The sequence below is a fragment of the Pempheris klunzingeri genome, chromosome 19 (assembly GCF_042242105.1).
Source record: "Pempheris klunzingeri isolate RE-2024b chromosome 19, fPemKlu1.hap1, whole genome shotgun sequence".
Classification (NCBI taxonomy): Eukaryota; Metazoa; Chordata; class Actinopteri; order Acropomatiformes; family Pempheridae; genus Pempheris; species Pempheris klunzingeri.
In genome coordinates, this window is record NC_092030.1 from 2,376,196 (window position 1) to 2,520,374 (window position 144,179).

The 144,179-nt window shown below is 41.2% G+C and overlaps 1 protein-coding gene across 1 annotated transcript; it reads right to left on the reverse strand.

Moving 5' to 3' along the window:
• Nucleotides 1–15,892: 15,892 nt before the first annotated feature.
• Nucleotides 15,893–70,533, reverse strand: LOC139218992 (matrix metalloproteinase-17-like). Its single transcript, XM_070850755.1, has 10 exons — nt 70,393–70,533; nt 50,376–50,508; nt 50,115–50,250; nt 39,422–39,708; nt 28,600–28,776; nt 27,573–27,675; nt 26,112–26,194; nt 25,051–25,203; nt 24,115–24,372; nt 15,893–16,218 (listed from the first exon to the last, which is right to left on the reverse strand). The coding sequence occupies exons 1-10, from the start codon at nt 70,531–70,533 to the stop codon at nt 15,893–15,895; spliced, it is 1,797 nt and encodes a 598-aa protein (XP_070706856.1).
• Nucleotides 70,534–144,179: the final 73,646 nt, after the last annotated feature.

Sequence of the window (144,179 nt, forward strand, 5' to 3'; positions counted from 1 at the left end):
AGAGAGGGATGCAGGATGAGGAAGAAGCCCTTGAGAGGGTGCACAAAAGAAAGGAAAAACCTCTTGAGACTGGAAGGGGAAGCTAAAGATGAAAAGGTAGAAGGAAACTGAAAGGACATTTCCTCATCAGGGAGAAAGACAATAATGAGGAAAGGAGGCGCTCAAAGTAAGAATACAGAGCTCAGAGCTGTGTACACAGATTAGTTTGTTTCAGAGGCTCCAAAGTAGAATACATTCATCGATAAGAAAACCTTTTGATCGAGCCTCCAGTGGCTCAAACTGGCAGAGGCTCTAAGGAAGACCCAAACTTTTGTCAAAACCTCTGAACAGAAGCCCACAGAAATATTTAATGACAGGCCCGAGGAGATGAGAGAGGAGATCCCTGCAAATATGTCTGCTACCAACGCGCCTCCAGTCGGCTTAGGTGACATCTGAAGGAATGTGTGAGAGAGAAACACCGTAAAGGCTTCAACTTGAGCCCAAGTCATTTTCAAGTCTCGGCCTATCACACAGTCGTAGACCTAAAAGACAACTAAAAGCAGAATCTATAGAATTAAACTAATTTTGTAAACATCTTTTATGTGATTCTTAGCTTTCAGTGCTACCACACACACATCATACATAATATACATAAGTGGAGGCAAATGTAGCAGCGTGTTTTCACTTATTGTTAGAAATCATGTCTGAGTAGTGAGGTTAGAAAAGTACAGTCCAAACTGTATTTGTTCCTTTAAGTGTTATCCTGTCTGATCTGACCTCAGATCATCGTACTGCTGGTCCTTTTACCACCAACAGAGGGCAGCACAGCACCAGCAAACAACAGGTACAGAGACGAGGAGGACACAGTAGACCTGTCTGGATCTTTTTCAGTGGCTTTATGAATAATTCAAATCACCTCAGTGCGAGTTAATAATTATAGTAAAAGCTAGAATATACTTTGCTTTCGCTCTTTATGATGGCTGCTCACTACGAGCAATTAAGAGTCAGCAATCAGCAACCTGATCCCAAACACCTGCACGTTTGGACTGAAACCCAGAAGAAAACAAACACCCAAACAGGAGGAAGTTCAGATCCAGGACCTGTCTGCTGTGAGCAACTGAAATGTCTTTCTCTATTTGAATAAGTCATGAATGAAGCAGTGGCTGAAAATCCAGAAACTTGTTTTAAGGCTAAGCTGTTTGCCACCACAGCAGATGGTGCATCTCACAGTTAGCATCCCACTACATCCTCTCAAACAATCCCACTCTAAATTTTGCAGGAAATTGCTCTGGCAGTGAATAATCCAGCTTCTGTGTGGTTCACTTCGGGCTGATTGATTGGCTGGCCTGCAGTGACCCCGCCATTGATTATCTGAGCACAAGCCATCAGGTGTCAGTTCCGGTTAAAGAAAAAGATCAATGCCCACCCAGAAGACTCTCACATATTTAAATAAATTAACATATTTGTAACGCACATGCAGGTACGATGAGTGCTCATATTTGCTTGAGTTCAGTCGTGCTTGCAGAGGGTGTACAGGAGAGTGAGATAGAAGGATATTCCATGTACATTTACGTCTGGGTTTTATGTGATGTGATCCATGTGAAATCCAAAAGGTTTCACCTTTACGACTAGTTGGATCTCAAACAGCTGAGCCGCTGCAACGACTCTGTCTTCCGGTCTTCTTGCAGCATCTCCCACAGTTCAAATGGTTTCCTCAGCTTCAGGGGTCCTGCTCCGAGCTCTTTGATGTGTGCATCGGGACAGGTGAAATGCAAAACGGACGGCCACAACAGCAGGAGCTGCTCCTCTCCCCCATGACTGCTGCCTCCGGGCCCATGGAGGGCTATCCTGAAAGCCAAAGCCTACACACACACACACGCACACACACACACACACACACACACACACACACGCACACACACACACGCACACACACACACGCACACACACACACAGACTAGGAGCTAATCATATGCATGTGTCTGTGTGGGTTTAGCCAAGCTACCAGTGGTACAAAGGCAGTGTGACGGTGTCTGATAGAGTGCATGCTCCAGAATTCATATCACCGCAGAGCTGTCTGAGGCTCTCACACACACACACACACACACACACACACACACACACACACACTCAAAACAAATTCATAGTTGATTGGTTTTGCGTTGCACTTTTCTGGTAGTAAAACCATGTCATACATCTGACACCTGGCTTCTGTTTGAACAAGAGGGCTTTTGCTTTCCACACAGCACTATCTGCCAGACTTCGATTTAGAAATTGCTCAATTAAAGCATTATTCTGTTTATTACAACTTGGGTGATCATTTTCATAGTGGTCGTCTTTAGTGATGATCGATAATCCTCCGTGTTTGCTCAGGTCTGTAAATGTGGCAGTGTTACAAAAAGAACTCAGAAGGGGGAAGAAACGAGCAATCAAATGATCAAATTTGGATTTGGCAGAGAAAACAAAGGCAAACTGGGGTGTAGCTCCCTCCAGTTGCCGGACACCGACCGTTCCATGCGGTTCAGTATTTTCATGTATTTTGGACACGTCACTTCCTGTGTCCCCTATGTGGCGCTAGAGAACAGCCACTAATTGCATCCTATATTTCAGCATATGAAGTGTTGTCTACACTGTGAAAATTTCATGCAAATCAAATGATGATTGGACAACTAAAAGTGGCTGACACAGTCCATTCATCCATCCATTATCTATACCGCTTATCCGTCAGGGTCGCAGGGGAGCTGAAGCCAATCCCAGCTGACTTCGGGCGAGAGGCGGGATCACCCTGAAGTGATCGCCAGCCAATCACAGGGCCACAGACAGAGACAGACAAACACTCACTCTCACACTCACACCTACGGCCAATTTAGAGTCACCAATTAACCCAGCTTGTATGTCTTTTGGATTGTGGGAGGAAGCCGGAGTACCCGGAGAGAACCCACATTGGCATGCAAAACTCTACACAGAAAGATTCCAGGTTCAAACCAGGATTTGAACCTGGAACCTTCTTGCTGTGAGGCAACAGTGCTGACCACAGCACCACCATGCTGCCTGCTGACATAGTCAAATAATGAAACAGCTCAAAGTGGTGGATAAACAGTCTGAAGTCATTTGCATGTGGATATAAACTGTGTCATTTCTTTTCAAACTGCCAGATTTCTCCACAGAGCCGTGGCTCAGGGCAGACGGGCTCTGGCTCATGTTCTTGCTGCAAAAATGGCCAGATGAGGCTCCCTGAACAGAAAAGAGCACAACGGGCAGGTCCACACACTTCACACTGTTTTTATTGATCCCAAATGAACAGTGCTAACACATATCAGTGAATGACTCATGAAAAGTAAAGATGTATGAAGATATAATAAATGAAAACAGTGAAAAAGAGAGAGCGAGTGGAGGAACAGTGATAAATAGTTACTCCTACAGGACACAAGGGGCGCTGTGACCTTAAAAATGCAAAACACCTGAACCCAAACTTCTACCTGCACTATGTACCTGAACTTGATATCAGCTGCATCCCTGAACTTCCAAATCTCACCCCAGAAGCCCACACCACTGCTGGACAATCTTGTCTCTCTCTGCAGGACAGTAGCCAAGGAGCTTGGCTAGTTTTTCTGTTTCTCCCAGGCTCTTATTGTGCTTTAGAGTTTCCTCTACATTGAAAACTGACATGTGCTGCAATGCTTCAATGTTGTCCGGCAGTCTCACCCTCAGCTCATTAGTGAAGGAGATGGTGAAGGCTACACACCGCTTTCTCACATTGTTCTTCTCCTCAGGCGCAAGGTGGAGCTCAGCTGCCTTTGACTCAAGAAGGTAACCAAGCTACGGTTTGGGACTGATGGATCCATCAACTGGCTCTTTGAGTACATCAGTATTTGCCAGTGGATTCAGCACCCTGCTACTCACAGACTTTATCAGGCTAACCAAGCTGTCAAGAAGTTTCAGAGGATCTACCTGCTCTCCCTCAAAAGCCTTGATGGCCAACTGTACCTCATCCAGCACTGACTTCAAAAAAGTCAGACACAAGATGTTTTGAGGATCACTGTACATGGAGTAGGAGGCAGCATGGTGGTGCTGTGGTCAGCACTGTTGCCTCACAGCTAGAAGGTTCCAGGTTCAAATCCCAGTTTGAACCTGGAATCTTTCTGTGTGAAGTTTTGCACACTAGCGTGGGTTCTCTCCAGGTACTCCAGCTTCCTCCCACAATCCAAAAGACATGCAAGCTGGGTTAATTGGTGACTCTAAATTGGCCGTAGGTGTGAGTGTTTGTCTGTCTCTGTCTGTGTCTCCTCCCTCCAACTCAACAAGCCCCAGAAATGTTGAGACAATTGTGTGTTTGGTGTCACTGAAGCACCTCATCACAACCCCCAGGTACTTAGAAACACCTCCATCTGTGGACTCATGGAGGAGGAGGCTGAAACGCTGCTCACCCACATCTGGACCAACCTTTAGAGAAAGTATGGTGCTAGAACACCATGAATCATTTCTGTGCACTTTGTCCTGAGCATTTTGAAGTGAGGAGCAGCAGTGGAGTCTGAGAAAGCAGCTTCACAGCTTCCCCAGTGTGACCACATGGGCGGCTGTGGCTCAGTGGTAGAGTGGGTCGTTCCTCAGTCAGAAGGTTGGGGGTTCGATCCCCAGCTCCTATGGGTCAACATGACAGTGAGGAACAGTGTTCAGCAGTAGCTAATGCCACGGTGGCTCCAGTCAGTTTTCAGGGTTTGATTCCCACTCCTTTCTCTGTTTCTGAGCGTCCACTTTAGACTGAGACATGATGAGCCAGCTAGCTAGATTAGCTTCTGTCCCAGAGAGGCACACACACAGTGGACGAGGTGAGGAAGTGACTGAGGCTGTGTGGCTCAAATGCAGTGATTTATTTTAGTGTGACAGCGAAGAAACATCCACGTTTCCATCCCGCTCTGTGAGCCAGGGGGGACCAGCGCGGCTCTGCGCGTGCGCGATTCCTGAGCAGCGTGCACGCGGAGTGGAGCGGCTCTCCTCTGTCCTCTCTGCGGCTGCGCGGCTCCCTGAGAGCTTTGGGAGGGGGAGGGGCTAACGGCTAACGGCTAACTGCTCCGTGAGGACAGTGACTGTAGAGTGATACTGCTTTCACGGCAGAGTATCCAAAACACCAGAAAAGTCTCCAAAACACCGGAAAAAGTCTCCAAGAGGATTTGGAAAGTCGCCAGATTAAGCGAGAATGTCGTTGAGTTAGCAACACAGGAAATGAAGTCGGGACACTTCCGCAGCAGCAGATGACGTCAGAACCTGAGCGGATTGTTTGCAGTTTTCTGCAGCTCGTTTTTCTGCTTTAAAAAGATGTTTGGAGGAGGAGAAGAAAACTGGAAAACTACCGGAGGAAAACATCATGAAGACACGGAGTTGGCTTTGGTTAATGAGGTCAGTCTGAGGCTGAATGACCGAAAACAAACAGAACAAACACATGGTGGTCAGAAGCTAGCTAGTTAGCTAATTAGCGAACGATAGCTAACCATGCTAACGTGAACAGCTAGTACATTTTAATAATAATGATAATAATAATCCTTTATTGAACCCCATGTGGGAAATTCAGGTGTTGCAACAGCCCAATGTACAACATTAAAGTACAAAATTAAAAAGCACAAAGAAAGTGTGAATGTATGACAGTGACGTCATATATAATTAGCAGCAGGTGTGTGAATAGTGTAAAGGTGAAGGCCTGATGTGTTGCTGTTTGGTATAATAGTTTAATATGGGATGGATTAATATGTGCAAGTACAGTACTACCATCAACCATAACTACTGGTATAGTAATAATTATAATATACTATATGACAATATTATTTTTCACTCATTTCATAAACCTCTCTGTACTGTACATTTATGTTTATAGTATACATATTTATTTATTCTCATTGCAATTTATATTTATCTACTATTGCTTATTTTACAGCTTATCTTGCCCTGGCGCTGTTGCTGCAGACTGAGTTCTCCACTGCTGTCAAACAGTCTGATGGCACAAATGAGCGTCTGCAGCGCTCCGTCTTGGTCCTGGTGGGATGAGCCACACAGTGATTATAGTAGGTGACTTTAATGTTCATGTGGACGATGATAACGATGGTCTCAGCACTGCTTTTGTCTCACTATTGAGACACGCCAGCTGAAGCAATATTGGTGGAAACTTGAAAGGATATGGCGTGCCACCAAATTGGAAGACTCCCGTTTTATCTGGCAAGATAGTCTTAAAACCTATAGAAAGGCCCTCTGTGATGCCAGAGCCGCCTACTACTCCTCATCAATAGAAGAAAGTAAAAGTAACCCTAGAGTTCTGTTCAGCACAATAGCCAGGCTGACAAAGAACTGCCTTCTTCCATCCATGTAATGTTGCTAAAATCAGGCCCATCTTGTCTATGAGTGATGCAGTAAAATCAGTCCATGCATTTGTCACTTCTAGGTTGGATTATTTCTGTTCCTTATTATCAGGCTGCTCCAATAAGTCCTTAAAGACTCTCCAGCTGGTCCAGAACGCTGCTGCTCCTGTTCTGACCAGAACTAAGAGAAGAGACCATCTTTCTCCTGCACTGGCTTCTCTTCACTGGCTTCCAGTAAAATCTAGAATAGAGTTTAAAATCCTTCTCCTCACCTACAAGGTTCTTAATGTTCAGGCTCCATCATATCTTTAAGAACTCATAGTACCGTACTACCCCACTAGAGCACTGTGCTCCCAGACTGCAGGCCTACTGGTGGTTCCTAAAGTCCTCTAAAGTAGTGATGGAGCCAGAGCTTTCAGCTATCAGGCTCCTCTCCTGTGGAACCTCCTCCCAGTTTGGGTTCAGGGGGGCAGACACCCTCTCTACATTTAAGAGTAGACTAAAAACCTTCCTTTTTGATAAGGCCTATAGTTCAGGACTGGCTCAGGCCTTGGACCAGCCCCTAGTTATGCTGCTCCAGGCTCAGACTGCCGGGGGACTCCCATGATGCACTGGGCTCCTCTATCCTCCTCTTCCTCTTCATCATAATGTCTGCCACTAACTTCCTATCTTCCCCGGTGCCTTTCTGTCCTTTTCTCATCTCTCAGGTTCCTGTGGATCCTGGTCCTGCTGCTGTAGTTCTCAGGTTCCTGTGGATCCTGGTCCTGCTGCTGTGGTTGTCTAATTCCTGTGGATCCTGGTCGTGGTTCTCCTGCTGTGGTTCTCAGGTTCCTGTGGATCCTGGGTTAGGATTGTGCGGATGTGGACTGAAGCGACAACACGTTTGCTCATCTGCCCCAGATGAGGAGAAACTGTGTGAAAGTGATGACATGCAGAACAAGGTGGGCCCACAGGGAGCTACTTTAGCATCTTGTTCATTGTTTGTTTCTACTAATACTGACTTGATGTACACTACTCACAAAAAGTTAGGGATGTTCGACTTTCAGGTGAAATATATGGAAAATGTAAAAAGTGAATGCTACAGCGATATTATATCATGAAAGTAGGGCATTTAAGTAGAAGCATACACTGGTAGTTTTATTCATCTTAAACAATTTATTTGAAGAAAATCTACCAACAGTGGTAGGTATACCACAACAAAACATGTCAGTGTCTCAATAAATTGGGATGTGGCCAAAGGACGTCCACTCCTCTCCTTTCTGTGACTCTTCCAGTCTCTGTATCACTGTTCCAACCTCCTGATGACACTCTGTGACCCTCTAAGCTCAGTGAACACCTCCGTCTGAGGACTTCCTGTTTGAAGCCTCCAGTGTTGAGGTGCTGCTGATCAACTGTTAGGTGTCGTCTTGGTCTCATGATGTCAGAATGTGAACAGCAGGATGAGGAGGACTGTTTAAATACCAATTCTACCTGAAGCAGGAAATGTATTGGTGGATTCATGGATCAAACCTGTTGTGAATGTTGCTGTTAAGCTTCTTGTTAGAGAACAGCAGCTGGTGCAGAAAGTACTGAAACACTGAACAGTTGGACATGTGCATTCAAAGGTTTAGAGAAGGTCACATTAAGTTCACCTGGAAAGGTTAGAAAGCATTTTAGGTTCATCCTGAAATTTCACCTGAAAGCTGAATATCCCTAACTTTCTGTGAGTAGTGTATATAGTCAGTTATTGTTGGAGCTAGTTTGTGATCCCATGACCTGATTAAGATCAATTACTGTTATTTAAGGGTTTTTCAGGGTTCATTTCTAAATCAGAACCAGAATTCCTTTAATAATCCCCAGGGGGAAATGGCTTTTTGTTACACACAGCTCCAAAAAGAATAAGAAAACACTTCAATCTCAAAGTAAAAATATAAATATATAAAAATGTGTATTAAAAATGATCACACAGAGCCACAGGCAGGAATGATCTCCTGTGGCACTCTGTAGAGCATCGTGGTACAATCAGTCTAGTGCTGAAAGAACTCCTGTGTCTGACCAGCACGTCAATAAACGTAAATGAACCCTGAGAAACTGTTAAACCATCCTCCTCCTCAGCTGTTCCTCAGGCCGCAGTTTGGACTTGTTCTTTTAAACCTGTTTCTTGTTCTCACTGACCAGAAACAGTCAACAGTCACAGTTTCATCTCTTCACCTCAGACTTTTTCTCTGTCACAGCTTAAGTCTTTTACCAGGGGAGGTGGTAACATGCAGTCTAATCATCAGTAAGTAGAGCAGGTTTGCTTTTGGTAGCAGATGATAAGAGGCACATTAGAACATGCACAATACTAATATACAATACTAATACAATACTCTAATACTTTGATCTGCCTGCTGGTTTCAGGTCTTTAAGCTGAGGAACACAGTCAGTCACATGACTTCACCTGGAGCTCAGTGAGATCAGGTGCTGAAGGAGAGAGGTCTGAATCCTGGCTGGGACACTGTCCCTCCTTTCCCTCCAGTACGTGTTGGGAAACAAGTACAATTGTTAGTAACTTGAATCAAAAACAAAAACCAAGCAGCAGAACAAAGTGCTGAGCTGTTCTTCACTCTTTCATTATTGATTTGTACTATTTGATTTATTGGAAATGATTGTTGGAGCTGGCTTGTGATTCTCTGACCTGAGTAACATCTTTCTCCTTTAAAGTGTCTGGAGGTTCTAATGTAGCTCTGTGTTTTTTTTTTCACAGGTTTCCCCAGATGAAGATGTTAAATGCGACCCGAGATCTTCTTCTAGTGCGACAGGGCTGGTGGTGCAGTGGGATAAGTCACTGCCATACAAGGTACTGAAGAATCAGAGGTGCCAGGTTCGATCCCCACTGTTGGCAGCAGTGCCTGGAGTGTACAGAAGGGACTTGCGCGGGCAAGACTGGGGGGGGCGCTCTATCTCCCCGGAGTTTCCAGAGACTCAAGTAAAGGGTTATGCAGCTTTTTTTATTGAAAACCCCAAAAAAACACTTAGAAAAATTTTTAGGCAGGTATTTCCCTCATTTTTAGACACTGGATTTAAAGAGAGAAGGAAAATATGACTAAGTGTTTTTTGCCCCTAAATCCAGTTCAAAATTGCAGGAAAAAAATTTTTTTCTAAGTGTTTTGGCTAAGTATTTTCTTGCATTGTGGCAACTATTGATTTAGAGCAGGAAGAAAAAAAAAATACTAAATGTTTTTTACCTGCTTACAGTCCTAAAGTGGCTTTTTTAAGATTAAACTCACCTTGTTGGAATAAATCACTAAAGAGGGTTCACAAATGATCAATTTCACATTAAACTGAATCAATGACCAGTAAAACACAGGATTCTGCTCTAAAATAAATTGGGTCATCCCTCAATCAGAAGGTCTGGGGTTCAATCCCCAGCTCCTGTGTGTAAATGAGGAGGTCATGTAAAGGTGATCCACAGACCATTTGACCAGAGGTAGAGCCACAGGTTTGCAGTTAAATCACAATATAGAAGACATAGGAAACAAGATTTAGACTAAAGTTCTTTTTATTTCAGATATAAGACACAGTGAAGGTGCTGCTTCGCTCACTGGACATCCAGCAGGAACATGGAGGCAGATCCTGTCAGACAGAGGAAGACAATGATAAACATGTCAGAGGAGCTGCTGCTCTACTTTTACCTCAAATCACTTTGACAATTATCTACAAACTCTTTCCATAAAGAGCAGCAGCATAAAAATAAAACCACAAACAACTTCCACTTCATTTCATGTCTTTATGTAGAAATCAGTGCTAAACTGAGGCTCTCATACAAACACAGTTCTGTTTGGATCCACAGCTGATTCAGGTTCTCCTGTTGCATCCTGGGAAAAGACAAAGAGCACAACTTTTATCTTTTGTTCATACATGATGCTGCTAACAGGCACCTCCTGAGAGACAAAGGTAACGACAGTCTGCTACATTTCCACAGGACCTTCTGTTTGGATCCACAGCTGGTTCAGCTTCTCTTCCTGGGAAAACACAGAGAGAGTGACCAGACAGAAGGTTCAACTTGATCTGATGATTTGGAAATTGTTCTTCATTTTCAATAAAGTTTGATGTGACAACATCCTGTGTTCATCTTTACTGATTCCTGGATACTTTTATTTTAGATTCTCTCTTTACAGACAGGCTCCAAGAGAGAGAATTATCTACTGCAACAATTCACAAATGTTTAATGTGCTCCAATTCCAACATTTAGTGACATTAACATTAGAGAACTGTTTTCTACCTGGAAATCATCCTCATATTAGAAAAGTGGAGCAACAAGTAGTTCAGGAAGAAATCAGAGTTTGTGGATGAAAGTGATTAGTTTGCTCTGTGAGGAGAAAATAAAAGCTCACATTTCATGTCTAAACATCCATCTGATGTTCCAGGTCAAGTTGAGCATTTTTACCACAAGCTGTTGTCCCACAGGTTCTTCAGCCCAGAGGAGCACCACCTGCAACAGGAAAGAGATTTTCACAATAAAACTACAGCTCTTTACTCAAGTAAAAAGGAAATAAGTGACATTATTATAGATGAAGTTCACCTGCAAACAGACTAAATGTGACAATAAAGGTTGATTCCTCACTTCAAAGTTGCTGTTAAACTTCCTGTGGTTCACCTGATCTCAGCCACAATAAACCACTGATTTATTAATACTTCCCTGAGCTTTTGGTCTTTAAGCTAATTTAAGAGTCTGAAGTTTCATTAGAGCAGAAAAACCAGGAAACAAATTTTGTCCCTTAACTGCACCAAGTGGTTAAGAGGACACACCTGAGCTCCAGGTGACACCACAGGGAGCTACGTCACTGATCTGCTCCTGAAGAATGTCCAGTTATAATCAGGCTACATGCTAACACTAGCCAGCGTGTTAGCCACTGATTAGCCACATGGTGAAATTGATCAGTGATTATTGATCCTGCAGTCCAGTCATTAGCAGCAAACTCACTGATGAAACAGGACTTTAATGAACGTTACACTAAGTCTGAGCTTTAACTCTCCTGCTGCTGCAGAGTGTCGGTGTGATCACCGTCTCCTTTCTCCCTCTGAAGCAGCTGCGAGGATCCATGAGGAACTTCTGGAGGTTCTAGAGCAAACACAGAGAACATGAGAACCATCAGTGTTTATTACAACAGTAATCTGGTACTTTAGTTCCACAATGAAACCACCAATACATCCAAAAACCACAGAGTAAAACTGTTGTGCCCTTACTAGCATATAGATATTAGCATATATCCCCTCAAGCAGCAGTAAACTGTAGCAGCTATGAACACCTTAGCTAGCATTAGCTAATTAGCTAACACTAGCATTAGCTAATTAGCTAACAACTGACCACTGATTTGTTTGTGATTGTTCGGCCATTCAGCCTCAGACTGACCTCATTAACCAAAGCCAACTCCACGTCTCCATGATGTTTCCTCCTCTCGCCCTCTAAAGACTTTATGAAGCAGATTCCGACTCTTCGCAGCTGAAGGAGAAGTGCCGACTGCTTCGGGAGCGCCGCATCGTGAGGCTTTTATTGTGAAGGGTCCACCGTGCGGCCAATCAGATGCGAGAACAGAGTAGGATCATACCATTATGTGAAAGTAGGAAGGGAGACGCTCTGAAGACAGCTAGTAGTGGTACAGTCCAGGTACAGAGCCGCAGACAGGTGGGGAGCCGGATTTAAACTCAAGCGGGTCTGGAAAGAGTGAACACTTGACTTTTAGTTCAAGAAGTGAGTGAAGACCGTAAAAGAAGCAGCATCTGGCCTTTATTGATTAATTTGATTTGTTTTCTGTGGTTCTGTGTTCAGTTGATCATTCAAAGGTTTGATTAAAATATCAAACAATAGGGACTGTGTGTTTTTTTGTAACTAAACTGTTCTAAAATGTTTTCAATACATTAACTTCATCTTAAACCTAACATGAAGTTAACCTAAAATAAAACTCATTTGGTCTTCAAAAACATTTCTTTTAAAGCATAATAATCCTCAGTGGATTATGTACTGCTAAGATGTGCCACTGCTTCACGGCATTTCACTTTTTTTTTCTATCTCTGCATCTGTTTGTCCTTCTTCCTGTGTTTGTCGGTGGTTTTGTTCTGTGGCTGGCAGTTCTTCTATTTTCAGCTAGTCTGTTTCCAACCCTCCGTGTCTGCCCATTAATGGGTCACCTTCTGCCCATTTGTTTCTCCTCTCACTGTACGCTCTCTGCCTGTAAACCATCCCACTGCAAGTTCTCAGCTTTGCAATCAGCTCATCCACTCTTGAATATTTTAGTTACGGAGTGATTGATTGGTTCAGCCTTGCCCATCTGGAGACTCAAGCAGTGAGAGGGCCATATGTCAACTACAGAGGAAGCTGGATGATAACATTATTTTAGCATATTTGCTGAAATGATACTTCTCAAATGATGACTCTCTATTTTCAATAACATTTAAATATTGCTAAATTAAACACATCTAATTGGTCCGTTCAAGGTATCTCGCCAAACATACAGCTAGAAAGCCACCCGTCTCTGCTGCATTAGCCTGTGGGCGCAGGTGCTCTCCTGGTGGCTGCCGAGCCACACCACTTAATTACTACCACTCGAGTGTGTCAAGAGGAGGGAAGGAAAAGTGCTGCTGTTCGCAGAAATAGCGATTGAGTGACTTTTTAAACTTTTAAACTTCATTTTACCTGGAAACAGAATGAAGTTTTGGGTCTGAATTATTTTGGTGGGGGTTCGTCTGCAGCGTTGGGGTGGAATAAACACGAGCACAGACACACTGTTTGTGCCTGTGCTTGATGAGGATGTTGCTTCAGTGTCTAGTTTCACTGCAGCTCATGTGGTGTTTATTGTGAGTTTTCAGTGGCGTCATTTCCACAGTGGCCATAAATGACAAACCGTATTTCTTATCTTTGTTTGAAGAACTTCTGACTTATTGTGCCCCCCATCCAACTTCTGCAACCAAACCCACATCGTTGCATGTTAGTGTGTGTTTTCTTGTGTGTGACTCCACCAACACTCGACAGGCCTGACACCCTCTTATCTTTGATCTCGTGTTAATAGTATCTGAGCTGGTGAATATTTTTGGAGAGTGGGTGACGTTACTTTTGTGATTCTCTTTTCTTAAGAAACACGGGTGTGCTGTTTAATCCTCTGCCAGCCAGTCTGTTCGTAAAGCCGCTCAGAGTGAGTGGGTGGTGCGATTGACCTGACGTAGTTTGCATTCCCGACGAACAGCAGTGACCATTAGAAGAGAAAACATGCTTCAGATCATCAAAGAGATGGATCGGAGCTTCCAGTTGGTGTCTGCAAGCTGTCACGTTACCTTCATCTGTCATCAAGCTCGGGCTGCTTTTCAATGACACTAAATAATTACACAACCAGCCCACACAGCCACAACACTGAGTACTCTGAATAATGTCTCCACACACACGGGACCACAGTTTGCCAATAAAGTCATTCAGATTTTTTTTTATTTTTATACAAAAATATTTTACATTAGAAAACACAGCTTAAAATATACACAGTCCACTTGGTTATGCAATAACTGCAGAACCTTCCAACTCAAATATATCAGTTTATAGGTAAATATATCTTTACAGCAAGAATAAATCCACCAAATTGTGACTCTTGCGTTCAGAAGGAGCTCCGGGAGATAGAGGATCTTGTCCAACAGTCACAAAAAGGCTCTATAAACTCTATGACCTGATCAACGTGAAATAAACAGGAATATCATTTCATCTGAATTTGTTACAAAACGCACAACTAAACCAAGAGAGGCGAAAATGACGAACCCACGGAAACGCTTACGTGAGCAGCAGCTCGTCACTTCAGAGTACAGCGGAGAGATTCAGCTCCATCCACCTACTCATCCATCCACCCTTACAGTGCTCGCAGTCAGAAGTTTGCAACACTGTCTGCAAGAGTAAGAGCCCCAACACTCATGCTTATCACAAGCACTTCGGTTGAACTAATTCAGACCTCATACTGGATTTCTGGAGTTTAATCAAAGTACAGTTCCCAAATTTAGGAAAAAAGAAAAGTTTTTTGAATTACTTCTGGTGCTATCCTGCCATGCTGTTAGTTTAGGGTTTATTTCCCTGTTAGACATCCAAATACATTGAAGAATGACGAGCAGCTACTTGTCTGTTCAGAAACAGTGTCCCTGTTACTCTGGATAATCTGCAGACCTCGTTCTAAACTGTTTTCACAGGAGCCAGCGCCTGGGGAAAGGGTTTGGGGACATGATTGAAAGCCTTAAAACCAGGACTGAGGGCAGTAGCATAAACGAAATGTAATCAGGTTAAATGTTGCACTGAAGGATTCACACTAAAATCTGGAAACATCTTAAATCAGAATCAAAATAAACTGGACAAACAGGACACACCTCTTCCCTCTACATTCCAGTGCGTCATGTATTTTATTCCTATATTGAATTTTATGGGCAGAATTCATGATTTTTTTTGCCAATAGCGTCGATGTAATGCGACACCATGACTCCAAATCAATACCAGAAATTATCACCTGACTGGACAAATAAGACACACTGCTTTATATTGGGCTTTAGTGCTTCCTCTGTTTTATATATCTATTATATCTATTTCTATGGAAAAACCCATGATTTTTATTAATTGCTTCCACGCAATTGTGAGGCAGTGACTCTAAATCAATACCAGAAATGATTACCACACAGGCCACACAGGACACACCTCTTCATACTGGATTTTAATGCTTCTTCTATTTTTCGTGAGCTTCTGGGAGGTGAGCTACCCGTCCTCCTCCTGCCTACACTGGGAGAAGCTGAGTAAGAACACGTTGGGTCTGATCAGGTGAACGTGCTGCTAAACTTGGCGTTGCACAATACAATGATTTCATGACTTTTGTTACATACACCTTGGAAAAAACACTGAGGTCAGGACTTTAGTGGCCTCTGTGGCTCTTAACAGGGGAATTAATCCCTCTGAGATCTGCAGATATTCCAGGGTAATTCTGACTTTGTTTTTGTAAAGACTGTTTCTCAAATGTCATTTTCCTGTGACACATTGTCTGTGTGGGGTAGAGGCAGAAACTTTACTGGCAAGATTAGAGGAAAGTGTGAAGGTTCGGTTTTTTGCTAACTCTGAACTGATTTAGAGCCATTTCGGCAAACAGACAGTCTGCTTTATAAAATTACAGCACCTGCTGCAATTAAAAAAAAATAGGCAGCGCTGTGTGTGTTGGCATACTGTTCACCTTTGTACCTGTCTACCTCCCAGGATGCCTTTCACTTGTCTGCATGTGAGGCATTGCTGCTCAAACCCTGCTGCACATGAAAACAAACAATCACTGTTGGAGCTCATCTTTATATTCAACAACCCTCTTCCTTTGAGAGATGAGGCGGTTTCATCCATCCATATAAAACTCTGTAAAGCATCAAGAGTAGGTGAATACCTGTAAGAACGACTACTTTTGTTGGCAGTGCCCACCAAATGACATGTGAAATAAATAACAGCAAAATTAGCGCAAAAGTTTACCAAATGATATCATAAGAACAAAATGTTCCAGTTGTTGTCCACTGGCTCTCCACCCATCAGCTCAGGAGCGTTGTCCCGTGCTTTGGCATCATAGCAGTTCAGAGCGGAGGGCCAGCGAGAGCGTCCAGAGAGGTGGCAGCAGCCACAGGGGGGACGGGGAGGGGCGGGCACCTAAAGGCGAGGCGGTGTCAGAGGTGCAGGAGCACACCTCGTATCCATTCTCTGCGTGGTCGGGGTGATGGTGCACGTTGCCTCTCGTCTCCGTGCTTTTGGGCTCTGTGTCGGGAGAGTCTGACTGCATCTCGGTGCACAGAAGCCAGTCTTTAGCGATGAGGCGGGGGTATCCTGCCTCCGCCTCCATGTCACTGCCCGGCACCCTCCAGTACTCCTTCCCCTTGAAGAAATAGGACGAGCCTTCGGGGAGAGAGGACACACGGTTGGGATTAGTGCGTGTGAAGAACACAGATATTATTCTTTCTGTTTATTATTCACACTCGGTACAGAGTTGTCTTTGCCCTCGTCTTAAACACACGCTAAGCACACAACACATTCAACATCAAGGGCTGTACTTTCATGAATCCTTGATCCAGGGTGCAGAGTGTTTATGCTCAGTACTGTTACTGTTATTACCACAGGATACAGGGTGGGATTACAAAAGATCCAGATCAGAGAGAATATACAGGGATGGAGAATCACATTATCTCATTCAATATGAGAGCAGCACAATCACATTAGTGAGTTTAACCACCAGTGAGAAGAGTTCAGATCAGCTCACACACCAGAACAGATGATCGATGATCAAGAATATCATTTCTGCTTTGGATAAAAGATGTTTTTTTCCTCCCCAAAACCATTTGAATGTAATAACTATTTTATCAATCACTTGAACGTGCATCAGTGTGAGAAGAACTACCTAAAATGACAAAACCATCTTTGGGAAAAAAATTATCTGATGAGTACTTTTATTTATTTTTTTTAAATTTGGCCTAATTAATTGCCATTCGTTAACATAGAGGAGGAGGCGTTTCTCACTGATTTGGCAGTCAGCCACCGGGGGGGCAATTAAGATGTTTTGGCTCCATCTTTGGGGAGCTGTCCTGTCATCCACCATAAATACAGTCTATGACATAAGATTAATCTAAAACCTGCTCAGCACTTGATGTGCTCCCTGAAAATAACACGCACCAGCTTTTATTGTTTGGTTGCTGTTAGCTGCCGTAGGGCGGCGATGATCCGACTTAAACCAAATCTAAGGTGGCAGACGCATGATGGTATACTGAGGTTGGGCAGAATAGCCAATAACTTTGGTGGTGAGAGCTGCAGGACTGAGCACCCACACGGAGAGAGACTGGATAAGTGAGCACCAGTAGGAGCATGAACAAACAATCCTTAAAGTTTTTGGAGAGAAAGTGCTATGCTGTTTTGCTATTCCGGGGGATTTAATTGGTTGTCTAAAGGATGAGAACAGATTCTGCCTTACAGGCCTTGTTGCTTTTGTTTGGTTAAAAATGCCACGACTACATTTACACATACGCCCCATTAGAAGAATAATAGATAAATAAAACAGGTCAGGACTGCATACCTAAAAGGGGTTTCTGTCAGTGTGTGGGGTCTTTGAGGGCGTGCTGTCCAGCCCAGCACAGAACACAGCGATGCCTGGGGGGCATTCCTGACAACATAATTGCACTGTGCCACTTGATTGTTACCGACACGCCCCTTACTGAACCTTTCCTCTCACTTCAGGGGACATAAATGAATTAGAGCCACTAAAATAACCAAACGGGTACTGGCAGAAGAAAAGAAAGCGCTGAGTGCTTCATGAGCCGCTGTGAAAAATATGGTAAGTAAGGTTCAGTGTTCATCAGAAGAATTTGGTTTTCACACTCAAATCAGTTTCCAGAAACTCAGAACTGTTAGAAAGAGAGTTTGTTAACTGGACAGCTATTCGCCTAATTAACCACACGAGATGCTGTTGTGGACTCATTCATGTTCTCAGCTCGTGACGGAGGAGGCGAGAGATAAACGCATGAAGCAGCTCCAGTGAAGAATGTTCTCTCGTTGTTGATGGCCTTTGAGCTCGAGACAATGCTCGTCTCACAAAGTCTAAAGAAAGTAAAGGATTCATTGTTTTTTGCAGAAGTGCATGTAACCCAGGAGTTGAACCTTAACCCTCAAGGGATGGTATGTTTTGACTAGAACTTCTCTGGTGTGGAAAAGAGCCACGATTAAAATGCCTAATATGTACAAGGTCATGTAAAACGGGAGCGTTGCTGGTTTTCTTATAAGTGGGTGAAGGGATATATTCCAGCTGGGCTGCAGCCTGTCAGAATGAAAATAAGGTATGCTACATAGTGTGCAAACACACACACACACACACACGAACATTATAACTCTAAACTTCAGGGGACCATTAGTAATACAATTCATTTCTCTCTGTCCTACCTCAACCATAAAAGAAGTCCCAAAATAGCTCTCTACAGCCCTTTGCAGTGAGAAGTGACCACAATATGACCGCTTTCCAGAAATGTCCTCATTCCCCAAGTCTGGATCTGATCTTGATCCTCTCAAAGGTAGAAGTACAAGAGAACGCACACTCACAAAGTCAGTTATCCATCTCTCACTATCAATGGAAGACCAAGTCCACAGGGCTGAATGCCACTTTGTCTTCTTCAAATCCTTCTTTCTTTTCCTGAGACTAAAAGCTGTCAGAAGTGGTGAAGATCTGTCGAATCTCACCCACTAACCCCTGAATCATTTCTCAGCCCAAAAACACAGGGATTTACTTTACGGCAGTATCTGGTCTTCTCTATTAATTATGTTACTGCACTTTTGTCTTCTCAACAAATCACACCTTACTGTATGTGTTTCCCTCTACTGTCTGTGGCTCTCAGCCCGTTCATCCACATTGAAGATGTAAATCTTTAAAAATGAAAAAAAAACCAAACAAATATAAAGTTTAATTTCTTACAAAAGATCAGAAAGTTCCTAAAACTGCTGGGCACTGTAGTTTATAGTGTATTAACTGGGGACTATTTTCAGCTGCTGATCTGAACTATGACCTCTATGACCTCTTTGGTTTTCTCTCCACATTGCAGAGGTCCTTTAAAATTAAGATTTTAGACCCTGGATTCCAAAATCCAATGAAAGTCCCATGAAAAGAAAGAGAGGTGGAGCCACTCGCTGACTTTATGGCGACAGAGGTTGTAACTTTGACTCCACTAAAGCAACACTACTACAGTGACGGCTGCTGTCTGGTTCAGGTGGACGTCCTCCGCAGTTTGAAGAGAATATTCTGGCATGATGCATTTTCTTCTTCTTTTACCTTTTTCTGGCCGCAGCTAAAAGACTAAATTAATCCCGGGTGCCAAACTGATGTCAGCAGCTCTGATTATTATCATCATTACTGCTACATTATTACCCTTAATGCACCTTTTTCCCTGCACAGAAACCATTCTGTATGGTTTTACTGCCTTTCTCTGTCTGTCCTCTGAGTCTCATCTATATCTCTAACATCTCTTCTTTTTTCTTCTTCCCTCGTCTTTGTTATCTTTCTTCATCCTCATCTATATCACCTCCTTCCTGGATTCCCTTTCTCTTCCTGTTTTCATACATCCTTCCCCGTCTTTCTGTCCTATTTTCATAACAAGGTGTCACCGTATCTCCTTCCTCCTCCTTGCTGTCATATCACTCTTCCCCTGTCTGTTCCATCTCTCTTCTCTCTCTGTTCATCCTCAGCCGGTGAAACAAACAGAGAGCAGGCTTTGATGTGGCTCCAGTTCCCAGGCCCCATGGTCTGTCTGTGTGCGTTTGTGCGTGCACTTTTCCAACTTTACCCTTCCAGGCTCTGCGGTGATAATGGCTGAGGGTGAAGCGGAGTCAGGACTCTGTGTTTGGCCTCTTCTCTCTCTCGGTCTCGGTCTCTCTCTCTCACATACACATGGGTGTACACACATCAAAGAGCTTGGAGCAGGACTGAAGACAGAACACAGACCACTAAACACCTGACAGGGAAAGAGCTTCCTTGTATTCACATGCTGCAGGGGGGATTAGGGACATCCTGGCTCCTGCTGAGAGCGGCCTCAAATATCTCAAATTTCAGGACTCGGTTGCTGGTTTTCTCGGGGTATTTTTTTAAATAGAAAAATGGCCTAGAATCATTGAGAGCTTAATACACACACAGACGTGCACACACAAGTTTCTTAAACGTAACGGTGTCGGGCCATTTTACACCTCTCATTAACATGCACGTGGGATCAGATGACTGTAGCTGTGATGCTTTGATGGAAGCAGGCGCTGTGACCTTGACTCTCTGCTGCTACAGCGGAGCTGCTCCTCACTGTGATTACACTGGGCGAGCTCCAAGGTTTGAATGTGTTTGACTGTGCAAATGGGTTGGCAAGAAAGACGATGTGTGCTACGTCAAAATAACAGATAAAAGGTTAAAAAAACATTTTGACACATGAAAAAAAAACAAACAATCAAATGCAAATGTGCCTCTAATCTGCATAGTGCAGCCATGCCAACAACAAATTACACATGGATACAACCACAGAGGTCGCCAAAATAAAAAATATATATAATAGAAATTGGAATTTTCTCAATAGATAGAATTTTATTTAAACTAATACTGTTGTAACCAAAATTATTCAACCCCCCCCAACCTGCCGGAGAGCAGAAAGATGTGAATACAGTTGAATGAAACTAATGTCTCTAAAAAAAATATCACTGCAAGCAGATTCCCATTATTTTTAACAAAGCTCTTCTTCTTGTGTTTTGTTTTAGAACGTTGGCTCTATTATTATTATTATTATTGTTATGATTTGGAAATTATTTTTCTTTTTGGTCTTTGAGGGAAAATGACAGCCTTTCCATAATATATTTTTCTTATATCATTACTATCCATTCATCAGCGGTGGGTGGCTCTGATTCCTTGTGACAGCCTTTGTGCTCAGTGCCACAAGTATTTTTACCTGTTTCTTATCACTGATGTTCCAAATAAGATGCCGCCCATGTATACCGTATCACATCTGAAAGGAAGGTCGACTCCCATATGTTGCTAATATGTTCATGAATTTTTTTTTTTCGAATTTGACAATAATGACCGGTGACCTGGCAGTTCCAGAAAATATGGCAGTGATTTGCATCAATTATCCCACCGTCCAGCCGTCCTCTGAAACATTGAAATTTCCCTCCTTGTCCCACCTCTGTTTTATATCCAGCGTGTGCTCAGGCTTGGAGATAATCTTACTACATGTCGTGGAATTGGATATTGACAAGACCATTTTCTCTTCTCTTCATGTTTTTTTTCTGTAAGGATTCAAAGCTCTGAAATGCTCCCTTGTGAACAAGTGTGCAGTAATAAATAAGGCCTCTTTGTTGAAATCTATAATCAAATCTATTTGGAATTAATTCTGTATTGTATGCACACCACTGTAATATAACCTAATCCACATTCTTTTATTGTCTCCTGACAGGTTTGAAATCACATTTATCTTGATCTTGTGTTTACTAGCTCATTATGTAATTTGCCACCATCGCTGCTATAGATACCCCTTCTGTTATTGCACTTCAGTTTCTTTCCATCTTCTGGAGTGTGCTGGTGTACACAAGCAAATGAACGCCTATAACTGTGCTGCACAGTAGTATCCTAGTAGGCAGAGGTGACCTGTGCGACTGCACGTCTTTCTTAATTGTAAAGTTTTATACCGTATATCAGGATATCAACCTGTTCCATTCCATAAACTGTATGAGCGCTATCTTCACCGGCAAAATGTTCACTTTAATACATTTTTCCCTGGAGCTCAAACTCTAAAAAGGAATGATTGCATCTTAATATATCTGACTTTATCTTTGCAGATACCCAGTTACCTGATTGATTCTGTCTCCCATTTCAGTTGATATTTTCCTATAATAAGATTGGGTGTGTCATGATTAAATGTGATTATCTGGGTTTTCTGTATTTTAAGCTTATAACCTGATAGTGTCCCACGTTTATATCACACTCGTCAGTTTTGGGAGTAACTTCACAGGCTTTGATAGATATATCAATACATCATCAGCAAATAGAGCCAACTTTTGTTCCCTGATCTATTCCCTTAATATCAGTACTTTGTTGAATCCATTGGCTCATGAGTTCCCTAAAAAAAGGAGAAGTTGAGTGATCAGCAGCATTATCTTGTTCTAAGATGACTGAATTTGATAAAACACCATTCATTTTTGTCCTTGCAGCTGTATGTCACATAATACTTTAATGAATGACTTGTGAAAGCTACATTTTTCCACACTATGACAGAGTAAGAAAGACCATCTGCCTTCTCGGTGTCTGAACCTATACCGACTGTTTCTATTTCCTGCTGTGTGACATGTCTAATAATGTGCAGTGTTCTCCTGATATTATCTTGTGTTTGACTTTGCCGGATGAAACCTATCTGGTCTAAATGGATGAATTCTGGCAGAATGGATGTGAACAATTTATCATCCACATTTAATTCCCTAGTGGGACAATAATTACCACAATTCAGTTAAATTCCCGGCCCAGTCAAAGAAAGTTGAATAAAACATATTTTTGAGATAATAATGCTGAGCTTACTAATATTGCTGAAGATGAATAAAACTTAACCTGAAGTAACTACATTGTTGAGCATCCTTTGACATAATACAATTGTCCACTCGTCTCTCACAAGCTTGTGTCACCTCAAAGTCCTCGTGTGTAAAAGCTTCCAGCTCACTGATATTCTTGGATTTTCAATGGGATTCAAATAGCAGGACTGAGACGGTCACTCAAGGACATTCTAGTTTTGCTGGAATTACCAACTGAGGCACTGACGGCATCACATTCACATTTTCCCAGCGTTGCACCAGTTCGTGCGGCAGCAGAACACCCCAACAACATGACAGACTCACCTCTATGCTTCACTGTAGGGATTGTGTTCTTGTCATAAGCCTTTCCCTTCTTAGACCAGACATACAGCTGATTCATGGGTCCAAACAGCTCTAGTTTAGTCTCATCACTTCATAAAATACACTCCCAGAACTCTACAGGCCTGTCCAATGCCTTTCTTGCATGTTTAAGTTGACTTTTTATGTTCTTTTTGGTCAAGAATGGTGTGCGATGAGGCATCCAGGCAAGTCCTTGTTTGTTTAGTGATCTTTCTATGGTCTGTGCCTCATGAGGTTGTCCTACAAGTCTTTGGAAGTAATGCAGAGATTTTGCAGGAAACCCAGAAAGGTTTGCGGCTGTACCGCAAGAGGCCGAAAGCCATGTCAGGTGTCTTTACAAGCACACACAAGTAACAGTGTGTACAGTTCATCCTGTGGGGGACATGAAGTTAAAGTCATATTAAAGTGATACCAATCATTTTAACGTTTCACTGCTCCGCAGAAGTTACCTCAAGATTGTAATCTGATCATAAAACTTCCTCCAAGACTTGGAGCTGCTTGTTTGCTAACTTGCATAATTGTTCCATCCTTGTCTCATTTTTCTCTAATTCGTTCCTCTTTGAGGATTTCCCCTGAGAAGGATATTGCACGGTCTTGCCTTGGGCACCGGCAAACACCAGAGCTACCAGCAGTCTGACGCTTTGGTGGAGTGCTCCAGCTTTTCTCTGGGAAGAGTAATCATTTATCGCTGGAAGAAACAGACAGTGGTGATTCATCATTTATATGCTGAATGTAATCAATCAGAATATAATCTATACAATTAATCTTTCAAAGAGAAAGAAGAGGTCAAATATGACACTGGCTCCCTTCACACCTTTTCACTCTGGGTGATAGATTAAATCTGTGGCGTCGTTTTGATCATTTTTTTTGTGAAATGTTGAAAAAGGAGCAATAAAGCTTTATCATCACAGTTTGAAGTTGTTTAGAGAAGCCGCCATGTTACTGAAACAGAGAAAAACATAAAGAAACATCTGCCTTGGTGGTATTCGGTCATACAGCATCACTGCTACTTATGTATCTGTATTTTATGTGTGACGTGATTGTCTGAAGTGTTAAACCAACTTGTATTTCCTTACTTGACTTTCAGCTCAGGAGTGAGCACCTTACGTTCTAATTCATGAGTAAAGGTGAAGGAGGAGAGAGATTGTCCACACCTGCGTGTAACACGGTCGGAAGAATGAACACAGACTCGGCCCTGTAAACCACATCTAAGGGAAAAAAGAGTTCATGTCTCACCCCACTGCTGTGTAAAGTAGATTGTCTGTTTTGGAAAATTGTTAAAATTGCTAAATTGTTGGACACCACCTGTGTCGAAGATAAAATCCCCTTTGTGTTTCGAGTTCAGGTAAGCGAACAAAGACGGCCACTCACCATCGGACCACCTCATGGCGTCGTCCAGCTGTGGCGGCAGCCCCTTCCAAAGCGTGCTGTCTTTAGGGTAGCCCAGGTCCATGCGCCTCAGGTGGTCATCGTAGCGCCAGTAGTGGTTGTCTTTGAAGAAGTAGGTTTTGTCGTTGTGCAGCCAAACGAAAGCTGCATCCACGCCCTCCATGGGTAGGCCGAAGTCACTGATTGGACGAGGGTACCCCTCCTCCACGATGTTGTCTTTAAATACCCAGTACTTCAGACCTGATATGGGTGGACACAGAAAATCTATCTATTTATATAGTTTTATACGTCACAAACAGCAGACAGCGTGTGCACTTGAGACGATGGATTTGAAAAGATGAGAGGCCTGAAAGATGTGAAAAAAGATCTACACAAACTTTTGTAACTCAGCCAGTGAAAAACCTTCTCTGCCAGGAAAGCTGTTTTACATTTTATATCAAATGTGAAGCTTGCCCTTGTTTCTGCACCAGTTTTTTTTTTTCTTTTTTCCATTTCTAACTCTTCTGCCCTCTCACATAGAGAAAATAAACTGTGTCATGTTCCTTCAAAGTCCTCGCAACATTGGAAAAAAGGTGTGAATTGTTTCTTTTCATCCAGCCTCTTTATGTTGTGGATGAATCACTGCTTAAAAAGTCTACAGGCCATCAGCAGTCTTTCAAAAAAATGTTCTGGATGCAGTGTCAAATAAAATGCAGTATCCACTACACTAAATGTATTAAACAGTGGGCTTGAGCTATCAAATTCACTTTAAAAACGCAAACAGAATTTGTGACAGAACAAGAGAGGAAAGAAGAAATGAAGAAGAAAAGAAAATCCTGTGATGGCAGATGTTCACTGACACTATTGAACCAGGCTCTATTTTTTTTATTCCAAGATCTGATAAACTCATGAGAATGTAGATGTTTTTGGGTTCAGTACCTTTGAAAAAGACTATTTTGTGGTCGCCAGGCCTCTCATACACAGCATCCACACTGTCCAGGTTGGTCGGGAGGCCCCTCCAGAAGCGATGGATCTGAGCAGGACGCAGAGACACCAGGTGCTTCTCTCTTGTTAGTCGCCAGAAGTACTTTCCTACGAGGGACAGAGCACGTCAGAGTTATGAGGATCGGCAGTATTTGGGATGCTGATTTTTCCATGAGTAACAGTGCAAATGTAAATGAATGCAACAAGGATCAGCGTTGCTCATCTGTGCATGTCTGTGTGGAGATTTTACAAACACCAACTTGCACTGTGAATGTAAAAGTCCATTTCAAGGTCGACGAGTTGGGTTGTTTGAACGTTTTTGTGTTTCAAAGAAGGGCTGAATCAAGGTTAACTGCAGATGTGAATTTATTACATTTAGCAGTTTCCTTTCCTCAGCAGTTTGTCCACTGTCATCTCTACCTTTAGCAGAGTTTACCCATGTGGTGACATTTCAGGTAGGGACTGAACATGAGGGTTAACTATAAGGCAGAAAAACACCATCCCATATGTTACAGAGCTGTCTAGAACTACAAGAAGCATCTATATTTAGATCAGTTCAAATATCTGGAAAAAAAACAACATTCAAAGGGCAAAATGATTGTACTAATAATCTATGAACTTTTAATGTCATGCATTGTAAGTTATATAAAACATTAAAAAGTTAAAAAAAAGGTTTTGAAATGTCAGCTAAAGTTCAGCATACTTTGATAACACTGCTGCTGCAGAGGGTATGTGAGCCTGTTTCTTGTTTCTGTTGTCAGTGAGAGGCTAGGGGTCATTCCTCTAGAGGGCAAGCATGAAAGCCTGATGTAATTTTTGGACTGCAGTCTCTCAGCAGGGCTCAAAAGGCTCAGGCGGGTGTCTACATCTACCCCACTCTCTCATCCACATCCTCGCTCTCCTTCTTTAATTTGCTCTTCCCCTCTTACTTTCACCTCATTTAGCTAATTTCTTTTCATTTTTCCCACGCAGCTCTGTGGCTTCGCGTCCGTCTGTCTCCCTTTATGACTCCATACCTTTGAAAAAGAAGGTCTCCCCTCGTATCTGGGCCACTGCATCAAAGTGAGTGGTGCATCTGTCGGGGGCATCTCGCACCAGCCTGGGAGAGATGTGAAAGTAGGGAGACCAAACATTGTGAAAAGAGGGAAGAAGAACCTCTTATGTAAAACTGGACATTAACACTTCAAGACAAAAATGTTTCTGTACTCCGAGGACTTAGCTATCATCTAAAATGACTTAAAAATCTGAGAAAAGTTTATTTGTTATAAAATCCATTAGCACTCGTTTTCTTGCCACTGGGTGCCTGTGCGTGAATCAGTGAGACAAAAGACGAGGTGCTATCAGGCTAACAAAGTGAAATCCCTTGGTGCATTTATCCGTGTTTTTTTTTTAAGTGATTTAAGGCTGACGTGGCCGGCCTGCCAATGATGAAGCCATTAGCACCACGGGGCTGAGAGTGGGAGCCCGCCAGGCCTTATATTACCAACAAAGGTCTCTATTCATGACTCTATTAGCACTACACCACTGCCTAGTGGTCATAACAGGTGCCCTTGTCAGGCCTAATCCAGCTTTTTCACGCATCATGACCTGATGGAATCAGTGGGAAATGATTAATGAAGGCAATGGAAGTCCGTAAACTGGGGAGCAAAAGATGGCTAATCATCCTAGTGCTGCCTGTTCGGCTTCGACAACCCCCTCAATGCTGCCCTGTTGTTGGCTGTGTGTGTTTTCTGAAACAAATTTCAATTGCAGACTTTCAGAATGAAGACTTTTCTGTGAAGTTCTATGTTGGACCTCTTGGGGAATGATTTAAGGTTACTGCTTGGCGGTGTGTGAGCCTGTGTTTGTACACTCAAAATACATAAATGGGCAAAATTAAGTCTAATTATCCTTGATAATCTGAAAAACTACAGGCCAATAGCTGCCCAAGTTGCTTTAGGGAATTATTTAATTAGACAGGCAGGCTCCCATGCTCACACTCAGCCTCTTAGCTAATTTACTTTGTTGGCACCTCATGACTTCTTATCAAGCTTGAAAGACTCTTTTTATAATAAATGTTGAGGGTTCCTGCATAGATTCTGCTGTTTCTCCGTGAAGTGGGGAAAAATTAAGAAAATGAAAAAAACAATCATGATATAGTTATGCTGATGTACAAGGAACCATCATAAACATAGAAATGCATCCATAATGACACCCAATACAATGACCCTGCAACAAACACCACCTGTTTTAAAAGTATAGTGCTCTTACAAATGTAGGTGAACATTTATTATGGCCCTAACTTTATTATGGTCAAGCATCATTTTGGTTGCCAGAATCATATCTGATTGTTATTGTCACTCCTCTGGTCATGACAGCATGACACTTCATCTGGATTTACTGAAAAACTGAAGCTTGGAAAATGAAATTGCAACATTGGTGAGTACAGTAGCAGTTTATTCGTGAAAGACTCATCTCACAGCATCTTATTTACTTACAGGACAGAGGATCTGTTTTCAGGAAGGTCCAGCAGGACAGGAGGTTCAGCTGTCTGGGAGGGGTTCCCTGGTCGGTTTGTATGGGACACCGAGTCTCTGACACCTAAAAGGCCAAATGTCAGATTAATATGAGACTTATGTTACTATTTTCCTATCTTTTACCATAGTATAACATGGTCCTCCTGTTTGTCGTCTGCTTTATTTCTTTGTTCACTAATATACTCCACCTCGCTCCTCTTCGTGGCCATCATTCTCATTCCTCACACTGCCGTTTCCTATAGCAGTGAATGGTGTGATAAGGTCACATGCCATAACGAGGTCCAATTGACTTTATCCATGTTTTCATTAAAACAACAACCTTTCTCTACAGAACTCATCAGCTGCTGCCTCCTGCATGAGGATGTCTGTGTATCTCTGAACGGCTGCTACCACCACCGCACTAGGAGACACATAATTACAGCAGAGGCTCATGAGTCATGGTCAGTGGAGTAAAGGAAGATTCTGTGAATGTGGATATACACACACAGGCTCACACTCTCAGAGATATCATAAGACTGATCAGACATCCAGAAGAAGCAAAAAAAAAATAATAATCTTGAAGACAATGCAGCTGGTTTGTAGTGTAGCACTAACTGCATCTTCATAATGACATAAGTTTGTGGCCTGTGATGGAGACGTATATGTGCAGTAGATGACGACTTAGGCTTCGTGTTGTGCAGAAAAGCGAGGATAATCTGTTCTAAGTATCCTTAAATACTGTTACTGCGACTTTCCATAAATGTCATACATGCTGTTACTTCCCTTTATGCGAAGACCCTCACACTTACATGGCCACTTTGTTTCAATTGCAACAGCATCATGGCCGTACTAATCAATCGTTTTTCACATGTGTGCGCTTTTTGCAACACTGAAGGCAGGTTTGTAAAGGTACATTCTGATGGAAATGCAGCTAATTTAATTTCCCTCACAGCACAAACACACACACACACACACACACACAGTAAATTGACTATATATTTGCTCGTACCGTAGAGCTGCCAGACGCGGACCTTGTCTTCATAGGGGAGGTCGTATTTCAGAGGGTCTCCTACGGGACCCTGGTAGTACGGCCTCATGATGGACTCCATGGCTGAGGTGTGGACCAGGCCGATGGCGTGACCAAACTCGTGGACTGCAACCGCAAACAGATCCATCCCATGGGAGTCTGAAGGAGAGACGGAGGAAGATAATTAAACAAAGCAAGAGTTTATCACAATAGTTTATAGTATAATTTCCCCAAAGGTGTGCAAGTCAAACTGCTGCCCACTTAGATATTTTAAAGATACAAGGACGTCAATAGCACACAGCAAGATGGCCGCAGTTTCTTTTAGGTTGCTGAATAATAAAATGAGAAATCATAACGATGCACCAAATCTACCAGGTAACTTGTCAGGTTGACTCTTCAGTGTAAAAAGAACATTGCACAAACCAACTCCTCACTGTTTTTCCAATAGAATCTCAAGGCCTGCAGCTATGAGTACGGAACCTGTTGTACTGGTGATGTGTGAAGAGGCTACAGGTTAACTGCTTTCTCTTCCCGTGATGTGCATGTTTCAATTGATCGAGCATCCTGTGAGTTTGTGTGGGGATGAGGCAAGAAAGAGTTTTAGCAAATGGTTTTGGAAGGACCCAGTGGACACATGAAGCAATGTGATCTCTCCTCTGCAAGTCTGTTTTCTAAATTGACCCAGTCAAATTCCTGTTCAGGTACTTTATCCTTTTTCAACTTATCTGCTTATGGTGCAAATTAAGAGGCATGACAGACAGCTCAGGAGGCTTTGAGTGCTGTTAGGCATGTGGTATGGTGAGATAACTATGGTAATACTGTTTGAGTCCCTTGGCTAGCAATCAAAACCTAAGTGCCGAAAGACACCTAAGGAGCCTACAGGTTATTAAAGCAAACAGAAAAGAAAAAGACTCCCAACTCTTTGTTGGGCTCTACGAAGCAAGACAAAACCTGGGGCTTGGAGATTTGCAAAAATATGGAGAGCCAGCGTGTCAAGCCAAGCTAGCTTAGAGTTCCTTGGTGGCTAGGCTCTAGTCTGCATTCAGTTAACCTAGGGTTGGCCTCGGCTTGGGACACGCACTCGTGCTTACGGTACCCAACTGGGGCATTCAGGAGGCAAATGCCAACTCTAATCTACGGCAGCACACGGTGCAGAGAGGAGAGGTGGACAAAGGGAAGGATACAGACAGAGAGATCAGGGTCTCAGAACAGAGCATGTACCATGTCATCATATTTACGGTCCATGTGAGGCTGACAGAATAAATGTAATGCCTGTGGACAAAGTCAGAGCAGAGGGAATTGGATGGATGAACCAGATTCATTTTGGAAGGCAGGGAGAGACAGTGAGACAGACTTTGTGCACCTCGACAGACTGCTGAATACAGAATATTGAATATTGTTATGCTGGATTCACCAGTGAGCCATTAAGTAGCGTTCTACCAACCCAAATGCGTTCCTTGCACAATGCCAAGGATGAGAATTAAGGGCTTCTTTCACAAGATCTCTAAACTCTTCCTGCCTTTCAGCCCTCAAAAACTAGGATCACAGGACAGAATGACTTTGATGTCAGACCTTTAAAAGACTTGTGTCTGGCTACCTCAAAAACATCACACAGCCCTACGTGGATGCCCTCAAGTTTGCCTACAGGGCCAGCATGTTAATGGAAGCTGCAGTCAACACGAGTCTGAAGCAACTCTGTTGACTTACACTGATATTTTGTTTGAGGACCTGATATCTTCCTTACACCTTAATTCCACAGCTCCTGATAACTAACCTGCTTTCAGAAGAGTGATTTACGAAATCAGTTTGTCTTGACTCTTGTCTTAACAACTAAGATATTGTGTTAATTGACTAGGAAACATTTGCAGCACTGTGTAATCGAAAGCAATCAGCCCTGCAAACATGAAGCATCACAAGCTGTTGTAGAACTTCCCAAAATTAGAAAAGTTTTAGAGGGGGCAAATATTACAAACGTTATTATGGAAGTTATCTGTCAATCCTCTGTAGATGTAGCTATTGCTGTGTTTTATTTATAAATGAAAACATGCACAATCTTGTGTTTTATATTAGTATTCATTTTTATGTTAAAGTTTTAGACTTGGTGGGAAAGGCTAATAAAAACACTAATTCAAACAAGACAAGGTACATTAACCTAAAGTCTAGCAGATGCAATCATCCTCTCAGGGCCCCAACACTGAATCACCACAGAGGTGCAGCAGGGCATGCTCTTCATGCAGCAGCTGAGGACATACAGCTGGTTTGGACAGTACGAAACAATTCTCTGTAGTTTTGGCCACTCAGGATAAGACCAGACAAATTAAATGATTGAGTAACCAGAGACCGTTGAAACCATCCTCCTCATTCTGCTCGCATCCCGCATCATTACCATCGTCCAAACTTTCCTTTCCAGGAAGCATTCCTAGACAACCAGATCCAAAACATCCAGGCAAAAGAAAAAGCTTCTCCCCCTGACCAGAGCTCCTCGTCAATACATCTGTTTTTCCCCACAGAGGTAAACAGAATGGACAACAACAACAACATCATGTACAATAGCAGCTGCTGTCTCTGTGCCAAGAAACACTCTGCAGCTGGTTATCTCCTCCACTGTATTTAATCTATTACTTAATGCCTCAGGATTCATTTTCTAGTCTGCAGCCCAGTACAGCATTTCTGTTTATTATTGTTATCCGAACTATGAAATCTGCTGCAGGAAAACAATTTGAAACTTTCGTTGCTTTCAGAAGCAATGTCAGCCGAGGTAAATTTATCTTGCGTCCATTTCCATATTTAGATGGCAAAGTCGAGCCTCGTCAGCCCACGTCGCTATAAAGAAGGCATGCAAGAAAGTTAATGACAAATGGTGAAACATATAATTAAAGTAGTGCCGTCATTCCTCTTCAGCCTACAGTAAGATATTCTGATATAATAACACACTGAGCATTAAGTTTTACGTGTTTCTCCTCTCGTGTTTCATTCAAGGTTCTGAAAAACCTTCACATCTGTTCATACAGAATGATGGAAACTCACCTTGGTATATATAGACCCTCCGGTGCTCCAGGTAAGCATCATTTGTTGTGCACTGAATACAGTGCAGGTCAAGTGCACCCTTTAGAGTGAAGCAGTGTGATGTAACCACTCTGGCCTCCAGTATTTGCCTTAGCTTAAATAAGGATGATGTGGCTTAGATTGAAAGAAGCAGGCAGCTCAAAGGTTAGCTTCTCCATTTGATGCGAGTCCTTGCGATGCTGTGGCCAAATACCACAGCACTTCTGCTTGTGTTTATTAAGTCTCTTTTTTAATTAGAATCACATCAGTGCAATGGAAGCACAGACAGACAGTAGGTACATTAGCTTATCTCAAATTGCCACTATGAACTATGAAGTGTCAGTAATGGCATTAAAACTCAGCTTAAGCACAAACTTTCTGTGGTTACTAGTCCAGGCCACAAGAAAACAGTCCCTTCCCGACATCTCCTGCATGCTCAGTGAGCCCGAACACAGCAGCCTGTTTACATGTTTGTCTGCTGGAGGTACACGAACACAGCCCCGTCTCATTTCATGTAAACTCACTGACATGATAAGTCCAATGGCACAGTTGTTCAGATTTAACAAGAGTGACCACCACACTCAGTAGACACACACACACACTTATATAAATGAACTAATTACTCGCTGTAATTAATTATGATTAAACACAGTTTTTTCCTTAATACTGAAGTAATAATGAATGTCTAAATGTAAAAATCACAGAATTAATGTAGACTCAACACGAAGGAAGCATGTTTGAACTGAAATACTTTTCTTTGACAGCATCTTTTTAACTTAACACAGATTCTCTCCTGTCAACTCCAGATTTCATATGAATTCCTCAAAGGCTTCAAAAGTGGCTGTCATCTTAAAAGGCCGTCTTCTTATATCCACTAACAGAGATAATAACAGAACGCAGGCCTGTATGTCAAATTGCCGGTTAAATTTCAAAAGGGGATGCAAAGCAGACACCACAGGAAGGAAAAAAAACACAGCCGTCCGCCATGACCGCGACAACAAGTTTCACACATTTCACGAATAAAGGCTAAAAAATAATGGATTGAAGTGGGGAAGTGTGAAGTAGCCGTGGACACACTGGCCCTGATCTATCATTTGTTTATTATGTGGTTTAACTGCTGAGACGTGTACTACTTATAGCACAGATACACCCAAAGGCATTGGAACGTGAAGCGCAGGGTTTGGATTAACAGCAGAGCACGCTGAGACCATCACTGCACCACACAGGAAGTAAACAACGTTTTTCTTTTAACATTAATGAACTAATAATTACTAATGTATATTTACAATATAAAGCTCTCAATCATACTCTCATTCAAGTGTTTTCCTGCTGTATCCTCCAGTTTTCTACAACATCAACATCATTCGCACAAAGTAGAAGTTAATACTGTTAATCTGAAAAAACTCAGACTTGTTGGACTCAAACTACACATTTTAACAGTGTGTATCCTTTATAGATGATGGCACAACTATAATCATCAGCTCATGTGATATTTACTTGATTTTAGAGGAAAAGTTAACAAAACAAAAGTGAGTTAGGGGACTTGTATTGTGTATGTATTGTGGTGACGACCTCTGTACGGCACACTGGCACAACAATTTCCTCCAGGATAAATAAAGTCGGTCTAATTCTTATTCTTATTCTTATTGAGTGGATAAAGTTTCTTGTTGCAGCACTGTTTCACTCTGCCCTCCTCTCGTCCGTCCCTGTTTGTGTTACATTGTGGTTTGTTTATTGTCTCTGGATTCTGATCCTGGTGCTTCCTCTGTATTGTTCTGCAGCATTGTTTGCCGTTTTCCTATTCTGTATTGCACTTGAATCATGTTTTATTGTCTGGTCCGTTACAGCCAGCATCGGTCTGGAAACGTGGTGGTGTGGAGCTCAGGGTGAGGACATTGTGTGATGTGATATACAAGGTGGGTTTAATGACAAAACTTTAAATTACACTTTCAGTAATGCTCCATACAAGTAACAACATGATGCAGCCTTGAGAGTTTGTATTCTACGATACCTGCGTATATCTAGCTGCACTTTCCTTCCGCACTAATAAAAGAGAGTGGCAGTGATAGTTTCCTGACTTCTTATTTTACCCTTGTAATTTTAAAATGTGGACATAACAGAGAAAACCAGACTTGGTCAACTGTTACAACTACAACCACCGTACTATGTACTATGAGGTTCTATGAGTGATGATAGAGTAGAGTTGTCTTTTTTATTAGTGTTGTTTCTTCACAGGGACACATCTTCACTTCATCACTGTAGCAAACACAGAACAAAAAAAAAAAACAAAAAACTGAATGTCATGAAAGATTCACCTGCTTAATGATGCTTTTGTTTTAGTCACGGTAATCAGTTTGCAGAAGCAGATTGCTGGCAGAGTGATAATTAATAGAAACAATCTGTTGCCTCTCAAAGCAAAAACAACACTTTCAGACCTCCACTTATTTGATCTCACCTAGATTACGCCTTTCATCAGTCCTAATGGACGGCCAAACCATCAATCACACAGTGGGGGTGAGCTTGTCCGCTAAATGTGTTGCTTAATATTCCACTATTCAGCATCATCATACACATTAGGAGGTGGCCTTAGCGGCCCCGGAATCAGGGTCCCGCTGAGAACAATGCACCGGGAGATTTGGGGGGAAGGGAATTAGCAAAGGCAATTACTCAGCTACGGATTTGTCTGATAAGGCTCATTTTTCTGAAGACGATAATATAGCTCTGCAATCTGCTGAAGCACCAACATTCACTTCTTACCTCCTGGGCTGACCTAACAAGTTTACATCTTCTCAAGGGATTACCGCGCTTTTGAAAAAGTTGCTAAGAACAACAATTTATGAATCCGATAGCTGAGTTAAGCCGGGCAGGACTCGACGTCTGCTGCCTTACAAGCAGAACGACATGTAGAAGCAGTGATACGGACATCAGCTAAACAATGCCTTAGAGACAAGCTGATGGTGCTGGAGGAGGAGGAGGAGGAGGATGTTGTGAGACAGCGGCAGGGTGGGGCTGGTGGGGTGTAACTTGAAGAAATTAAGTGTTGTTTAATTCACTTTTTTTTCCCCTTTGCGTCAGTGTGTGTCTGCCAGCCTCAGAGCGGAACGGAAAGCAAACCCAGCAGCTGAACAAAGAATTATAATCCAGAGGTAAATTGAACTTTACTCTGACACCACAGAGAAAGAGACAGTTGCACCAGGTCTGTGGCTATCCTTGGGGAGCTGATTAAAGACATTTGGGGAGACTTTTTGTCTCCAGAAGATTTAAGTTAAAAATAGCAGTCTGTGCTTTTCTTTACAGATGAAAACATTTGATGCACTGGATGCGAATTTCACCCTTGAGGGGATTCATCACAGTGGAAGAAAGACGTACCCTTGAAAGGTATGATGATTCACAGAATCTATCCATATTTTTACTTTCTCCCACATCGGAGGCCACTTTGATGCACTAAAACAGTGAGTATCATCAACTGTCAGTCTCCCTGAATTATTTAGTCAGCAAAATAAAAATCAAATTAGCACTTTGAACACATCAAGGGCGGTAACTTTGCTGCTTATACTGATCTGGAGTTAGAGCTGTTTCACTGGTTTATTCTTATGTACAAATGTCGTTAATAAAACTTTTACTGTGGCTTAGCTGTTGCTGTAAGCTGTCTGTCTTCTGGAAAGCACTATGATGGAGCCGATGATGACCCCTCCCTGCTTCACTGCCCTGCCCATTAACCAAACCTACATCTTTGCAGCTGCCACTGCCCCCCCACCATCGCCCCATACACACATTCAGACTACACTACAGCATATTCTGCTTGTCTTGCCACTGCTGTGGCCTGGTGGGAGGTCTAATTGAAGCAGATTGAGCTGCTGTCCTCTAACATATGGCTCACAGCCCTGACAGCGCAAAACAAAAGAAGGAGATCCACGCAGGTCCTGGCCCCATCACAGGCTCACCAGCTGGGATGGACAGCGTCTCTCACACACACACACACACACACACACACACACACTAAGCTCCATCCTACAGGCTGAGGTTTAATCTAGAACACGAGGTCAGAATGCATCACGGGGCGCTATATCTTTCAATAGACCTCTCTTGAGGAGACGTTATGAAACCATGTCAGCCTGACATTAGGTTTCTCTATAACAAAGTGCTTCAGACTCCAAATCTGCGATACGGATATCAGACAAGGTCTCACAAAATATTAGCTTTTTTGCCAACAGAGAGTAACTTGTCTGCACACTAAATGAAACTTGAGCTCCTTGTATTATAAGTAAAATCCTGCTGCAGAACTGTGACGGCCAACCAATATTCACCAAAAACAGGGTAATGTTGTTTTTTTGGTGTGCAAATGCCAAAATCATATTAAGCAACTTAAAATACTTGTGTGTACCTCTACAGACTTGTTTATGTGACCAAAGGTGATTTGCTCGAACGCTCGTTTCTCCAAATCCGCCCTGGGAACGGCCCACAAATGGGAACTTCTTCAGTGCTGGTGTCTGGTGTGCATGTAGTGTATAGCTCTGGAAATCACGCAGTGTTATAGGCCTGCTGTCGTTATCTCTGCCAGGCGTTAACCTAGTGGGGATTATGTATTTGAAGCAGATTCAGCTGCTTCAAATGGTATGTGTGTGTATCTGTCTGTCCGCAGCTGATCTTGCATACTACTGGGCCGATAATATTTTTTGCACACATTTATATCATTGTGCTAAACAACCTCTTGTGGTTGCAATGATTCATAATATTTGAAAAATCTGTTTTATCCAGTCATTACCCACCGAATGGCACAGGCCACAAGTCATCAACAACTGCGTCCGTGTGAAATCTGACATCTATAGAACAGCTTGGTCTCATTTTGAACAGGAAGATCTTAATTAACTACTCTTATACCCAATATGTTATACTCTACCAAAGTTATGCATGATAAGACATGACTAAATCCCCATTTCTGTTATCTCTACCACCTTTTTGACTTCAAGTGGGAGGGTATTAATAGCTGCTGTGTTAAAGTCTGTCCTCCCATCAGATAGTGTTTAATGTAGTGGTGCCCTCCGCAGTGGGTGTAAGGCTCAGCAGAGATCACCTGGTCGATCATCTGCACTCCACTGAAAGCACTTTTCTGCTCGGTCCTGTGTGGATAATCATTCACACTGTCAGAAATCTGCAAACAACGTTTTATGAAGCACCTGCACTGTTTTGGTTCCAGAAGAGGTACTCATATCAAGTTTTGTCGTGAATTTATCTTTATCCAGAAATTACTCTATTTTGGATGTCTGAGGGCGAGCTGAAGAAGAGGTGTAGTTAGAAATAAGCTGCCAAGTCAGGCAATTCTGTGTCTGCTGGAAGGAAAAAGGCTTCACTTGAAATCAGAGTAATCGCATCCCCAAATATAACAAACTGTTGGCACCACTTCATCTCTTGGCTCTGGGAACTTTTTAGCAGATATATCCAGCACGACAGTAACGATGACTTTTGTCCTGCTTAGGTGCAATTCTCAATTCTCTAGAAACAATGGCAAAAAACACAGACAGATCAATTAACCACAAACAGCAGATATAAGCGGAGAAAGTTAATTTTCTAACTGCCACTGCGTTGACATATCAAAAAAGAGAAAAGAAAACAAATATTTCTGTCCCTTTGTATGTGCACAGCTGAGTGCAACACTATGAATGTCTTTGAGGATTGTTTGTACAAAAGTGAACAACACTTAACTCATCTGTGCAAACTGAACCCTGCAATGATTCTGCCTAAATGCAGCTGGACAGGTGGTTAAACAAAATTTGTGTGCCTGTACTGTGAGATAAAACCCAATATCCTAAAATTTTAATACATTGCTCTTGTTTGTTTACCTTATCAGCTTACTTCAAAATTAGAGAAACTGTATGCCAATATCCAATTTAGCTTTAACATTCAGGATTACAGCCTCGGGGCACTCGTCTAGCAAACCCTTGCTTTATCACCACACTTAACAGAGCCTGCTATAATGCTGCTGCACAATTCAGCTTTCTATTTATTCTTTGTATCCTGGGACTGCCGGACCAGTTTATAATGCTGCTCACAGAAGAAGCATACATATATATTTGTCGGAGATAAAACACCGTGTCACGCTTTCTTGATTACTTGCTTCTGTTTTTAACTTAATTTCACATAATTCATAATATTCATGACGGCGTGGCTTTGAAGCCTTCGTTGCAGATTAAATAACAGCTAGAAGGCCAAAAAGGTTTAGACTAGTTAGAACTAGTGAAGAACAACAGCTGAATGTATCTCGACTGTTGCGTCATGCTCATGTTTCCAATGTCAAATATGAACTTTCATGCTTAACTTCACTTGTTTGTTTTTTTTTCACTTAGTCTGGAAACTTGAGGTGTTTAAGTCAAGTGGCTCTCACGTCATCTCCACCTCTCCTCCATTCAGCGTTCCCTCTCGCTTCTGTTGTACGTCCATCCTTCAGAAAAGAAGGGATGAATGGAGGTACAGAGCAGAGGAGAGAGGAAGGTCATTTTGAGTTCACTCATCCAGATGAAAGGAAGACTAAAGAAAGCAAGAGAAAAGAAGAGTTAATGATTTATGCTGTCATTTGTGCGACCGCACTGAGACTTCCTCGGTCTGACGATGCATTCGGTGCGACTAGATCACTCCATCCGCTCATTTCATCCGGATGAGTGGACTTTTAATGCTCCCCTGCATTTTCCTGCTCTCCACCCTCTCTCCCTGCCCTATTTTTTTTTTAAAAAAGCAAAGGACAGCGGGGAGAAATAAGGGTGATGTTGAGTGACAAGACTGCTTCTTATCAGAACGTGACAATTTGGTTACATTTTGAAAAATGGCCTGTTGTGCCACCAATAATTGCATTTGCACCGGAGTGAACACACAAACAGCAAAGACTCTGGAATTCGCAATTATTCATGAGATAACAAGGACGCAGACAGTTCAGCAGAAGTGCAAGGAAGAGGCAAGTGAATGATGATGTCTGCAGAGAGGATAACTTTTGTATTGTGAGTGAGTGAATGTATGAAGGAGCGAACAAACGAGTCAGTGAATGAGGAGGTTTACGCTCTAAAGCCACGAAGACCAAAGAGCTGTGTTTGCATTGCATTTTCCACAGCTGTCTAAGAATAATGGATATTTCTAATATAAGCTCGTTTGTTTTTGATTGGCAGAGCTGATTGAATTCCATTTCGAGCCGCTGTCATCCTGTCCTCATTTCAAACTCGCAGATCTCCCTCAGCGGGTAATCAAGCTCTTTGAAAACTGTTTGATGAAAGAAATTTGGCCAGATCATTCAGGATAACATTGCATAAACCAATATATTACCCCACACAGCTCAAGGCAGAAATACGCTGAAAGAACATGTTTCTCTGGAACGGACAAAACACAGTCAGTGTGCTGATGACTGTTAGAACAGATAATAATGAACCTGGCTCAGCTAATTAAGTCATCTTGATAACCACTTAAAGCTTCACTTCACCAAAATCGAAACATCAAAAAGATGACGATAAGGTTATGAGACTTATGAGACTCACCTCAAAACAACAGGATAGTAGAATTTAATTTGCACTGTGATATTTCAAATCTCAACAGTTCAGCTGCGACTAAAGAACATTCATGAGTCTTCCAAATGCTTTAAGTAACAGCAAACCAAATTCTCTTTTCGAGCATATAAATATAGATAGAAAATAGAGTCCATTTCACTCTGGCTCCAAATGGATGTTACATAAAAACATTGAGACTGTGGCTTAATGCAGCAGAGCGTAATGTTCCTCACCTGGAGATCTGAAGGTCCAGGCCTCGTCGTCGTCAAAGTGTGTATCCCCAGCTGTGAACCTCTCTCCAGGGAAAAACGCGTGTGCCACGGTGCCCCCTGGCCCATCGAAGGGATATCCATCATTATGGTCGGCCTTAGTGAAGTCGATCTGAATGTCTGCATCGCTGCCGGCCACCTCGTGGAAGTTAAGGGGTGCGATGTCGCTCCAGACCTTCAAGGCGTAGTACATCAGGGCCCGGACAGTGTCCCTGCCCAGCAAGGCCGAATCCTTGGGGAACGTCCTCACTCTGAGAGAAGAAAGGGAGAGAGAGAATATATTATGTATGAGAAGGAGAGACAACAGGGGTAAAGAGGAGGGAACAAAGTGTGTGGGGGAGTTGAGAGGACAAGAAAGGAGATGGGGGAAGAGGTGGCTGATAAAGGAGACTTGAAAGAAGTATGAAGTAAAAGTGCTGAGAGGAAAAAGTATGATGGACAAGAAACAAGAGGAGAAGAAAGGGGAAATTAAACAGGAGAGAGGGTAAGAAAGGTAAAATCTGTGGGAGAAAACAAGAAAAGAAGAGGAGCATGTGAGGTGTAAGGGTGACAGGGACGAGCATGGAGTCAGAGAGGAGACAAGAATAGTGAAAGTGTGGGAAAGGCGGCGCTGAGCAGAGGAGACAGAGAGAAGTTAGAAAGGGAAGCAGGAGGGGTTGGTACAGAGTAAACACTGGCAGGAGAAGAGCAGGATAGAAAGATAGTTTTGAAATGGATAAAACCACAAAGGCCCAATGGTCAGATACACCATGTTTGCCACTGGGACACGCCTGACTGAAAACAAAAATATCTGTGAGAATATTTTATGTGATTCCATCGGTTTTTGCATTTCATAGTTCGGTGCTCCTGCTGCTCACATATACTAATAATAAGTTGAGAATACAGTGCGAGTTTGAAGAAATTACACCATCAGCTTTAAGGAACATCTCACCGGCTGTTCACTGTCTTTCCTTTTCATCCCTTATTTAATTTTCTTGCTTCCTCTCATCACCGTAACATCTCTCAAGTGATTTCTTTCTGTCAGCCTCAGAGGAAACAGGACGAGAATAAACAGAAAACCACTCAGACATGCTAAGTTTGTGTACCCCCTCTCCTTCTCCATCCTCTTGTCTCTCTCATTCCCTTTCTTTTCTCTCCACCAATCACTCTTTGCCTCTTCCTACCCTTCTGCTTCTACACGCACTTGGTTTTTTTTCTCCTCACAAACCCACTTTGCCTAAATACAAGAGGCGATTTGGCCACATCAGGCTGCTCGAAAAATTTAATCAGAGTGTTCATCAGTGGGATGGGCTCTTAGACAAGACAGGCTGCTGCCGCAACCAGCTTACAACCTGCTAGAAAATAATGAACAAAGCAGTGTTTTAATCTAAACATCCATTATCAACATACTGTAGGTGTTCAGGGCTATCCAGGTAACATATCATGCTAGGCTGCACTCCATGCACTGGGCAGGTGGATTTTATTGAAAATCTTGACCTCTGAGTGTTGTGACTCGCATCAAAAGAGACAAGACTGTGGCGCAATGAAAAAAGGAGCCCAAACATGGATATCGATTCATATATTGATCGTGGTAGACGGACCTGGGGACTAGTTTAAGACCACACATACTGCCACAAACACCACATACATGCTCCAAAACAGAAATGACCATCTGTCAAACCACCTGCGTTTCTCAGTCACTGAAATTTGCATGAAAAAGGCAGTGAATGTGAGAGTGGAAGTGAGTGAGTGGAGAGATGTTCAGAAAGCAACGAGGACTGTAAACTCTGCAGGCAGAGTTGAAGGTGAGTGCACTTCAGCTGAGCTGTGACTTTTCAGTGGATAAACCGGCTTATAAATTAATTCTCTGTCACTCAGGGGATACCACACTGTCTCTTTTTGTTTGGCTGGCAATTTAATCCATTTTTAAATATGTTTTTTCCAGCACACACTTGATTTTACCTGCAGACACTTAAACTTTTTTAAATGTTATTTTAGATATTGAAAAAAAATGTATATTGTCATCTAGTTCATATTAAACATACGATCAGAATACTGTAATACTCTAAATTGTCAACAAAACAACTTGCCATGTCTTAATCTCCTGGTTATCAGCCTGGGGGGGGGGGCAGCTGAAGCTGAATGACTCTGGTCCGTGACCAATAAACAGTGCTCTGATGCGAGCAAGGCTATTAAGATGTAGTGATGTTTTCCAGGTGAGGACATGCAGGGAAGCTTTGAGAGCCACCAGTGTGGTGAGTCATTAAATGGAAGCATGTATCTCCAACACTTCAGCGAGGTAACCAACTCCGTTCACTGTGCCCTGCTGTCGTGTGGAAACCTGCTCACGCTGTGTGCAGCATGACATCACAACGTAGTCGCTCAAGGTCATGATGGGAAAACGGACAAATATTGAATGACTTCTTTAAAACAATATATAATGAAATTATACCAACAATTAAAAACAGCATGAGGTTGTCTGGCTGCGGTGTAAACAGATGCATCACATGTTCTTCTGTTGTATTTCTGACAAAGCAGCTGCTCGAGGAGTGTTTACTGTGGTGTTAAACCACACTGGCTGCTAACACCAGTAACCATGGGTGTCGCCAACTAAATGAGGGCTGAAATCGTATTATTAGGCGTTTAAACTCAAAACGACAGCATAATAGTGTTAATTCTTGCCCACCTCTCCCCTTCATGGTGCATAAACAAATCTCACTCCACACCAACAATATCACAAAAACCTCATTATGTCTGATCAGTTTAGACAAGCTGCACCACCTCTGGGACTGTCACACCCAGACTGTGCCAATCATGGTAAACATTTAGGTCACAGAAAGGTTCAGAGACTGAAGTTCTGTCACTTCAAACAATCTTGTTCATGAAAAGCTCCTCTGTCATCTCCATTTCTTCTTTTGTTGAAACTGGCATCTTGAAAGCAATTCTTTTCTCAAACAAATCATGTTCGACAGTTGTTTCATGATTAAGGACTTCTTGCTGAGGCCTGGTGATTCATCCCTCTGACTGAAATTTCTTCCCAGGATTTTTTTTTTTTTGCTCCTTTGCCAGAGAAGGATCTCTGGTCATGGTGCAAGTTCAGATTTATTCAAAAGGTTCTTTATCTTTCTGTCTGATCTGGTTTTAGATCGCTGGAATTGTTAAAAAAAACAAAAAAACATCCAATATAACCATGTTTTTGAAGAGAAACTTGGCTACTTATCACATTGGAAATCATCTTCTTACTTGTTAATTTTAACATCTGTGTCTTCTGGCTATTTCCAAGTGTGATTTGGACATAGTCTCATTTGTTAATGAGCGACCAGAGAGCCTGAGATTCTCTCAGCTTGGTAAAACAGGGGAGCAGATGGATTGTTTGTCCAGCACTCAGATCACTGAGACTGGCTCTGTGAACTTGTGCCCACTCTGACAGCTTATCACAGGGGTTTGACAGTAAATGCTTACCCTCCGCAAACAACCCACCTACTAGTTGTAATTCAAGTGAGCAAGGTGAGACTGCGCGTTTGTCAACGTGTGTCGGAGAGAAACAGAGAGCGCTACGCTGTGGTTGTAAGCGCTGTGAAACGTAGGCCTGTGTGCACATGGGAGACTTCATTTTGGTAAGCATTAAACGATTTAAGACTGTACTGATAATCTTCTTTTTATTAGTTTCACCATCAGGGGAGGCAACCCACTAGTGCCTTTCAGAACATGCTGCACATGCCCAATGTGCAGAGAAACAAAAGGCAGAAAATGAACAGGATGATGTAGTTACAAAGGAGAGGGACAGAGAATTAAAATCAGTTAGGAAACAGAGGCCAGCTGTAATATGGTTAATGGATTGCATTTATGTGGCATCTCTTTAGGTGTCTCATGTTCTTTCTGTACATATTTCTGTTCTGTGCACTGTGGGAGGAAGCACGAGCAGCTGGAGAGAGAACTGATGCAAGCACTGGGACAACACCGGCGCCCCGCTGGCCAGCAGGTTTGAACCTGAAACCTTCTTGCTGTGAGGCAACGGTGCCGAGCGCCGCACCACTGTACTGACCTGTTGCAAATTAGTTGTATGAAAAGGTATTTTCTCAGAGACGAGGCAGACTCATCAGGAATGTGGATCAAACCATCGATCTTTTGATTAGTGGATGACCCGCTCTACCTCCTGAGCCACAGTATGAAGGAGAGAGAGCAACAGACAGACACACAGACAGAAATATTTCTGACAACTCCCCATGGCTTCATCTTCCACTGTTCTATCTATAGTCACAATCATGGAATTCGTTCTCCATGAGAATGACGAATACTTAAGTTTTAGTGTTTCTCCAGGCTCCTGTACTCAGAGGGATCCGTGATCACACAGACACATTTCCATCTCTGACTGAGTGTCTGATGTCTCCTTGTCCTAACCCACAAAAAATGTTCCTCATTACAAAGACTTTTTAAAAATGGCTGGTGTTACAGACTGTACGGCAGTACAGGGGTGTGATTATGAGAAAGAGAGAGGGAGGGGGGGGGGGGGGGGGGGGAGAGATAGGTAAGACAGACTAAGTCTGGTAAAGACTGACGGAAAGATTTCTAGACGGTCCACTGGCCAATGGGATTTATTCCCATATGCCAGATGGCCAGAACCCCCCTGATGTGAAGCTTTACATTATTTCACGTTTAGTTTGTAATATTATTGTTATCACAAGCTGTTAATGTAATGAAATGAGTTACAGGTATCCAGCTAGAATAAAGCCAGTCACTGCCACTGTGTAGTCCACTTGCATGGTTACTAGGCATGACATAACAGGGTGGGCTTTGGAGGCAGAACTAAAGCACAGTGCAGATGGATCAAAGTCTGTCCTCTTCTTCAAATTACTGACTGCACCTTTAAAGCACTTGCTGCTGCTTCATGCTAGTTGTGAGAGCATGGTGGTGCACGCTGTGAATGTGATCTACGGACAGCGAGGGGACACTGTTTAAAGAGAAAATGTAAAGTATAACTGTAGATCTATAGAAGTAGGAAAGACAACTCTGGGAACACAAACCCTCACAGTTACTGGAGGAGCCTGCCTGACTTCTCTACAGAGTGTGGGGGATGGGGATGAGCAAGAAACAGGTTTGCAACACATCTCGCTTCCTCCGCAAAAGATTAGAAAAAAAGGACTTAACTGACTTTGAAAACACTTTGACTGACAGAGGGCTGATTAAGGTGGACTATTTTCCTGACCTATTTAATTCCATGGCACGATTTCCCCCTTCATCTGACAAATGAGTAAGAGCTAACTAGACTCATGTGTAGGTAAATGTGTGTGTGTGTCTGTGCACAAGCTATACACGTAGAAGCTTAAGCTGATACAGAAAGACACACACACACAATCTCCTGTTACATTTCACCTGTTTCACTTTTAATTTCCATATACTTCTTAAAGACCTTTCCATGCTCAGAGTGATGATTCGGGTGAAGAGAGGCCAAAAGGAAAGAAGAGAGGGATGGATAGAGGGAGACAGAGTCCCTTGCCGTCCCCTGCCTTCAGCCTCACGCTGGGCTCATACCTCCTGTGGCTCTACTGCTCCACAGAGACATGAGCCGACATCAAAAGTGATGCTGAAAAGCACACACACAAATAATATTCACCTCCTGTGCTCCACTACCCTTCGTAGACATAAGCTGATTACCCTGAAAATTGAAAGCTCATGTGCGGACAGTGATTCAGATGCTCACATGTGTTTGGACCCATGTAGCACTCAAACACACTCACAAACATGAAAATATTTCAGTGACAGAGACGTGTGCTCATGCTGTGTATTACCAAAAACTCCTCATACTCGTACTTCTTTTACATGCATACACACACACACACACACACACACACAGGCATGCAGCCGTACACACACTTCATGCCATCAGGCTGAAGAGGAAAGAGGCTCTGCCTGAACAACCCTCTCTCCACAAATCTTACTCTCCCCTTTTCAGACGGAGTCTCGCTCTTCCCTCATTCTCTGTCCTTCCTGATTGTCAGAGCCACAAACTCTGAGATGGTGATGAATCTGAAGAAAAATATAATGGGGCCCTAATATGATAACACTTATTTTTATTCTTAAGGGTCCACCAAGCAATTTCACAGGTTGGTGGCCTCAAATGGCAGCAGGGTGATGAATGCTGAGTACTTCAATACCCTTGAATTACATAGTGCGATGTCAATAAACCCCTCGGTGTGGGTGAGCTGCTTTGTGATAAAGACACAATGATGGATTCGTGAATGACCAATAATAGAGGCACCTCTCATATATATGAGGGAAACTCAAGGTGCATGCTTCCCTGACCGGAAGAATTTCAACAATTACTCAGGAGATTAATTCAAATGGAGTCTAGCAGTGATGTGATCGCCGGAGTTGGTTCAAACTGCATGTAAACAAAAGCAGCATTAGTGTCTGAGGTAGATTTGAAGTAAAAGTCTTCAAGATCTCATGCAGGCCAGAGTGATAGCACACTCTGTTCAATTCAATTAATGAAACTCGCTTTTCCTGGTTTGTAAATAGTGAAGGAATTGGACATGTACCTGATTAATACTCAACAAGACGAGTCCGAATGTTTTATAGGTCACAAAGGAACAAGATAATTAAAAACCGTTGCCATGCTGTGGTACGCTTCATGTCATCACTTCCTATATAGTCCCAGAGCTACTTTTATAGGACTATGACGTACAGGTGCCTTTGGATACAGCTGTGGTTTTTCTTAACACTCATTAACCACTGTGAGCTATGGCTATAATTAGCACTTAGACGGACCCCTGCTGCTGAGTTACGACTATGGCTTCACTTATCTACCTTCAATATGGCTCTACTTTTTTAAGCAACCCTCGTTGTGCTTGACTATGGCGACTAAAGGCCTCTCAGGGCAATGGCTTTGAGCTTTAGGGTATGTTAATATACTGATAATGATACACTCCAAAATCTAAAGAGCATGATGCCACTGGAGACGTATATCTATGATGGGTTTCAGTGGTCATTAACTTTGTGTTCGTGTCCCTGCATTGCTCAGTCTTGCACTCAGTTCATTTACTTGATTAGAAAGATGACAGTGGAAGTCTGAAGTGACAGATGAGCGTTGGAGGTTTTGCAATCTAGCATTTAGTTAGTAAAACCCAACTGCTGTATGAGACTTTAGAGATGCAGGAAGAAAAGACGCAGTTTTCTTTTTCATGTGTGCTTCTTTTCTTTCTTTCCTCTTCATTATTTTCATGCACCGTGCGATCTCTTCCCTCCTCCACTCAGCTCGCTACACCTATCTGTTTGAGTTATCAGTTGCTCTGCTAATGACTGCCAGTCTGTCTGCTGTGATAATGGGCTAACAATATGAGATAATGAGCTAACAGTGGGCTGTTACACAACTCGGCTGTAACATCTTTGGCTGAGTGCATTGTGCTGTGTGGGCATGTGTGTAAGAGAAAAAGAAAGGAGGTAAGCAGGAGTTAAATTGGGGATTAGGGGCTCAGTCCTGGCACAAAAACTCCCAGACATCATCACAAAAATAATTTACTTATATTTCTATTGTGGAAAAACGCATCACTTAAATCCGAGTCCCTAAAATGAATAGCTACTCAACCTTGCTCCCTATTTTCTTCTTTTTTTCCCTCTATGAAATAACTGACACTCACACCCACTCTGCACATTTTCCGAACATAATGATGTGATTGATGTGTGTGAACAAGCAGAGGAGGGTGAGAAGCGCCAGTCACACAGACATTGTCATTCATGCGGAGCTAAATCAGGAATGATTAGGTGTGTCTTTGCCTCTGACTGTAAGTTAATAGGATATTCTAATTAAACAATCTCAACATAATGGCGTGGATCTTTGCTAGATCAGGGACTCCCACAGCGACTCACATTTTAAACACTGCAGGTACTAAAAGTCCTTGAGTCTTTCAATACCCAAATAAAAGTCATAGTTCAGTTCAAGCATTTAAATATTTTGCTGTACCTTTGAGTGTTTTGATGCCTCTTTGGATATACTGTGTGGTTGCATAGTGGAAACAGAGGGGCTCGATCGTTTCCCACAGTAATGGTATTATAGAGCAGTGACTTGCATGCTAACACCTGCACACATTTGCACTTTGCTACTTCTTACACAACCCCATATTTATTTTTGAGTCAGAAAATGGTGATGCAACTAAAAACCATAAAGTCAACAAGAGCTTTGCTGTTGCCCACAGACAGTCATACGGCTCTTTTTATGAAACAGAAGAACCACACGGTCCCGTATGATGAGAGTAAGACTAAGTCTCTCATGCAACGACACATGTGATATAACCTAATTATGTTCTTAACATGACAGTAACTAACATTATAGCATTCACTGACTATACTACCACTTATGAACTTATTTTTATGTCCTCATTCTATTCTAACATCATGTTTATCATCCTCCGTAGCATGATGTTTGAAAAAACATCTTGATACACAAATTAGCTTATATACATTGCCTCCCTTGCTGTACAATGAAATGATTAAAATTGATATACTGTATTAATGCAATATGTATGTTGCAGAGATATTAATATACTTTTCTTTAATCTGACTGATGTGGTGGATCAGAATACTCACATTTAATATGCCTGTCAGATTGCATCTGACTCATTAGCCGTTTTGCGCATTATCTCCATTCTGTCAGCCCTGCTATTCACCCATATAATCTAATGAAGCAGAGATACCATGAAATATTAGATGATAAAAATAATTTTCTGAACCCAGTAGCGAGGGAGTCACTATGGAAGTGCAAAAACTGAGCTAGAAAAGGACAGAGGGCACACGCTGAAGAAACTATGGTGGTCAACCTGTCCAGAATATCAATGCTTTATTATGACGCTGCAGTGAGCCTCCGTACCTTATGGAAATCTGTCTGGATCTGCAGCCAGCACACAGTCCATAACAGTGCACATGCACAGTTCTACAAATCTGGGTGCTGTGAATACAAAGGTATTCCGCTCGACTAAAGTCAAACCTGACTTATTTCAAAGTGGAGTGAGCTGACAGGGGCACAGTGTTTGACTGGCAGCAGTACAAAGAAGAGAGAAGGTTAAAGTCCATCAAGAGGGAGGCAGTGTGTGCACGTCTGAGTGCATGAGAATATGCTGTATACTGCATGTGTGTGTGTGTGTGTTTTGTCTTCCCTGATTTCTAAAATTATCCGCACATTCATATTCTGCACACACACACAGTAGACTGATTTATGGCTAATGGCAGCTCTTTGTTGAATCAGCTCAGACCAACCATTCGTATCACTGCCTTCCCCTCTGCTATCTAACACTGTGCTATTGTTTCTAAGGTGGTCATGGATGACCGTGTTATTTTATCAAGACAAAACTATAACATATCCTTCTCCCTGTAACACAGCGTTTGCTCTTTGGGAGTCAGACATATGACTTTCCGAACCATTAAGAGAACTCTTCACTTTAAATCTAGATTACTCGCCTGTGGGATTGAAAGGTGGCGCTTCAAACTAAGTTTTATCGTGCTTATTCTGCTCTTCACAGCAGTTGAAATTGATTCCAACAGTGTGTCCGAGTCATGACAAAAAATGGTTCAAAACATCAATAAGCCTCTCAGAGCACTCAGGCCACATCATCCACTTCTCTGAAATTGATATTGATATTCATGTCCAGTATGTTGCAAACAAACCCCTCTTTTCCAAATGCAGTACTTCGGCCTCTGTGAAATGTAAAGGTAATGATGTTGGAGCGATGCTGGAATATTCTGGACATAGGCAGAACAACAGGGAATTGAAATAAGCTGCAAGAGTGCTTTGATGAGTTTCTATGGTTTTTTTTCTATGTTTTCATCCTCTTCTTATACTGTTTTTGCTGCGACTCTGGACCACAGTTGGAATCAAATTAAATTAAAATAGATGGAAACATATGTGTGTATTGGTTTTCATTTGATTAATCATTTAATTGCAGTTAATGTGCTGTAATGGATCTTATCATGAACTTTCTGTAGTGTGTTGCATTACTGAGGGCATTTTGGGCTAGCAGCAATTTTGAATCACTTAAAACAGCATTTCATTTTATAAATTTAATGAGGAACCTCAGTGTGTGTACATCCTCTGAGAGGACTGACGTGTTTGCTGTTTATTAAAGGTCCCTCTAATCAGCTTGCCACTTTTACAAAATGCCCTTCCTTTGAGCCAGAATTGATCCAGAGAGCAAAAGATTTTCAGCTTGAGGAAGAGTCCTCTAATCTAATCTATCAAAGGAGATGGGGGAGAAATGGAGGGATTTCTGACTTACTGCTAACTGCACTGCACTGCTGTGATGTTCTGCAGTGACTCTGAACAGAACAGCATTAGACTCCGTTAAACCGAGTATACAAATTTCACTAAACAAACTCTACTGGATGATATTCCTTTACATAATCAATACTCAATTTAACTACCAACTCTATCTTTAGCCTACCAATAACACAATCCTATTTCTGAGCCCTTGGCCTGGAGTGATACTGCAACAACCACTGAATATTTACACTCTTAATACCTCAGACCTTTTAGTGACACAAAAATTGAACAGCACCCAAATAATACTTATAATTATAATTAGTAGTGATGAATAGCGTTAACTGCTCCACCTATTAGTCCACTGTAAATTAGAGTTTCTAGCATTGCAGTGATATCAGCATAGAGCCTAGTAGAGGCATTGGCTCCTACCTCCAGGACAGATGCCTCTTATTCCATTTGTTCTGTGGACTCAGGCCTCGTTTCCTGCGGCCTAAGGTCACATCGGTCTCAGACACGTCTGGCAGAGAACATCTGGGTGTTTTCATTAGGCCCAGTGTTGCTTGGTCTGAGGAGGAGAGGAGATGGGTGTGTCAGACAGATGCTTATTCAGCTCTGATGCTGGAGTTGACTGGATTACATTATATAGTTCATTCTTCCACATGACACCCCCAAACAAACCCAGCTGCATACCAAAGACTCCGGTCTCCTTCAGCCCTCCGAACTTCTGCATGGCTTTGATGGCCTTGGTGAGGGCCTCCTTGGTCTGAAGCTGACCAGTCACTGGGTCGGGGGGCGGGAGGTAACCAAACTTACTCAGCCAGTCCTGGAGGAGAAACAGCAGACAGAGTTCAAGAGTCATCCCAGGCATTTCAAGGAGTCCAAGTATCCCAGAGCGGCTCAGGAGGTCTGACACCTGTTCATGTTTACTCTCTGAGGATCAGTGAGCTGGGCACAGGGTGTTGCAACACAGATCATCAGAAGCAAGTTAAAGACTATTTCATGTTTTGTTTTTTTATCTTTTTTATCCTGATCTTGGTTTTAATTTGACACCAATGTCATATCATACTTCTGTCAGGCTTCTGATGATAATGATGAGATATTATGTGTGAGTGGTATAAATTCAAAGAATGATATGACTGAGTAGGTTCACAGAAAAAAAAAAACATTGTCCAGCAAAAAGATAGCAGCCATGTAGTATATATAAAGGATAACACTGCAACTCCATCTCATTCGAGACAAGTGAAGTTGCTGCCAATCAAAGCAGCCCAGCTGACTGCATTGGTTGGTTTTGGTGCCGATGGAGGCATCTGAGCTTCAACTTGAGCTTTTCTTCCTCCTTTCTGCCTTGGCTTTTCTCCCCTGAGATATTTCCTTGTCTTGTTTCTCTCTTCCCCTCAGCTGTCTCAGCTCCACTAAAGCCTCCTCATCCCTCCTCATGATCTGACAGCCAATGAGAGACAGCAGATTTTAAATAGGCTTTTAATCAGCACTCATCAGAGGTGAGTGACACAGATCAATAGCACGGCATCCCGTCTGTATTGACAGCACTGGGAAAATCCCATTAACTCAGTGGCTTTTGTTGTTTTTGTTGGGAAGACGTTTGCCTGCTCATCCTTGGCTTTGCCATCCCTGCAGAGGGCTAGGGACAGGTTTACAGGGAAATTGAATTGACCCGTAGCAACATCAGGAAGGATGAGAAACAACAACAATGTGCTGGCAGAGTTTCAACTGTAATATCAAGAGGAAGCGGGAGGGGTCAAAAAAGTGTAAGAGAACACAGGCTAGTTATTTTGCTTCTGTGAATCAGCAAAGAACATTCATGACAAAGTGATGACACTATTTTCCAAAAGTTTGCCAATTAAGTTTTCCATCATTTCTCATTAACAGGTCTTATCAGTATCTATAGTGTCCCCACAAGGGTCACTAAGAGGAAGTCATTTGGGGAATGAATGAGCAGTCAGACAATTGTGCATTGTGTGTTGTAAACTAACTCCCTGGTTAGCCTGATTATTTGGACCTAAAAATCCATACTAATAAGGTTTAAGCAGGCTTGAGTATGTGGTGCTGGAAACAGAGTGTGCACTAAACATGAGGGGTTTTGGAGTGTGCTGTGGCTGGACAATATTCCTCCATAATACAATGCACAAAGGTAATGGAGGAGCTGCTCGTGCATCTATACATACAAGAGAGGGTTTGAGTTCCATCTTCTCTGTAAGCAAGTGATGGATTACATCGGTGCTGCCTACACAACTGCAAGTCCCTGTTTTCACACACTCCTCATAAACTCACTACATCAAACTTTTTTGTGGAGCCAGCACCTAATTTAAACCCTTATACTGTAGCTCATGGGGTGGGGGTGGTGGGGGGTGGATCTGTAAAACCTGCCAACGAGCTCAGTAACATGCTGAACGCTGCTAAATTATATACAGGGATGTCACTATGTTTAGGTGAGACTGAGTTTACTTTTAAAGATGGTGACTGCACACACGTTGTTTGAGTTCAAATAGAGGAAGGAAAAGATAAAAGATTTCTAGATTATGAGGGCAATTAATTTAATCACACAGCGAACTTCACACTCATGTGATATAAAGGGACAACTCAAAGAGATCTGAAACTTTGAATGTAAGAACATAGCAGGAAGAAATAGACGTTTAAATAATGTGAACTAATGGTGATTTCTTCAGGTCTTCACACATGAAACACAAGAATGAGAAATAAAAGAAATAAATGAATGCAAAGCAAGGTTATTGTAGATAATTGAAACTAAACTAGAAACTACAGCTAGGTGGGGAAAAGACATTTTAGTTAAATAGAACTGAGAAAAAGATTAGATAGATGTATATTAAATAAAATGCCTTTAGTTTTAGTCTTTGGTCTTTAGTGTCTTTGCCAACACATCAAGCATAAAGAGGCATTGGTGCAGATGTTCATTAAGACTGGGATGTCCACATGACTGTGAAGGCAGTTGACTCTCAAAGTGTCGTGTTTATATCGTAACTTCGACCTATAAAAATAACTAAAATAATGCTGAAACTAATAACTAAACTTAAAATGAGCAAACCCACTGTAGAACTAACGGAAACTACTGAACTGATTTAAAAACAAAAATGAAAGAAGAAAAAAAAAAAAAAGACAACCTGATGAAAAATGCAACACTATAATAACTGTGGAGCTGAGTGGGAGAAAAACACAGAATCTGACCTGTACAGCAAATTCATCCTCTCCAAATAGCTGATAAACAGATGGACACATACACATATCTATAAATACACAGTGCGAATGCACAGAAACACCTGTTTATTACCACACTGCATCCTAAATGAGGAGTCTTTTTTAAAGCCTTTGATACTACAGTGGTAAGCTGCCTAGTCCTGCATGAAATAAGAGCATGGGCTCTTATTTTATGCAGGTTGTTGTAAAGCAGAACTAAAGAAACATTTTGAATGGCGTGGTGTAAAGTTTACCTGCTGCTTCAAGCGACAAAACAGCTGAGCAAGAACGTGAAAGAAAGGTAGCGAGTAAAAGAAAATTTCCTTGTCAAAAACATAATCCAGACTAAGGTCATATGAAGAAAAACTACCAGAGAGGAAACATCATCTTCTGATGTCTTCACGTCTTTATTATCTTGAATCACACTTACTTTACGTCTGACTGAGCGAACATATTAAAGTGAAAACTTGAATTATCTCTTTCAATTTGCACTTCAAATCTGCATCCATTTAGTATGTGATCTAATAATGCAGCGACTTGATTCACCATCAGCAACAAAACGCCTGGAAGGAGAACTCAGATCAGAGCTAGGGTTTTGTATAGGATGGTCGAGCTCAGATAGAGAGATATTTGTCATCCATTTCTAAAGAAAGTAATATAAAAGTACCAGAATCCGACTCTTTCATTAAACAAACTTATGGAATGAAGACATGGCAGATTGCAATCAAGATCAGTGAATGCCACCATAAAGTTCAGGTTTAATGAACACAGCTGACAATCCTTTGCTCTGTTTAGAAGCCCTACTTCAGTTAACAAATTTAACTGATACCTTACAGGGTGGCTGTGACAAAACTAACAACGCTTAATGGAGACAACCACGTTAACTTTCTCCCCTCCTCTCAGCGCATTAGGTTTCTCCCTGCAGTGAAGTCAGAGCACTGGTTCAGCTGCAGTCCAGCAGCCCTGAATCTGGTATTCAATGACTTCAGCAGAGCAAATTCTTGCTGATGTGGGGGCTTGACCTCAAGTCCCAACTCAGGCCCAGGGGGTCTTTAGCACTTAGCCTACTTGCAGCTCAAATGACCTGCAAACTCCTGGTGTATAAGCATTCAGTTATAATTGGTGTGGCCAAGCCTTTCCAAATGAAAACAAAAGAATAAAGTCATGTGGAAGTTAAACACAACCGCTTTGTCACATGCGATTCTATCTGAACTCCAACACGCCAATACTACATGTGTAAGAATCCACATACAGTGTACAGTGTATACTGATTGAAAGGGTTTAACTGGCAAACAAACATAACTGTAATACTGAATTGAACATGAGAGTCGGACCTGAGTGGTGATAACTACATTCATCATTTTAGTAGTAAAATCCAAGATAAAGGTTTGGTCTTAGAGCTATACAGCTTTTTTTCTATGTCTAAAACTCACAAAAACTGTGTCAAATTGAAAAATCTGATTTTTTAAAGATGGTTATGTGCCAGACTAATTAAAAACTGATAACTTTCTGGAGCCTCTGTTGGTCGTCACGCAACTGATCTAGAAATATCAAACGTTTCCTTTAACTGATTTTGCCTGCTAAAGTTTCACAACTTTTTTGGTAGCAAGTAACTCTGTTGACATCTCATCCATGCAACTTCCATGACTTCCATGACTTTCTCACCTAAGTACAAACACATCTTGTCAATCAGCTTCTAACTCTGATCAATGGAGTCTTATGTGAACAACTTTGTCAACCCCACTATCCAGATGATGCAGATTAACTGAGTTTTTTAGTGTTTAACTATTAATAAGTAATATTTTATTTCAAACTTCAATTGCTGCTTATTTCGTCTTGAATAATTAATGTTACAGAATACATATTTAAGATTTGAAACCAAGTCTCATGCATAGTCCTATCAGTTTTTTTTTTTTCCAGACTACTCTGTCATCGACTCTTACAGTCCATCATTAGTGGTGCAGAGCCCCCGCAGTGCTCCACAACACAACATAGCCGCGTTTTCATTCCCGTTTTAGCTCCATCACTTAAATACGGGCAGATGTGCAGCATTTAATCAATCTGATAACACTTTTCTATCACCGTCGATAAGCCGACATTTATCACTCGCTGTATACTTCATGGGAGACGAGGCTGTGCTGATGCACTTCACTGTGGTACAATTAGACAGCTTCCTGAACCAAACCCGGCTGTTGACGTACCACCAACTGCAACAACTGTCGATTTTTCTCAGCATGTAACCCCAACAGATTCAGCTCTCTCTTTCAATGCATCCTATTAAAGAAGTGTGCTCTTTCTCCTGTTCTGGACCCCTCAAGTCCCTTAGTTTGTGGTATGATTGATACATACCGCAAGACAAAAGAAATCTGTCAGCTGTCAGCGATGCTCCGGTTTATACTGAGACAGCTACCCCTTCTTTGATATCTCTGGTTGTATACAGCAATGTTGCAAACCGGTGGACAGCAACCTATTTCACCAAATTTGCAACATGAGACAATTTTCTCTCTTCAGTTCGTTAATTTGACATGTTTCACTGAAACAAGCACAAAACTTGTGACTCAATTTGCAAGCAACAATTATTAGTGAAATGCGAATGTTGCCTTTAGTGTTTGCTTTCATGTTTACTTGCGATCTGTGTTCTTCACTGGCTTGGTTGGTGATTTGTTGCATTTCTTGGTGCGTTACCGTCATTTGTGGATAAGTGAGTGTTACCAAAATATACCAAATTATTAATGGGCTGCATGTAACGGTAAATACTAAACATCTACTCATATTGCACCCACCTCTCTCTCTCTCTCTCTCTCTCTCTCTCTCTATCTTCTAATGATTTGTGACATTAAATCGTCTTTATTTCATTAGAGTACAAACTATTTTTATACCCACATTAAAACAATAATTCGCCTAGGACGTAACGCTGAAGACACGTTCTGCCTGTCACTTTCTCACAGATCCACATATAATTAGACGTGGAGTGGGTATTATAGGATTTGACTTACTCTCGGTCAGCGCTACAATATCAGGATGTGAAGCACAATTTATCTCTGTAATCCTGAACCTTGGTCACGGTAATCTTTTAATACAGTAAGGGCTGGAGAAGACAGGAAGCTGCACAGGAACAAAAAATATTCAGGATGAGACAGACAGAGAATATGGCCGACAAATAGTCCTAACTTTGAGTAGTGATACTAAGCAGGCCCACATCTTTGTTAACCTCATTAAAGGTTATGGTATTTATAAAAAAAATTGCCCATAATTTCCATGATTAAATAATCTGTTTCTCAATAGCAATGTGCAGCTGCGAACAAATCAAACAGAGGGAACTTCCCAATGCCTTTCTGCAACAAAGCCGATTGTCCACATCAAGAAATAAAAATAGATTTGAGGTGGAAAACTGAGCTTCGTGTGTGAGACATTGATTAATGTGGGCGCAGATTTGAAACGTTGCTGAATTGCTGATGCATCAGAGAACAGCGTAGCATTTGAAACAGGAGGGTGGAGACAGACAGGCAGTGTGTGGGTGAGTAAGTCTGAGGAAGAATAGGACAGTGTTTATGTGATTTCATACATTTTGCTTCTTTGAGTTTCATTAATGGAAAAAATGCATTTTAAATCTGTCTCTATTCAGGTTTTACATCCCCAGGTTTTAAGAAAGCAACACTTCCTACGCCATACACTAAGACCTATTCACATTATATAAATGGTAAACGGCTACATCATTCGAGATTTGTGTTGTGTTCCAATATATTAGAAAAGAAAACGTCAAATAGAACAGTAAAAGACATGTGATTATGTGATATGATGATGAAAATGACACAACTAGATCGTCTGTGTCCTGCAGGTAATGTCTGGATACACTTTAGCTATGGAGGAGCTCGCCGGACTCAAAACCACGAACGATTTAATAGCTGCATGCAGCTCTTGCAGAACATCGTTAAAGCAATATCACACAAGTTCGAGTGAAGTGGAACACCAACTAGTAAACATACCTTAGAAAAAGTCTCATGCCCGATGTTGATCCATCCTCTGACACGACCATTGCCAGTCGCAGTTGATTTGGCAAATCTTTTTTAGTGCGCCATGCACCACTGACACCGACTTGACCAATTTAACTTTCCGTTCCACTTCACACAAGCTTTTGTGAAGACTTTGAAAACGGCAACATGCAGATAACAGAAGTGAAGGAGAATTCTGACTGAAATAGTCAATAGTCAAGTCAGTGGCCAATGGCAGGCTTTATACGCACAGCCTACATACCGAATCAGACGAGGTCCCGAGGGACCCGTGTGATCCCAATCCCAAAGCAGTCCTCGAGATCGAACCGCCAACCCTGTGATCAGTGGACGACAGCTGCGGCCCAACATTAAGCCGGTTAAATTCAAAAATGCATTTCTGGTTTGACCCTCCGGCCACATTAAAGTGGATTTTTTAAAACCCTTTCCCAGAATGAATAAATCTAAAAATGTGGGCTTGGTGTACAATTGTCTGTCAATTGTCAACTACTGTGAGTTTGTCTGTATTATTAGGTGACCACAGAGCAGGAAAGGGCTGAACACAAGCTTAAAGTCCAACTGAAATCACATTTAGTCATCCCTTTTAGCAGCCAAAACATGTTTCAAAAAGGTATTAATAAGAGGAGGAATGAAAGGTCTGTTGGGAAATATCAAAAATGGCCCTTTTCGTCTCAGCTGGCTGGAGCGGCGTGTCAGTGTCTGCGTTTGATTGACAGCAGCCAGCAGGCTGAGCTCTGGCAGGAGAAGGAGAGACAAAGTAAACAAACCATGGATGTATACAGAGAACTGGATACACAGTTAGAAGTGGGGCCTCGTTCATTCCAATGAATGACGCTCGATGGCACATGAAGCCAAAAAAGTCTGAATGTAAAACTACAAGTGTGCAAGTAGTTTTGCATCGGATGATCAAACTTTTTTGGCTTCATGTGCCATCGAGGAAACACTGCATCTTGTGTTTTTTTTTTTTTTTTTTAATCACACTTCAAGCTGCAGCATCATAATTACCTATACTGGCACCTGTGTCACACCCCTTTCTGGCCCTTTAAAGTAAGTCTGTTGGCTGGTACAGACACACACACACGTAATGAGTTATGTTACTATGGCAGCATCTCCGCAACATCTCTGAAAAGCAGAATCAGTTTTGCCCCCATGCACGTGGCCTCCTGTGTCCCACAATACCTCACTGTTCAGCCCCGACGAACAGCTGCAAAGTCCCTTCAACTTCAGACTCACTGACAGGAAATGAGTCACTGGGAGACATTTAACCTTTCGCCCTTAATGACTCTCAAAGGGTCACGAAGCAGCGCAGCCCATTATAGTGTTTACATTGTTCCTTACTACCGTGAGGATGAGGACAGATCTGTAGCCGACATCCTGGACTTTTAAAAGGACGTGAAGCTGAACTAGAATAGAAGAAAAAGTTGAAAAGGGTAATTATATTTAAAAAGTGAACGTCGCCATGAAAGTTTTGAGATACCATCATGTGGGTCCATTAATTAATGCCAATTAAGGGCGAGGCAGTCGCTTGCCTCCTGGGTGTTCTTTGCTAACAACAAAGCATACAGACATTTGTTTTTGCTCATGTAAGAACGAGAGAGAGCTGTTCAAAGCAGAAGATTTAACATTATGTGCTCACAACGCAAGCACTGGAGCAAAAAGTTTAACTACAGAAGTGTCTGATGGCAGGCGCCTCGCTGCCATGAATGAAATTAATTCCTCAGTGCAAAAGTCAAAATGATGTCTTAACTGCAGAAATGGACCTGGGACCAAACTGGCAATCAAGGAGCTACCAATGACCAATAAAAAGCTAAGAAGGATGCGAAAAGGGGGGTCATTTCATAATCAGGGTTGTCTTACATTTGGGCAAATATGGTACTAATTCATAGCTTCTGTAGGTTACTGGCAGTCTCACTCATTATGGTACTTAAAAGGTGTTTAGTATTTTCTCTTTATTTGAACTCTACGTCCTGATGAGATCGGCTGCACTACAGATCAGGAGAAGGTGGTTAATATCACGATATGAGCGATATGATATATTCTTACGATTAAGAAACTGCATTGACTGCACAGAAAGCAAAGCCTCGACTAAATGACATAAGCCGATAAACACATATGACACGGATGTAAATGTATCACACTGAGCAACATCCAGAACACCCATGGGTGTCAGCGCAAAGATGTGATCATTATTCAAGCAGTTGAAGCAGCTTACCATTTTATATCAGCAGCGTATTCAGAGAGATATAGTTTACTTAAAGTATTACACTGGGATGATGGAGGATCCGCGGAATGAAAGCTCGCTTAAGTGTGTTTGACTGAGAAGCTCCTGAAACCATTCCAATGGCATAACCTCAGCGTAAACACAATTTACAGAAGAAATGAGGGATTTAGGCTCATTTGTGCAAACAGATAAGATCAAAGAGGGAGAATACAGGGGGATAGAAAGAGAGGGAAATTGGAGGTGACATGCAGCCTGAACGACACGTTTAATCGAACAGAAAATTGAGGCTAGATTGCCAGGCGGTAAAAAGGGGGAGAATTAATCCATGCCTGAAAATCATCCATCTCCTCTGATGTATTGCCCTCACCTTTCCTGTCCGTGCTTTAAACTCATCATGACCTCGCTCTTCTTATACATCTCTTTATACGTTTCCATGCATGTGCGTGCTGTAATAAGGGTTTATTATCATTAGCAACTCACAAACTAACATGTTTCTTTCATTTTGCCCACATAACTGTCCTATCAGGCCAATTAATATAAATACGTTTTATCTAAAAATGGACTGAAATTACTTTGTTAGACTTAGTAAAGCATTTAGGGACAAACGCTGTTTGACTTAAGATTGGTATGCATTAATTTAGATAAGTCACTTGTGTTAATGAATATAAAGAAACAAATTTAAAATAAAATTAATGCAAAAGTTGTGGATTGTTATATTGAGAGGGAAAATATAGCCAAGAGCGAACTGGAGAAACTTTTCTAACCCAGTAAACTACAGAAACACAAGTTACTCAGAGAACATCACGTACTAAAAGCTGCACCCAGGTCAGCAGGCAAGAATACTGAGATTAAGTCAAAGTCAAGTGGTCAGCAGAAGACCACTGACCAGTTCTGTGAGTGTTGTTTGGGTGACAATGACCAAAACCAGCATGCTCAACCCTAAAACTCAGCCAAGTTATTTTGTGCAGACTCAAAATAAATGAACTTAGAGAGAAGAGTCACAACTCACATAGTACTCGACAGTCTTTGATTTCCACAGCAGGGGCAACACGCTTGTTTCATCCCTTAAGCCTGATCATTACCCCACAGCAGGAGTGTCCCTTTATCGGTCATCCAATTAGGATGCACAGATCAGAGGAAAGTACAATCATGTATTTAGAGAAACACAAAAAAAAAAGCATTTCAAATCTCATTTTGGTTGTTTCATAAGATGCATGACAGCTGATACCCGATAAGCCTCTTTGCAGAACTGACACTGATGTGTGTAAAGTAGATCCCTCAACTCTGCTCCTAATGTAGTTTTTAGGATCTGAAATTTGAGTTACTGGCTTGAGTTTTCAGCAATAACAGGTCAGCATGGACATTTCCTCAGATACACCTCAAGACAGGCGTCTAACATTTTTACCACTGTTTTTACCTTTTCTTTTTGGATGATGAAGCGATGGCATTTGCAAAATGTTGACCAAGTGAATATTTAGCCTAACAGCATTGAAATGGCAGTAAAAGTTGATCCTCCAGCAGCCTGTACACTGCTCTCAACTACAAGGTTTTGGAAGCAGCAGATTTGCATTTATGCTTACCTTATTAATTTTGTATGCTGCCTCTTGCTTCAATTATTTACTGAAATTATACATCATGATTTCCAAGTTAGTTTTTAATGGACAACTATGGCATCATTCTGCTGTGAAAAATCAAGTGAAAATCTATTGATTCGACTAATATGGAAAGCCAACTGGTATGCTGGCTGAAGGGACTTTAATGTTACATTTAACCAGGAATCACACAAACTGTACTTTATCAGAAGGTTATGTGTTTAGTGTGTGGAGTTCATAGATCATTTGTCTCTTCACCTTCTATTACCAGAAGCGTATGCTGAGCTACCCTAGTCACAAGAAGACCACTTAACAGTAATGAGCAGGGGAAATTTGTCATCAGTGATTCATTTCTTGTTGCAGCAGCAGCAGCAGCATGCAATCTAGCTATATCCAGTTTTAATCACTCACTTTATCTAAAAATCTGGGTATTAGTCAGTGAAACTCAGTAAAATCAAGAATAATGAACCTTATGTTAGTGGGCCTGCATCCACACTATTATTTTCTTTTTAATCCTCAAATTATCTGGCCCAGTTGATATAATTAGCAATATTCATGCATATATTATATAATAATATGTCCAGTGGATCCACAAGTGATTTATACTGCTCTGCTATACAGATAGGTAACAAAGATTCATTAACAAGTAGGAATCAGAGAAAATACTGTATGTATAAGTTCTTATATCCCTTTATGAGTGAACACCAAAGAACAAGTAATAAAGTTAAAGTTAGTCTTTTTGTTACCTGGGATTTTGCTCTCAGCATAAAGTCTTGAATTTAAGTGCGCGCATCTTTAGCTCCTCGTGTGCTAAAAAGCATTTTGTCGCCTAGAAAAAATACAATCCCAATCCAAACTGGAACTTTGTCCGGCAAAGAAGCAAGAAGACATGGAAATTTGTCAAATTTGGTTTGGTTCCACTGATGTATTCATGAGGGGATGTAATTTTCAATTAGAATGTATTAGAACTATTTTCCCCAGATTGTATGCAGTGAACAGGAAAGACAGACAACAGAGAAAAAGGATGGCACATACTAAAAGTCATCAGTTAGATTCCAGCCCACTATCTTGCAAGCAGATGGCACACATGCCACCCTGCTGAAAAACTCAATCACTTCTCCTCAGGAAGCATCTTGCTCTTCCTCAGTTCCAACGTGCAGATTTGAGGCACAAGTCTGACTTGTTGAAAGGATGCAGTGCATTAGAACACAAGTCTGAATTGTTGAAAGGGTACAGTACATTCTGATGGACGTGCTTATTCTGACATCCAGTTTTCATTCAGGTTGAGGTGTGAATGTCATTTCCTCGACATTTGGGAGGAAAATCTGTCCTAATTTGCACGTTTGTGTGTGTGAGAGTGTGACAAGGGGGATTAAAATGTGACTGTAAGCGAATCATCTAATCCCTGGTTTAGGAAACAGCTGGTTTTACAGAGAGTTGAGGCTCAACTCCTGTCTCTTCCTGGAGGCAGCATGGAGGAAGGTGGAGACACAGAGAGATGTTACAAGAGGGAGGTAGAGAAATGAAAGAAGACCAAAATACAAAGAGGAAATGATGCAGAGAGGGAGGGCAGAAAGAGAGAGAAACATAGGGAGAAGAAACAGATGATGCTCAGGGAAAAGGTAACGCACAAAGCGGAAAACAGACAGAATAGAGAAAAAGAAGAGAAGAAAGACGTTGAGTAGCATGTTTAAGACTGTTAGCGGGAGGAGAAAAGGACACCGTATGGCTCCATGCATCAAAGAAACCAGGTTACTGGGAGAAATTAGGTTGACGTGTGGGATATTGCAGAGCATGTTTCTGAGAGCTAAGGCCTCATTTATGAAACTCATGTACAAAGTTTTATGTGGTAAACTGTGCATTTCCACACCAAACCTGATTTGTCTTTTCTTCGTGCGTGTTAGACAGTGCAAAGCAATGCAGAATAAGTGGATGCACAAAACACATCATTTACAACCGAATCAGCAGATATCTAAATATTGCTAATAATTCTTTAGGTTTTTACGGCAAATGGCAAAAGGCACACCTACGAATAGTTTGCAATGATGCTGGTGGTGGTTGACCTTTCAAATGAAAAGGTTTCTTTTGTATTTTTGCAGGAACCTCTTAGCTGAGAGTGTTTATCGCCGGCTCGTCAGAAGATTTTGTTTGCATTGGGCAAAATTTGCATCATCTGTGCCAGCAGCAGCAACTCAGCTCCAATTTTGAGAGGCCAACAAGATGCACCAGTGGCATCTCTGTGCATATTCAAGTCTTATCAACTCTGCATTTTTTAGTCATGGGTAGATTTCAGTTTGAAATTTGGCAGCCTGAAATTACTACAGTGCAAGGCTATGCAGTTCACAGTACCTTAACCCGTGCATCACTGCAAGAAACTGAGTATATGGACTCAAGGCTGTGGCAAATCCAACAAAGCCTTATGATTGTGTGGAAAAAGCAGACACACACATACAACCCTGTATGTACTGCATGTGCACAAACATTCATCAAAGATTCAACTATTACAGGCAGAATCCTGATCAGTTATCCAACCTTATATGTCAGGTGATGAATCATCTCCAAATAGAAGTACAGATGGATGGATGGATGGAGATGTTTGTGACTGATCACTCACTGAGTGAAGGGTGCTATAACAAGGACAGGAAAGGATAAAATGACTTTAAAAATGTCAGCCCTTGATTAAATATAAACAAACTCATGGAGTCAATTAGAACATCCCCCTGAAACAGGAGCTTAATTTAACAGGCATAAGTTTCAGTGACTCCACTGAGGGAAAAAACCCCCAAACCTCCTTTGAATTTCTACTCTGTGGGCTGCAACCTGGCACGGTACCAAGCCAAAGCCCACAAACACAAGGACTGAATCAAGCTTGCCCAGTGTCCCCTGATACTGAGGGTAAGGGGGAAGAATGTAAAGGTACACACTGACAGATTTTAACTATCACCAAGTCAATAATCAAGTAACTTGTCTAGAGTCTCTGTGTTTACCTGTATGTGCCTCTGCGTGTGTCGGTCTGCTTCACAATCCACAAATGTCAGCTCTTGCATGTATTTCAGAATTATCAAGCATATGAATTTGAAACGATTTCTTTGTGAACAAGCCTTTCCATCATTATTGTCATAAAAAGATTATTCTATTTTCAGCGTTCAGTTTATGCAGGGTTAAAGCATTTATTTCTCTTTTTCATTGCATTTTATCTTTTAGAAATCTCAAAGTGCTTCGCTACAAAAGGTCATTAACCATTACATAATTATGTTCCCGTCAAAAACTGAGTCTGTCTATATCACATATAGATTGTTTCTGATCTCTGTGACCTTTAAGCATATGGAAAATGTCAATCACATCTATTTGACAGTAACATGGGATAGTAAACATCATTCAGTGGTATTATGTTATTCTGCTAGCTGAAGTGTATGTTGAAGAAGAAGAAGAAGAAGAATCTGTTGCTCAGAAACAGTCAAGCTTATTTTACAGACTCGTGTATTTGAGCTGAATGACATGGGAAAATAATCTAATTCCTATTATTCAGACCAATCTTATGATTCATTATGCATGTTTTAAACTTACTGTTCTTTATCCTCTGTATTATCCACTGTTAACATATGAAAAAATATTAATCTTACTGATCTCCAGTCAGTTACAGTAACAGATCACGTGAACTAAAGTGGAGAAATATAAAAAAAAGAACAAAGCCTAATAGTAACATATGAACATGTTCATTTAACATAGAAATAAAACAAAATGTTAATCTTACTGATCTCCTATGTTGGAACAAATCACACAAACCAAAGTGCCCACTGACTATAGCTCTAACTTACCACTCTAAAACTATTTAGATGATTGAAAGCTGTGTGTCGTGATATGCAGACTTGGTTCATAAGGAGTTCTGCTCTCTAACATTTTGGTCAGTGATCCCTGATGGGTGGTAATTGACCTTCTTGACACACACAAACATCATACACTTCTTAAATAAAAGGATTTGTAGTGTTGCTTTGTGTAGTAGCTGTTAGCAAGACACAGTCTGCACATTATCTGACTATAAACCCAAACTGGTCCAGACAACCTGGACAGGGTGTGTGCATGTGAAGCCACCCCTGGTTTGGTTGTGTATTTAACTGCATCCTATTACATCGCAGTCAATTTGAATTTAATTTCTCATCCTGGAAACTACCCGTCAAAGTTCACAGCTGTAGAAGGGAATACATACGTTAGGATGTATTTGTGGCTCGTCCTTGTCTGCGGCTCACAAAGCCGACATGAAAGCCATGAAATAGTTGCCGTGTGTCACTATAGCGATCCTTACAAAGAAGACAGTGCCTCTATGGTGTTAGCTGAGGAATGCTGGCAACTGGCACGTCTACGGTCAGTATGCACATGTCAAAATACACACATACATGTACACACTTGCATGTGTGTGTTCATCTCCGTGTGTTCAAGTCTATTTTTAAACTAAAACGAGCACGGCCTTGCTCTCAACATTAACCTGAGTGCAAGACCAAGTCTATAGTGTACAGTGTTCAGGCTGCAGCTCACACAGTCATATAAACTGCAATTAGAACAATCATGAGCACCACTTGAAATTCAGCAGACTGTTAGTAGCTAGTTATATTCACTTGATAGGAGACTGAGTATCAACAGTGGACTAGAAGAAAGTGGGCCCTAATCGCCAGTGATAGTTGGATGGAGACGTAGCTTATCTCTGCCACCTACTCAATCTCTCTTGGTCTTCCTGCCCAATTCTCTTCATTTCACATGGACCTTCAGAGAAATGGGATCATAAGCACATAACAGTCTTGAAGTTGACTCCATAGACGATAAGCAATCATCTTCATCCACTCCCCATTTCCTCTTCTTCATCATCATCCACTCCGCTGTGACTTGTTAAGAAATGAAAAATGCTAATGAGAGACAAACTATGAGCTCACCAGTGTGGCAGTGATGTGCACGCATGCAATCATGCATACACACATCCTATGGCGACACACACAAAGAAACTGACATGCACACAAACACAAAACCACATTTATTATAATTCTGCCAATTTCTGCAAGCAATTTCAGAGCAGCTTTGTTGTTGCTTTCGGGTTTTCTTGATCGTGCTATTAAAGCAGTCTATTGGCAGTTCGGTTGCCAGTGCTTTGGATTATTTTAGGCTTCGGCATGCGAGCCAGCACAACACCAGAAACCACTGTAATTACAAGATCTGGTCGATCCTTTGAATAGCAATGGCAACCAGAACTTTGATCTGGTTGAGGACAAGAAGAAGAGGTGGGGCTCCGCGGGTTAAAATAGAACTGTCCACATGGAGTTGATTTGAGGTTTTCTATATGGGGAGCCCTGGAGTGGGCCTGCTCAAGTAATGAAGTCAGTTCAAGCCAATGGAAAAAGACTATCGCATGTAGCTCTGTTGTGGAAAACAGCACTCATGTACCCACAATATTAAACCCATGTCTGCTGTAAAATCCAACAAAAATAGCCAGGGCAGAACTATACCGTGTTGTGACTACAAATTAACATTTTATATATCCACACTTTTCCTTTGAAATGAAAGGCAGAAAAAGTGATGAGACGCAGCCGGGTTCTGAAGTCTTGGCAGTACTGTTCCACAAATACGTTTAATCATTGGACCATTTAAAGTGACACAGCAGAGAGAGAGAGAGAGAGACAGAGTGAATTAGTTCCTTTGTATATTTCCTTTGAATGCACATGAAATGCGTAGATGAACAGCTCAGCAGACAGACTTACCATTTCGGTTCAAGACAACCCAGAAACACATGCAGTGTTTACCTGCTACTTGTACTGAAACGGCTATTAACCAGCAGGCTTTCCTGTCAATATCATCAATAGTAAGTCATTAATTAACCCAAATTTATCTCAAGGTCTCATTAACTAAAGACGTGTTCCAGCTGCATTGCACGCTGCAGTCAATAATGTGTCAGGGCCCTTAGATCCTTGATGAAATGGCCTCTAAAGAGATTATAAACTCTGACAGTCCCCTCAGAATTTGCAACTCCCTGGAGAACTTTAACACTTAGCAAAACTGCAGTGACAGTTTGGGTAGCAGCAGATTGACAGACTGGTTGGCTTCCTCTTTCTGGGAAGCTCAGAATGTGCTATATGATGTATACTGAACGGTCTTGTCTTGTGCTCTCTGCCCATCATGACACAATGATATATTCTATCCTACTGTGTAGTCGTCTCCCACTCGACATCCCTAAAAAAAAAAAGTGTCCTTGCCCTGGATTTAAGCCCCATGATGCAGTGCTACAGACAGAAAGGTCGCACCGCTTGATTGAAGTGGGACAGCAGTGCTAAAAGTGTCTAATGATTCAGCATGAGACTGCACTGAGGAGACAAGAGTTAACTGGCATTTTGTGCACTCTCACTTCATGCCACAGCCACTGAAGACAATTGCTTCAAAAGAAAAAAAAAAAAAAAAAGTCTTACAGGTATAACACTAATAAGTTTCATCCATAATTCCTCCATCTTAAGACTTTCACTGCATCCAGTTTCCTGTGTGAGCCCCCTCTACCCCTGAGCCTCTGGGTGCAATCAGGAGGACTATGATGTGCTGGTGGAAGAAAGCTTTCTATCTGGATTTGAAGAAGAAAATTGAAGGAAGGAGACTGAGGGGACAGAATATGATACTGGTGAAATGCGCTCTCCTGAGAGAGAGAGCTAATGAGCGGTGGTGGTACTGGTGCCGGGCAGGCTGGTTGCATGAGAACTCAGTATTATGAGGTCTAGCAGGGAGGGAGAGTGGTGGAAGTAGGTGGAGGAGGGTGGCGTCAACCAGCCTTTTTTTCCTCTTCTATTGAGTGGACACAAGACCAGATGGTATTGTCATTGAAGAAATTATAAAGCAACATGAGAATTCGAAGCAGACTGGCAGGGTGTGGTTGTCTTATCAGGCACATCCTGCACACTTGTTTGGTTTCATTTCTTACATGACAGTTTAAAAGTCAGAAATTAAATTTTCCTCACTGAAAGAGTTTTTCTACAGAATTAAATAATAATTAAAAGGTACTTTTATCAGCAGCTGATGGAGTCACCTTAATCTAATGACAGCTGTTAAAGCGAGTACAGTACTGCTCCTGAAGAGCCCCCCGAGGTGCTCATTCATTTTGTACCAGCTCAGAAAACAGCCATCAGGATTGAATTATACGATGAGCAGAAAACATACCACAGATTACATTGAGGCTGTTATGTAGCACTTCTCTAAAATGCTGAAATTGCAAATTGGTGCTCTGCAGTGATATACTGGACCAGATAACAACATAACTACAAACTGGATGGCTCAAAGCTGTGCTTAAGTTTGTGGTTCATTTAATTACCGTCACGGTGTACACTAGTTGCAAAGAGAGACGGATACATCCAAGCTTGAGTAAAAGCCTAGTGGTGCAGCACGGTGGCTCTGAAATGTAATGGCACTGGAGAGAAGCAGAGCTGGAGATCAGGACACGGTTCTGTGGGTAGATGGCTGTTTTTGTGAACCACGTCCCAAATGTACAGCAGTTACGAACACAACTGGGCTCACAAGATGGAAGCACCCACTCATACCCCCAACAACCAATTATCCACCTGCTCTCAACAGCTGAGAGCAGTTTCATCAGTGCAGGAGTGGTCTTATTTAAAAGTCAATCAGCCAGTCACTGGGGAGGAGTGTGTCATTGGACGGGTGCCCATCTGTCCGTCCGTCTGTCCAACTCCCTCGCTCATCTTAATCCCCTATTACACTAAACCATCAACCTGAGAATCTGACCGGTTTTCACTGTCACGCACCATAACGATATGAGTCTTAGGTAGTAACCTCTAACTAGAGCTGCAGCCATTAGTCCATTACTCAATTAGTCAGCTGACAGAAAATAATCAGACACTATTCTGATAATTGATTAATCATTGGAGAATTTCTCAAAATGCCAAACATCTGCTTTTCTCTGATAATTGAATATGTTGAAATGGTGGTTATAACATTTGAAAACGTAACCTTGGAAACTGTGATGAGCATTTTTCTGGAGACTTTATAGACAAAACAAGTATTTCACAGTACATGGCACGGCCTACCCAGATATGCAGATCAAAAGACATTAAGACACCAAGGTTAAAACCAGGCGAAGTTTGGGTGAAAAAATGAAAGCTATTTAGAATAAACTCATCGTGAGTTTAAAAATTCAGTTTTTCAGTCTAGTAAAACATGCATTAAGCAATGTTTAAGGAGCACAGAGTGACTGACAGCCGCAGTAAACACATGACTGGCGGGCAGAGCTGAATACCTCAAAACTCCAGTGATGCCACAATTGGTCTGTTTCTGCTGGATGTGTAAGACACACTCAAACATAGCTCGCTAAGGGATAATATAGTATCAAGGCAGCTTTATGGATTTCCTGATTAAACACTAGACTGTTCACACCTGACCACGAAACATGTTGAGCCTCTAGTGTAACAACAAGATTAAAACAACTACTTTTAAAGATAAAATAAGGTAACAGATGGTGTTAAGCACTGATTTATGAATACTGATCTAAATTTGTGGATCTGTGTCTTTTTTAAGACAAGTAATCTGCTCGTCCAGGGATGTGTGCTCTCACCTTGTTGTCCCTCTTCTACATCTACATCTGCAGACCCTGCTCCTCCATGTGCACTCAAGTCCTTCGCAACACCGTGCGTCTGTCCTCAACAAACTTCGAGGGAGTCGAGGGACGTTTCATGTTTGCAACTAAGAGCATCTGAGACCAAGAAGATGAATGTTGTGTCCTGGCAACACACATCCACAGGGAGGTGGTCCAGCAGTAGAAATACCTCAGCCAATGTCTGTGATAACAGGGCTCATGCTCAAGCTTCTGCTCCCCAGAAACAAGAGAAACAATGAAGCCGAGGAAGACAGAGAGACACTAAAGAGACAGAGGCTGGATGAGCAGGAGTTATAACACGAATCCATCAATGCAAATGAGAAATGCATGTTGGTATTATAGCCATAAAAGCAAACCATTAATTAGGATGGGAGTAACTTATTAGCAGATACTTGTTTTGTCTGCAGGTGCTCTACTCATTAAACACCAGATACGAAGCCAAAGTCTATTGTGGGTCCTGTTTTGTTTAATTGGTTCAGCAGGATCTGCTGCTCCATTTAAACAACCCTCTTCTAAACCCAGTAATTGTTTAAACTTGGCATCAGATGGCATATTGGAGCAGTCCTTTGGAGGCATGACTGAGAAAAAGAAATAGCCAATAACGTCTTATGCTTTGGTTTGTCAGTGTGCTGGAAGTGAGCACCATTTGCCATTCATCAGTGCAGGATATATACTCTGTCAGCATGCTGTGGAGGAGGTCGATATTCCGCCAAGGCAAATACATTTACATTTATTTATTGCAAGCCATTACAGGGACTCCAATTCCTGCTAGGGAGAACAGACTCCTATTTCATTTTCCATCACGCAGCTTCGTGCATTGAACTGCTGAGAGATGTTAAAATTCAGATCAAGTATGCAGAAGAGAGCATTTGCCACCGACGTCTTGAAGTCGGGTAAACTGTGCGTTCTGGGAGAGGAGTGAAAAAACAAGCCAGTGCATGTCCAGAGAAGATATCAAGTGGAAAAACTTCACACCCCAAAGGTCCAAAAGTGGTAATGAGTGACAAAACTTCACACCCCCGTGTAGAAAAGGTAGAAAACTTACCACCCCCGTGTCCAGCTGCTCGGTGGTCAGAGAAGGAGCCGCTCCAGTCAGAGGTAAAAACCACAACATGGGCACCAGCAGCAGCAGCAGCATCTCCGGAGAAATACTCCTCATCCACTTGTGAAGAAGCAGAGAAACCATGATGCCCTATGACAGGCTGCTCCTGCAGGGCTCAGACACCGACCCCGACAGCCGCATCCACGGGATAAATCACACGCCGACCCTGCTGGAAAACGTGTCCGCATAAGTCTACCTCACTGTGGAGCGCAAACACATAAAACACATCAAACCCGGCGGCGGTCAAGACGGTTACAAGTTTGGTTTCTCAAACAAAACGGCCCCTTGAAACCATCAACTATGTGGTCATAATCAGATGGAGACACAAAACGTGTGCTCTTGTCCTAAATCAAGTCCATCGGAGCTGATCTCGGCAGCCAGAAGCGCGAGCTCCCCTCCTGATCGCGCCGTCTCTGCTAAATGAAAGCAGCTGCGTGCGGTTTTGTCCCGAGCAGCAGCAGCAGAGACCGCTCGCTGACGCACACACAAAAGAGTCAGTGAGTATTTGGCCCGAAGGATTCAGGGTGGGAGAGAGGAGGGAGAGAGGAGGGGAGGTTTCAGCCCGCTTGGATACGCAGCGCGTCGTGCGTAATTCTGAGAGTCTCAGGGGCTGAAAGCAAGTCCACAAAACTCAGTTTGTCAGCGTTGCTCTGTTAACGTTATGTGAGAAACATGTCAGTGTTCGGGGGGTTTGACTGAATCCAGGCCTGAGTTTTATTTTCTCTTCATCCCAAAATGCAGCCCAACACAGGAAGGAAAAAGAAAATGTTTGAAACAAGAGGGGCGTGTTCATCACCCTTAAATGTTCTTCACAGGTGTTTCTGTGCTTATACTTATATCTAACTGACCCTCTTCCTCCTCCTCCTCCTCATCATCACTTCCACCTCTTAGATCCTGTTGGTTCTGATGCCAGTGGAGTGAACTACATAGCTAGATTACAGCCTGTGGGTAGCTCATATACATAAATACATAATGTGAACTCCCCCTCGTGGTCATTGTAAATACTCCACACCACAGCACACACCTGTAAAACCAGAGGGCATTCAATCTAAACCACAATCATGGCAACTGAACATTAATGATCCACCTTGAGATTCAACTGGTCCATAGTCAGAGATTCAAATGTCCAGTCATCATATTGATACAGCAGAACCTTTGCACCTAACTTTAAAATGTGTGTCTTTAATAATTTATATTTTATCCAAACTGAGACAGTGAAAGAAAGAATGAACTGAGGAAGAAACAACGGTAAGAGATGAAGAAAGAGGGAGTTATTTCTTAGTCTTGAAGCTCTGAAAGAAGCCTCCAGCCAACCAGCTGTCGTGTTGCGCTTTCCCTGCATCGCCAGAGAGAAATCTCAAACTGGATCAACACAGAAGGCTATTCAGTTATTTCCTGTCGAAACCTCAATTCATCAGCATCATGCAAACATCCTCGTTTTACCTTGTAAAGATGTCAATCAAATCCATTTTTAAGAAAGCAGGGTAAAATACTGCTGCTACCACTACTATTAACACTGATGCCCACAACAATACTCAGAATGAAACAGACTTTCAACTAAAACATAGACAGCAAGCATCCAAAGAGTTAAATTACAGCCAATTAAATATACATATCAGCAGAAGCTAGGCCACTGAAGTAGAGAAACTGCATATGTCTCTGAAATGCAAAGATGTTTTATTTTGTACCCCTCATTACACTTCTATTTTCACCATATTTGAGAAAAACATCAGAGGAAAGCACAAAACAATTTGCTGAGCTGCAGAGATAATTATTACATGAAACAGTGGTATCATCCCGCTGCTTTCTTCTTTGGAGAAAAAAACTAATGCGCTTGTTTATTTCTTTTGTGTTGCATAATATTAAAACCCATCAAGTAATGAAGGAACGTGCAGTAATGACGTACAGTCACCGAGAGCTGTGTGCTCCTGTAGCACATTAACCAGTTCACAGAGCGTCTGATCAGCCGATGTGCTAGAAAATCTGAACAAAAGTCTGAACTGAGTGACTTTTGCTTGTTTTGAATTCATCCTGCTCTCGTTTTTGGTAAGAACGGACACACATGCACAAATACACACACTCCCATTTCTTATTCAGATCCATTACAGCGGTCGTTCATCACTGGTCCACAGGAGGAAGACATGAAAAATATGGTTTTCACTCAGCAGCATTAAGTTCTGCCGGCTTAGCGCTGAGGGCCTAAAACTTCTCAACTGCACTGCTTCCAGTCGCAGTGTTATGATAATTGTGACATCTGAATATTGTGTCCCACAGCATGTCTGCTGGCAAAGAGAAGCCCCCGTCCTTCAGTTTTAAGTTTAAAACATTCATTTACTTAACTCAGTCTGCTGAACACATTTTACCTGAAGTGTTTCGCCGTCTTCAGACTATTTCCCAGAGAAATGTAGCTCATTTTCTTTGGTCAGATCGTATAATTATAGGAAAACGTACTGCACAGAGTGGATGCGGAAGGAATTGAGTTTGCTGGCTGCCATCGCAACAGATGCATTTTAATATTGGTTGTAGCATATTGTGCCAAGTTGGCTGCAGACCACTTGTACAGCTGGGATTAAAACTCAAAACACAGATGAATATTGTCAAACTCACGTCTTTTGCATAATACATAACTGGAGTGACCTGAATGTTGATGGAGATGGACATGGAGGCTGTTTGATAATAAAGATTGATTAACTCTCTTTTCATTCTTTCCTCAATATATTTTATGTTTATGCTGAACAATGACTAAAGCACCTGTAGAATATAAATGAAGCCTCTGAGTAGGGATGATTGAACACCTTGTCATGGTAAAGTTGAATAGAATTGAATACCCAACACAAACCGAATACATATTGTTAGCTACAATCATTAGCATGAACCAGTATTGCATCTCTACCAGATTATGTTGGACATGATGTTTGACCAATCAGATGCTTTAGCAGAGTGACTGAACCTGACATCTGTCTCCATATGCTCTCCATTGTGTGAAAACAAGTACAAATCCAGTGATTTCTTTTTGCAAATGGGAGTTGTAAAAGGAGCACTCTTAAACTAGTCTCACAGCCAACACCAGTTATTATCCACTGAAATCAGTAAATTCATTTAAATCGTCCCTTTTTCGCATTTCTTGCTGTCTGAGCAGGCTCTGTAGCCTGACTCATACCCAGTGTGGTGTAGCACTGGCGTGTTGGAGATACTGTCCTTTTTGTGACCCTTAAAAATTCTATTTGTGTTGTTGAACAGAGCTGTGGCTCCCCTTGAGATACACCGCCATGCATAAATAGTATACACATTTTAATTGACTAAATGCAAATACTGAGCCCTGGAAGTTTGAATGTAGTAAACCCCATTTAGCCTGCCAGTGTGCAGAACTTGACTTTACTATCAATACCGTTTCGGAGAACTTGTCAATACCACTCTGGCCAGTTATATTCATTGATGGTAATGGACAAGTTGTCATTAATTACTCTCACACAGTGTATGTGTGTGTGTGTCACTTCTTTCAGTGCATCTCCTCCCACTTGCACTCCACTCTCTCCTTCCTCCCACCTTTCAAAGTCTCTCTTATCCAATCTTTCTGTCAGAGAGTCACAGGCTTTGATGTACAGTTCTCGTAAGTCCACGACAGCTCGGGGCGGTCCCACCATAAAATCTACAGTGGATGTACACAAGGGTGTCCTGCAGACATTTTCAGGCCTTTATACACACTCTCTGTGAGTAAACTTTGCTTGAGGACATAATCCATAATTCATATGATTGTGTCTTTTAAAATGAGGATGATGGAAAAAGCCCAAAAGTGTCCAAAAACAAATAAACATAAATAAAACAGACAGAACTGGCGAGGACATGTCTGTGTGTGAGAATACTGTAGACACAGATCGGCTCTGAGGTGTTAGTCCTATGCTAGCAGCATGGCTGGAGGAATGACAATGTCAGTCAGTGTGTTACTTTGGTCCAGACTGAAATATCTCAACAAATATTAGATACAGATATACAGATATTCATGATCCCCAGAGGACCGAGCTGTAATCACTCTGGTGATCTCATGATTTTCCATCTTGAGCCACCAGATCAACATCTGAATGTGTCTAATAATCTGGGTCAGGACCAGATATCTGCAAAAACTAACTCTCATCAGTCTCCGCTGTGCGTTCGTTAGTGCTAATTAGCTATTATCTTCACATGTTTATTCCATTTTGAGTTCTTTGTCCTCCTGCAGTGCCGACACATCGCCGGTAAACATGCAAGTGAGATCAGTTCTTGGGGTTTCAGTTCTTCTCATTCTCTGTGGACAATTTCACAAAAAAATATCTTAATTTAATTGAGATTCATGCAGAAAACGGCGTGTTTGGGTAATTAACTTAACAGCACCTTAGACAGCATGACACCGCTTTTCTTCTCTTTAGTCCTCAGCCGTCTGTAAAAACGTCTGTTTGAATTCTTTCTGCTCTGCTCTGAAACAACTCACCCATTTTACCAGTGCTTGCCGTGTTTGTCTCCCATGTGAATATGCAGCGGCAGATGCTTTGCCAACCAGGGGGGAGTGATTGTGGCGACAACGACATCACATGCACACCTTCTAAACTGATCTCAGCTCGCCAACACTTCACTACAGTTACACTTGCAGCTGTGGAAGGCGCTCCTTTTTAAGGGGGAGGGTATAAATAGGCAACCTGTTGCACATTCTAGCCACTTGCCAACACAAGCAGGAAGCAGTCACCACTGTAAGCGGGTAGACGTCCTGCTCACAGCTGTTGTGTCGCATGATGAGTTAAGTAAATATTGTTTTAAGTGTAATATTTGATGCTAAAGCTTTAGGACACCATGCTTGTGGAGTTCAGACCCATGAAGTTGTACTGCTTCAGCATATACTGTACTACTGTACATACTTAACAATAGTTCTTTTTTGTGACATTTTACTAACACTCTTTTTTTAAATAAAGGTTATTTGAAGGACATTCACCTGCACGCTCCCCTTTGTTGTTTCTCCTGTTATATCCCCAACAGTCAAAGTAATTTTTTTATGTTCACTGTCACTTGGTGTGAGATCAGGATGTCAGAGGAGGCTGATGATACTGGAAAGAAGAAAGCTCAGTGTGATATTCCCTCAGTTTTTCTGTATTAAAGCTTTCATATTTTCTTTCCACCTTTGCTTGCTATATCGCTATGGAGCTCCAATGTGTTTTAAAAAAGAAGCCATCATGAAATGATTAATCAGATGAATTAAGTGTGTGAAATAATTGAAAATGATTAAACTGAACTCAGTAATATGAAATGTTATTGCATCATCCGCTTACACTGTAACACAGTTTTATTGGATATGATTTTTAATTAATTTTTATTTCAAAATTTCTACTTCATGACCATTTTCAAAAGACCATTTTTATTTCAAACCAGCATTTTTCTCCCAAACACTACTATTATTTCAATTCAAGTTTAGGGTTCCATTTATCTCCAGTCCTCACATGTTTTCTCACATCAGCTCTGGACAATCAGAATCAGATCCTTTCACACATGTAGCACACAACGGCAGATTGCCTGGGGGGGGTAGCATACATAAGCCGTACTTATCTGCTCTAATTGTAATTATGGGTAAGAGATGATTTCTGTAGCCTGTTCTGGAGATTTAATTGATGATTCAGGGCACTTTCTGCCACTTGGTGACCTCACTCTGCATATATGAGAAAGACTACAACGTCTGATGAGGTATCGTCCATTAAACAGAACCTGCATCCTCTTCAATTTCAATTTCACCAGGAAGCGCTGAAAACCTGTTATATAATGCTTGTTGTCAGCCACCATAAAATTGCTCTATTCAGACATTAAAAGCCAAGACATAAAACCGATGGCATAAACAAATGAGTGCTTCGCTGCATAGAACAACAGAGAAAAGAAGGAGAGCTAAATAAGTGCCACTCCGGTATCTGGAGTACTGTTCTCCTCTCACCATAAAAGCCTCCATTTAACAGGTTTTAGAAATGCTTTCCAATTCATAATACATTTGCTTTTTCAGATAAATACAGATGAAGCCTAACAATTTAACACTCCATTCATCTATGTATCTATTATTTTATTTACCACTGTACAGATTTCATTCTTCATCAATTTTAAATCCAAATCCTACGTGGGTAAATTTATAGACATTAACACCGGTTGAATTGCTCAATCAGCCTCTCCTCTTTTCCACGTTTTCATCTGCCGCTGAACTCATTAATCATGTAGCAGACAGATATTGCCATGTGTGCGTCCGTGTGACATCTCTACCTTGTATCCACATGTGACGTGATGATTTATGAGTGACCTGAAATCATGCGATAGCTCTACAAAACAGAAGTTTGCAGTCGCGAGCTTGGTGTTCCCTCAATCGTCCTCCGTTTAGCTGATGATCAAATTAATCCAATTAGGACTCTGAGGTGGATTTATAGCGTTATAATAAATAATTCATCACAGGTTACATTTGATGCAAAAGAACAGAGGAGGTTTTAGTCATCTCACTATGATAGTCATGTTTAATTCATGGGCCTCTCTTGCTGCTTTATTTCCTACAAGAAGCAACACATTCTGCTCAGTGTTTGGTGCTGAGGGGTTCTGCATGTGTGAAATGCATATTGATGTCAGGATGTATTTGTGATTAGTTCCAATAGTATGATTAGACCCTTGATTAGATCTGTAACAGTTTAGCTCCAGCACAGCATATTGTAATTTGATACCGTGGCTCAAAGAGGGCTGCATGCAGATGAGCAACATTACTGCTGTAAAAAAGATGGATGTCCAGAGGTTCGATGTCTACCGTCTCCTTCTCCTTTGTTCTCTCAAGTGTAAAAAAAAAAAAGCCAACAGATATTGGAGAGTGAAATGAGAGAGGCCAAGAGGTTGTGCATGCAATAGATATGCTCCTTTCTTCCAGCCATGTTAATCAGACTGGAGAGTAATACCGATGGTTCCTCCTGCCCAGAGGCTCTGTGAGAGTTATGTTGTAGATTGGAAGTGGTTCTCTAAAACGGTGCCTAGGGCCGGTCTACACATGCCCAGGGGTAATCTCTTCCTTCTTAGATGCCATGTCCTTCCAGCTGCACACAATTGCAGTACACAAAGCAAGACAAAAACAAAACTAGTTGATATCGTTCTACAAGAGAATATTTGCATTTGTCTCTGGGTCAGAGCTCTGATTTATTTAACTGTAAAGGAAGAACTATTCTGTGCTGATTTACATGCAGCCTATGTAATGGTTTAGCAATGCCTACACAGTATGTGTGAGGGTAGGGTGGGACACTTGGCTTAATTTCTCCAATGTTAATAAGTGTCAGCGCAGGAAGGGCTAGTTATTGCCTGGTCTCCTGCAGTTCAATGGTGCTATGACCCTGACAGATAAGAAAGAGCTGCACCATAGGGGATGAAGCCAAGTAATGCATCATGGACACAATGTTCTGGTCAATCTGCTGTCCTCCTTCTCCCCACCCCATTCACCCCACTTTTCATATCCTCCTCACATACCCGGCCAGGACACCACCTGTCAGGCTGGGAATCACACAAAGTGGCCTTTGAATAAGCATGTGCACCAGGAAAAGACAGACTGAAAAAAGCTTAAAGAAAAAAGCTATAGACAGGCTATATTATGCAAAAAGAAAAAAATATATACTACATATAAAAAGGGTTATTTAAACAACTTTACCTGGATTTTATGCCTTCATGCCCCCAAAGGTTGTTACCCACTCATACCTAAACCTAACCAACATAACCAAGACTGCAGGTCACAGACACTGATGGTTCACCATATATGGTGAATTACCAGCCATGTCTGTTTTTTTCAGATTAAAGATGAATGAGGACAGCAAACCTCAAAAGACTGACACTTAAAACAGACAATTTAATGAAGAATGGACAGACAAATGTGCTTTTTTTTTTTCACCCTTGTACCAATGTTAAAAGCGTTTAATTTACCAGGTGATTGTTGCTGTACGCTAGGCTGGTATATGAAGCCATTATGAGTCCAAACATGCTAGCTTCAGTGCAACGTTTCAGAGCATCGGCCCCACAAGAAAAGAGATGATTATGACTTTGAAGTCATTTTATTCTGCCACATCAATGATTCTGAAAGCTGTGACAACGTCTGTCGTCTGTCTGTAGTTTAAAATGGCCAAACAGGGCAAGCCACCATGCAAAACAAGTTCAACGATCAGGTTCAACAGCAGCACGGAGGACAGCTTTACTTTCTGAACTGAAATCTATGGATTATAACTCAATTGCTGTTGACAAGTCATCAGGTGCCATTAATAACTGTCACACTTCAGTGGAGAAACTTCCAAAGGGGAGTTGCTGTGCCTTTGCCACTGAGGACCAACATAACAGGTGAGACCACGTATATTGCTGTGAAAGGTTTCTTTGAAAATAATTCTCTGAAGCTGAGTAAAATCAATCCCCTTGTGACTAATGGTGGCTATCTATTATAGGACAACAGCGGGGCTTTGCATCACATCTCATAGCAGAACACCTGACAGTCAACGTGCTACACTGCATCATTCATCAGACTCTGTTATGTGCCAAACTGTCTGGTGAATTGAAAGCAACAATGGACACAGTCATCTCGTGGTGTGGTTCGAGAAATCTTTCTGACAAGTCCACTGTTATGCTGCTGCTATGTACATTTGTTTTTATGGAGTGTGACAACTGATGAATGGAAAATATGCTATTTGGAAATTTCTTTGAGTCCACATAATGCATGCACATTCCAGTGTTTATAACCTGCAGTGCAGCTCCATCACATCAACTTATTTCATTTATCCAGAATTCAATTCTCTGTATATGTAATAGTCATGGAAGCAATCTGAGTAATTCTACATTTCCACAATGAGGACTGGGGTCATATACATGTGTGGACCATGTTTGTGTCCAGACACAGCTGCCAGTGCTGTTCAATAGGCAAAGGATTTTTGAAATAGTGGTCCTTTAAAACACTTGCTAATTCATCATGGTAGTCTGATATATGGCTATCTACTCTACAAAGTGCTTCTTATCACACAGGCAAAACTAGGCCACGGAGGCACGCTAAGAAGCACAATTAGAACGATTGAAGGAACCTAGAAAATGCAAAAAAAAAAAAAAATCATCATCCAACTATCGGCCACATCTTCATGTGAGCCTGTTGAAACAGTAAGAGCTTGTGGTGTGCACTGGCACATCGAACTACATCTCTCACACAAACTGTGTTTCCTTCCTGGACAATTTTATCTGTTTATCAGTCTCTTGACAGAGCAGAGACATTTTAATCATGTAAAACGATTTCATACAGATTATAATCTTCTCAAACTAACATCTTAGTTGTGCCCAAGCAATGCATTGACCTTTCCTTTTAAAAGTGTTCAGGCGCCAGGTCTGGCCCCAATAAGACAAAAAGTACTGACGTAACCTGTCCTCAACCTACAAGGCACAGATCTGCTAGACTAACACTTGTCAGAAAGACGATTAGAATAATATGCAGTATGGGCTCCATGATTAGCCAAGGTCGTGCTAATATTGGTTGCTACTGGAAGGCGTTTTAAGACCTGAACGACTGCCAAGTTTGGAGCCATCTTTCTGCCTCTCTGTTTCTTTCTGCACGGACGGTTGTTGTGGTTGTTGTTTTCACGTCAGTGCTGCTCATTTTTGTGTGTGTACATCAAAAGATTGTGAATTAAAATAATTATTCCAAAAAAACAAAAAAAAAAAAATCCCATTGTTCTGCTCTGAGAAAACATGCATTTTCAGCACCACAGATTGACCTTCACATTAACAAGAGTTAACATCAAAGTGAAATAAAACTAAATAAGATGCTAATAATCCGCGTAAGACCAACCTCCTTCAGAGGATAAGTCTTTGTGACTTGGGATTTCATTCTTATATTAATCTTCCTTTAGTAATTACATGGAGACTTGGATGCGAAGACAACTGTCTGCTATTTTCATTTTGGGTCCAGAACCAAACACAATAGACTTACTCTCTGATGACACAGAGCAGACATTTCAGGCCCCTGAAAGTCCCCTTGCACAACAATAATGGCTGAATAGGCAAACAAAAAAACTGCTTATGTGGACAGTTCTCACATCAGAAAGCAAAAACCTGCCCTAACACACACCATCACACAGCCAAGAGGTCATAGTGAGCCATGAATATGGGACAGGAGAAGAGCCGATTAAGTGATGCTCAATTCATTTCCATGTCTGACTGCTTATCTCGCTCTAAAAGAGAGATAGTGTATTTTCTGGAATATTTTCCTTTCTTATATTCTGTATTGTAAAAATCTCTCTTTATACATTTTTAATACTATATTTATGTTTCTTCATTATGCACCTTAGCAATAAATCCAAGTCTGATTCTGATTCGGCTCACCAAGGCGCCAAGGGAGGAACAATATTTACGGATTGTGACTATAGCTCAGTGAATAACGGTGGAGTTAGAGTTAAGAGTTAGAGTTGATTATAACAGTTCCCAGCAACAACATGTTTTAGTTTTGGTAAATAACCCAAGATTGATAAAAAACCAACATTAACACTGAGTCAAAACAAGTGGGTTTCACCCACTGGTACTGAGTGACGTTAATGTCGCTTTAGTGCTTGTATATCGATCCAAATTGGTTCAATACGACAACGTAGCGTGTGGCTACCTGCGTTCTCACTTCAGCTCAGATGCAGAGCAGAGACAAAGCAATGTTTTCAGCCATGTTGTTTTTCAAGCTGCGGTGTCAGGACTGTGAAGTGCTGTCAGGGAGGGGTGAATACTGCGTCTGATGTCCAAACCAGTGGTTCTCTTTGGTCTTCTACTCGATCACCGCAGCACAAAATAATCTTCCGGCCACCTCCGTCTTCATCCTCTCTCATGTTGCAAGGCTGCTTTTGTCATTTCTAGTAGGTGGTGATTCTCCTCTCAGACTCCTATTCTACCCTGCTGTGCACAGCATCTGTATGTCCCCAGAGTCTCCATAGTGTGAAGTTGCCTCTTGGGGTTTCTTCTCCAGCAGGCCTGTGTTGTTTGGTGGGGGAATGGTTTCCAGGTGGGGTTTTGGGACCAGCATCACAATGACTTCTTACTTGCAAGCAAGTGAGAAATAAAAGTACGTGTTTTTGTTGAATAAAACTGTGTAACCATCATCCATCCGAATCACTTCCAACAGACTGATCACAATATGTAGAATGGACAGAAACCAGTAAGGCGTGGGTTTTATTTCCCCTGTTGCCTTCTATACTGAGTAACACCTGGATTAGCAACCTCCTCCCATGTTTTTCAAGGAGCAGAGATAGCATCTTTGTGTAGTGGTTCCTGAATCTCAAGCAAGAAGACAGGAGACACTTCTGGATTGAGGAGAAAAGGCTGCGGTGTCAACACAACAATTAGGGTTCAATTGAGGCCGATGTGCTAGTGTCAGAAGGATTCACAGGTCTATCCACTTATATCGCCATCTTTAGTGTCTGTATCACCTAGCAGGACAAAAACATTCAATACTCAAAGCAATGAAATCCTTTAAGAAGTATGTAACCCAGATAATGACAATGCCCACTTTCCACAAATAAACCATGATGCAGGATACTAGGGATTAGAGGCATAAACATGTGCTGTCCGGTACCTACAAGATAACAACGACGACCACAAATGAAAGGCAGCTCGTGATTCATCCCATGGTAATCATATGATGACAGATTCAGTTGGTTCTTGGCTTACTGCAGATAATAAGGTATTAGAGACGATGAAAGGCCCACAGAGACTGTAAGAAGAACTCATGCCAACACATTAAGAGTCCACAACTGTTGGAGTTGAGTTAAGACACCAATTATGTGTAAACTTCAGTAACTGGAATAGAAAGAAATCACATCAAATGATTATCAGAGGTGATTACAGAGACATCATTGTGGGTTTTTTTCAACTTTAAAGCACAATACACAATGTCCTGTAGATACTTAAGTAATGGCCCTGAGACCTTGAGCTTTATTTCTTCTCGCTTAATCATATACTGTCCCAAGGCATGTATGAAATATTTTTTATTTGCCCTGATGGGCTCTCTTTGGCACCAGCACAAGTAGGTAGACTAAGACTTTTATCCCATGACAACTGTGTTTAACCTTTTTTCCTAATTACTTATTCATAGGAATATAGTTCAGATTAATGTGCTCTGCTTTGAGCTTTCAAAATATTCCAATTCCCTCTTTGATTCCTCTGTTAAATTAACATTAAAGGAATCACCAGAGTGCAAGTAAACAAACTTCACAGCATTTTCCTGCTGCTTGAGAGGACATGGTGCAGTCCTCGGTTCCTCTCCTGTTTATCCATCAGAGTCCAGATTATTGCTGAACGACACGACGGTTTGCAAGAGAATTCATCATTTTTTTGTCATAAACTCTGCTCCTCATTTCAGTGGCCAAATTTGGATAAAAAAGGGGGAAAAAAAATCAGCTCTGTACTCCAGTCATGCTCTTTCCATTACAAATAATGTTTGTTACACTGTTGGTGTGTGTGTGTGAGTGTGTGTGTGCATAAATAAATGCATATGAGAATTCAGTCAATCATTGCAAGAGATTATTTTGCAGAGTAAAGAATTCTGCTTCAAAACCACTGAGGCTTTGATACCATTTACACAGAAATGCTCTTGTTACTGTTAACTGTTACTGTTTTGCTTAAAATAGAACAACAGCATTTTTTCACTAGTGTAAAACAATCATTTACAAATTTATATATTTCAATTTACAACCAAATCTTTTACACCCATTTTACAATGCGTGTAAAGTTTTGCAGTAAGAAGAGCAGCGTATCAGGATGAATTTGATCCTCAGTGGGAGATCAGTTCAAGGTCAAATTCAAGGTCAAGTTCTTTGTTGTCACAACGGTATAAAAAGAAAATTGTACGAGTAAAAATCAGAAGACAAAAAATAGCATATAAGTTAAAATATAGGAGTAAAACATAAAATATGCTAAAAAATTTAAATGTGCTGTCAAAATGAACTCATGACTCATTTTGCAAAAAAAAAAACAACGTATTAACGGAACACAATCTTCTCGAGTTCCTCTGCTGTTAGTCCGGACCTCACACTGACTGTGTGTGTATTTCTGCCATAACATGTGTTTCAACAATGATTAATTGAGTTTATTTCATTGTTGACACACATCAAACCTTGAGTCTCCGCTGTGCGTCCCTGCTTGTTTCTGTGTGTGTGTGTGTGTGTGTGTGTGTGTGTGTGCACATGAAGCCAGTGTACTCAGTGGACTGTGGAAGAAGAGATAGTAGATAGCTGACATCGACTTTAATGGCGCTTTGACATACATGCCTGAGTTTTGTTGTTATTTCTGGTGGTGCATACAAGACGTCGGCATGTTAAGCAGACAGTCAGTTTTGGTTGGTTGGTTTAGAGTTAAAAAGAATTAAAAAATAGCATTTGAATTTAAATATACCTCCCTTGTATCTACATTAATTCCGCAATTTTACTTTTAAGTATCCATTATTACAAGCCTCAGTCTTCTAAAAATGTGATTAATTAGAAATAGTTAATTGATAGAAAGACAGGCCTACTTTAAATATGAAATGAAATATAACAAAATACAATATTGTGGTAGACAGGTGTATAATAATTTCATCAATTTAATTAGATAAATTGCAGACACACATGAGTGTACATACGTCGGTTGCTACAGCTGACTGCCCAAAACATTTCTGAGGTTGGGGTTCAGATTTCAACAATGTGGCAAATGAAAGGAAATATTTTTTGCACTCAAGTACAGCTCATCCAGCAAGCATTTCTGAAAATGAGGTTGTTTTTGGTTAGAGAAGCCACCACCATCCCACTGATGGATACCAAAGCCAAAAGTGGAAAATATCGTCCTGCTTTCTGAGGCGCCAGCAGATGACCCCTTGATTTTGTGCAACATCAGTGGCCCATTTCGTCTGCCTCTTTGTTTGATGTAGGACTGGAGATTCAGGTTCTGTATTCTTACTTATACTCCGGCCCCTCTTCCTCCAACCGCCTCCGTTGGAAGCCAGCAGATTTGATGTTGAGCCACAACTTTCCTTCAGACAAAGCTTCTGTGTGCATCTTCAGAGATAAGGAAAGAACTCCTTAGTTTCCCCCTCCAACCTAATGGAGTGTTTATCCATTTTTCTCACACCAGTGAATGGACTCTCTATATCAGGCCGGCACTGGAATCACTTTGCCTCCAAAATGTTTCTTTTTTTTCCAGCAGAACGAACAATAAATGCACAATATGAGAGTTTCATACAGTTTTGATTCAGTTTGCTTGTCTTGTCTTGGATCTGTAGAAACCCTGCATCATTTATTGTCCCCATACATTCAGTCCATTTGTTTCTGTTCTTTGGGCATCCAATTTGTAGGTCCTATCACGGTCATTTGGAGTAGATCTGACAGAAATCAGTCAGCTGTAGCTGTTCACCTTCTCTCTTTCACTGCTAACTTAATTTCTGCCCATAATTCAGTTTTTATCAGTCAGTCCTTGCACAGCATTCACTGACAATAATTAGACTTGCTTTAGTAAATGAAACCTTTGGCATGCAGTGCTGTTACTGTGCCTCACAACACTTCAGAAGGAGCAGAAAATATAATGTTTTAATGATGCAACTGAAACTGGATTATTCAGTATGTCATACAAATCCACATTAAATCTATTTATTAAACATGGTGAAGGTAGACTGTGTGCTAGCTTACATTACGCTCTTGTTGTTTGTTTCTATTTTCATTCAACAACAAAAAACATTTTTTATATTGAACATAAAACACAAACACAAAGAAAGGCAAGCTAAACATGGGAAACACAAAGGTAAAATGAAAAGTAGTAAAAAAAAAACAGCCATTTTACCCCAAGACTCTGGAGGGTTAAAGAAAAGATTGTGGTCTAACCATTATTGAAAAATAATCCAAGAGGATACGAACAATGCTCCGGTTGTGGTGCCTTCATGCTCCTATTGCATTTCTCATTTTGCTGGGCGCCATCAACTGCAGGACATATTAGGATCCAGAGGTATTAAAGATTGGAAACTTCCCCAGGAAGTGGTGAATCAAATTACCTGAAGTTATTTATACATTGTTGGCAGACACCTCTCACTTGGATACACAGGAGGTCAGGTGTTTGGGTCATTCCCCCTGGTTGCCTCAGGTCTGGACAGAATTCTGCATTAACTTATTGACCAGAGGGGACCTTTTCAACCTTTTGCAATCACACTCTGTGCTTGATGCTGCTGTCTCAGGCACAAAAAGATTTTTTTTTTCAAATTGCATCCTCAAGGATTGTCTCTGTGGGTTATGCCCATTAGTGAGGTCTGTGCAGCTTCCTCATACTGTAATTGATGGCATTCAGAGCTCTAAATCCTCAGCCCCAAAATCTGTCTGCTGTTTTGCAGAAAATAACTTGTCTGACTTCTTTATTAAAATCATAATCATTTGAATAGGATTTACTTGAATGCATGCCTGTTCAATACTTAGTGTACGAAACTGCAATTTCAGTGTTTTTCAAGCCATCTTTTCCACATAATACTTATATTTTCTCAGATTCATGTTTCAGTTGATTACATTTGCTTGCGTCACCCAGCGATACAGCATAATAATGAAACAACTTATTGAATTTAGTCATTACATTGAATTGGGCCGAAACTGCAGTGATATAATGGAAAATGTGTAAAGCGAAAAGTAATATCAGTAAATAAAAAGGTTTGGGGAGTCAACACTGAAAGTGATGTGAGGGAATAAAGACTTAATGAAGTATTGAAAGTTAATACATATTTATTTCAGAAAAGATGTACCAATATTGGCTTCTCAGAGGCTCCATAATTTACAGTATAGTGTGACATATACAGTATTTAAACTGTTTTCCTCTTCGTTACTTCCTTTATTGCCTGGCTGATGTATACAAATGGGCTCATGTTGGCTTTGTCTTGATTTTGTTTTGGATTTATTATTACATGACAGTATGCATTTACAAAACCACATTTGGTTGGAGAGCTACTTAGAGGGAAGATGGATTATAATTTGGGTTTTTTAGACGTTGTAAATTCCCTTAGATACAATTCTGAATGTTTGTTTGAATGAAAACAATGTACAATATTAACAGCAATGTTCCCTCTGCTTGGACTCGACTGACATTTAAGTGGAATAAGTTTGTAAAACACAGAATACAATCACAAACAGCAGTGATACAGCCTAATTCTAATAAACATAGTGGATGGGTTTTGAAACTTCATCATGTGAGCTGGCTCACGCCCGCCACTCTCAGCTCCATGGTCATCTGGTCGTCTGCACTGTTACCATTGTGCACCATTGTGGATACCTGGCTTCTTCAGTTTCCATAGTTAGTGTGCATGACAACCTCCTCTGGGGGCGCAGAGGGGCTTTGGAGGTAAACTGAACGAGGCTAAATCCACTTTTTTCTCAGTGTTAAAAGCTGCCGTTTCAACCACAAACATCCTTTTATATCCTTTCTATCCTATCCTTTATTAAATACTTGCTTAGGATGACTTCATTTTCAGACTTTCAGACTTTATTTCCCTCTCAACACAAGGTAATAGTTTGTAACAGTGTGACTGGGGTCTGATGTGTCCATGATTTTTCAAGAAAAGTGTAAATTACCATTTACATTTACCAGCAGCGCTGCAGGTCAAAGGCCAGGAAGATTGCGAGGGAGCCCCCCCCACCCCAGACACAGACTGTTCTCTCTGCTGCTGTCAGGTTGGTGTTACCGTTGCCTGAACGAATAACTGTGTATGTGACAAATAAAGGTCTTGAATCTAAATACTCTGAGTCTTAACAGGAAGGAAAATTTGCAAATATTTAAGGGAGCGCTGTTAAGATATCCCCTGCTCCAGAGGGGCCTGATGGGATGCCATCAGAGGATCCATTGTAATGTTGACAGAATTACTTTAAGCATCTTCTGTTAAATTGCTCAGATGGACTGGCGAGCATGGAAGGATCATATAATTACAGGATATGAAATAAGTTAGCAAGTATGTTTATATTTGCAGGAGCAGAAGTTGAACACACATTTCTTTAATACCTTGAGATTAGCCCTGAGTTTAGTAGTAAGGAGCAAACAGGAAGATGCTGAGCAGACGAAGGATGACGCCAGCGGACATTCTCTCATGGTTAGCCAGTAACAAAATAACGTAGAGCTTTTGGGAAAGGAGGGAGATTGCTGCTGTTTGCTGATGTTGTGGAAATGCTGATTGAGATACACATTTTATTCATGCCAGCCAGCAGGATGTTTGCTGGGATGCTGCTCGACACAAAACACAAATCACTGATTGCTGTCAATTAAACAGAGTGCCCTTATTTAATGAAAATGCGTTTGCGCTGCACTCTTTATTTGCAATTCATTTTGCTCATTTGTAAATGTATCCTCATTCAAATATAAATACAAAGCCTCTGCTAAATAGTAATTTTCTGAGTGGAAAATACAATAAGAGTCGGCGCAAAAGTTAAATGTGAGTTTTTTATCTATTGAGCATAACACTGATTTTCAAAGATAATTGCATTAAAGATAAGACAAACAATAACTCATATCTTAAATATCTTATATTCTTGAGTATAACAATAACAAACTTTATTTTCACACTCGTTTAGCTCCTAAGAATTGGTCTCCGCCAAAATCAGCCCAACTGTCATGGTGCTATCTGCAAATGTAACTATGGAGTTGGAGATGTGGCTAAGGGTGCAGAAAATAACCAAAGTCCAGGTTGTCCAGTTTTCTGACCAAAGTCCACGAATAGCATCTTCACATTTGGGTGTCAGAGCTGTTGTGATGACATCCTCTACAGAGCAGTCTGCGCAGCTATCAAACTAGGGCTCATCCACATCAGGTGGGATGGTGGCTCTGATGTGAGAAAGCACAGGTTTCATCGGTGTTATCATCACCAATAGTCAATCAGACACCTCACAGATGGTTTTTTAATATTCTTCAGGGTGGTCTGTTGTTAAAGTGGGAAAAGACCTGGTTCAAGACTTCAGGCAGTTCGGCGTCATCAGACTGATGGGGGGGGTGAGTCAGTGCCTTGATGCAGTTCCACATGCTGTGGGGTTGTTGTTGACAATCAATTGGCCTCAATGTGCTGTTTTCATTTTCATTTTGCATCCCTAATGCCTCTCCTACTGTGCTGTCCCCCTGCTTCACCAGGTTTGTTTGTCAGCTCACCTGAAAGCTGCACTCCTCTCCTTGAGTAAGACATTAATTCAACAATAATTTAATTTAACAATATCTATCAGCAGCTTTAAGATTTAGTTTTGTTTTCTTCTTGTAAATTGACCACAAATAGAAGCATCAATAAAATCCCACAGTTAATAAAGCAGATGGACATGACCCTGGTTGTCCACACAGCTACCTTTAGTATCTTTTCGTTGCAGTTTCTAAGCAGATGAAACCTCCAGCTTTAAAGTCACTGGGGGACAGCGAATAAAGGGACGTGATCAGAGCTCAGTGATCAGAGCAACAGGAAGCAGGGTGAGTCAGAGTAATGCCAGGAGAACCAAGGCCAGAGAAGAGGATAAAGGCTGCTGAATTCCTCAGAGCCTGTGGGCAAGACAGCATATATGAATGGAGGAACACTTCATTTCAAGAAGAAAGCACAGCTGCAGAGAAGGTCCACACGTCATCAATGTCTCATAAGTCACAAATCTCTTAAAAAAGGCATGGCTCGAAGCGTGCATGATACACGTTAGTTCAACAATACACAGTGTTTGCAAGGACTGTGATCTTAGAGGACTAGATGTTCCTGTATGCTTATGTGTGTGCATACTGTATTTGCATGCAACTGTATGTGGCAGCACCCCTTCACTGCACTTTCATCCTGTTCCACTGTTGCTGCTAATGATGTCTGACTTCCAGGAATATAATGCAGTCAACTTGTCAGTGCTGTTGTTCTGTTTCCTTTTCTAATCTCTGAGATTGCTCACTTTGTCCTTCACTGGATCATTGTATCCCCATGTGGGCACGAAGCAGCCATCAATCTGTCACGTACTTGTGGTAGTCAGTAGATAGAACTTCACCCTCATAGGCATGAGTGTGCCCTGATGTTAATCATAAAAAAAGTTCATAGCAAATAATTAAACAAAGGTTAATATTATTTTCTTATTATTTTGATATGCTTTTTACAGAAAACAATTAAACCATAAAATACAATGAAATGAACTACAGAAATCAAATGAAGTAGGTTATCAGTGAATATTTTACTGATACGTTCAGTATCAGTCCTCATTGTTTTAATAGAACTACATGTGCAAGTGACACACTTTCAATTCGTTTCAAACTGTGATAGTATGGTATGTAGCTTACATTGGCCCTTTAAAGTTTGCTTTACACACACATAAGTAAGATAGCTTATGAACAAAGCTAAACTTGCTGATGGATATATGCTTCTTAAAACTATCACATGTTGTTAAGCAACAGTAAACAACAGTAGTGATCTGCTATCAATAGATTGTATAATATGCATGACCAAGAAACATAGATCCACCATGAAGAATCGTATGGTGATGAGTCTTTTTCTTTCTCTTTCTCTCCAGTCAATTCAGTCTGAGTGCCAACGAAACCTACAGGATGATGAGTGGTGCAGGCACCAGCCCATCACATCTATTATTCAGAAAAGCATGTGTGAGCAGCTGTTTCCAGGCTCATTAGACGGAGATCATACTGAGGCTGATGATACAATGATTGATGTGATCTCAAACTTACATGCTTTCTGTGAGGATCAAGGCGGCTTGCAATAGGTCGGAAGGATATAACAGAGATATTAATGATTAAAAACACAGATAACAATTCGATGGGTTACATTTTATGCTACATGCAAGAGTAGACTACTGGGGCTACTACTGATGTTGTATGGACATGTCTGTAAAATCACAGCTGTAAGCATTATAGCAAATAAAAGCTAAGAATTTAAATGCTGGAAAATAAAACAAGACTTAAACCTAAACACTCTGCAGCACTGCTGAAGGATGAATAGAAGATACGCATGGTTGGGACATTTTCTAGAAGATATCTTTGGGAATCTTAGAGAGATGCAAGCTTCACTGCTGCATTCCCCTTTGTCTTATCCCCTGATACAAGTGTTATCAGAAGAGTAATAGAGGGGAAGCCTCACCCTCCACCCCCTCAACTAGTCAATCCCATAATGCCCCGCCCTGCCACTCGCTCAGATCTAGTGGCTAATTAAGAGAGTGCTATGACAGGGTTACCCAGTTCATCCAAAGGACACATAAATCTAATTTGTTGTCTTTGAAGCTGCAGAAGCATCCCAGCATCTGTACAGTGCTCAAGTAAATGTATTTTCCGATCAGTGCATGGTTGTTTGTACACGCGTGTCAGCCTTAGCATAACTTAGAGTGTGTTTGGGAGTGTGTTTTGTCGTTTGAGCGTGCCCTGTGTGTGCACATGCATGGGCGTAAGTGTTGCGCCTCAGTGCGTTCCTTTTGGTGCACACTTGGGCATCTGAGTGGGCCTCGTTCCACTCAGATGCACAAGGGCTCGGCCCATTAACTAGATTAATTTTGGAGAATGGATTAAGATGGAGGGATGGGTGATGATGGAAGTGGCAGCATGGAGGAAAAGAAGTACACGTGAAGCTGAGAAAGAGAGGAATGGAGGGAAAAGTAGATTGGGTGGAGGTATAAGGAGAGAGAAGACAATGAGAAGAGTGACAGCTTCACTCTTGTCTGTTGCCAACTTAAGGCCACAGACACGTCTGTAGGCAAATGTGTATCAGAGTCTGTGCAGCTTAGAAATCTCATAGAGCTGTTTCATAGATGATGATAATCCAGTTAAATTGAAAAATGGGAATGTGTATAGAGCCTCGTTCATACTCTTATTAATCCTTTCTTACACTCATACAGCCAAGATAGTTTATATGATTAGCACTGAGGGGGGATAATAACTTGCTCTGTATTGCGATGTTGAAACACCCTCTTCTGCCACTGATATGTTGACTAAGTATGTTCATGATGTAGTTTGGGGAAAAAAATTGCTCAGGGCAGGTTTTTATCTGTGCTTCAGTGATGCTCAGTTATGAATAAATCAGTGGATTTTGCAGGCCCACTTGTGTTTAATGGAACAGTTAAATGGAGTGTCATTGGGAGAGGACAGAAGATGAACTCAGGTTATGTATTAGGTGTTCGTGTTTTTCTCTAATGCCTGCATCTGTATGTGTGCGTAGCTGTGTGGGCTCCAGTGGGCCATCCTACACAGGAAAACTGATGAAATATGAATACTCGATTGAATGTCTAGAGCCATAAAATATCTAAAAGGCACAACTGTAAATTTCCCCGTACATCCTGATGTCCCTTCTTTCATGTTCCCCAGGTTCAGTTCAGGGTTAATGAAAATGGAGGTACTTTATGGCTGCTGAAGGCACTGAATCTGTATCCGATTATCACACTGTATAAGAAGTAATAGTTGGTTTGTTTCTATTTGAGCTTCAAGCAACCGTGTGCGTCTGCGTGCGCATGTGTGTTTGTGAGTGCATGTGTGAATGCGTGTGTTTGTGTGCAAGGCTGTGATAAATCGTCACCCTCGCAAATGTTTTTACACGGCTCTGTCCTGAAAAATCATTATGATTTAGAAGTGTGTCTGATTAGTGGTGACATTTTTATTTGCTCTCACCTTCCTTGCTGTAGGGACATCATCAGAATGAAATGTACTGGATTCTGATGAATGATAAATGTGCAGGATTCTGTCTTGCTCACACTGGTGCAAACACTCGCTGGTAAATGCTAGAATTTCGTAGTGTATTGATACTCATCAGGTGCTCCAATGGGATGCAAAGAAACAGGGAACAAAAAAAAACAATGCAGGAAAATTGTCCTAACTGGCACGACAATTAATGATATTAAGCAACAGGAGAAGGAGATGGAGAGGACAAAAACAACCACCTACTTCTGACCCAAATGTAAATGTACAATGTTTGCACTTGATGATTCAGCAGCACACAAAGACGCATGCAAGATCTTAGCAGTTTGCATCCCATTTTGAAGTTAAACTTAATGCAATAAGATGCCCCTATTAGCAGGATGACATCATTTCTCTGTGCCTTCTGTTACAAATAATCACCGTTGCAAAATTAAATGCATTTTATGATGCGACAATGACATGGTTGAGCAGCAACATGCTTAGAGTGAGGGAAAGATCATGGTTCCAGTTGCCAACCTAATTGTTATATTAGTCTGACACAATAATTAGTCAAGAGGAATGATTAGAACCATTATAATAGAATAATTATACAATTGTGAAATAAACAGATCACAGCAGTCAACAGGTCAATGCAACTTTCAAGACACTGAGGAGGCAAACCACAGTGGGGTCTACCTAGAAACCACAGTGGGGTCAATGTCACGTTTCTATTGTTTTTTGCTGTCTTTTGCTACATGTGTCTTACTTGGGTCAGATATTCTGGTTTACCAACTCTACTTTGTCAAAGCCAGATTAAATGCAGACTTCTCCTGCCAAGGGAAACCCAGCAGGGCCGTCATGCCCGCCAGTCAGAATGAAGCTCAGACAGGTTGCGACCTCACTCTTTGTTGAATGTGGAGAGGCTGCACTATCAGAGTAAGAAGGAGATCACTGCTGCTCAGCTGTGGCTGGCAGAGAACGAAGGGTTATCATGGAGAGGAGGAAATTATGTTATAAAAAGATTGATGTCAAAGAAAAACGAAAAACAGAAAGAGGCAGCGGCGTTATGTAAGACACAGGCACCAGGAAAACAGAGTATAAATGCAACCTATTAAACATTCGTTTCCCACCACTCCAGCGAATATGAGCAGCATTGGACCCACTGCAGAGATTTCTGTTCGTTGCAAGTTAAATTCACCCACTAGTGTTTGGAAGACATAGTGTTGTTCCTACTGTGATGTTCAATTGGTATTAAGATTTGCCACGGGTTTTCTGATGTGAGTGCATTTCTAATTTGTTTTCAATATGCGTATGTTTCTTTTTTCTGTAGTATAGAGCAAATACTGCAATTTCCCTTTGGGGATAATAAAGGTAATCCAATTTAATTGCAATGTGCTCCAACCCATCGCAGCATGGTGAGGTTGTACCTCGTGAAGTGAAGGAAAATTCCATTCCAATAGGACTACTGACAAAAATGCAGTGCACTTACAGTGCTAAATTTATCCCATACTAACCAATCTGAGAGGAATACAAAACCATCGTCTGAGCTTCAGGCTTGGTGGCCCATGGTCAGGCATTCAGCCCCACTCATTAGTGATCTTTTCCAATTACAGTGGAGCTGTCTGCATTTTTAATGGCAGAGTTATTCAGGGACCATTGTTTAGACCGCCCTGCCCCATGTTCCAGAGTTTGGGGTCTTTGAGGATGAATGTGAAGAAGTTCATGTTTCAGTGGTTGCTTTACTCTGCATGGGTTCCAGAGAAGCAGGCTGTTTGTCTCTGACAAGAGGCCAAGACTGCAACCGACACCAGGAGAGAAAAGACAGGATAGGTGGGGGGTAAAAAAAAAAAAAAAAAGGACACTACCACCACCCCAGCTGCTGCTGATGCTGTCCACCGACTCAGGCAAACGCTCCAGTGTTTCCTCTGTGTTCTGTCACAGTCCGATTGGCCGATTGGCATTCCTGCATGGACCACAGAACATCCAGCTGAAACCTCCAGGGAAAATGCTCTCCCAAACAAACATTATAGCCATCCAGTGCACATACAGTACAATAGCCAGTTAGAGTGGAATGATTAATCCCTCTCTATGTATGACTAAGTCCCTGTGCACACTTGTGATTTTCTGTTTTTCCCTATCTGTCTCTTTACTTTCACTACTCTCTATCTTTCCCCATCTATTAAATTTCTCCTCTCCAAAGGGAAAAACTCATCATGACAACCAAAAATGGAAAAGAAAGAAATGCTGGGCTGAAATAGACAGATGGAAAATAAGAGGGAGAGAGAGAGAGAGAGAGAGAGATTGGAAGCAAAGACTGAGGACAAGATAAGATGATGGGTGTGATCAAGACAAATACTCAAAATGAGAGCACCGGCGACATCATATGAATGTTACGGGCTGACGTTAATGGCTAAGTTAAACACTGTGTGTACAGAGTGCACAAGTTGGTAAGTGGTTTTAAAAGCACCAGGGATGATGTGTCCCTGCTGTGTAGCTCCACTAAGAGGAGTTGAAACAATTGAAGCATGCACTTGGAGGCACTCAGATATTTTAGCACTTTACAGAATGACCAGAAACACAAAGGGCAGGAAAACATGTTTCAAGGTAATTAGTGAACATACCCTGGTGTGATGTTCACAGGAATATTCACAGTGGAACCTTGCCACCTGGAGGAGGTGCATACGGTACATTCAGCATGACAGAAAGATAACTGTGCGTGTACAAGCTTCGGTTAAAAAACCATGTTGTTGTCCGTAAGTCGCCTGTTTGGTGCGTAACTACACAAAAGAAGCATTACATCACCAACAAGGTGTACAGGGAAAGACACATGAAGAGTCAATACAGACACCACTGTTTTCTCGAAGAGAAAAACACCACTGCTCTCCCACCTTTCAACACTAAAACTGTGGTACTGTTGGACATTGCTGAAATAAAAGGGTACAAAAGTTTGAAAATTAAACCCACTGCACTGAACATAACTGGAGATGGTCGGCTATGTGCGCCACTGTTGCACATAGCTGGATAGCAAGTGTTTGTTATATAAGACACATAAGCGGCAGAAGATAACAAATATGCAGACATGAAGCAGAAGTTATCTGGATACTTCTGTCCTCAGAAAAATGGCCATTATCAAGTATGTATCTTCAGAAAAGCTGAAAGCAAGGACCAGAAGAAAATGTGGACAGTCGTAATACTCGACTAAACATGGTAGCTAAAAACCGCAAATGTTGAGGTGGAGATTAAAAACCAACTCCTATGAAGTTGTGCATCTTCCAGGAAAGCACGAGGTAACAATCTGAAAACAGCTGAGAGAAGCGTGGAGATAAATATCCTCATTATGGTGAATGTTCTGCTAAAACGAAACAAAGCAGAGTCTGTGGGAAACTAAATCATTTTGCAAGATAAATACAAATCAAAACCAAAGGCAAAACCACCACGAAACAAAGTTAACCAAGACCCCAAGGTCATAACCACATAACAGCACAGCTTGTCCAGTAATGATGATGGTTGTGTTTTTGATGCTAACAAGATCTCAGAGCTGCCGCAGACCCACATGAAGCTGAATAGCAGTATGCTGGTTTTATTTGATTCAAGAGCCTCAGAAAACTGCGTCAGTGAAATAAATTTTGAGAAACTGTTGCCACATCTACAAATCAGCCCCAGTGAAACTAAGCTCTTCCTCTTCAGCTCCAATGACCACTTGCCTGACAGAAGTGCTTTCAAATGTAGCGTAGCGAAAGACAGAAAAGACAAGGTACACATTTGTAGCAGTTAGAGGTGACAAATTCACGTCCTTAGCTACAGAGCATCCAAAGCACTTGTACTGATTAGAGAGGTCACAGCATTACTGTCCACTCCACAGTGTGGACCACAATCCTGAACTGGGATCTGAAAACTTTCAGTCTTTCAGGTAAAGCTTCAAATAAATACTCAAACCTACATGCAAACCAGACTGAGCTGTGCTATCCCACATCGATGATGTGCTTCGGACACTTAAGACACCAAATTCTGGTGAGATGCACCAATCTAACCCAGCCATAGAGAAGAAGCTCAGTTCTGAATACATGCTTGTCATCATGGATGATTATACACACTGCCCAGTTGTTGGAAGTGTCATTCCAGTTGTGGACAAAGTTTTCTTCATGATTGGGATCCCGATCTCTATCCAAACACTATCTTGAACTGTTATGAACTCAAAAGGGACTGAAGTTAGAGAAGATAACTGTGCATGCACAAGCCACTGTTAATAAACCATGTTGCTGTTCAACACAACATAAACTTTCTACTATATGTGTGTGTGTGTTCCATCCCCTCAGTTAATAATTATTCAGCAGCACTGGACTCAGTACTACTTTAGCATGACAGGCACCATCCTGCCTCCCTTTAGGATTTATAGTTTAGGCATTTAGCAGACAGCCTCATCCAGAGCAACTTACACAAAATGGCTGGTGGTGCATTATTCTCAGCCTTTTATGAACTAAGGCACACGAGGAGTCAAATCAAAATGTCAAGGCTCAACATCATAAATCAGAGACACCCCAGGTCAAAATTGGTCATATTAAGCTCATAGGTGTCAAAGAGTTGGTATTAACAGTATTTCATCTAAGGCTAGAGAAATTAGCTATGGTGTGCAGCAGGGAAGCAACCTAGGTCCTTTGTTATTTCTGTTAAATACTATATTAATAGCATTAAATATGTAGGCAAATGTAATCTTTTTTCTCAATTATGGACTTCTCTGCTTTACTGATATCCAACAAGGACAAGAACATTGTTGAGAGCCAGTTAAGTGAGGGACTGAAAAACATTAGTAATTGGCTGTCTGAAGATAAAACATCTTTGCACCCTGGGAAGACTGAATCTATAGTATTTGGTTCAAAAACATGGTTGAGTGGGTCCTCAGAGCTCAGTTCTACAGAGAGATACACACTGATTTCAGCCAAAAGTTGTGCTAAATACTAATTAAGGCTGTGAGTTGGATAGATCATTAAGTGAAGAGTTCAAGGGACAAACAGTTATTACCACAGCAAATTAAAAAATTTAATTTCTGACACACAAGGCTCTTTTTTGGAAAACAAAACCCTGACAATGTTGGCATCAGTTATACTTCACCTTCATTTTGTCTATGGTGTATTACATTGTACAGCTTGGGGGCACTCCCCAAGAGGATTAACACTAAAAACAAACAGCTCAAAACTTATACTTCTCAAGGCTGTAGCAAACCTCAGCCTCATGACTCATGTCGGCCCTTCTGAATTTAGGTAATTAAAATGGTTGACGATAGCTGAAACTGAAATGAACACACAAGATCTTCAACACAAAAATGGGAGCGGCCGCTACGTTAGGTGAGCGGGGGTTCCTGGTGATTGTAGGAATGTGTGTAGGTCTGTATGTATGTATGTAGAGTAAGAAGATGATGGTACAGATTACCTTCACAGTCACAGTTTATGACTAATTACATACATATTTGTTTTGATATGTCAAATCAATTAATTGGACGGCTTTCAGGTGTGAATATGGATGAATACAGTACATAGCCAATAGGCAATATAACATTTTCAATTCACCTACAACTTTAATCTGTTTCAACAATGTGGGAGTCAACCTCAGAACCAAATACAGAAAGAACGGAGAAATAGTGCCAGCAGGAGGTAGCAGTAAAGCCACAGCAATTTTTATGTTAGTTTTTTTATCGATTAAGATTTACAGTGTTTTTTCTTATGTACTACAGGGTAGATTTCTTAATCTTTACACTTAGACTAAGACATATATGTGAGAGAGGTATTGATTTTTCCATCTCACTTTCAGCAAGAAAATAAATAAGTGCATTTTTGAAAATGTGGGACTGTTCAGGCTTAACCAAACACCAAGCCTAAACCTTAAAGTCTTTGGTCAACTTTGTGCAAACCTCCTTTAACCCTTTTGCATGCTGAGTCTCCATATTGTAGTTGGAGCTTTTTAATACAGACACACACACACAAATATCTTCTTAAACTGCAACTGCAAATTCTAGACGGCAATCCAGTATAGGCTCTTTTTCAGTTAAGTACATGTAAAATGCTGAATTACAGCACCGTTGTTCACACAATTATAAATTTAGAAGGCAGAATTCAAATGAAGAAAATGTCCTGACTTAAATGTAGAATGTTTAATGAGGCTGTCACCTTTATTGTGTGTCACTGACATTTATCACTTATTTCGTTTGGTATATCACTTAACTTCTATTATCCAAGAAATGATAAACTTCATAACCTACAGACTGCCCTTTTAAAGAAGAAATGTGGACAGAATGTTTGCAGATATTATTAAAAGTGGTCAAAAGAGAATCCCCCACATATATTCCCATGTCAGTGTGGCTATATGGTCGCGCACAGGTCATCAGACCTTATTAAAACCAGGCAAAAGGGCTGTGGAGAGAAAGCTGGTGTTGAAAGGAAGTGTGGTGAGGGGCTGTATAAATCTTGACTTTACAACTTTATTCTGGGTTTTAACTTATGTCCAATTCCAGGTGGCATTTAAAGGTTTGCCTCCTGGCAGAGATATTCTGAAGTACTTAACAGTGAACTTCCCCCCTTGTCCTTTTGACATCTGGAAAAGTGGTCCCAAGAGCTGAATGTCATACAATCTTCAGACGTGATTAGAGGGAATATAATGGTATCTGCTTCAATAGTAATGAATATAGACTCACTGTGAGAAAACTTCCTCACTTCACTTGATTTGACTCAAAGTTATCTATTCCTCAGTGGCAGTGGACAATTACACATTGAAAAAGCCTCATTTCTCTGTTTTATCAAAGCCAGCACAGCTGTAGCGATGGATAAAAGGCAATAATAATCAAATAAAACTCTTCTCACACACACATGCTCAGTGTTGGCCAGGAGCAGGAAAGACTTTCTGACCCATGTGTCAGACCATATCAAGGCGAGACATTCACAGATGGAAGTGAGGAGTGCCAAAAATTACGCTTTTGTGATCTCATACACTTTGGGATTCTTGGAGGATTTCCGTCCAAAAACATCCAGATAAACATCCTTTTTCAAGCAGCCTTTGATTTGGACTGAGCAGTGGTGAAGTGAGTAGAGAGATCTCTCCTCCTCTGTTGTTGTGCCACTGTCAACTACCTTCCAGTGACTGTAAATGGACAAAGACTATGAACTACCCAATGGTGCAGTTTTCTGGATTTGAACTTTTTTCTTCTTTGACCTCTTCCATGTGGTGTTAAGATTCCATTTAGTCATTAACGCAAAAGAAATATGGCCCGAGATGATTATCAGAGGAAAAGGTTGGTGTTTAATTGAAGTGGCACAAGTGTATAAAAGCTCAAGTCCATAAGCTTGAAGTGTGGCTGTTAACCCAAGATACAGATGTATTTTCACTATTAACTCTACCATGTTGTCACAATAGTTTTTTTTTTTTTCTCTGAGATTTCAAACTAGTCAAATATAACCAATGGTGAATGGAATTTAGTTTGTGGAGCACAAAACATTGAAAAATAAACAAACAACGATGTTTCTTTGCTGAAACAATGTCCACTGACACTGTCAACTATTTTCATTGGGATTGTTACTACTGAAGAAAACAGTCCCTTGAATAAAAACATATCTCACATTAAAACCTGGACAAACAAAACCAAGGCTATCTCGGGCTAAATACCACTAGGAATGAATGGGAAAGTGTGTTTTCATGCGGTCGGGCACAACCAGACCTCACTGCAGAGTGGAAGGCCAAACAAAATAAAGAAATGACGTAAAGATGTGCTTTTGTTTTATCAAGTGAGAATCTGTTTACATGAAAGAACTTTTGTTTTGAAGGCAAGGTTTGGTCTTTAACATGTAGTTGTGTAGCAAGAGCAACAGTGATCAGCCTCATATGAGCAATTCATTTATTTAATTCACAAATCTCGAATGTTGTTGAGCTGAGTTTTGTTTCTAAGCCAACAATGGTGAAAATAATTTCCCAGTATCTCTTCTCTGTCTTGCCCTACATTTCCTTTAGGACTCTAAGCAGTACTGTATCTAGATTGTGTTTCACACCAAAGACAAAAGGTCTCGGTCAACAGCAGCAACAAGTAGCAATTTCCTTTTGATCGTTGTCTCCATATTTCAATATATGCAAGAGCCTGTGAACAATAAATCTGTCATGAATTCAATTACATGAAATTGATTAAACTGATCCCTCACCTTTTCGAATGCAGCCTACAAGAAGAAGGCAGCTTGCCATTTTATCATATTTGACACTTCATTGACATTTTGGCTCCACAGTAAGTTTGTTACAAACCAGAAAGGCTGTAAAACAGCAGCTGAGGCACACAGAGGGAAGACCAAGAACAGCTTCACATGCGCTGAAGAGAAAGACAGCTGGGAATGAGAGAGAAAACAACGGCAGAGAGAAGTAACAAAAAAAACACACAGTCCTTAATAGAGGGATACAATACAGCCCTCTGGCACCTTCACAATTATGCAGTACTGCAAAGAATGTCATTATCACTTTGGAGAAAATAAGAATCCTTCTTCTTATACAGGATCTGAGACTCTGTACTGCATGAATTATTTACCCTACTTAAAATTCTCTGCACCAAAACACACGTCAGGCTTACAGCTGATGAGCTGTTTTCACAGTCAGGTATAAAACCAGATATTTCTGCTTAAAGGTGAGCTTCTTTAGTTCTCGCTTACAGCACTGCCCAAAACATGATGTGCTCGTAATGAAGCTGCCGAGGCTCCAGATGAAATGAACCTAAGATGAACATGGGGGAAAAGAAAGATCTGAGCAAAATGAATGGGACAAAGGCAGGAGGAGGAGGATGGGATTGGGTTATTGTTTTTAGCCATATTCACATAGTTTCAGCTACTTTTGGAACATCTAAAGATTTGTGATAATTACAAAGTAATATTCTGAAGGAATCCCACGTGAATCAGCATTACAAGCTACGAAGCGTATCTTGACATTACACTGGTCAGCTGTTAGCCATACTTTTTGTGCATGGTTTATTCAACACTTGCCAGTTATTAAAAAGGAAGCTGGTAGGGTCAACAGCCTGGGTAATTCAACACCAGTGAAATTAATATCTCATAGACCATGAGATAAGTAGCAGGAACAAATCTCCAGTGGTCATGGTGTGGTGGTAGAGAGAAACAGAGCTAAGACAGTGACTTCTTGGCATCGATAATAAAATTCAGCATTAAAAGCAAAACCTGAACTTAAAAAGGAAATTTGTACCGACACTGAAACAAGTGTTGTTTTAACGCTTTAAAAGTAACACACTATGGTACATAAAATTGTGGTAATTGCTAAGGAATGAATGAAGAACCAATCAGGAACGATCTGATGATTAATGAATCATTGACGAGTAGTTCCTGAATAACTCTGTGCCTCCTCTCATTCAGCTGCTCCTTCGGCTCAGATAATTCTTCCTGTCAAGTGCAGTAACATTAATGATAGTTTGGATCCTGTCATTTGATTTAAACCTGGGGTGTGCAGTTTGTTTTTGGTGCAATTTGGAAAAAAAAACCCATAATAATCTTTCAGCATGTTGTAACTCAGATGGTTTGAGAGAAAACTAGACTTCTGCACCTCGTCTTGTTTTCAGACTTTTGAAAATCTCACCCATGAATAGTACCTAAATGTGATGCAGTGATTTGTTAGGCTGCATTATCGAGGTAACATTATTATAAGACCTCTTATATTACATCTATGGGTTGTGTGTGTACATTTACCATGAAAGCAGGCAATGAGAGGCTCTGTTGAATGCTGCTGATAGTTACAACAGCCTCCTGCTAACAGCAACATTAGCCAATGACTCGTGGCTAATTCAAGTTTATGTAATGTTATACACCAAAATCAGAATCACAGTTGAGTCACACAACCTCGACCCTCAGGACAGAAATGATACCACCGTCAGTGTGGCTGTAATGACCCCTCTAAAATTAACTAGCACACAGAGCCAGTTTGACACGACTACTTACAAGCTCAGTGTATAAAAAGGTATAAACAAGAGAAAAACAGCAACCGAAATGCACAAACTCTATTCTCATTAGCCAAGAAGCTGGCAGCTAACCTGAGCTCTGAATCACGTCATGTAAACAGGCAGAAAACAACGAACTCTGAAAAATACACTTGCAGCTAAATATAAACACTAACAATGTGCAACTAACAAAAATATTTGACTCCCGTTTTTAGATGCACGCGGTAAAGAAATGTGATTGTTGTTTGTAGTTTATCTGTGGGACACCTTATTTAAAAGAGTTCCTCACCACCTCCGTTACTCAATCAGAGGCCTTTCCTGATGCCAAACTTTGCTCCCAACTCAACATTATGGTCAGCAGTGTCCAAAGCAGAGCTAAAATAAAAAGATTTTAAATTCTAATCATAAATATCGCTGAAAATCATAAAGAGAATAATTAGAGCTAAATAATTAGAGCTATCGCTGATAATTATGGGAAAACTGCACAGAACTGAAGCCCAGTTCAGACCAAAGATTTGCTTCAAGATGAGTGGAAACTTCAACTACTTACAACACACCACTCTACAATGTCCTGAAACCTGCTGGTTTACACCAGTGAACTAGAAAAGATGCACCGTCTCCATAGCAACGACTCTATGTACTTCTGTTCTAACTGCTGGCTTTTCTAGTAGCTCGATACAACTGTAGTGTCTTAAGAAACGAATGGGGTGGTGACAGTTAGCGACTTGTTACAGTTGTGTTTCTAGTATTGATGAAACAGCAAAAAACATTTAAAGCTTTTGCAAACTTATGTCATATCTTTGTGTCAATCAGTTTAATCCGTCTATTCCTGGAGCAGTTCTGTCATTTAGAGGAGTTTTCCTCCATCCAAAACTGACTGTTTGTTGACTTGACCACCTGACAATTGAAACAGGTGACGTGCCGTATGTTGTGAAAGCAGTTTGACAAGATGAGTCACAGGCAACACCATCAGCCTTCATCGGTTGAGCTGAGTCAGGCAAGTTTACATAGCGGCAACTTTTACCTGCACTGAACATTTTTAAGTGGTTTGGTTGTTGCGAATATTTGATCTGAACTGGGCTTTATTGGTTTGAAACCCTGCAAAAACAGAAAGACGTTTTCAGCCAACATTTGCTCATCTTCTCTGCTTTGCTTTGACATAAGCCTCTGTTGATGATTCTGGCCTCAATAAAGCACAGGAAAAACAGAAACAGCACTTAATCTCCACTCCGGTGTGGATCTGGCTGTGCCTGGCATGTGTGCATGTGGCCTTCATGTCATATACAGACAAACAGAGACAAGCTTCTCTAACCATGAAATTACTGTGTGGAATTACTGTGTGGGTGGCTGTAAAGGTGATAGTCTGTCCTGGATAACATGCGGCATCACGACAGAGAGCACTGAATGAAAACAGTAAAAGAAAATGTGTATAGCATTTGTACCTTATGTGAGCCATAAAAGTAAAATATAATGTTGTAACCATTTAGCTACTCTTAGAAAGAACCCTTAGCAATGCTGCTTTAAGAGTTAATGGCATGTCCTGCTGAGTTATTCTACAGCTGCCAGTGTAACTCCATACTGATATTTGGTTTTTGCTAAAGGGAGAAAAACCAAGATGATGAAGATGATAAAATTTTAGGAAAATAGAGGTAAAGTATGCAATTAGGTATATAAGGCGGGAATAAAAGGAACAAAATCATTAAGAGGGAGTACAACAACAGGAAAAAAGATGACTGGGTTACAAAACAGGGTCACACGGATGAAGGGATGATTGGTGTAATTCTGAGCGACAGGAAATGGAAGGCTGCCTTAATGTGGACACTGACAGTTTAATCACAGCTGAGTGAAAAGCCAGAGAGAAGCGGAGCTAAACGAGTGGAAAGGTGCGGACACATGAGTGTGTATATGCCCGCGCACACATGCGGACGTAGACGCTCGTGCCGCCGCTGTAGCCAGAGGAGAATAAGCTCCAAGTTCCATCTGGTAAAGTGAAAGCTGATCCGGTTCTCACTGAGCGGCTGGTGCTGCAGGCCTGGTGGGGCAAAACGTAGACTCTCCATTCACACTCTGTTGACCTCCATCAGCCACAGCACTGACGCCTCTTAGACTCTCACCTACACTGCAGGCCGTCTGGATAATGAGCAGCGCTACATTTTTAAAAGCACTTTTACTGTGTTGAATAAATTATAATTAATAATGATGAATTTAATTTGTTAATTTGCTGTAAATGCACTCAGTTACAAGCGTTGTATGTATTAGATTTACTGGTCTTATGCTCTGAATGATTTTTTATGAATTAAGATAATTGTTTTTTAATAATATGGGGTTTTATGGTTTATGATCGGAGGTCTTTGTGATGGAAACGTTTCAGCAGTGAATGAAGACGCAATTCTATGACGTGATCACCACATCACAACTTTTATGAGCTGACAGGCATGACAGCACAGACTATGTTGCTAATGCATTATAGCAATTTCCCTCTTGATATGACATTTACTAATGTGCTCTTGGCTACAATTACCATGGAACTGCAAGAAGATATGAGCCGTATCAATGCCATGTACACACTCCAACTGCACCAGGTAAGTTTGCCTCACTGCAATAAAGTATTGCACTACTTAAGCTCAGTTTGTCAAAATTGGCAGATGAAATATTTGGAACCAAACATTAAAACCCAACTGAAATGAAATAACATTTGTTCATCCCTTTTTTGGAGTCAAAAATAATGCAATGGATTTTTTTTTTATTATTATATGAAGACTGAAGCTGGCAAGCTGAGTCCCAGCAAAGAAACAAGAGACAAAGTCTACAAACTAGTGCTGTGGCAGTGTGTGGTCAGCAGTGATTCAAGTACCATGGGGTTAGACGGTGTGATCTCAGCATTTTCTTTGCTAGGATTTCTGGGTTCATCACTAAGACACAAGAGATCATAGCTTAGTCTGCTACCACTGATATCCTAGGTAACTGACCTTACTATGTCAGGCTAAATGTTACCATTATTTGGATTTTGTTGTCCTGATTAACATATCTGGGGGGACAATATGAACACCTTCTATTTGCAATTCACTGCAACAACAAAAAAAACTACCTTAAACCACTGCAGAATTAGCTTTAATGACCACAGACTTAATTGTACAGGAAAACCTTCAGCCATCATGAGAACCAGCAATGCAGGATATGCAGCACTGATGTATTAGATAATTTTATATTCCATTTTTCTTTGCTGGATCCTATTTCTATTTTCTGCTGCAATGATCCTTGCAGGGCCCATTAGTACCACGGCCCAAGCAGAGTGAAATATGGTAATGGTGGATTTCTGGCAATTCCCCACCAGGGCCAGCAGGATTGAGCTTGCCCATCCCAAATTCAACAAATAAATATGGGTTTTTGGTCATCAATTTGTTTTGGCTTGCCTTGCTCTAGCTTAGGTCTGTGGGAAAACACTCTGTCCTATCACACTGAGCACACACACACACACACACACACACACACAGTACAGCAAGGATGCTTCAAATCAACACAACTTGCTGCAAGACTGTCATGGAGATGTTCACACAGACACCAGAGACCACTGGCCAAAACATGCTCATCAGTGCCAGATAATATATACAACATTGTGTCTACGTAGGGTTTCTCCCTTATTCCAAGATTAATGGGTCTCTCCAGCAAATATTGATGGGGACACATTTATGAGTGTCCTCAGAACTGTCCAAAATAATTTCACATACACCAGCATCTGCTGCTATAATGATATGTGTGAGGCGAGCACTGGCTTCATCCAAAGCTGGGGTAAAGCCATTAACAACCTTGAAGATAAGAGCTGGATGGCTTTTCTTTTCTCATCAGTGCCCTGAATGTGACTTAGTTTCTGTCTGATGTAGAATTTTCCACGTTAAAACTGGTCTGTGTCTGTATCTGTACATTTCTTTATATTACTCAGACATACAACACAGCATACTAATGTAGGATTTTCTGGCTGGTGAGGCAAACAAATTTGTCACCATCAAGCCGCTCATTTACAAAGAAAACAAGATTCAGCCCCCTTAAAGCAGAAAGCTGCAAAGCATTCACAAACTTTGAGCTTCAGAAATAATTTTTCAAAGTTGACATGAAGAACATGCCAGAAGATGTTACAAGATTCAGTCCAATTGTCCTTCTTGCTTCTTTATTTCCTGTTTCTTACCCTTTCTCCTCGTTTCAGGTACATTCACTTCCTCCCTTTGTGTGTTTTCCCCCCACCACTGATTGTGTCTCCACCCCTTCCACCTGTGTCTCCTTACCTGCCTGTCCTGGTGTATTTAGTCTGTGTCTCCTCTGTCCTCTGTAACAGTTCGTCTTCGTTCCCCGTCACAAGCGTTCCAGCAGTTTTTCTTGTGTGTTACATTCCTGGTCTTTTGATTCCTGCGACTCTGTCTCTGATTTGCCCCTCCTGGATTTGTTTGCCTTCTTTCTGACTGCCTGCCCGTGCACCGAATGAAGACTTTCACCTTATCTGCCAGTTGTCTCGAGTCGTGGTGGCTTGTGGTTTCCCAGCCGTTACACGGAATCTGTAAAGATCAACAAATGACCAGATTCTAAAGTAAAAGTTGAAGCATATTAGTCAAGTCCAGTGGCTACCAAAATCAAAATGGTGGTTGTTCCCCTTTCACTCACTTCTTCATTATGTCACCTTGAAAGTGACGTCACTTTTCCAATGCCTCACTTTAAAATCCAGCAGTAGATGTTTTAATGTGTGTGTTAGTCATGCCAAAGACCTCTCCAGGATGTGCTCTGCTTCTCACAGCCCTGCACAGGATCAGTATTATACAGATAATTGATAAATGATTTTTAATTTTTCACATTTTCTTAACATAAGCAGGGACAATTGGTTTATGCCCTCCAGCTGTGAGGCAATTTTCAGAATAAAATGTGTGGGTAAGAAAAAGAAAGCATCCCTTCTGTTTAAGAACAAAGCCAAATAAGGGAAGGCTACTGAGCTGATATCTGTCTCACTCAGAGATAGCAGAACAAAGCTGCCTGCGTGATACTTTTATCTTTATTTCATTACTTATTTCTTCCTACTTTAGCTCAACATTTATTCTTCCTTCAGTCCATTCAGTCTTTTTCTAATGTGATGTGCTTTTCAAGTGTCAGTTTTTTTACGTTGATGCCAAAACAACAAGGATTTATACACTTACAAGAAACGGCTCATGTATTACAAAAAAAACAACACGATTTTTCTGAAATTTCACTTCACATTTTGCCAAGATCCCGCCAATCTTTTCCACTCATCCTGTCACACTGGGGCTTTAGAACCAGTGAAACTATTTTGATGCTAATTTTGCCAATCCTTTGTTCACCGAGTAGAGGTAATATACTTCCAACTAAACTCCAGGCTCACTGAGAAAAGAAAAAAAACTCAAAAAAGGTAAAAGAATTATCCACTGAAGAGATAAAGGGCAGGACAGATAATGTGACTGGCTTATGCTTTGGCTTATCTGCAGTATGAGAATAACATCCTCCAACCATAAAACTCTTCTATAACACACAAAAGATCACAACTTTAAAATTCATGAGTGTGAATGTCAAGAACACAAAAGCGCAGAGAAACTAGACAAATTGTGAAAGAAGGTGAAGTTGACCGGTGTCTGGGGGCCACTGCCAAACCTTCTTGAGCCTGCTGAATCAGATCTTCTGGATCAGGTTTGAGACATTAAGGAATCGCTCCAGCTAAAATTTGACAAACTAACTGCACAAAAGAACATATGAAGGAAACGAGGTACATGCTGAACAATGCAGGAAGGCACAGAGGACCAGCATGAAGCCACTATTAAAAACTTCTAAGGAGGTAAAGGGCCTAAAACTCAGAGAACCTTATAATGTCTATCAGATTGTCACAGTACAAAAAAAGCAAAGGGCTGAAAAGCGAAGGGATAAAAAGGGATACGGGGATATAAGGAAGAAGCTCTAGATCAATCATTGTAATACATTTACAAAGTCCTACAGAATCTTCAGTTCTGTAGGACAGTTTTTATGAGGAGAAGAAGAAATTGTCTCTCCTTCTAAAAACTGTCTTGTTTCTCACTATCTTCATAATTTGTGTTCTAAAACAGCACAACGACAGAGGCCTTTTTCAAAAAAGACATTTTGACACATCACAGTAAGAAAAGCAGAGGTTAATGTCCCCGTTTAGCTGCTTCACTTGCATTGTTCCTGGTGTTGTGCATGGGGGCTCACCATCACACTGCCATGACTTTCTGGGACACTTGAATAGAATAGAGGAATTGTTAATGTTATTAGTCACCCCTGTGTGTTTCCATCTATCACAAGTCAAAACGTCACTGGGGGATATCTTACATCGTCGGCCTAGTAATACTTCTACTTTCTAACATGGTTTGGCTTCCTCATGCAGCGTCTTTCTGAGCTCACAGATATCTGACGACGGTCGTCTGCAGTTGGGTTTTCTCACCAGTTGGTTTTACCCAACAACAAGTGTGTGTCTTTAAGTGTAAAAGCTGGATATTAATTGAATAATAATCTGGATTCTGCCCCACAGATAAATGCTGCAACCCTCAGTAATTGCCTACAAGATAAATGAAGGCACTGGATGTGCTTGTGCAGACAGTCTTACTTGTATTGGAACATGCCTTTTTTTGTCCAGAGGAAGGGACAGAGCAGAACAAACAATGACAGTTTTAGTGATGTGATGAAATATCAATTTTGTCACACTCTCTTAGCAGCTTAGAGCAGGGGAGTCCACACTTTTTTCACTGAGGGCCACATAAAGACAAACATACAAAGTGAGCTGATCAGCCTCAGCACCAGCATCAGAGAGGGAAGCTTGAAAGAGTCTGTGCTAGACCCCTGGTGCTCGAATCAACAGCCTTACCTTCAATTTCTTGACCCTCAGCGGACACCGTAGATTCCTCTGCGCTCACCTGTCCCAGCTGGAGCTCCATCCGTCGTACCTCCACACAGCTCGTCCCATTTAACTCCCATCATGCCAACTGCATCTGGCACAGCTTCAAAAACATCCTCACCTGTAGTGGTGCTCTGTAGACTGCTAACATCAAACAGCTCCTCCTGCTCTCATCGCACACCGCATCTGAAACTTTCTACACTCACTCGCTCACTCTGCCATCTTGGGTCACCTGTAGCAAGTTTCTTCTTCTATTACTCATTTTATAGATGAAGCTGCCTCGTTCAAGACAGTCACTCCACCTAGTGGTGAGACTAAGAAGTACAATACAGTTAGGGGCCGTGTTCCAATACATTTTTAGAGTTTCCTGCGGGCCAATGAAAATTGGGCCGTAGTTTGGACACCCCTGGCTTAGAGGGACACACAGGAGCTAAAAAGTAATTAGACACAGCTGATGGAGTGACGAGGAAGAAACGAGGGTCCTGGGTAAGAACAAAGGAGAAAAAAGGACTTTGGAGGAACATACCAGAAAGTACAAAGCCCAACAAACCACCGTCATTTGTGATTACATTTCCAGACTTAACCAAATCCATTTAGAAACAAGGAGACAGAGCAGTTGCTAAAAGTCAACATTGTCTCCTCAACCAAATTGTGTTAGCTGCCTAAGCCTAACAACACATTGACATTGGACAGTGTTGGGTTAACGCAAACAGTAATACATTTCAGAGCACTTGGTGTGATACTGCAGAGTCACAGAAGAGACTGAGACAGAGGTAGACCTATCTTTTGCCCAGCAGAGTGAAAGAAAAGCCATCCCCATTTAACCTTTGCTAATAAGGAGGGAGAAGAAATGACAGACAGAGAGGATGATCAATGAATAGAGAAGATTGGAGGAAAGATAGACACAGTGGGGACAGAGAGAGAGAGAGAGAGATTCACTGTTTCATTAAGGAGTCACAGTAAATCTGGTAGGGAACAAAAAACACAGCCTCCCTCTTCAATTCTGACTAGTTCACATACTGTAAGTGTTTTAAAACTGGGTACTTAAATGATTCCATCTGTAGAATTTATTCAAAGGATCATCAGGATGGCACCATAATGTAGGCATAATTACAACAAACTGATAATGACAAATGGAGTTGAATTTCCAAAAGGAAATGGCTGTGAGAGGAGAATGTGGGTACAGCAAGATAACCCACAGATGGCAGAATTAAAATGAAGCTGTAAAAGTGCTTCCATTTGTGCATATTCCCTGTTTAAACTTGAGTTGTTAAACTCTTATCAGAAGGCTAAACAGCTGAATTCCAACAGTTTTTTTTTGTCAGAAATCTTACACAGTTGGGTTTTCTCCTGCTTAAACTCATACACTCTGAATTTGAGAAACACAAACAGTTTTGAGAGGACTCTTCTCCATTTTGCCCTTTACTTCAATGCATTCTTCTCTGCGCCTACGTTACCCACATTCAAACTTGACACCTGGCTATTCAGTCTGAAGCCTGGATCTATTATGTTAGTAGCTCCTAATGTAGCCTTGAACTGCCAGATAAGGAATGGGCTACAGAGCTCTCATTTCTCTCTAACTCTACAAATTCTTTTGATTTTCAAACTTCGAACCCAAGCAACACTAACACAAGCGACTTCACTTGATATCAGGTCAAGACAGTTTTATTAGATCACAACAAAAGTTAGCTCATGACATGAGACATATAAAACAGGTCAAGAACATACTAGTCCTAGTAGGCCTACCCTTTATTAGTATCATGGGTCACGCATTGGTATCAGTTGGTGTTAGCTTACTAGACACGCGCACATTTTGAAAAAACAAACCAGCTACCTCCTGCCACATATTAAAAGGTGACTAGAGGCCTCCCAACACTTAAATATGTCATACACGTTGTGTAACAAACAAGGCCCTCTTCACATCTGTACGAGATGCCCTTTCTGCATGTGTATGAAACGTTACTTTGACACATGGGAGTGGAGTTTGTGTCCGTAACGCAAAACCGAAACCTGAACCCAAACCCCAAAACTACCTAACCAAGTAGTTTTAATTTAATGTATTTTATCATTACCATGATGATGAAAGTCTGGTACGCTGAGATGGTCAGGAGCATCAGTATTTGAAGACCTGGGAATGACAAATGTTTGCACTGAGCATCTAATTCTGATGCAGAGGGTACTTTGTGCCTCCATATTAGAAACCAAAGGGGGTGACAAAGTGTCGGTATTTGATTGTTCTAGCATCTGTGCTGCTCTTTCATGGATGTATTCTTGCTCTTCTCTCCAAGAGGAAACCCTCTCAGCACAAATATAATTGATGCTTTAGCAGCATCTGCACTAATCTCTTAAGTAGCCGCCATTGTTGTCATCAAACAATCAATCAATCAGTCACTTGACACACCTAACCCTCCCCGTAGCTTATGCTGATTGGTCTGAACCACTGTGGTCCGGTCACAAGGACATAACTCGGAGCCTGGCATAACGGATTCTCATATGATCTCGCATTACCACCAAGCACATGGTGTGGTTTTGGAGTTAAGATGCCATGTCATGTCAGAAGCTCAAGTCCAGTTGCATTTCTCTGCCCTTCAAGACCATGAAGCACACAGGGTATTGATGGTAGCTCTATCTCATCTTGATGAAAAGAAAAAATTCATTTAGCAGCTAAGAAGACAACACAATGAAAATACCCACTTGGAATTGCTAACTAAAAATAGATGTAAATCAATTAATATGTGTAAGGCACTACTGCTGGACTACTTAGTGATTGTAATCACGTCTGCTTCTCTTCATTTGATATTACTGCTCCCTGTAAAACCGAGACAATTAGGTCTGACAAAAGATCCCTGAGGATAAATGATCTGCTAAGAGAACATTATATACCCCATTGTAAGTCTCTGAGCTATTAACTACCAAGAGTTACAAACCAAAGCTCCTATTCATTGTCCATTTATAAATGCTTCTCCTGCTGTCCTGCTTCTTGTGTCTGTGAGTTAAACTTAAGCTTCTCTCGACAAAAGTAAAGATGTTTGACAGGTTTGTTACTCCTAGTTTTACGAAGAGCTGCGCTCCATCTCGCTGTAACATGTAGTAGATGTACTGTAGCGTCACAGATGAGACCCCCTTCAGCTCATCAGTAAAGCCCCCTTGAAAAAAGGACTGAGCCACTTGATGCTGACTTACTGCCTATGTGGAGCTCACTCTGCTGGCTGTGTTCCAAAAACACAAAGTCTGATGACTCAGTGCTAAATATCTCCAAGCCTTCTGTCAAACTTACACTCCCATCTCAAATGTTTAATCCCAAAAAGGTACATAGATAAGCTCTAGAATCTGGGTCCTCCTACTAGAAATTGAAATCATAATATTTAAATGACACCATAGACAAACTGTCCCAGCACAGATCACACTTACACTTCCACAACAAATATTCACTTCAGTCCTGCTTTCTCAACTTTCATTACCCGCTTTATCAAAACCATTTAATTCAATTTGACTGACAGTAAACCATACATTTATAATATTATTGTGTATTTACTTTGGCTCTTCTGCTGATGCAATGCTTGTTGAGTTAGGCTCATCTCTGAATATCATTGATCTTCATTGCTTTTTTTTCCTTAACATTGACCAACATATAAAAACTGTGTTGTTCGATGGCTGGTATAAAAACTGCAGCTAAAAACTAGGTGTCATTAATTTTTATTCCCTCAAGAATCCAGCCACAGGTGAATGCCTTAGGAATTCATATAAATTAGACTGCCCACTCTTTCCTGAAGGAAAACACACCACAAAAGAACGTTAAATCTGCCTCTTTGTCGGATGTTTCAGGGCAGGTAAAGAAAGAATATACAGAATATACATATACTGTGTTCTGGAATAGTGGATATTTCTGTAAAAGACACATTGCCAAGCAAGTTAATATAAACCTCAGTTAATTAATCTGGCTAGCTGCTATTACTAAAACCATGCATGCTCTGCCACATCCCAAAATGCAAAGCATACCTGTGTATGGAAGCCGTCAAGCTCAAACGAGTTTGTTTCGGACCACCTCCTCTAAAGGCTCACATTGCAGATGTTTTGGTCTGAAGCCGAATGTGATTACTGTGTTCACACCTACTCGAACGAATCAAGAGGGAAAACAAACACACGCAACCCCACCATAGAGTCACGGTGGCGGCAGTGTGGGGAGGGGAAGGGGTGAAGCATGCCATTTGTTTTGATCTGAGATGCTGAGAAATGATACAGAGAACCTTTAAGTGCCTGCTCTTAAGTGGCTTTAATAGTGTCACTGTCTGCCCAAATAAGATTAGCATGCCACTGGATATACATGAAAATGAGGAAGTCATCCTGCATAGCATCTGCATGTGAGTGAAGCCTGATTATGGTTTTATCTAAAGAAAAAAAACACAAGATTAAGAACTAAGAACTGGTGAAGAATTAAGTATTAGTAGAGCCACTGCATACACACAGTTGACAGAGATATAACATTTTGAGTGTTGGTATGGAATCATGATTCAGATACATATTTGCATCCTGGCATCATATCACAAGGGTCAGTCAGCAATCTAAAACCTTCATTACCAAATCAGCACTGAAAGGAAACATCTGGCACCAACTTTAGTTAAAGGGTCCCACAGAGTAATGATAGTTTTCTTGATAATAATCGACTACTACTAATTATAGGGGAAATGGAGGCAGCGCTCATTTAGTACACGTCCAATTGATTATTTTCAATTAAAAGCTTGTGTAACCAAGACAATCAGTGCAAACTGACTGAACATGCAAAGATATACAATTTGACTTTACACTGACTGTGTGTGCTGCCTCCTCATATCACCAGAGTTTGAGACAAGGTTGCACTCCAGCCTGCTGCTGCTGATCAGTCAAACAAAGAATGACGCATCCATCCCTGATTCTGGTCATCAGCAACAGAAGTGCTGTCACAGTGTTGTGGATGAAGCTACTGTGAGACACAGGCAGTGGTGAAGACTGAAAAGGAGACTAGAAACTCTCCTCGGTCATGTTGGTAGTGATAAATCAGGGGTGTCGGGGTTGAATGCCAGAAGATGAGTCATACTGAGCATGATGACAGCATCATGAATAGTTATGCTCACAAACTTGGTCCATACTGTTTTTTGGTGTCCTTTGACTCAACTCAGCTGGCAAAACATGACAGGATACTAGTAAGGGTTACATAAGCCATCAAACAGAAATGTTCCTTGAGTAAATATTCAGATGTTTCTAGTATAGATATTAACCTCAGGACGTGTTGAGTCAGTAAATTCTTAGACACTTCAAGTAAAAACAAAATGAAATGAAGTGTGTTTCCTACTCTTGTGTTGCAGTGCTGGAGCGTGGAAGGGGCGGAGCCGACCTCCTCAGGGGCGGAGCCGACCTCCTCAGGTGCAGCAGACACACCTGATCCTAATCATCCCGTTAAGACTCCCCTCGTTAAGCTGGCCTCCCTTTGACTCCTTTGTCAGACTGTCCCCACATGATTCTGGTGAACACTACAGATCGGTCTCCGGCTTCCTGCCTTAGTTATTTTTCCCCTCGTGGTGATTTTTGGTTTTTTTACTTGCCAGTGCTTCATTTTCCCCATTGTAGTGATTTTTGGTTTATTCTTCTTTTGTTAATAAACCTTCTTTGTAACCCTGCATTTGGGTCCACGCCTACCTTGTGTCCTTAACACAACAGACTGGACAGAAGAATAATACTATTGAAAAGACTCCAAAGGAAGTCTGTCCTGGTGAACAGACTCACATAAACAGTAACTTTCTAACATTTCTACAGTTCAGTTAAGAAAAGCAGCAGAGAGAAGCAACTCTGAAGAATCTATTGTGACTCTGTTTGCAGCCAAGTATCCCTAAGAGTTACATTCATATTGGGGAATTCTGCATTATCAGATGAAATTTGTCTGGTACTTTGGTAAAAACAGATGACATTCCCATCAGCCTCAGCTGTGCTAATTAGCTAGGTAAACTTGGTAAACATTATACCTGCTAAGCATCAGCATCTTATCATTGTTAATGTTAGCATGCTGTTGACAGCTGCATACAGCCTCACAGTAGGGTAGGCGTGTAGCTGCTGTAGATACAGTGTCCTCAATACAAAGTCAGTACAAAGTGACACAATGTGTGTCTCTAAGGTTTAATAAAGACAGTCAATAAATTGCTATGATCACTAAAACTGTTGAAAATGGGACTTATTCTCTGTATTTATCTCCTTGCTCTTCATCATTATTGTCATCCCACTCTGTTTCTGCACTGACTTAGGATCAAGCTAGAACAGAGCAATAAAAGAGGAGAGGGAGGGAGGGAGGGATCAAGATGGAAAATGAGGAAGAGATGAGGAAAAGTGAGAAACTGAAGAGGAAAGAAGCAGGTAGGCATAGAAAAAAAAAACAGTAGAGCAATAAAAACAAAGCCACACAGCATAAGATTATGTGTCCAGGAAAAATGTAGGGCAGCAAGAGATAAAAGGATGATGCTACCTTTCCATTTGTGTACTATCTGGTGTTTGGGCTGAGGGAAAGATAATGAAACAATAGGGAAGCAGAGTAAGGGTTGAAATTTGGACTGGCATCTTGAAAGTTTGTCCCCAAACCAGACAGAAGTATCTTGTCGCTGAAACCTGTTCTGTCAAGATAAAGAAGTTTTGGAGAAGAGCAGAGGAATGATGGAGGACAGGAGGCAAAATCTATACAAGAAGAGCAAAATTATTAGAAGAGATGAGTTCAGATGAGATAAAAATACCAGACAAAAAGCTCTGTGAGGAAGAGGTAAGATGAGACAGGCGCACTATTCATAGAGGGATAAATGAACCAGAAAGCAATAGAGCAACAGAGGAGGTAGATCAACCAGTGAGGGTGTCAGGCATTGATATGAAGGGTAGGATGTGATAAGGGCCTATGACAGCAAAGAGTTGGTCATGATAGACAGAAATAGAAAAAAAAACAGGCAAAGCTGCCAGAATCCACAGCTCATTGTCTGCAAATAATCTGTTTCGGGTCACCTTATTCAGTTTGGCAATAGTTGAGTCCCTCAGTAACTTCTGGCTCCTGTTGATGAATTTCTTCTAAAAGTATTTGTGCACTGATATCCACAATATGGTGAGTAGAAACATGTAGGACAAATGTTAATGCAAAAGAATTCTTCTATGAGTGCTTTCAAGTTTAAGACACTGTTCAGTCATTTGAATCAAGTCCCAGTCGGGTCTCAAGTCAATTTAGAAAAGTTTAAGTCTCAAAATCCAAGTTTAGTCTCAATACTTCAGAATCAAATTGGATGTTAATTGTCTTGACTTTCAGCTCTCTAAGTGCCTTCCCTTAAAATGACAAATGATTTCCTTTCAAATCTGTGTTAACAGAGGCCGAGACCAAGTCCCTTCAAGGCACAGCCATGTTCGCAAGGCTGAAACGTGCTTCTCCAGACTGCACAAGATATAACTGCACTCAGATGTAACTGCATGACTCTTTTACACCATCAGTCAAGTTGCTTGATGCTCAGCTTTGTATTACATGTTGTGGACGTTTGGGAGGTGAACACATTGATTTGGCGGTGAGCCTCTGCAGACTACCCACAACACCCTTCTTTGTGGGGGTTTGCAGAAATGTTTGCGTTTATCTTCACAAAATCTTTGATCAAGTCCATCTTTTTTATTAATAGGAAGAAAAATTGTCTGGGGAAATATCAAAAACGTTCCCTCTGTCAGCCTCTGAAGCCTCGACTGCTGGCGGGCTGAGCCCCAGCAGGGAAATGAAAGACAAACTTGAGTTGGAAACTGGTTTACAAGCCTGCGGCAGAAAGCATTTTGTGAGCATTCGAATTAAGGACAACATGATTAGCATCTAATTTGACAAAAATTACATTTTAAGTTGAAGCTGCTTAATGTAAACAATGTGTATACCTGTGGTACAGTTGTGCTGCCTGGCTGTGGCTGTCTGCCTGTGATGGAAGCCGGCTTTATTCCAAAACACTGCGGGATCATAAAACAGTGCAATCATAAAAACAAATATTGAAACATAAAACTCAACATTTGTGGTTCTGATTTTGAAGCAAAATACTGGGGATCCGATTCACAGATATGTCTGCTCTTTAATTGTGGTTGAGACTTAGACTTGGGTCCAAGTCTCAAGATAGCTCACACCTCGTATTTCAACTGCAACTTCTTCTACTACTGCAAGTGCAACTAACAACAACAATAATAATAATTCTTGGGGGTTTTGGCCTCTTGGCATTGCAGCAATAATAAAAATACATCACAACCATAATAAAGATGAAATGCATAATGTATAGTGTGTGTTGACTGCAAATATTCATAGTTTTCATGTCCGTGTGTGTGTGTGTTTCTGTGTGTGTGAGTCACAGGCAGACAAGCTGTTTGTGCCCATTGTTCATGAGCTTAGTTGCCTGGTGGGAAAAAAAAAAACTGTCCCAGAGCCTGTAGGTTTGGGCTTTGAGGCTGATACAGTTTGTGGTTGGGCTGGCTTGGGTCTTTGGTGATCTTTACTGGCACACTGTCCGTTATATGGATGGAGCAAAGCTCACACCCACTGGTGACCTGACTGTAGGGGTTAGTGATGCATCCAGTCAGGGTGCTCTAAAGACCCATAGGATCTTGGGCCCTGTGTCAAACTTTTCAAGCCGGTGTTGCTGTGTCTTTTTCACCACATGTGCACGACCAAGATGAGGTCCTCTGTGATGTGGACACCAAGGAACTTGGTAATTGCTGACTCTCTGCAGCAGTCCCTCTGATCATGATGTGGTCCAGCCTCTGTCCTCTCTACCTGTAGTCCACAATCAGGGGGCTCAGGTCACAGCATGGGGTGCTCCTGTGTTGAAGGTTGGAGGGGCAGAGGTGTTGGAGCTTTGACCCAACAGGAAGTCCAAGATCCAGCTGGACAGGCCGGGGTTATTTCCTTGGTCCCTGAGCTTGGTGTTGAGTCTGAAGGGAACTATTGTGTTGAAAGTTCAATTATAAACTACGAACAGCATCCTCTCATAAGAATTCTTCTCTAAGTGGGAGAGGATGGTGTAGAGTGCTGTGATTCTGTCTCTATTAAGATATAAAGTACGCTGTCTTTCATGCAATAAAACTATTCCTTCCACCAGCAGAAAACTCCACAGAGACCAGAACTGGTGATGTCCTGCCAAGCACTGTCATCTCCATTTTAATACTCCTTAATTAGCTGGGTTTGACAGGCTCTGTTAATATGCAGCAGCTAAATTACTTGCACCTAAGGATTATCTGATGACCCTCTAATCAATCAAGAAGGCATAATGGCCGCCAACTCTGAATACTTAGTTTTATTATCAAGAGAATGAGCTGAAGCAATAATAATTTATGTATTGGAGTTCACCACATGGGATGCAGTGTTCTTTGTGTGTGACATTCAAGCAGATGCTGGTTTCAGAATTGTAATGACATCCCATTACTGCCAATCACAATCATGGTTAAGCATGACCTGCACTAGGGCTTGCACTTCTTTAAAATATCTTTCAAATACTAAAAAAAGAAAATCTGTGATGTTTGAATTCATTATCCACAGTCTACTGCTGACGTCAGTGGTAGTGGCATATCATCTAAGTTCTATCTGTTTAACTGAACATTAGAATATTAAAAGCGTCAGATCATTGCTTTTAAAGACACTTCAGAGTTATGTAAGAAGACTGATTCTATTCTCTTCTCTGTACGTTAAACATAAAGCTAGAGCCAGCAAGCAAAATGCAAGTACCTTGCACCTCTAAAGCTAAATAAATATAACAAGTTTGTTTAATCTGAACAAAAAATGACATGTAAAAATGATAGTTAGGGGCTTTAGGAGCAGTTGCATGGTGGAATAACAAGGCAGCCTCAGGTTTACTGAGTGTTGTTCTGTCATGCATTTAGTTGTGATGTTGCCGGTTTGATAGATATCTCTATACATTTCTGAGTGTGTAAATACCTACTTTGCAATCCATCAAGCAACTTGCAGAGCAACCCCCTGAGCATGTATTTGTAGAGGTGAAAATGGTCCACAGGAGCTGATGGACAGACTTCTTTGTAGGCATTTGGCTATATTAATCTATCGGAGTGCATCGTATTTGTCCCCCATAGTACAAGTAAAGAGATTGAGATGGCTGTAGACAAACATCAGCAGCACACCAAGCAGGGCTGTGTCTAGTACTTGCTTGTTATTGATGGTGACATCCTGTCATTTACAAGTTATGTCTCAGAGTAAGTGGTTCGAAAAAGCAGCATTCCACTCTCAGGCAATGGCCCATTTTTACATTAGGGAAGGTTCTCAGAGTTATAAAGGAAAAAAAAAGTCCCATCTTTGACTCTGCAGTTTGTGGTGTAAGTACAAGAGTTAAGTGACAACTTGCACAGAACCTTTGAAAAAGTGGCTCAATTAAAGCCATGGACACATAGGGTGATGAAGATTAGCCATTTAGCTCTGGGAACAGACTTGTCAGTGACAGCTGGTGAAAGGTGGCATAAGGGTCTGTGATTGAATGAGTGTTTATCACCCTGTGTACTAACCAAGTACATACAGCACTGCAAACACATCTGTCATTCAGGACTGTCCCTCCCCACTGCCTCTTGTGATAGGTTGATTGGGGTCACCAGATGACAGATTCATGCCCCTGCCTACCTGGACAAGTGATAAAACCTGACCATCCGTGTATAGTTATAGTGTATAGACTGAAAGCTGAACTGACCTTGGTGGAATCCTAATGGGGAAGTGACAAAAGGAATGGGAGGGGACAGGGAGAGATGAACACATAGATACAGAACCTATTCATTGGGATTTTTAGTGGAGATGAAAAGGAATCTGATTCTGTCTTTATCTGCTTGAGGATTCCAGAAGAACTCTTTCATACTTTATTCAATGCATACAAACTTAGAAACATAGGGATAAAGTTAGGGATGAGAAGAAAAAGTGTGAAGAAAAGGCAGAAAATTGGAGAGAATGTAGCGAGAAAAGAAAAGGTGAATCAGAAGCAGCTCTGAAATACTGAAATTGTGTGAGCTGTGAAGAGATGAAACTCATCCTGGGTGCGTGTGTGTGTGTTTGTCCGTGAGCTTGTATGTGCTAGCCCATGGCTTTCTCATACTGTTCATTAGCTGGCTGAGTTGTGTCAGGGTGTTATAGCAGGCTGCCAAAGCCCTGGACCCTTGGTGTGAGGCTGCCTCCATAGAGATGATATTCCTCCCAAAGGACTGGGCCTCGCTGTCTGTGACAGAGCATGGCAGACAAGGAGCCCAGTCAATTAAACAGTAACACCACACAAATCACAGCTGCACCGCAGGAAATACGATGAAACAAGGTGTCACACACTGTCTGTATAGTAGGAGGAGGCCACATGGAGCTCAGGAGTAGGTACACACCTGGAGAGTCTAACACTGTCCCACACACACACACACACACACACACCAGTTATTTTAACATTAGTACAAACAGATCAGAGATTATTATTATACCTCTTCTTGCTCTGGTTTGACAACCCCAACAGCTGCCTTTCCTGGCTAATCTTCTCAACACACATCCATGTATTGACCTTGAAAATGTTGATAGCTGCGCTGGTGCTGGAGAGAGGGACAATACTTCAGTGACCTCAGGGAAATCAGGCTACACTTTATCCTCTCCATCCGTTTCTTTCAGCTACACTGATCCTGCTGATGTCCTCTTTTGGTTCGTCTGCAGGAATATCAGATTCAGCCGAAGTGTTTGGCATAGTTGACCAACCAGCATTTATCTTGTGTCTTCGCTGGTATTAAAAGAACATTTTTCTGTTTTACAGTGATAACAATAACAGCTTACATAGATTGCACTCCAACACAAATAAATCACCAGGATAAACTAGATGAACATGTTCCCTTGAATGTGTTTAATTTGATCATTTGACTTTTCACTTACCTCTATTCCAAGCCAAACTGCTGTCCACTTCAGTCAATGTGGAGTATAAAGCAATTAAAAAGCACAAATTAAAATTACACAGACTAAGAAAGGTGCCTTTCATTAATGTTGATACGAAGTGTGTAAGGTCAAAGATGTCACAGGGATTTCTTCCTCCAGATGTGTGCTCAGTGCTACCACGGGTGGCCAGAGGGTATGCAGAGATCCGAAGCCGAAGGCTAGCTCAAGGCAATCTATCACTGAGCATTTCTTTGATCAGTCTTTCAAACTAAAATGTGGTCCTGGGGTTTACTTTTGATATTCTACAACAAATTGACAACTACACAGCAGTCACTATTGGAAAGTGAAACTTTCACCTTACAAAGTTAACAAGTACGTAGTGAGCATACCAACCAAGCAAAAGGAGAAAAACTACTTTAGAGCATTGCAGAGAATGTTGCAGCAGTGTAAACTTGCCCGTCTCTGCTTGACTCGAGCAGGCGGATGGTATCGCCTGCAACTCAGCTTGTCAAATCACCAGCGGCTGATTTTAGAACACAACGATTGTCATCTGTTTCAGCCCATCAGCTCATACCGAAGTCTGCTGGTCATGTCAGTGTCAGCTGGTCAAACTGGCAGAGTTTTGGATGGAGGAGCACTCTTCTGAAGGGCGGAGATGCTAAACTGCATAGATGGGAGAAATTGACAAAAGAGGGTGGATCTCCTGCCTCAAGTACATGGCATACATTTGCATAAGCCCCACTGGGTATTCAGTTCGAGCACCCATGCATGGCTCCAAACTCTTTTTTATTTTTGCCATTTCATCAAAACCAGAAATGCAACTGTAGCAGCTAACTCACTATCAGTATCCTCATTTATGCACACCACAAATCATATCCAGATACAAAAAGGAAGAAAAGCCAGCAGCTTTTGAATTGAAGCACAAAGTTGAGAGAGAGAGAGAGACACGGAGAAGATTCCCCATGTCGTCAAGTCACATTGGTGTAAACTATTACTCTCGAAGCAAATCTTTGGTCTGAAAAAGGCTTTAGACTCACTAAGAAGACTGTATTTTCAACATTCCAGTAAAAAATTCTTTGTTAAAATATATATGTATCTGACAATGATTATCTGGCTATACTAGATACACTGAAAAAAAAGAAGACAAAATAAAGCAGGGAAGATTATCTCTACTATGGTCTTTGTAGGTAATGCCAAATTACAATATTGCACCACGAGTCAGTAACTGTATTACATCAGCTCAATCAACTGGATTCAATGCACCCTGTCTGCATACAAAGAGCACATAAACAAAAAGCCTACAAATACCCTGAGCACATAAACAACCTGTTCCTTTTTAAGTCTCATTTTCCCCACATGTATTTGCATGTTCATTTGCATTTGAATTACAGCCACTACAGACTGGAGATTGAAAAGGCAAAAAAAAAAAATAGGGTTTTAACCATCTTTGGTAGATAAAGTGCACACCATTTCTTTGAGATTTACTTCCATCACAGGATGAGTTTCTGCACTGAAAAAACATGCACACAGTACCTGGACTCAGAGCCCTGTTTTTTTCATAATACTTGTTTCAGCACCATAGCAACAGTGGCCCAGACTATCTCATCTGCTGGTATGCTGCACTGTGCATTATGAGCAAAAATAAACCAACACCTATGGAGGTGGACATGCTCCATATTTGTTTAAAAAGAGTTACACAAGAATGACACAGAGATGTGTAATTCAAGACCACAGTGGCAGCAATAGATACAGTGAAAAAGACAGAAAAAGTCATGTGAGTGAACCTGAAAATGATAGTAATTTAGGGTTAGAACAAATAAAAGTTGCAGTCCTAGCATGGCTCATTTCCCCTCAGGCTTTTTTATAATCTTGGCTTCAATAGAGACTTGTGGGAGGAATCATTTTTCACCAATCACATGCTGAGTGTTGTGCCGAGAACTAATCCCAGTCCAATTTATTCCATTTAGGTCAGAGAAGCAAGTAAAGAGAGCACTCTTAAATCTTCTGTCTACATTTAGAGCCGAATAAACTAATTAGAGGGCTGCAAAGGCTGTGGCCAGAAATTAGTGCACCCAACAGTCTCCCATAACCTCGATTCTAGCAGGCCTATCGATTCCTCATGTCATTTAGAGTTTTGCTCCATTTTATTACTCCTTAAAAGCCGACACAAGAGAATGGAATGACATAGAGTAAGAAAGAAAGTCATAAAACTCTAATGTGAAACAGGCATGTGCATTTTGCTGTTTTTTTCTGCTCTCTGGGGGGCTTTTATTAGCTCGTGACACAATCATAAAAAAACTAATTCTTAATGTGGATGCCTGTAAAAGCGGCCAGATAAAGAAAACAGATGAGGAAAAAGAAGACTGAAACTTGTGATTTATCTCACGTATCTCCACGTTGCTGCATTACAATGCTTTCTCTTCTTCCCTTTCATGGAAGCTATCTTTGGGTAGATTGAAGATTTTTTTTACACGATGGGTTTGAATTCTCCTACATGGCCAGAGATGTTTGCAGGTTGTGAGCATGGTAAGATGTAAAGAAACCACAGGGCCAAGCTGCTGTAGGACATTCTGCTTTTTAACTTTAATCTGTAAGTGTCCGCACAGCAACAGCCATCCCAGCCCATTTCTAATCTTAGAGTAGAATTGGGGCTTTGCACTGGATTGTGCAATTCTTTATGGGTGTGGGAAAACTAGTGTTGCCATTCCCATTGGAAAATGGAGTTGAATAGGCAGGTAAAGAAAGAGGTAACACAGAGACTGAAACCAAAAAGTGTGATGAGATTTTACAGTGAGAGGAAATGATGATACAGTAAAACTAGGTCACAAAGGAAGGAAGGAAGGGAATAAATGTTAAATGACATCTGCTTCTTAGGTCATTGACACAAAGAGCTTTCACAAAAAAAAGCACACAAGAGAAAGAAAAAATAGGTCCTGCTCTCTGCAACCCAAAGCAATCTCCACAGGCACTCAGAGAGAGTAGATATTAAACAGAAGTAAAGATCTTTGGTGAATATCAGTCCAACCTTAAACTGTTCATATCCTTTATGGAACAATTTGACAGATTTTGCAACATAACAACCAAAAAACCAAAAAATGAACTGCACCTTTATTGCAACACATACTGTATGTGTTTTTTGAACTGACGCCTCTATCGGCAGGACAACATAATGTAAAGCTCAGTGAAAACAAATCAGAATTCAGAAGCAAAAACAAAAGTTTACTTGTTGTCTGGGAGCAGGCAAACTTAACAAAAAGGGTCAGGCAGGCAGTGACTATGGCTGAAGCACAAGATGGCAGGAGATTTTCACAAATGGGCTGGTATAAATGACACGAGAGTTAGTACATGGCAGGGAAACGAAGCAGAGAAGAGAATCTGAGAATTAGGAGATGGCTAAAGTCCAAAAGTGTGTTTTCTGATCTGACACCTCTACGGTTTAGTCTTAGCTAGTTTGATAATGAGCAAGACTTCCAACGAGAGCGCTTCGGCACGTCAACATGTGTTTTTCTTTGGAGGATAGCCTCACCTTTTCTGACCTCCCAACTATTGAATACATCTAAACTTAAGTGATACAGCTGGTGGTCTCAGTCCATGCTTCTCTTCTACTACTACCTGATCTAAATGAAGACATAAGTAAGCTTCAGAGCTAATGTAAACCCAAGAGCATGTTTGGACACAACATGACAATAAAAGAACCTAGCTGAATCGCAACATGAATCACTGAAGATGGAGGGGAATCTATCAACAGCATCACTATGTCCTTTTCATGACAATAATTATCCTAAATAGAAACTCTGATTCATTCTCTCCTTTTGTCTTAAGGTCAATGTTGTTCTTTCCTCCTCTTTTTCTCTTAAAGATGGTCAGAGATGAACGTGTGAGCTCCGTTTAAAAGAGTCAAAAGAGATGTGAAAAACAAAAGGGAAGAGAAATTCTATTTTTGTCTGACAATGTGTTAATCTAAGCCTGTTGTCTGGTGTCACACTGTCACCCTAGTGCTCCCTGTGGCAAACACAGGAAGCATACAGAGGCTTTTGACTAGGAACCGGTCCAGCATCGCCATCAGACCTTCCTATATACAACACAATAGACCATCAAAGCCTGTAATGCTTATTCTGCTGACTATCTTTGTTTCACACACATGCTACTGCTTCTCAACCAGCACAGTGATCGAGGCATCCAGTACAGTCTGGAAACTTTGATAAAATACATACACAAATCATAAAAAAGGTGTTATTAGACACTCGCTCACTCACATTTGGTTATTCGGGTACAATATTGAACATTGCAACATGAAACAAACAATACATTTTCATATAACTCTCATTAGGCTTACTACAGCAGCCCTCGGAGCCAACCTAGACTGCTGACGTAGCTCACAATAACCAGATAACAGATTTAGAGATTGCCATCATATACCACAGAGATCTCTTAGATAATCAGTCATTTTTGATAGTTATTAATGTCACCATACAGTAACTTTCCCTGCTAGCTGCTATCACCTTGTATAAGATGTAGAGATTAGTATTAGAAAGTACCTACAGGAAACACACCATTTTTAAGATTGAGGGATATGAGCTGGGGATATACGGATATTAAAAACAAAGAATCACATTAATGTTGGTCTGGAGGAGCAACGGCAACAAAAACAAAAAAAAACAGTGATTGGCAACACCATTCATTTTCACAAGTAATGCCAGGGCAGGTACGGCTGATATCAAGACATTTTAATGTCCTGTACAGTAATATCATAGAAAAGTGAAGATTTTTGTGCAATACTAACACAATATAGGTTGTTTTAGTCTGCAAATAATCAAAATATTAGTAAATCATAATAACGAAATGACACTGCAAAAGGTAGTAGACAGCTGCATTGGTTCCAGACAACGACTATCTGCAGCCTGCCTGGCACACTGTGCCTCTCTGAAATGCATCCATCAGTGAAATTTGTTGTGGTCACTGGGGCCTCTCCTGTCTCCCTCCTCTTTTGTTGTAGTTCTGCGTGCTCTGTCTCATGATTTACTCTGAGACTGCTTAAACTCATTTGCTGTGCCTTAGTGGACAGCATTCCTGGTAATGTCAAATTTAGTGACAACAGGTGAGGAAAATGACCAAATTATGCCACATTTTGGACCAGCAACTCTGAGGCATGACTGGCAATTATATTCAGGCGATTTCTCCTTTGACAGTAAGTGCAGATAATGCTGTGGAGTGGTTGGAATTTTAAATTCTTAGGAGGGAGGGAAACTATCAAAACTGACACTTTAAAAAGGCACAGTCACTCAATCGATACTTCAGTACTTCAGTTTCAGTAAAAAGGACCTAGTAAAGCAGTACTGAGCCTCATGAACACTGTGAGAAGAGCGAGGCCTCGTAGTCATTACACACAACTTGTAAACTTAGTCCATAAACTTGTGTCACTCATGCACATGAAGCTACATAAGGATCCGGACAGTAGTGAGGGACTAGTGAATGTAAACACATTCTGAGATAGCATTTAACGCAGCCCCTCTTAACGTTTACACACACTTTACACCTGATAATGCACTCGAATGAGGTTTTTGCTCACAGTTTCTGTGGTAAATTCTCAGATCGGTCATTTTGTTTTCCATTCTCCTGTTAACACAGATCAACCAGCAGCATCTTAAATGTGCTGCACCAAATGGAAGCCATGAAAGACCATGAAGTAAGTAGCTAGCTACGAGTGAGACACAAGTGAGGCTTATTAAGTATTAACTTATTACTTTTTACATTAGTTTTGCGTCGACTATGCCAAGGGCGCTGAAGGTTTGGACTGTCTGACCTTTTTCTAAATCTGTTCAACATCCATCTACAACAGGCCCACTTCAAAAGACCAAAATATGTAAAAATTAAAACATCCAATTCCACCAATATGTGTTCCAGGCTGTGCCACCCATTCATGCATGAATGCAGAGGGATCCATAGAAATGTGGTTCTTATTAGAGGCCAAAGTATACTTCCAAATGTCATTGTTGACTCATGACTGAAAGCTCACTAACTATAAAAAGGTAATAAAAAAAATGACAAAGCAGTAAAAAAAAAAAAAGTCAGCCAATACTGTAATGACCAATTATTCAGAATGTTGAGCAGGAGAAGGAGGCCAAATGTTAAACTTGCAATGTTGAGGTAGTTGTACTTGTGATAAAAATAAATTTTGTAAAATGTATTCTGTTGTCCAAAACACCGCTCTTAATGTGAACCAAGGGGCAAGACAGAGAATTTGGAACATCCACAGTACTGTCTCACTTCCTGCTCTGACCCAAATTGAACTGCTTGCCATCACACTTACACCAGCGCATGTTTACAAAATGTATTCAGACATAATTGATGATGAGTTTAGAGTTAGAAGGCAAATGTGACAGGTAGCGACAAAAAGTGTTGTCTCCAGCTCCTTTATCCTTTAAACATTAAGACTGTATTGTTCCCCCCCCAGTAATAAAGTTGTCAGTACAGCAAAGTTTACAACAAAATAGGGGGAAAAAGTATAACAGCTAAAAGCTACAAAATGTGGGGAAATGGTGCTTGTGCACACCTGTGTTGACTTGTTGTTTTGTATCATTGTAAATAGCTAAGGAAGGCTGGTGGGGAGGGTTCAAACTGTGAGTTTATGACTTCATTTCTTGTCCTAAACATAAAGGTTCATCTTTTTGGAGTTGTGGCCGAAAAGCATGCATTGCTCTTGTTTCATTGTCATTCTGTGAAGAAGCTTTCAAGTAACCTTGTTATCACACAATAGTACTCTTGGCAACAAAATTGGTTGCAGAATCTGAAAAAAGATCCACCTTAAATGTAAGATAGAGACGGAGTAAGACTGATTCAGTCTTAGCACAGCTTCTGTGGTGAAGGGGGGGTTGCACCGTGCTGTTACGGTGAAGAGGAACCTGAGCACGAAGGTGAAGCCCCTGATTTACATTCATATCCTCACAGTTGTAGATAGTGACAGAGAGTGGGGTCGCCCACACATCCTGCGAGTGTGTCCTTTCCCAGATGTTGCCCTTGGGGAAAGGGTGAGGAGCTCAGACATCTGCGAGGACCTCAGAATAGAACTACTGGTTCTTTGCACTTACAGGTGCCAGCTGAGGTATCTGATTAGGATGCTCCTGGACGCTTCCCTGTGCAGGTTTTCCAAGCATGTCTAACAAGAGGGAGGCCCTGGGGAGGGCCTTGAAAATGCTAGAGGGATTACATATCCCGCCTGAGCTGAGAGTGCCTCAGGATCTTGTAGGAAGTGGAGGAAGTAGTAGCAAGGGAGAAGAGCATCCTGTCCAATTTGATTAACCTACTGCCACTGTGACTCAGTCATAGAAAAGCTGTAGAGAATGAATGGCAACATGTCGTAAAATGGTGAATCATTTCTATTTTACATTGGTGGCAGTCGGATCACAACTGCTGCAATTTGGCCCAACCAATCAACTAAAGGAGGGAATATTATGGCCTTTGTGTTTTCTAGTGCAAATCTTGAACTGATTTAGTTTAATTTCTTTTTTTCATCATTCATCACATTCTTTTTTTAGTCGAAATAATGCAAAAATTTGTAGCATGTCTGTGCATTAGACTCATCCTGCAGAATGTGCACTGACTTATGTGTTCATTCACTTCACTCTTGCATGGAGAATTGTCCATGAAATTCGTCTCAATTCTTCAGCAGTTTCATTATACTTATCACAGACGGAGCACTGCAGACTGTCTGCTTGGTCGCCTACCTGGCAAACTGCGTTGCCAGCAAAAGGTAAGCAAAGCGTCTATCTCAAGACATCAATGAAGTACCTTCACATAGCCCATATCAGTGGCTTGCTTGCCACTGAAAACCTGTCTGCAAAAACCAGATAACTAGAAACCCTCTGTATAAATACCCATAGAGCAAGTGCTCTTAGCTCCCAACCCAAACATACACTGCTGAGGTGCTGAGAGAGGAAAAGCCATGATACAGGGAGAGTCACAGACTTAAAGAAACAAACCTCGAGAGACTGCACTTTTCATTGTTGGAAATAATACAGATGCCGTGGACCACCCTAATGACGCCAACTATTGCAGCCTATGTAGAACTCTGTTAATTGTCCCATGCTGCTTGCAGCACTTGCAGAGTGCTTACAAAGCTGCTCTTTAGCATTCAACCATATAACTCACCTCTGTAGCAATTTTGCCTAATGTAATGTTGAATATTTTCATTGAGCTGCGTGCATGATTTTGCCTACTTCTTGGAAGATGAAGTCTGTGATCAAGGTTTGCTGTGGGGGGCAATGCCCCCAGTACAGAAAGATTAGTGGTGGCCTTCCCAGCAAGGAAATGGATCAGCTCTGTGGTGTGCATTGGTGAGACCAACCGCTGTTTGTTTGAGTGTGTCTGAGGGAGGGCTACGTTAATATAGCAGCTTTAAAGACAGACTGAACGCAGCACGTAGGGCCACCCCAAGAGAGACTTGTACTCGCAAAAAAGCAAAATTAAAGGCAAAAATAAAGGTACTGTGATTGTAAATCTCACACAAAAGCTGTTAATCAGTGGAGGATACATACATACATACATACATACATACATGTATACATACATGTATACATACATACATATGTAGCCACAAGCGTCTGTATGAACACAAGGTGTAACAAATTCAGGGTTTCCTCATTAAGCCTTTCATTCAAATGGTATTAATGACAGTAAGTGATATTTTGAGTGATTCAATAAGGCAGTAAGTTCACATTTGAGCAGATCTTTAGGGTTAATTGTTGATTAGCTGTTAATTAGCTTTAATGAACAGCTGATATTAGCTGATATTTGACACTGATATTCCAGCTGAAGAAACAGGTGATCATATAAAACAATCTGAGAGGGAGCGGTGCTGGCAGGTGAGAGACCAGCAGCTGAGAGCAAACAGACAATTTGTGCATAAGCAGAAAGACCTCACTGGTTGATGAGAAAGAATCAGTTGTCACATCAAAGCTTTTGACTGGGACCGTGCAAAATGTCGGGGAGCTTGTTGAATTATTCTCTCTAGTCGTTTGAACTGGTACTATAGCATTATCATGCATGCCATGCACCATTATTGTCATGTAGGGGTGTGACTAATGATTATTGTCATTGTCCATTAATCTGCTGATTATTTTCTTGATTTACTGATTAGTTGTTTGATCTATAAAATGTGAGAAATGTTGATTAGTGTTTCATAAAGCCCAAGATTATGTCTTAAAATGACTTAAAATGTCTTGTTTTGTCTACAACCCAAAGAAAATATTCACATTTACGAAGCTGGAATCAGAGAATTTTGAGTTTTCTGATGACTCACACTGATTAATCGATCATCTAAGCAGTTGGTGATTAATTTAATATCTGACAACTAATCAATCCCATAAATTCTTCCTGCTTTCTCCCAGTTACCCCATCATCACCTGCCAGCACACCTGCACCTAATTCCCCTTCATCAGCCACTCAGTATACATACCTGCCCACAAACACCAGTCCTCTGCCAGATCATTAATGTTGTGCCACATTAACTGAAGTGTGCAGCCTTCCTGTTTACACACAGCTCTGCTCCTGTTTTGGACCAGTTTGCCCCTGCTGATTGCCCGCCTGTTGCTGACATCTCAGAGATTGTACACAAAACATAGCAACACAAAACAACAGCGAGGAAAGCTGAGGGGTGGACTGCGAAGTGAGATGAATGGGTTAGCGAAGTATGTTAAGCCTATAGCCAGAGTTTTCAATGTCAGCGAAGGTCACTCTCTTTTAACCTGACTCGATCGCCATGGTAACTCCTGCTGCCCAGATAACATGCTCTGGAGGAGCATACACTAAAATAATGATGAAGGCACAGCTGCTGCTGCTATGTTTTTATGCTCGGCCCTGATTTGCTGCCAAGTCCATTTTACACTGCTGCTACTGCAGCTAAGAGGACACTGTGTAGTCTAATGTTATTTAGTAACTGGTATTTAATAATTCAATCGGTAGAATACATTTAGCTTTGATCTGGCCCAAAACTGAAGTGATCTTCACATTTCCTTCACTACGACACAGTGTCAGACCTGAATGCAAGTTTCGAGGGGCTGAACTGAGCAGTATAGATAGATAGATAGATAGAAATACTTTATTGATCCCCGAGGGGAAATTCTGGTATGCAGTAAAATAATGTGTTTGACCATTACAGCATGTAAACAGTAGGGTCGTCAAATACAAGTATGAACCTGAGTTATATTTATCTATCTACAAATTACAAATCAGTCTCTTGTCTTATTTGGTGCAAAGCTGCTTTTGATTGTAAGGTGTTTTTTTTGTATCTTTCATTGCTCTCCATTATAATGGCGGCACACAATTTTCTGCAGAACAACGCTCCAGCACGCCGAACGCCCCTTTTTATGCTTGATTTAAAACCTTGGTTAACAACAAAAGTTGACGACCGCCTTGATAACCATTTCCCCCTTAGAGTTTGTCTTAATGAAAGCCTAACTTGAACTTGCTTCAGGGCCCTCTAGGGTATGAGGACATAGTAATTCTGTGGTTGAGCGTGAAAAGAGTCATAAAGAAATAAAAAAACGTAAACATTTAGAGTATAAATATCATAAAGCAATATGAATGAAAATGTTTAAAGAAGAACTAAAACCCTTGTTCATGAGAGAGAATATCTTAAAGTTGTTCTATTCACATTTGAAAAATGGGGGAATATGAGGAGGACCTGCTTGGTTAAAATGTTGTCAATAAAGACTTGTTTCACAGCAGAGGTTCAATTCAAGAGCGTGAATGTTAGTGTTTCATTGATCTCTTTTATATCCTGCACCTGAGCCACTAAGGTTTTCTTTGTGTGCTTAGATTGGCTCCTTATTTTGCTTCAAATAAATTGCTAAAAATGTATTTGAAAAGGTTCGAAGACCACCCCGCAGGGGGTGAGGTAACAAATTACATTTGCTCTTGTTATTATAACAAAATGCTTTTTAAAAAATCTTTAATTTGACCTCTAAGCAAGTCTGTTTTATCTGAAGTATTTGTATTTTGTTACATTTCAAGTCACATCCATTATAGAGTCCTGATAATCCATGCGAGAAAGGAAAAAAAACTAAGGAGCCAGATCAGCAGCTGAGGCAGAGGCAAATCTGCTGGCACAGTAGGACTGGCCGTCAGGAGCACCTGGATTTTTCCCGGTGGGTTGTTTGACAGCTGGGGCTCATGCAACACAAAATATACATACTCTGTTATACTCTCAGCTCCCACTTAAATAGAAATACCCTAATGCTATGTGGCTATCTGGGTATTACTTCTGCCAGCCTCTCTTTCCCATCACTTGGATAATTTATAATATTTAGGGCTAAATTATTCAGTTTATTATGCCTCTGTAGATGACATATGCTTTTCTATGTTAATCCACATTCTGGGCACCACAATGTGTCCATTAGTGGCACATCTTTACTGGCATGTAGTTATGTGTGTTGTGTGTGTCTGTTGCAGTTAACAAAAGAAATGTTAACATCTTTGAGTTAATGATGAAAAAGGGAACTGAAAATTGTGGCCATGCTAGTCTACCAGCCCTGAATGAGTTGTATGACAACCATACTATTGACAAATAATCCAAGTGGAACAAAATAAATGCTTTAGAAACATGTGCGACTGTACAGAAGGTGAACGATTTCCTGTGACTGCAAAACCTCGGTCCACTTAGTTTAGTCCACATGTTGAGAGCAGCAAGGTGGACGACAAAAAGTAGAAATGCAAAGGTGATCCTGCAAAGCTGAGCGAGAAGAGTTTGAAGTCCCTCGAAGCTGGTGCAGCTAAATGTTTTAATCTAACAAATGAATCATTTAGTGCCATTAGCAGTCAATCACCTGATGGCGTCATGGTGGATCCTCCAGGTGACCTCTCTGTTCAGTTTGGCTTCTTCAGCGAGGTGTGTGAGAACTTTCTGCTACGTTTGACAACAGCTTCTGTAACACTGTGACTGCAGTGCATCTTTCAGCTCAAAAGGTTTGAAGACTTAGAGCAGTGCAGTGGGACAGAAACAGAGTTATATCAAGCTTTGAGAATGAACAAGCGGAGAAGTTCATCTTAGTGTGGCTTACTGAGGACTTTGCATTGCACAAAACTTTGAGAATGTCCCTTAGACAGGTGAGTACAACAACACACTTACTGATCTTTGAGGAGAAAAATTAGGCCTGTGTGTGTGCTAACACACAGGCCGTGCAAGCGAGGGGGGTGGGGGCGCTGCAACCGGGGTAAATTTTGGAGTGTGATATGCTTAATAAATAAAAGCATTTATTCAATCTGTGTTTTTTCTCAAACCTTGTATGTTTAACGAGCCAAATGATCTCGCTTGGTCAACTTCACCCTCCCACTCACAATGGCTGTTGAGATGCAATGTGACATTTACCAATCACGTGCATTCTTTATCAATAAAGTCAAGACGTGTGCATGATTGAAACTAAAATGCAGGAATGAACATGTGGAATCACGTACACATTGATAACTTACTAAAGTAAGTCAGTTTTTCTTTGTTACATAACATACACATTACTGTGAGTCATTTTCTACAGTATGACTGGACAAGTGTTTTCAAGGAGACATATTCTGCTAATTTTCACGCTCATACTTGCATTTAGGGGTCCGACTAGAATATGTTTACACGTTCTAATGTTAAAAAAACACAATTATTATTTATTAATGCTCCGTATTAGCTCCGGTCTCTTTAAGGCCTCCAGCTCAAAAAGCCCAGTTTTCTGTGATTGGTCAACTCCCATAAGCCTGAGCAGGTGCTGCCCGCCATCCCCTGCACCAGCTCTGCCTCTCCACAGGGAAGGCACATTAGCAGAAAACCGTGCTAACACCAAGTTCAATAGACTAACCTACCAAATAAACAGCAAAACAAATTAAAACACCAGAAAATCCAGAGCATCCAAGTCTGAAGTCGAGTCATGGACAGCCAGTATCGATCCATCCTTGAGCTGAGTTAACTGCTCTCGTTAGGAAAGTAGTTCAAGTAAAATAATGTACACATACCTACACACACACACACATTTACACATTTACGCACAGACACTCAACAGTCATGTTTTGCAGTCACAGAGAGGACTTTTCCATCATAAATTCACCCAAATTAAAGTAAATCCACTGGTTCTTCACATTCACAGATGGTGGCAGGGCGTGCAGACTGTTATGTGGGTTTTTACAGCCAACAGCAGGGCAATTTGTCTTCTCTCAACATACCTTTGACATCTTATGTCCAGATATAACAACAATGGCCGACAGCAAGGTGGATTCAGGTTTTCGGTGGGCGGGGCCGTCACAACCGAGGCCAAATCCAAACAGAGCATTTTCACACACATTTACTAAAAAAAGAGAGAGAATGGTCTTTTGCCATAGTCTGACGTCCTTTAGACACACCCGAGACATATTTATGATATATATATACGTTACAAAGTGCATTTTACGTAATATGCCCCTTTTTATTTCATTGCACTTATCTCAAGTGTGTAGGTGTGTGTATGGCTCTGCACACACTGCCTGTGTGTGTGTGTAAGATAGTTATCTCCTGAGTGCTGACTCATCATGATAATGAACGTGATGTTGACTCAGACTTGAGGCAGGATGTGTTTTGATTGTGGACTGTGGATGTTTGTTGTTCACTATTGTTTCATCTGTATGTGTTTAAATAGGCTTGGCCTCTAGTGTGTGAATGTTAGTGTCGGATCAGAGGGTTAATATGAGCATGTGTATTTCAATATGTGCGAGTTCATCATGCATGTAGTGGCATTGTGTGCTGGTGTCAGACTAAAAAAGAGGTCTGTAGCGTTACTCAACACTCATACATTAGTTATGTAGGCCTCTATGTATTTCCCAGTTCAGCTATGTTCCATAGCCCATGTAGTAAAAGTGTAAAAAATCTCCTTTTGTGTGGCTGCAGGCGCTGTGGAGTTTGTATTGTTCGTACATCTGTGTGTGGGTTGCCTTGGTGATGCTTTTATTCTGCTCTTAAAGTGAACCCAGTGTTTTGTTCATCTTTCATTTTATTTGTTGTTGATCATTTTATTGTAATTCTTGGAGTTTTATCTCTTGTCTGGTTAATTCTAGCAAGGCTGCACTGAAAAGGCTGTTGTACGAGTCAGTCAGTTGTATTTGCACATCATCATCATCATCATCATGTGTAATATAATGCAGTAATGTTTAGTCTGAGTACATCTTAGCAGACCTACGTTTTACTTTTATTGAAGTACATTTTTACCCAGATTCTTTTACTGTTACTTGAGTACTGCAGCACTTTAAAATATTCTATTCTCTTTATATGTTTGGTCATCACATCCACATGTGAGTTTCTTTTTCTTGAATATGCAGTAAATGTTGTATTTACAGTGAGATAAGCTCGAGTGCAGAGACTCTAAACCTCATACCATGTTTGCAGTGGACGGTCAGCGCAGCATGTCGAGCCTTTCAAGCTCCAAATACCAGAATCATTTTGGTTTGAAACATGTTTATAGCTATGCAAGGAAATCAATACTATTACTAAATATTGCTTGATCCTTTTAAGATCAAGGGAATGACATGTATAAATGATACGGGTCTGTCTAGTCACCCTCCTTTACCCCTTGTCCTTAATCCAATCCCTACATGTGTTTTCCCAATGCCGACGAGTGCATTTCTGCCACAGGTAATACATGCATCAGCAATAAAGGCAGAAAATGAAACAAATCTTTTTGTCATCTTCACGCACCGCCATCACTCGGGCACATAGCAAAGCCAACCTGCCTGCTGCTGTCTTCTGTGACTTCACTTCTGTAAATTACTCCTCCAGCTTTTATTTCCAAACAGGATTCTATACACAAAGATTTGATAATAGAACCACTGAAGGAGATTATATTAGCATCTGATTAGTCCTGAACACAAACCACCAACAGATGGCAGATTTCTCTGTGGAAAAGCCATGCACTTTCCTATTGGAACAGCATGAGTTGTTTTGGTCACACTCCTCTGCACTCTGTTAAATCGATGGACTTGATTTGTCAGATCATAAATTACTCTTTACAGAAGTCATTAACCTAAACCGGATCTGTTCTTTTTCTCTATGGTTATTTTGACAATTAGCAAACTCTGTTCCTTAACCCATATGAAAGACCTTTGTTTACTTAAATGAGGTCACATAAACTGGAGCATCTGCAGGGCAGCCACACAAAGACAAGATGAACATGCAGACTCAATCCCAGGACGCAGGAAATGGAAATGGAAATCAGCGAACCACCTTACCACCTGAGTCATTCTCACCACAGGGAACATAAACAAACAAATCAATAAATAGTTGTGAATTTGGAAAAGTTATCAACTTTAAAATTGTTAGAGTTTCAATTTTCTGCCAAAGATGAGTGAATCAGAAAACGGTAAGGATCACATCTATTATATCAAAGTCGTAATATGATTGTAATAGTGGACTAAACCCTAACATGCACTTTGATGTTAATACAGTTTGGTTTAGGGTGGGAGTTGTTGGCTTTTAACACACAGCAATTCCTTGCTGTGACTTTTCTAATGAAAGTCTTCTCAGACACAGTCTGACACAGTATGTATTTGTGCCAGAGCACCGGCTTTTTAAGTCTGCAGCCAGACTCAGGTGTATAGGGACAGCCTTTTATAATATTCTCAATTAAATGTGTGCACTTGAATGTGAAGTGTTGAATAGGATAATTAAATGGCATTCCCACTGAGTTGATAAAAATGTGTGAGGCGTTTGCTGTCTCTCTAACAATAGAGGCAATCTACATATTGTCCTCTAAGCCAAGATGCATTTAAAACATTCTATTTAAACAACCCACTAGATACCTGTGGTGAATTGACCAAAATAAACAGCTGCATTGACTGCAATCATAAGCTAATATCCACAAGGAAACTTGCTGAGAAAATAGCTTGCTTTAAAAGCTTAAGTTTTGTGTGGCATATAAGATCAGATAAAATGTCTGCTTTGCAATTGGATGGGGTTGTGAAGCACACCACGCTGCCATTTAATGCAGGTGTGCATAGTAATTGCTGCTGGGGAGTAGGTCTGCCCAGACAGAATTTACAACACTTAAAACGATTGGCATATTATGCACCTAATTAGGAATTTTGTTTGTTTGCATATCCCTTTGAGACAACCCACGAAGCTCTACTGCAGCATGAAGTGTAGCTCAAAGTACCTGCCACAAAGGCTTTCTTTCAGTACAGTGTCTCTATCAACTCCACCCTGCTGTGCCAAAACAAAAGAGATCTCAACTGCCTGCTTGTTTAGAATATATTAAATTCTCATAAGTGTAATTACATTTCAGATGAAAGCAATAAAGAATGAAGACCAACGAACTGCTGCAGAAAATTTGTACTGCCTTGTTTTTCACCATGTAACCTACAAGCCAGCTGGACAATGAGCCAAACGACCTGGTGACAGTTACCGATCAGCAGTGCACCATGAAGGATGCATCGCCAGGGCCCCTGAAGGGCTGCATCTCTGTTGACACAGCTGCTAATTGGGTGGAATGGCTCATTATGGTCCTCAAACACATCAAGCAAACATTTTTAATTAGAATGTAGAGACAGATTCAGCAGCCTCATACTTAGAAATGACAACGTTTTTTCAAGTGGGATGAAACAACCATTGTTTGCATAGGCGACCTCCATCGGCTGTAGTAATTACGACAGGAGCAAAGGGGGGAGTCAGGTGACGTAGGAGAAAGAACAATAAAGTCCACGTAAGGAGGAGGTTTGGGTTGGATGGACTGGGTCAAACAGAAGATGTTCACAGAGGGGACCATAGTTACATCGTGTGCATAGCATAATGTCTTCTGTCATTTTTTCTGTTCTGTATCTATTGAACCTTATTTGAACCTAAATCAGACTCTATTCCTCCAAGTCAAACTAGTCAAAGAAAAGTTATTTGCTTGCTTGTGGCTGGTCCCCATTCTTCCTAAATAGCGCGGTGAAAACACTCATGTCGTTTTGGGAGTCAGTAAAAATCAACCTATTCTGTTGGATCCACAAACACGTTTAGGAAGTCCAACATGTAAACACACAAAATTAATTAATTAATGATCATTTACCATTATTGTATAGATTTAAGTTCCCAATTGTGGTAAAGAGTATAATAAGTATAGCAAGTAGATCTGATTAATGGTCAGGAACGTATTTCAATTCACTTCAAAGGGCTTTATTGACATTTGGACAATACACAATAATAAGCAGTATTAGAACCTTCACACAGCATTAAAAATGACATATTGACTATATATGTCCTATGAATGCTTTTGTGCGTGTGTGTGTGTGTGTCTGCTTCTTCATAACTATTTTCTTGCAAATTCCATAGATGTTTTTGTGTTTTGTGGGATTTACAAAAGAGAAATTCTATCCATTTCAAATCAGCCAATGATGTGGGATACATAATCTGCTTTAACACTGATGTACATTTTAATGTCTCAGTTTATATCAGGGATTACAGCATAGAGACAAAGACAGACAGACTGAGGCACACGGCACCTATCTCACTCTAACCATGTTCTAATGATTAATTTCCAATTAGCCTGAGTGCCTGTTTATCCTCATATAACTTTCTCTTTGCAGCATTACCCAAGATGAAGTTTCCAATTAAACATTTCTGCAGCTAAATCAATTTCTGGCAGCCAGTGAGACAGAGTCAATAAATTCATTTAACCAGGTGACAAAGACCACTTAGACATTTTCAAAACAGACTTTCAACACATAGACCCTTTCTACCTGCACTTTGCCTTTGCCATTTAAGTAAAATTAAAAGTAAAAGCAAAGGAAAGAGAAAGCTGCCCAGGTCTGGAACTTTTTTCTATGTTCAGGCAATACCACTATATCCATTTAAAGAAAGCGTCTGGTTATGACTGATGGCGTCCACTGTATGCAACTACAAGGCAAAGCAACAACTGTAGTTTCAAAGTGCAAATTTAAAAATTGGTTTGCAGATATCCAAGCAGCCACTCTCCTCTGCAGCCCCACATTATCTGAGTGACACAGGAGCACTCTGCATGTGTCACATTACAATTGGATTGAATTCATATTTGAGAGTGAAATCTTCTAAGGGACTCTGTATCACCTGGTCACTGACAGCTTTTAATGGAAAGGTTGGAGTGTGTTGAGGTCCTGGTTTCCAATAAATCTCATATCTAACTTTCTCCAGTTGTAGCATGGTGCTATATTCTGTCATAAAGGCCTTGAACAGATCACTTCTCTCTCTTCAAAAGAACTTCTAGGAATGTTTTTTTTATCCATTACCATAATATACTGAATTGCTTGAATTTTGATTTGACTGTGGCTTTCTGACTTGATGTTAGCCGGGTATCGCTCAGCTGTTTACAAGTTGACAGACAGAGCAGATACACTGACTAGACAAAGTTACATTCGGTGTACCATCTATGCCACTCTGTGCTGGATCATTGGATAACCCATCTGTTCATTTGCCTGTATGAGTAGACTGTCCTCATCTCTTGAGTGTGTGAATGCTTAAAAAGACCCTTAATTGCATTTGCCTGACTAGCAGCCTCTTAGGTCTGTGTGAATAATGACTGCCCTGCATCAGAACAAAGGAGGAAGTGTGATGTTACGGAACCAGAGCTGAGTGCATAAGCATCTATTTATACTTAACGTTTCAAGTGTCTCCAGATAAAATCTAGATGACTATTTAATGGGTGTTTCAAGCATTGTTGATGAGGTCAGCTACTTTCAGAATTTTGTGGCATGACGTTTTGTTGTGTGAGTCCGGGATTGGAGGGCTTGGCCACAATCTTTCCTACTCGCCCCCAAGGGATCTGGAGTCTGCCAGCAGTGGCAGCAGCATACCAGATGATGTTCAGCTTCCACTTGAGATCCAGGGTGATTATGACACATAAGAGGCAGGACCACTCAACTGGGGAGTTACGTAGGGTGATGGGGATGGGTGGAGATGGTCTCTGAGATCTACAACCACTGTTTTAACAGCGATGAGCGCACCAGGTCACTAGGTGGTCAATTTCACACCCGTAAGTGGACTCTTCCCCACAAGAGATGAGATTCTCAGGCCTTTATAAGTGACTAATACAATCTTAGAATTAATTCTAAAATGATGTTTATTGTCACTCCAGTTGTACCAGTACACTTGTGTGAAATTTAGGTGGGAACTCCATTACAGAAATAAGTATATAAAGATCTAAATAAAGATATATACCGATCTATACAGAGAGGAAATGAATATATAAAAAACAGAATCTAAGGTAATGAGGTATAAATGCAGTTAACAGGTCACAGTTCAGAAGACCCAAACGCAGAATTATAAAACAGAGTTTGGAGTAAGGAAACACAACGGTTTTAATGAGCGTTAAAAGCAGAGAAGTGTACAGTCCCTTCCAGAAGTCTAAAACCATAAATCCAGGCAACCAAGCAGAGATACAAAGCGGTGGGCAGAGAGGTCAGAGAAGAGGCACAGGTCAGAAAGCCAGAAGATCATACAAGCAGACAGGCGGGATACGGAGCAGACTAAGTACTAACAATGATCTGGCAAAGAAGTAGACAAACTGACTGGTATGATTACAGAGGACTAATGAGCTGATGAGCAACAGGTGAGTGGCAGGGTGAACGGGCCGGCAGCTGATTGGCAGGCAGATGAAACGGGGGGGTGGCAGTTTGGCAGTGGGGGTGGTAAACTGGAGGGAAAAAGCTGGCAGGTGCTGAATGGAGGATAAGCAGATTGGTGTGGGCATGAGGAGGTTGGGGTTTAGGAGCAGGAAGATAATTGGAATATTTCTGAGGTTAAGAAAGCAGGATTTAACCATTGATTTAACATGTTTGTCTAAATGAGGTTGATCTGAGTAGCATTCACGTAAAAATGGAAACTGATATAACGTCTGTGTGTGAGGTGGTCCAAAGGAGCAAATAACTGGAAAAGAGGATCGGGCCCAGTGAGGCGGTCAGTGGTAAAGAATCCAGAAGAACAAGAATGAATTTATGGTCTATCAGCTGACAGTAAGAAATCATTAAGGAGCTTAAGAAAAGCAGTTCAGTATCATGTAGAAAAAAAAGAGAGGGAAAAAATCGAATGAGAATTGCTCAAAAACACAGTTTTTTTTAAAAATGAAATCTAGCAGTGGATCTGCTGCCTTAACTCAAAATGTGAGCTTAGAAATTGGCCTGAAATTACTGAGAGCAAAGGGCTCGAGTGACGGCTTTTAAGTAATTGAATAAGGGCAGTCTTTACAAACAAACAAAGTCTGCAAGGAGCAATTAAAGAATTGTAGAATAGAAGAGTCGCTGTGTTAATTTTTATCACCAAATCAGTTAGCATCGGAGGAGAGTTGATTAAATGAAAAGAGAAAAGATGTTTCTCAATAATAATTTTAAGGGGGGAAATGTAACTTCTTGTAGTAGAGATTTTCTTCACATTTCGCAGGAGTAGCATCTAAAATCTTGCTCAGGGGGGATCGAAGACGTACCTCAAAACGTTGAACAGCATTATCGGGTTGGACTGATTGTTCGTGATCAGAGCAGCAAAATATGTAGCTTTTTAATCTTTAACATCTGAATTAAAAGACTTAGAATAGGAGAAACTTGAGCACTGAGTTAGGAGATGTTTAAAGCAGCGGTAAATTTAGCAGCAGAGGATGGAATAAAAATTCTGGATCGATATTTGGGGACAGGGCTACGATTAACAAGGCAACAGCATGCTGAACATAAGGCAGTGGTGACCAGAATAAACAGCACTGACGCATTGTATATCAGGAATCTTTATATCTTGTGATGTGACTAAATCAAGTGTGTGACATTTTTCAGTAAGTAGGTCCAATCAAAGCACATAATAAGTCAACAGGCTCATTCGAGGGCCGGGGGGTTGTCAGGGCAGTAGATGCAGATGTTAAAGTCACCAAGGATGAGCACCTTATTAAATCTAAGAAGAACTAGTGAGAAGTTCTAGGTGGTCTATAAATTATCAGAGACAAGGTGGTTTTCCTTTAATCAGGGAAGGAAGTGCTACAACAGAGCTACACAGAATCTTATCTGCTATAAAAGTGCTGCCCCACCAGCCTGTTCTTCAACAGAGCCCGCTTGGCTCTTTCATGCTGGTCTCCTGCTCTTTCATTCAATAACAAAAAAAATCTGTTGGCTTCAAAGCATTTGCACCTGATCTCTCAAATGGCCTTCCATTAAATGTTAAAGAAGCATGTTCAGTCCAAATCTTTCTATCGTTTTTCTGATTCGTTACAGTCTGAAACATAGAGCTCTGTCAGTCCAATGACCTTTTCAAACATCCCTAACGTTTCGGTTTATTTGCTTGCTGTGTGTTGCGTCCTATGTATTCTTTTTAATTGCAAAGTGTATTGGGACCATGTTGCATGGTGATTCTAGACCTAAAATAAACATTGATTAGAGCGCCTTTTGTATGATCGTATGAGTTGAAGTTGTCAGAGCCGCTTTTCTGTGTCTCAAGTGACAGGCAGAACGACAGTTGATGTCAGTTTAATTTCAGCGGAACTTCGGTGTGGCATCCCCCGTTATTACAGGGGCAGATGGGACAGGCCCCATGAGTGATTATCTCCACAAGCTTACTGATGCAGTCACACTTGGGAGAAGTAAAGATTACGCATGTGTCTTGGATGTGTGATGTAGCTATAATGCATCTCAAACCATTCTTTGAGGCAGTTCGAACAATCGGAAATGATTTACATTAATCTTTTGTCACATCAGATAGCTATCCGCCCAAAATGCATCATGTGACTAAGTTTTAACCTAAGTCTAAAGAGTGTGACTGAACTTGGTGCCACAGACAGCAGTTTACATCTCATCTCCTACCAGTCAACAACGGTTTCTTAAACCATGACCACCAAACCTTAGCCATAGCACTGGCAGATCAGACAACATATGGAAAGTTTTTTGTAATGGACGTATGTGTCCTTGCAGAAGGCATTGACGCACCTTTTTTTTTTTTTTTCGCCATTTATGTATGAGGACTTTGTTGCTATGGGTAAAGATCAGTTATCTCTCTTTTCACACATGAATACACAGACAGAAAGAGACAGAGGAGCATGAAATGAAACTTGTAATGGGTGTTGTATTGCTTCCCAAACTGCAGAGTGTCAACCCTGGAGTAAACCAAGGAAGGTTTCTTCAAACAAATGTATTTCTGATGAGACTACTCACCGCAGGTCATGTGCTCTTCACGCTTGATGCTATTGCTGGCAATGTAATCCAACAGTTTGCCTATGATTGGCTGTCGGGCAGTGGAGGAACGATGGCCGTCACTGCTGATGTGGAAACTGCAGCCTGAGGGCTTGAATTGATTTCGGAAAGAATGACAGATGTACACTCGCTTGATTAAAGATTGTTTGGGGGGGGTGTTATTCCCACATGTAGGTCTGTTAAACCCATGAAATTGATTAAGTAACATTTCAAAAGCTGGCAAAATGAAACCAACTGGTCTATCATTGGAAAACTGAGATCCTTTAATCTCTTAGGAACTAAAGTGCACAATTAGTTTTTCTAAAAACTTCTGATTCCTTGTTGTTTAGGGATGAAGATGGAATTGTAACGTCCTCTAAAGACATTTATGGAAACTTCTGTTTCCTACAACCACAGTCCTGGTTGAACAATGACTCAAACTGTCTATTGTAAACATCCATTACAGTTTACAGACCAACTTCAACGCTCCTTTTCTCGGGACAGCTACATATTTGTAGTAATTTCTGTGAATACAGTATTATCATAACCAACAGTTGTCATCCAGGGACAAGAGTCATGGGGCAATTGTAGTCAGAGGGTTGTTACTTACTGCTTGAGGCGACAGACTCAAGTTTGTGTGAGACAGGAGAGTTAACATGGAGGTGGAGGCTGTCGGCTTTCTCCTCTCCACCCTGATTGAGCATGCTTAACACACAGTGGAAAGAGAGTAGTGGTGAGGGATGGGGTGCGGGCATTTGATTGATGATGGTGCGATGTATGGATGGAGAACACAGCGCTCACAGCTCAGTGATGGAGAAATGTTGGAAGCATACTCACTTCACAGCTCTTTTGATAATGCGAGAGGGATGTACTGATGGACATATAGAAGTGGGAGTGTGAAAACCTTGGTTGTGTCAGAATGTAAAGCTTTCAGTGCAGGAAAAGCCAAGAGGTTGCTGTAATGCATGTAAACACTGGAGAGCCAATTGAAGACTTAAATTATTAGTGTCATCAAAAGCTGAGCTGGTGTGATATTAAAACATTGCTCACTGTGTTGGTTCACTGTAATGACACTTGCTCTATAGGGTAATGAAACAAGCAAGCTAGAGTCATATTTTCCTAAAGTGATTTTTTTTTTCACTCAGTTGCGTTCCTCAGGGTGCGGATGAGGAGATTAGGATTTATTGACACATGCTAAAACCTTTGTGCAC

Bases quoted from the DNA above. Each gene is read 5' to 3' on its own strand.
- LOC139218992 (XM_070850755.1), bottom strand. From the start codon at position 70,533: ATGGTTTCTCTGCTTCTTCACAAGTGGATGAGGAGTATTTCTCCGGAG. The intron at 27,676-28,599 runs GTACGAGCAAAT...TTGGCCTTTTAG, and splicing joins CCGCGTCTGGCAGCTCTACG to GTGTCAGAGACTCGGTGTCC. The intron at 24,373-25,050 runs GTACTGAACCCA...CACCCATATCAG, and splicing joins CAAAATAGTCTTTTTCAAAG to GTCTGAAGTACTGGGTATTT.